The sequence below is a fragment of the Rhamphochromis sp. 'chilingali' genome, assembly GCF_963969265.1.
Source record: "Rhamphochromis sp. 'chilingali' genome assembly, chromosome: 12".
In the NCBI taxonomy this organism is placed as follows: domain Eukaryota; kingdom Metazoa; phylum Chordata; class Actinopteri; order Cichliformes; family Cichlidae; genus Rhamphochromis; species Rhamphochromis sp. 'chilingali'.
Window position 1 is genome coordinate 4,597,172 of NC_137939.1, and position 143,035 is coordinate 4,740,206.

General features: G+C 44.1%; 1 protein-coding gene and 1 long non-coding RNA gene across 3 annotated transcripts; both read left to right on the top strand.

Moving 5' to 3' along the window:
• The first annotated feature begins 24,031 nt into the window (after positions 1-24,031).
• rerea (arginine-glutamic acid dipeptide (RE) repeats a) lies at positions 24,032-115,518 on the top strand. 2 transcript variants are annotated; one of them, XM_080899815.1, is made up of 22 exons: positions 24,032-24,701; positions 42,374-42,884; positions 50,528-50,598; positions 75,156-75,261; positions 77,748-77,844; positions 79,464-79,568; positions 87,312-87,360; positions 88,342-88,466; positions 90,384-90,483; positions 91,185-91,283; positions 98,217-98,297; positions 107,128-107,290; positions 107,413-107,505; positions 108,049-108,248; positions 108,427-108,588; positions 108,683-108,796; positions 108,892-110,270; positions 110,908-111,130; positions 111,231-111,951; positions 112,761-112,901; positions 113,011-113,191; positions 113,300-115,518. In XM_080899815.1, exons 2-22 carry the CDS (start codon positions 42,518-42,520, stop codon positions 113,331-113,333), a joined length of 4,611 nt encoding a protein of 1,536 aa, XP_080755941.1. In that variant the 5' UTR covers positions 24,032-24,701; positions 42,374-42,517; the 3' UTR covers positions 113,334-115,518. The 2 variants fall into 2 exon arrangements, with proteins under 2 accessions (XP_080755941.1, XP_080755940.1); XM_080899814.1 differs by having other exon boundaries at positions 24,034-24,701; positions 112,731-112,901.
• Positions 115,519-130,301: 14,783 nt separating this feature from the next.
• LOC308407603 lies at positions 130,302-133,280 on the top strand. Its single transcript, XR_013973696.1, has 4 exons — positions 130,302-130,367; positions 131,367-131,422; positions 132,275-132,335; positions 133,181-133,280. It is a non-coding gene; the product is annotated as an uncharacterized lncRNA (long non-coding RNA).
• Positions 133,281-143,035: the final 9,755 nt, after the last annotated feature.

Here is a 143,035-nt window from a genome sequence, read left to right on the forward strand (position 1 = left end):
AAAAACTAGATGTGTTGGTAATTATCAGTCAGCCAGCGTAATATGGAGAAGTAAGGGCGAGATGTTGCTAAAAAGGCCGCAGAGATTACTTTCCAGTTAGCAGCTCATTTGTTACATTATTTGCCTCACCTATATAGAATCGCATCTACAGTGTCAGTGAGTGTATCTCCCAAGAGCATGTATTGATATGGTAATCGAGAGGTTGTGATCTTGATCTATTTTTGTATAAATCTCTTCTTAAATTCCAAATCCGCACTTGACATCAGTTCTCTTTGTAACATGAGTGATAAGTCGGCCAACAAAACCTACACGTGGCTACTTTAAGGTGTCCATCCTCCAAGCTTGGCAAGGAAGAAATAGAGGGGAGTTTTTGCTAAATAGGCTGTGTTTCTGAAATATTGGCATTTTACCTCGGACAAACTTGGCAGTGCATTCTGTCACCTATTTCTTAGAGCGTTGTTGTGTTCTGGGGAAAAACCTTTGGTGCCCAGATGGAGAGCAGCGGAGAGAGTCACAGCTTCTCACATACACGTGGGTACATCAGTTTTATTTTAAGTCACAGAGTCTTGAAAAATCCCATCCTTTAAGAAACGCTGGCATATTCCCATTAGATGTCACAAGTATCCTCACTATCTCTGCAGCTAATGCTTTCTCCCTAGAAGGAGTTTGGTATTTCGCTTGTCTCCCCTCCTTCACTCCCCCTCAGATACTTTGTCAGACGATATTGAATCAAGCCTTTTATGTGTGTACGTGCATATCCCCGCTCTCTGTTTTCACTGAGCCGCTTTTCATGGAAGGCAGGCCTTTTTAATCTTGGGCAGCAGTGGCAGAAGCAGCCTGGGCAGAGTCGGAGCGAACCAGGCAGCCATCCAGCCAGGCAGTCAGTCGCTGCAGCGGAGCCCCAGCAGCTCCCCGGAGGAACCCATTATACAGGAGAGATATCAAACCATGAATCATTTACGCCAATCCTCCCATCCCCTCCCTTCACCTACCTTTGCACGCAGCCCTGACGCCCGGCCCCGGCCGCCTGCTTGCCGCTGTCTGCATCATTAATGAATGATTATTGCATTTCATAAACATGGAGCTACAGTAATTAAAGTGTTATCGATCCCTTCCACGTTGACTCCAAGGTGAAGAGAAATGTTTGCGTGTCCTCCACTTACACATTTTTTTGTCACAATGCTGGGTAGAAAAAGTCCTTCTAGGAACAATAGGCAGTGATTTATTTAGCCTGAGGGCATGATACATATTTTTTTTCTCTGTTTAGACACTTGAGATGTAGTCTTGAATCAGAGAGGATGATGAAGATAGAGCTGGGTGGGGTTTGCGGGTTGCCTCTCATTGTGCAGCGTGTCGGTGGTGTTGGAGTGTTTTCCTATGTTAGTGTTTGGTGTTTTGCGTAAAAGGTGGAAGGACACGGAGGTTAATGTGCTGGAAAAGAGTGATTTAGGTCAGTGGTCGTGTCTGCATCTGTCACTCTGACAAGCTGGCGCTTTAGGAGGCTGTGTGGTGTTGAATAAAGGAGAGAGTGAAAGACAAGTGAGGAGAGAGCCGGCTCTTTCAAATGGAAAAGAGGAAAACCTGACTTGACTGTGATTTGCGCTCTCAGCGACAGGCACAGTGTTACAAGCAGCCGTTTGATATAAACCTAATCAGTTTCGCCTCTTTATTGAGGATCAAGACAGTTAAAAGTCTCTGCAAATAAGTGCACGTGTCCCTGCCTCCCTTCCATCTGTTTTCCTTCCTTACTCCCTCTGCCCTGCTGTCATTTCTTCCTCCTCTCATCTCATTTTCACCATGCTTGTCTCTTTTGCATTCTTAACATCTTTCCACTGTTTCCTCATTCCTCAGCCGCCACCTCCCTCCCCCGACCGTTTCAATCAGGAGGGCACTTCAGCGTAAATATCACAATCGCTTTAGGAGGCAACAATTGTGTAATTCTAGACTGATAGCGATGTTTAAAATAACAATTTGGCCAATAGCAGTGGGAGACATTTGTTTTTTTGTTTTGTTTTTTCATTTTGGGTTCCTCCTTTTGTTTGCGGGAAAAAATGAAATCTCGATTATGAATAAATAACTGTTTGAAAGTATTTCGATCTATCTCTACATGTTACAAATGTGCAAAACTGGATCTCCAAGGACACACAGTATGTAAACACAGGCCACAGTCAATAGGCTGATGTCACTTATTTGACGTCGTTCCAATCAGTGAAGAGAAAAGAATGGAGAATCCATTCATTAATGAATGGGATGTTTGTTTGTTTTGGGTTTTTTTTTTTATGCTGTGTCCCCTTTAGCTGTGTGGATTACATGCAACTTACCCTCCATAGTTATCAGTAAAATTTCCCTTTCCATTTCAGCACCTAAATGGATAGTTTCCCTGGAATTATTTATTTTCATAGACGCAGATTTTAATAGGCTCTTTGTTAAAACTAACTAAATGTTTATTCACAGCTGTTGTTTGTTTTCACCCCCAAAAAAGCGCTAAATAAAGTCATCACAAATACGGAGTTGTTAAGGACGACGTACAAATGCGAAAAGCAGATTGATCGAGCCATTAAGTGCGAGATAGCCCGGTTCAGCAAGCTCGTGCTGATTAGTAGCCTTTTCTCCCTGCCCTGTGCCTTGTCCCTTTTGTTAGTGAGCCACATGGCTCTCTACAGGGCTTAGTCTAATCAGTGCTAAATATTCAGCGGTAGCCCGTAGCCTAATCAGGCAGAGCATAATCATTGTCAACCAATTGCATTCCTCTTGACCTCCCAGATGGAGGTAAACTGCACAGCCTCTCCATAGCACCGCCTCAATTACTGCAGTAGTAATGGTGATAAAGAAGAGCACAAGCTCAAATGAAAATGGCTGATTGATGTGGACACACATGGCTCATATTTGGATTATAAGGAAGAACATTACGGGTGTTAGGGTCACAGTCATGGTGCGGGATTCGAAACATTGACCAGGTATTTCGTGAATTTTTGCCCTGTTGTGAAATACGACAGCATCCCCAGGGGTCTTGCCACCTAAAGCACAACCCTCTTGTTCCTCCTCTGCTGCAGTGTCAAGGGGGTGGGACTGTATATCTAAAATGCTCATGTGTGCTGCCTGTGACTGGCCCTCTTATGCTAGTGACAGCTGTGGGGTCAGAACAAAAAGCTGTCTATTTCCGAAGCCGCCATCCCTCTTCTTTCTCAGACACACACACACAAAGAGAGAAAGAACCAGTTGGAGATTTGCGGAAATTGCTTGTTTTCACTGTTGAGGCATTCATCAATTATGGCTTCCAATCAAAGAATTAATAATGTTTCAGTGTGATTTGTTTATATTTTAGTTTGTCTGATTAACTAAAAAACTGAAACATAATTTTTGTTAATAAAAAATACTCACATTTTGAGAAGGTGTAATGTTAGTTGATGAATTATAGTTTTTTTTTATTATGCTTTAATACATTGATTGATTTGTTTAAGGACTTTGAATTTATTATTTTGCTGATGGGCAGTTCAGAGCTCTTCTTGTTGTCAGGCTGCTCTTCAGTTGTTTCTGTTGATCCAGGCTGAGAGCATGAATAGAGGGATGTAACTAATTGACCCTGGCACCTTAAGGGGGCTGAGGTAGAGTTGGGGAGCAGGTGCTGAGTGGGTTGCCCACCGTCTCTCACGCCGGTCCTCGTCTCAGCGTGCGTATCCCCGCTGAGCACCAAACACTCCCCGCTGACCGATTGGCTCACACGGCTCTCCGTAAGTGCAATGATGCTGGATGCCTTAGCCTGCGTGAGCAGCATAATACCGACTAATGCCTGAAGGAGCGCTCTCCCCATTTTTATATCACCGCTTCCCTCAGCTGCTGCTTAGCCAAGCCTGGCCAGTGCAGTGCAGAGTGGAGCTGAGTGCCTTCCTTTTCTGCTCTCACTCTGCTCCGCCTGGCAGTTTATTAAAAGGAATACTAGCTTTTTCCTCGCGCCCGGGTGTTTGATTTCGACAGCAGCAGAAGCTGTCACGGCAGATAAAAGGTAGCGGGCGCCAGAATTACGGTGCACACAGCATCTGTATTTACTGCGTCATTCTCCCTGCCTCTGACAAGGGAGGAGGAGGAGAGGAGGAGAAAATGGAGGACAGGCTGCTGCGTTCATGTGTCTTTACATTGACATGTCTCATCAGGGAGAGAGGTGGACAGACAGTCTGCAGTGAAGCCATCAATCAGCCCTTTTCAATACATCTGTCCAGTACACTGTAATGCTCACACATAAAGACTGACAAAGGAAGGCATTATTGGTTCTGTTGACATCTTTTTTTTTTTTTTATAAACCACCTTTCAGATGGCTTTTCAGATGGAGTAAAATAGCAGGGTGATTGCAGTGTGCTGGCTAAAAATGTCAAGGAGGCAGTTCTGGATTGATATGATTGCTGGCTTGTTGCTTTGAGTTTTGTTTTTTCAAAATTAGCAAGCACACAACACAACGGTAAATATAACAGCGATTCAGCTATCTTATGCATTTGTATAATGAGAGGTTCTTTGTTCTCACCGCGGGTGTCGTTGATTCCTCCGACGCCGCCACTTAAACCTAATCAGTTAATTGTGTAAAATGATTTATTTTCGACTTCAGCTTTTGTTTCTGAAAGTATTCTCTCTGTGTACCTCTCCTTGAAAACAACTCAACGGAGAGATCCATTTTCCTGGCTGTATCCCTAACTGAGGCTGTGGGTCATGCTAATTTTTCATCGGCATCATTTCATTGAGCTTTAATTAACACAACAAGGATTCGGTGTCCTCCAGTGTCATCTGCTCAGACAGCTAATACAAACTCATTATCTCAGCTCCCTCTAAAACAGTACTGTATTACCCTGCATACTACTTGGGCATACATAAAAAAAAAAAGAAGAAAACCCCCCAATACTGATGTATTCATCTGTGTAAGATAAGGGTTTTAGATCATGTCCTGTTTTAACCTAACCCTGCTTTAATACATTAGTATCCATGTGCTCGTTTGCTTCACCTGCTTCAGCAGCTGTCTGTCTTCTTCATGCATCTCGATGCTGTAGCCTGTGGTGACAGCAAGACTAATGTATTCACGGCACCGCCACGGTGAGAGGCATTACTTTACCTCTGCTTAATTGAGGGGAAACTCCCCTGACACCTGCTTAGTACAGCACTAAGCTGGGAGAGCGGCCAGACTCAACCCTAGGAGCATGAGGCCACTGAACCCTGACTGAGAAATAACGCAACCCCAGACCACCCAGGGGCTGCCGAGGGAAGAAATGATTTAATAATACTGATGAGATATTACACCGACTCTTCCTCCACTGTCTCCCTCTCGTTCGCTCTCATTACTTTTTACCTGGTGAGGGAGACAGCTCTGACTCTGTGCCTGAAGGTGTATTTAGATGGGGCTGCTAAATATTTCAGACCCTGAAGACAGAGACTCTGAGTAAAAAGAAGAAGCAAAGAAGGGAGCAAGAGGGGCAAAAAAAAAAAAATCCGTGCACAGGGGTTTGACATGGATTGTGGAGGGAGGTTAGGGAGTGTAGTCAAGGGCAGTCAGGGCAGGCCTGTAATTGGCTGACACTGGAATATAGCAGTGGATTTGTGTGTGTGTGTGTGTGTGTGCCTGTGTGAGTGTGCAGTCAGGCAGTGTCTGAATACTGTAAGGCCAAATATATCGCTCCAGCCAGACTGCATTGCTTTCAGAGTGTTGATATGCTGCCATCACCTTGCACTAGAGTGAATGTTGATCTCAAGTACAACAGACACTAATATTATTTTCTTTGGGCTCACATACCAAACTCCCCCTACGTCTGGAGCCTTATAGGCAGGGTGCCATCTGAGACTCTGCATGACAGCTCGACTGAGCTCCTGCCTCGTTTTTAATTGTCCCAGGCCCCAGGGGCTGCTGGGAGCTAGCTGGGCGGGGCTGAACATTTTCTCCAGGGGGATGTGGAGAGGTGGGTGACAGAACACTCGCAGTGTCAGATGCAGGTGCAGAGAAAAGAGATGGAGAGGGGGCTGACAAGCTAACCGTGGGGAGCCAAGTAGTGGGAAGCCATTCACTAAAATGAGAGAGGAGAGGGCTTTATATAAGAGGAAAGCTCACAGGAGGCATCCATTTTCCTGCTCCAGCACCGCTGCACACACAATATGTATTATCCGTGCAGTTATCAGCTGGTCTGTTAAATGACGTTGTTGCTAGAATTTATGTAAAGAGCACAATATGGCCGCGGCGTTATATCAACAGTACATTTTTACAATGTGACGTTTAGTAGCATTACTTATTCAGAGGATGAAAAATGTGCTCCCTCTTGTGTAGTTGTCCTGTCATCATGACCCAACACTGGCTGGTGGATCATAATCTTCTATTCCCTGCTATGGTTCACCTTGGTGGTTGTGATTAGGCCTGGAGTGAACAATGTGGCTTCAAGAATTGCAGTCATTTTGAGTAGAATCACAATTCATGACCTCAATCACAGTTCTCACTACAGATGTAGTTGAAGCCATGTGATCTTACATGTGGTCTTTGCAGAAATGTTGCTGTGTTTAGTCCTTTTAAATTGGACTGAATCTGTTCTCCCCTTCAGTGCAGTTTGCTTGTGCAGTTGTGAACATGCTGTCCGTAACCAAAACCACTATCAGACCATTTGGAGGGCATGATCTTGGTCTGGTTTTAAACTAACTCCACAGCGGTTGGTTTATGGTGTGAATGTAATCTGACACAACTGCAAAATGAGTGCTGTCAAAGTGCCAAATGCCTTCCTATAGTCAAGTATGCTTTACATTCTGGGATCTGGCAGGGTACCATAGATGAGCAGGGTGCACAAATAGTCAGTATTGGCTAGAAACTAGCTATAAATTCTCCTTTTTCTCCGTTAGGCCAGCTAGCTCGTGATTGTCTATCATGCAGTCATGGAATTGGTGGCGACATACCGTCTTTGAAACCGTAACTGCTGTTGTACATTAATAAAATAGGAATAATACATTTAACTGAATAGTATTTCTGTAATTGACTAGCTAGGGCAGCAATGTTTAGACATCTAGTCGACCAGTCATGCACTTTCCTAATTATATGCAAGTATTTTATTTTGAAAGTTCAGCTCCAATCAGCTGGCCTGAGCTTGTTTATCCTTACCTGCTTAGGAGTCAGAGGGAAGTCCAACACAGCTAGGCTTTTTTTACATTATCTGGCTGGATGAAACCTAAAACCCCAGTTGGAGACAAAGAGTTTCTCAATTTTCTCTGTTAAGCCACACTTTCTAATTCAAACTGCCTGTGTGGTCACAAAAAGTGAGGTTTTCATACATCACGTGAGACAAAATGATCCCTATGAGTGTCACCTACTCTGATGAGAGATGATATCAGATGATGATGATAAAATGTTGATAAAAATCTATAGAACATAAAAACATAACCGTAAAATGCAACACGGTTATGTTTTTATGTTTTATGCTGTAAATAAGATAAGAGATTAAAGCTCCAGAAAATTGTTAATCTTCAGATTTAGTGCACAGAGCGGTAAAATAAACATCTTAATCCAATTCAATAATTCAAGCGAATTATTTTAACGTGGAGTGAGCTTTCACAGCTGCCGTTTATTTCTACGTTACCATCCAACATCATAATGAAGGAGATGTGGAAGTCATTTTAGTTTAGGGCTGTGCGATATAACGATATATATCGGATGATGATATAAAAACGTCTATCGTTTCATTTTACGCTATCGTTTCTTTCGTGGTGTCGCAAAATAAACTGTTTACGGCAATATTTTTTCATGGTTTTGATGGTCACTGTAGTGGCTATATTAATTTCTTAAAGTTCTCTCTTTCTCTTATATTTAATATAACCACACTACGGACGGACAAGCGCCTGTTTTTATGCGTTGTGGTTAGCAACAATGACGGTAACAGCATCGCGTGTCCGCTTGTTTATGTTCCACATAAACCTTTCACAATAAAGCTCAAGATTCTGTTGAGACTTTTCAAAAATATACTGAATCACGTGAAAGAGCAGATTATTTCCGGATGAGAAGTAGAAAAGAGCCGTCAGGTGCTAAAAAATAAACCTTAGACTCAAACGTTAGAACAGACTTTTCCCCGCAGCACGCCGTGTAATAAATACTCACAAAGAAAACGGCGGCCGTTACAACTTATGTCTAAAAATGTATCGTTTCATGCATCGGTTAAAACACTCGACTCCAGCTACACGATGCGCAGCTGGAAACACTTCCCGCAAGTCGAGCTGCCCAAGATTCACAGAATTTACAGAAAATGTTACATTTTTGTGATTTATATCGTTATCGGACGATAGAATTCTTATATCGGGATATGAGATTTTGGTCATATCGCACAGCCCTACTTTAGTTTGTTGGCAGATCAAAATGAAAGTAACTGTATTGATCGCACAGGTCTTCTTGGTGTGTGTTCTTTCTTCTAGTAGATCACATACCAAAATAGGGTTGTTGCTGGCCAGGCTGCGTCAATTTACAGAAAAACATTCAGAAGTTGTTGCAAACCATTTACATTTTTTTGATTATAATAATTAATATGAGATTATTAATTTGAAAATGCTCCTTTGGGTTCCGGGAAATGGTCACAGTAGGCTCTTTTTTTTCACAACAAATCAATTTATTGATGAAAATAATCTTCATCTTAATTGATAATGAAAACAATTATTTGTAACCCATGTGTGATTGTGTAATTGGCTACACTCATATAGCACCACAATTGAGCCTATTCTCCAGAAGTATTTTATTAATTTATTTCTTCCCGTTTTTATGCTGCGCACCAAAGCCCAGTAAATATCTTTGGACTCCTCCTCCATGTTATGTTGCAGCGTCAGTTTCTTCCCAGTGCTCAGCCTCATACCATATTTTTCTGTGATGTTGCTACTGCCTTGCCACACATTCTGCAAATACACCGCAATTTGTACTATTAATCTGGCAGCTACATGAAAGCTGAGTCAGATGCTAGAGCCTCTTTTTGTCAGGCAGTTTTGATTGCTGCAATACACTGTCAGCTCCAGTTATGATTCATCGCTCTATTAAGGTGAACATATATCCAAAATGCTTCTGAATAAGGCAGTACATGCCTTAATGTGATTACACTTCCTCTGACTTTGACCGTATTCAGGTTAGGTTAATTGGAAAAGAATGTCTACATAGCAGTTTATTGTTCAGAGTATTGTCCCTATTGGGTAAATTATTGTACAGCTACAGTCCTTGTAAATATACTCGTTGAGCCATTGAGGTTTTTTTTTCGTTAGTAAATCATTTGAACAATTGCAGAGCTGTTAAGGGCTGCTGGAATAAAATGTTGTGCAGCTGATAGGAAGCAGTGGCATGAATTCGGGTCTTGCTTTTCCTTTGCTGCAGGCACGGAGACGTCATCAGCCCAGCCTCGCTGGGGTCAGAGTCTCTGTAAATAGCCCTGAGGGGATTCAGGCTGCACTGATAGCATACCTGCTGTTACCCTGAGACGTTATCCAACTGCATGCCATCCCAAGCCCAGGCTCCCTCCCAGCTGCTGTGCTCTGCTTTGCATTGTTCTGCAATACCTCACACAAAGATGGAGTGGGGCCATTATACCTCTGGCTCTGTAACGCTCCCTGCAGACACACATAAACATACACACTCATGCTTGCTTACACCTACACCAACAAGCACGCACATAACTGCAGCTATTCACATTTGTCGCTGGGTTTAGGTCTTCATATGTTTGTCATTGCACATTGCAGGTACAAATCTTTGCACAGCCATATGAGACACCCCCCCCCCCCCCCCCCCCCAACACACACACACACACACACACACACACACACACACACACACACACACACACACACACACACAAATCAAACTGGATTGGGCTGTCACCACAAAAAGCTCTGCAGCGGCAGCGCTGGCTGGCTTTTTCGCAAAGGGGTCAGAGTGGACTGCAAATTACAGCTGGTGGCCAACCACGGCCTGTGATGGGTCTCAATGCGCTGTGTGTTTACCCACACACCTGCACCTCCTCGGATGGTAGAGGCGGCGAGCACAGCCGAGAGCACACAGCCATTTTGTAACACCTCAAGGAACTCTCCTTCTTGTCTCCCTCCTCTCTCTGTATGAGGAATAGATGAGGTGGTGCCATTAAGTGAATTTGCTGTTATTTCCCCAGGCTCTTAGCTGAAGATGTCAAACCTCAGCCAGTGAGGCAGCCAAGTATGACGACTCAGGCAGAGGCTTACACACACAAACACACACACATACACACATTGCACTCTGCTACGCACATGATCAGCTTTCATGCTTCTGTGTAATTTATCAAATTGCTTGGGCATGTGATGAATGGGTCTAGATCTCAAAAGGAAAAAAAGGCATTAGGTTTGCATTAGGTTGCTGTTTTCCCTGTGTAACTGCTTAGAATTTAATTACAGTCAAAGGTAAACATCGTATTCACATTTTCTGAAACAATAATTCTGTAGGCCTAATTGCTTTGTAGTTTCACAGACTACACTTGAGCGCTTACACGAGGGGAATCAGCTTGTTAAACAGAAACCGCTCAATCCCATTACATATACTGCAGACTGCTACATTCTTAGTGTGTGGAATGAGCAAGTAGGCTTAATATTCTCTACATTTTCTCACAATTGTCCGCACTCACACATCCTTACTGTAGAAGAGGCTGGTTCTCTCCTGGTGATTTGTCACAGTTCCCTATTGTATCACACACCGCCTCTCCTTCACACTCCAAATCCCCCCCTTCTTTCTTTCTTTCTTTCTTTTTCTTTCTTTCTTTCTCTCTCTCCCTCCCCTCCCTCGCTCCCTAAATCATTTCTTTACATGTGTGTGGGTGCCCCCTCTTGCTGTGATTCTGATACTTCATAACAGCAGGAGGAAATTGAGCTGACCTTGAGGCTGCCGAGCTCCTTTATAATGCTGATGTATGGGGCCGTGAGCGCAGGCAGCCAGTAAGTGAGAGGCATGTTTTTATTTGCTGGGGAGCAGGGCCCAGTGTCAGGACACATAACAAGGTTCATTTCTCGCCCACTCGAGCTAGCTAGTACGCTGGGAAGCTTAGTGTCAAGCATTCAAGTCCACTAGGTGTGATTTAACTGCATTAGCCTTTGTATACTGGAATAAGTTGCATCATGCTGCCTAAAGGATGATGATAAGCAGACCCATGAAAAGAATTAACCCTCTCCCCTGGATATACAGAGTTCTCTAAAATGTGACTTGCATGGGAAAAGTGTTACTGTTGACAAGACCCTTAGCTCAAGGTTGAAGTAGAGATGATTTCATATTGGATTGTGTCTTTCTTTAGGTGAGTACACAGTGGGCAGTGTTGTAAGGGTGATGCTATCTGTTTGTGTTACCTTTGGGTTGTTGTTCATGTCATATTATTATCATTAGTTGTTCAGTGTAGATGGCCCACTTTCCTTTCTTCAGCACCTCTCTGCTCATCAGCGCAATCAGGTACCTCCGATCACACAATCCGACTGCTCTCAAATTGTTGTCATGATTGAGACCAATTCAGGAGCAGGAAACAGCAAGAGGGCTTATGATTTAAGCATGAACACTGTTCAGGAGGTGGACCTGATGAATTAATAACTGCAAAAAAGAGATGAAGAAATAGTAAATGCAATCCAAAGCCCTGCAAAAAAAGGGGAAAAAAAGATGCATTTATATTTTCTAGAGTTTGCTGGCTTTAAAGTAAGTGAGGAGGGAGGTTGTTACATATAATTTGTTGCACGTTGTAACATAAATGAGGGTTCCAAACAGTGTTAAGAGATGTAAGCAAGTAGTTAAAACACATTAAAGAGATTTCTATTGCTGTTGTCTTCCACTCTGACATGGGTGTTTAATTCTGTTGTTTGTTTTAAACTTCCATTGTTGTCATTCAAATTCTTTGGTTTTTGATCAGATTCTTTTGTTTTCAGTCAAATTCTATTCATTTCATTCTAATTCAGTTGTTTTCATTGAAATTCCGTTGTTTTCATTCTAATTTTACTCTTTTAATTCAAATTCTATTGTTTGTTTTAGAATTCTGTTGCTTTCATTCAAACTCTGTTCTGTACATTCTAATTACATTGTTTTCATTCAAATTCCGTTGTTTGTTTTCAAATTCCGTTGTTTTCATTCTAATTCTGTTGTTTTCATTCTAATTCTGTTGTTTGTTTTAAACTTCCATTGTTTTCATTCAAATGATTTTGTTTTCATTCAAATTCTACTCTTTTTATTCAAATTCTATTGTTTGTTTTAGAATTCTGTTGCTTTCATTCAAACTCTGTTCTGTACATTCTAATTACATTGTTTTCATTCAAATTCCGTTGTTTGTTTTCAAATTCCGTTGTTTTTATTCTAATTCCGTTGTTTTCATTCTAATTCTGTTGTTTGTTTTAAACTTCCATTGTTTTCATTCAAATTCTGTTGTTTTCATTCAAATTGTGTTGTTTTCATTCAAATTGTGTTGTTTTCATTCAAATGCTGTTGTTTTCATTCTAATTCTACTCTTTTTATTCAAATTCTATTGTTTGTTTTAGAAATCTGTTGCTTTCATTCAAACTCTGTTCTGTACATTCGAATTCGGTTGTTTTCATTCAAATTCCATTGTTTTCGTTCAAATTCCATTGTTTGTTCTCAAATTCTGTTGTTTTCATTCAAATTCTATTGTTTGTTTTAGAATTCTGTTGCTTTCATTCAAACTCTGTTCTGTACATTCTAATTACATTGTTTTCATTCAAATTCCGTTGTTTGTTTTCAAATCCCGTTGTTTTCATTCTAATTCTGTTGTTTTCATTCAAATGATTTTGTTTTCATTCTAATTCTACTCTTTTTATTCAAATTCTATTGTTTGTTTTAGAATTCTATTGCTTTCATTCAAACTCTGTTCTATACATTCTAATTCCGTTGTTTTTGTTCAAATTGTGTTGTTTTCATTCAAATTCCATTGTTTTCGTTCAAATTCCATTGTTTGTTCTCAAATTCTGTTGTTTTCATTCAAATTCTATTGTTTGTTTTAGAATTCTGTTGCTTTCATTCAAACTCTGTTCTGTACATTCGAATTTGGTTGTTTTCATTCAAATTCCGTTGTTTGTTTTCAAATTCCGTTGTTTTCATTCTAATTCTGTTGTTTTCATTCTAATTCCGTTGTTTTCATTCTAATTCTACTCTTTTTATTCAAATTCTATTGTTTGTTTTAGAATTCTGTTGCTTTCATTCAAACTCTGTTCTATACATTCTAATTCCGTTGTTTTCGTTCAAATTGTGTTGTTTTCATTCAAATTCCATTGTTTTCGTTCAAATTCCATTGTTTGTTCTCAAATTCCGTTGTTTGTTTTCAAATTCTGTTGTTTTCATTCAAATTCCGTTGTTTGTTTTCAAATTCTGTTGTTTTCATGCAAATTCTTTGGTTTTTGATCAAATTCTGTTCTTTTAAACATGATGGTGACAAAGAGACAGTAGAAAAACATATACAATCATTACATTGTTTTGACTTTGTTAGAAATGTTAAACTGTTGTTTGGGGCTTTGTGTCCAGCAGTAGTGGCTGTGGTTGACATTATGAAGAGCAGAGGGAAGCTCACCAGCCCTGCCAGTTTAGTTCACTTCTTATATGGCACAGATCCACTTGCCTAACCCCATGTCTGGATGCCGCACTCTGAAAACAGGCAGGGACCCAATTCATTCACAGCCCATCCAACAGCACATCGACTGTGTGCGAAATATGTTTCGGCAGCTTAACAGCAGCAGACTCATCAATTGATCCAAATTTTGCCGTCCATTGATCTTGGCACACGGTGGGTCGAGATAATTACAGTGCATGTATGATAATGATATCATTAGCGGCCCGTGGTCAGTCTATTAGGACAAGGGAAATGCGAGTAAAAACAACCCAAACCATGCATAGAAACATTTGCGCTGCCAAATGCTGGGGAGAATGGTCCAAATCTGCTTTGCAAATGCCTCCCTGTCACTCTCCCGACTGCACCACAGTAACAGTAGCGTGGTAAAGAGGCGGGCGAGCCTTCTGGTGCTGCTGACTGGCATTCTGTGTGTTGATGAATGTGGTGGCCTGACGGCTCAATGTGCTTACCTAATTGGAGCAGCTCTGCTGTCACACCGAGTTTCTCCATGTCTCTCTTTCTCTCAGTCTCTCTCGTGTAGTAAGAGCAGCGTTCTACTTGGTTACACACCTGTGTTACCCAAAGGTTAATAGAGCTATCTCCCAATACAAACCAATCACCAGGTAATCAGTTTCATGCGCCTCCATAGGTGGCTAAGGGCACGCATGATGACCAGAGCAGCCATTTTGAATGAGGTTGTCAGGTTGCTGCAGGTTGCCAAGCAAGAAAAATGTATTGTACATATATTGTAAATATAGGCTTTATCCATGTTTTGTGTAGCTGTAAAGGGGAAAGGAGTATAGTGTGTTTGCTTTGGAAGCCCCTTCATATCACAGCACAATTGACGCCCACCTCGTTGTGTGTGGAAATAGGGAAGTTGCAGCTCAGGCTATCTTTGGTTTCTTCATGTTGTATGTGCTGCGTATGTTTCTAAATAGTGTTTTTTTATTTTGTGTGTGTGACAAGCATGTGGCAGAGGGCCAGAGACGCTGACATACTGAGGGGTGGACTAAAGTCATGAAAGCAAAGCGCTTCTTTTTGATGTCATCCTGCTTCCGAAGGGCCATAGTGGTCAGAGGGGATTTGAGTTTCAGCACAGGATTTTGGGATTTTCGTGTCAAAAAGGTCGCGTCAGGGTTGAATGAATTCAAGTGTGTGTGTGTGTGTGTGTGTGTGTGTGTGTGTGTGTGTGTGAGAGAGAGAGAGAGAGAGAGAGAGAGAGCAACAGAGAAAGAGAGAGCATGCATATTTAGCTTTTAAGACTGAGAAGAGGCACCGAAAGAAGAGAAATCCTGGCGCTATGGCCGTCCACATCAACCCATGGTGCTCACAAATAATAACCCTCAACTCAAAGAGCATGGAAGCGATCTTGTTCTCACATGAGCACACATAACAATATATAGGATTGGACGTTTCTAGGCCTCTTGAGCTTGTTTAGTTCTCTCTGCTTTGTTGTGGCTACTCAGAGAGGCTGGATGAACGGGCAGTTTTTTAAAGGAATGATGTTGCATGCCTTGTGCTATTCGAATACATCCTGTAGGCGGAGACATGAGCAGATTAAAATGGGGATGGGTTAGTCACAGACTGATTTTAGAGGCTTTTAAAAACCAGGCAGATAGATGAGCCCATGTGTGTATGTGCGCGCACACGCTTGATGCCCACATTGTCTGCACCGTGAAAATCCCAGAGTTACTGAAGAGATTGCAAAATCAATATGGGCTATTCATACATGAATCTAATCCTCAGATTTACTGCCATTTAATCTGTGTATGGCAGGGGCTCTGATGCTCTCTAATGCTGTCAAACAGATGCCCCTGCTCAGCCTTCCAGGTTAGGCTGCACCTGATGACACCATTGAGCCATGGAAGCAGGCACATTTCAGCTTTCCTCAGGTGGCAACTATTACATGAAGACTGGCATTGTAGCAGCATGTTACATAAAAGAAAATCATACCAAATGTTTAAAACAAACATGTTTGACCCCAAAATCTTCTTTGGCAAGTTTGATCTGGGAGCAAATATAAATATTACATGCTGGTCCGGGTGGTTATTGAGTGTGTTTTGCCTCCCCCTCCCCTCCAAATGTCAGACAACAGCATACCCAGCTTGCCGTTCGACAGTGCTTATACTGCCTTGAATAGAAATACTTTGTTTTTTGAATTTAAAAGAAATAACACCAGGTGTGCAGTGAATAATATCAAACAGACCATTTCATTTCATGCAAGCTGAATTTAGGAGGAGTATTACATCAGAGGCGAGGAAAGAAAGAGAACAAACAGAATAATTGTGCACGTGGGGTAAATATCTGGGGGTGTCATCTTGTTTTGTTCTTAATTTGCCGTCGATACACGATTGGTTCGAAAGCCCAGCCACTCCCTTCCAGTAAAGCACAGAAGACAATGAACATGTGAAACAGTTACTGTTGTCTCTTATTATTCTAAACAATATTGACAAGTGTTCCTAAATGATCCTGAGGAGATTTGCATGTGTTTTGTGCTGAAAAAAATAATATGAGGGAAGCTACTGAGTCATATCACGTAAACACACCGAACACAGTTTCTGTAACGCACAAAGAAATAATTGCTATCTTTTAATTAGTCAATTGTAAAAAAAAAAAAAATTCATAAAATTAAGACGTGCACCTCAGCTAGTCAAATGAATTTTTTACCCCTCGTCTTGCAGGCACGTACGCGGGACAGACGTGCATCTGCACACACGCAGCCGCCTTTGCGGCATTAAAAAGCATACGTTGGCACGAATTTGGCTTGCGTGCGTGTGTGTGTGTGTGTGTGTTTTGTGCTTCTACGTGTTAAAGAGAGTAAATGCAGGGAATCTCTCAGTGTGCGGATGCTGAATGTGAAATGTCAATGTTATTGAACAGGTGCTGCGAGGCAGAGCTGTGATGTTTTTATTTCCAAGCTCTTGTAGAGCGAGGCAGAGTAGAGAGGGCTCATGGGATAATGGGGGAGGTTCAGGGGTGTGTGTGTGTGTGTGTGTGTGTGTGTGTGTGTGTGTGTGTGTGTGTGTGTGTGTGTGTGTGTGTGTGTGTGTGTGTGTGTGTGTGTTGCAGGCATAAGTGCTTAGATCTGTGTGCATCCAGAGTGGTTTGTTGGGGAAGAGGGAAATGAATACTGGCTTAGAACAAATGCTTACAATCTCCACATAGAAAATGTGAATGGTACTGCAAAGCACTTTGTAAATGCTGGTTTTAAAATGTGCGGTACAAAATAATTAGTGTCATTATTACCATGTTGTACAGCTTCATGGCTTTCGCTGGCAACATTCGCCGCATGTTCAACATGACGGCAAAGATGGCAGCCATCTTCACCTACACATACACCTCTACTGTCAATCTGCTATCACCTCGTTTGTTCCATTTTCACCTCATTCATACTTTTCCCCTGTTCTCTCTGTGTGTGTGTGTCTATCCTCCCCCACCCCCTTCCAGTTTTTCTCTTGCAGACTGTCGTTGTGTCAATACTTGTTGAAAGGAAGTGTGGCAGTGAGCTAGGAGGTGAATGCAGTCAAGGTTAGTCAACAATGCTTTGTGACACTCTAGCGTTGGCGAGTGCAGTGTTTTTTGCTCTGCTCTAACCCCCCCCCCAAAAAAATGTTCTGTTCTTACCCCACCCACTGGACCTTGATCATGTTCTCTCCCTGGCCTTTGTGCTCTCAGCCTGATACCTCTCCATCATCATCTTCATGCACTGACCTCCTCCTCCCTGTTTGCAGCCATTTTGACTCTTGCGTTCAGTGCTCCCGGAGAGAACGGCTCAAGCCTGTCAGCGCTGATTCATCCCTCAGTTGCTAGCTCACGCCAATCAATTCTCGTGTTTGTGTTTTGATCCATTATTTGCTTTTTTTCCTCCCCTCTCCCTCTACCTGCTGTATAAGCAGGTCTCCTTTGTTTGCAGCTGCTTTTTTGCCAAACTTACACCTTCAAGCTGCCAGTCTGTCTGTCTTTCTTTTTTTAAAATTGCAGTTTCATCTGTGATTTCTTTCATTTGAATTCCAGAGAACGCATGTGAAAATGCAATTATTGTGTCAGTTTTTTGGATTCACTCTCGAGCTATTTAACAACCAAAAAAAAAGAAAGAAGAAGAAGAAGAGGTGCGAGATGTCCACAACAACGGTGGAGAATCCAGTCGTGATATGATGGAGGGAGCTGCAGTTCAAAGCCAGCTAGCAGGTTACTTAATGAGTTTGGTAATTGGCTTGCTGTGGCCTCTGCGCATCCCTGCCCTCCTGCTGCTGATGTGTGCAGGAACAGAGAGAGCTACAGCTTGCACTCCCTCGCTCAAGCCATCTATATTTCCCCTCCATCCACCGCTCTGGTACAAGCTGACTCGTTGAACTAAAGCTGCACAAGCCCACCACTGTTTATTCCTCGCCGTTTGTTCCCCACTATAAAGAAACTTACAATTTTAGGCTTCCAGTTTGCTCAACATTGAATATCAACTGTCTTTCCAACTGGGTTAGCATCTCATATCCCTGTCATGTATTCACAAATGATTTGCAACATGTTATCTTCTGATTTTAGCACAAAAAGGACACTTTTTGTTCCCATCTCATCGCAATTGTACATCTCATTTAGCACTAGTCTGAAATCACAGGGATAATAGCTGGAAGAGGAAAATGCAGGATGACCTTCATGGTTGAGCAGTGATTGAGAGAGAGGTATAGGTTTTAGTCTTGGTTGCTTATTGCTTTGTTTGTACCGAAGATTTAATGCCTATAGGGGAACCGCATTAGTGAGGCTAAGCTAATATATATCCTTTCTAATGAGAAAGCTTCCCACCTTTCTAGCGATTCCCATTAATTTCCATTTTGTAGCTTTTAAAAAGAAATAAATAAATCCACCGCACATTAGTAAATGTAGCCATCTCTTGTTGCAAGTCTGCTGCCAAGCGTTTTATCTACTCCCTCTGTGGAACAGTGGATTCTGAATGCTGTAGGGGTTGGAAGGCCAAAGCACAGCTAAGTGGCTCCTCTTGACCTCAGCACTGATCTCCAAACTGTCTGCTCTGACTGCACACAGACTGATTTTAACCGTTCGCTCCCACAAAAAACAGTCTAATCTCATAACACAGCCTCAACACCCTGACTGTGTGCTGTCTCTTTGAATAACACATCTTTTTCTCACCGCACCCAGTGCTGACATGCTGACCGTACATTTGCCTTTGAGATTACTTCTCTCTGCTATTATTCATGCCAAATGGAAAAAAGGAAAGCTGTGAAAAATTAACTTGAATGACTTTTAGATGCTTGTTACTCTGACTTATAATGGATGTGGTTATTCTAGTTACCGTTATGTATCCGTAAACTAGATGGCTGAATCATTAGCTTACACACTGAGAGAAGCCGAGTGTGACCAGAGGAGAATAATTGATTTCTGAATAAGCGTCGGCACTGGAGGGAAAAATACAGCATTAAAGGGCCATTGTGCCATATTGAGCATACACATGTCATGAATTAGCGTGTGGAGTAAATGTTTGGTTTTACTCATAATGAACGCTGGCTCACCTCCTCTCTCTCACACACTCACTCCAGGATCCTCCATAGAAGCAGCATGAAGCTGTACCTCTTGTCACTGTCCACAGGGTGGCAGTGTATGGAGGTGAGACTGCCATGTGCTCTGTGTGAAATGGAGCAGTCGCTGGCTACCTCAGACCACACAGTAATCACCCCCACCCCCCCATTTCTTGCTTTCACGACCACAGCGGACTTCATTTGCTCGTGCCGATCACGTTTAATCACAGCTCCACTCAGGAACAGGTTCTTCCGAGTCGAGCAGCAGACACATGTGCTGTTTGTTTATCTTGCCGTGTTTTTGTACACAAAAGGATTTGCCTGAAATGTAAACTTCCTCTTTTTTGCATCACAGCCTTGCCTTGCCTTGCCTGCCTGCACCCTTGTCCCTCTGTGGCCCTCTTGGAAATATAGTCTCATTCCTCAGAGTCTGTTCTCAGTGCAGCCACGGCAGGCTGAACTGCTCTTTTATTCAGATGAATGAGGCCCTGTTTTGCCTGGAGAATCAGACACAGACAGTCCATGTGAGAGCTCGAAGAATGTCTGTGGAAAATCAGGGACTGTAGCATCTGAGGTATTACACACGTGCGTTTGTGTGCGACTGCGTTGAATCTGCTCTGTATTAGAATCAGATTTTACAGCCATGTAAAGACTTGAATGATCTGATTTTGTAATAGTTTCACACCCCGATTTACTCTTACCTTGGCCCTTTAAAAAAAATGTCTTCATTTCAGCAAGCTGTGATCTAATGGAAGCTGCGGAGCGCTCTTTGTGTGAATTCAGACAGGGCGCACTTCTATTAAAAGCTGTTTTTTTTTCTACTCACACATTTATCAAAGTCTGCAAATGAGCAATCAGTTAGTGCTGTATTTTTACAAAGAAAAATGCTGTGCTGTCTCCCACCACCATTTCATCAATTTATCTGCCAGGTGGCAGCTACCCCCATCTGGAGTAAGGTTTACTTACATTCATTTTTTAAATATGCAATACTTTAACCAAATGGCTGCTGCAAGCAAGTTTCACTCTCTTGAGTAGCTTGTGTAGCTTGGCAAAGAGATTAGACATATGTAGCCTACAAGTGTCTTGGTTTTCAGAGTGTTGCAAGGCTGCCAAATGTGACTGTGAATAGCTATGTAAACAAGATAGCTATGCAAGGCTAGACCTTGCTCTGATTGCCTAAAGTGAAATACCTTTCCTTGGCTTCTCTCACATTTTACAGCTGTGTTAATGACAGCAAATAAAGCCTACTAGGTAGCAGCTTAATTACTAGCTGCCTGTTTGGACTAAAACCAACAGACAACTTGATTTTTCAGTAAGTTGTGTCACCTTGATAAGGCAGTTTACTCAGAGCAATGCGTAACCTCCGTTTCCTTTGCAGTTTTTTTCCTCTAATGAAAACATCCTCTGTTGAGTGCTATTCTCCTCAGCTAAAGCAACAACCTCTAAAAATCTTGAGTCTTGCTATCCACAAGCGTATAGTTAACCATATTTAGTTGAGTAATTTCCTTGAGTTACTTTGTTGGGAGATTGAAAAGGATTGTTTTATTGCTTCCTCCCCTCTCTCAAACCGCTCCAGGCAAAGTCTGTGCTTTAATTAGTCGAGCAAGACCCTGTTTTCCCTTTGGATTCCCCCAACTTGTAAAGTGTTCTCTTCAGAATCTATGAAAGCTAAAAGGGGCAATGAATGATTTGAAGTCAGCCTTCTTTTGGGTTCGCCTGCCAGCTCAGAAAGGGGAGGGGCTTTCAGCACTCGCCTCAGTATGAGGAACAGTAACTTGAAGCAGCAGTCACACAGAGCCTTTGTTCTTTATGGATATAGTACGTGTGGTGGAGACAGTCACTGCTTTAAAGCCCCCATCTGGAAGAGCACTGTTCGAATATCTAATACAAGAATAAAGGCTCCTTTAGATAATACCTGCCTAAGAATGGTAAAATAGTTACAAAGATCAAGCTAGCACATCCATTTTGCCTCCTTTTATTATGTGCTGGGAGCGGGGGAAGTTGGCTTGTTACACAGTAGAGATTTAGTCATGTGTTAAAGTCGAGCCTCTGAAGCACACCCCCACCAGCACCAGCACCACCACAGCCTTACCCTCTTCCTGGTGTACAAGTATTGTTTTCTTCTCTAAATCCCTTCCCCCCCCCCCCCCCTCCTTCAACTCGTCTGCTCATCCCTGGTGAATGTATTAAATGAAGTTACTAGATATGAGTGCTTAAGAGGCCAAGGCCTCTGAGGCTTGCCAACTATCTCACAGGCTTGGCTCAGTCATCCATGTCACTTTTTTCTGTTGTTTCAGCTACTGGCTGACTTATTTGTGTTGCTGAGCACTTTCTCCCCCTCTTCTGTCTGTCTCTCTGTCTCCCCTGCTCTCCGTTTGCTGCCTGAGTGGCTTGTTTTTGTTTTGTTTTTTTCTTCTCCTCCAGCACAGAGAAATCAGGCTAAAGCAAACAGTTTGTGTCAGCCACAGCTTTTGTCAAGTATTCATTTTTAATGAGGGTAAGTGGCTACAGAGTCCTATAAACCATAAATGGAGTAGACAGACCGGGGAGGGGCATGTGGGTCTTTGATTCAGTGGCAGTCTTTTTGTTCAGTAACACTTGTACTAATTGTGTTTGATGTGGTTGAGGGAAAACGTATTTCAAAATGATAGCTTGTGTTTGGTTTAATGTGCTGTTTTGTGTGTGTGTGTGTGTGTGTGTGTGTGTGTGTGCGTGCGTGCGTGCGTGCGTGCGTGCGTGCGTGCGTGCGTGCGTGCGTGCGTGCGTGCGTGTGTCATCATCCACCTTTTCTGGTTTTCTTAACTTCTACTGAAATTCTTCTCCTCTGATATTCTTTATGAAGGGAGTGTTATAGGAAAGTGCCATTTTCCCCCCTTTTTAAAGCGGCTCTGTTAAATTTCATTGCCTCCAAATTCAAAAACAGAGACCAACCTGATTTTGCTCTGTCGGGATCGAAGGCGCTATAGCTGTAGAGAGGGGCGCTCGGGGAAAAGGTATTGTGATGGGCCGTTTGAATGCTGAACAGAATTGAATAGACACAGTCAGCTTCCCAGATACATGCTTAGGCCTGTAGAATGTGGAGTGCTTTGCTTGTAACTGCACCGGTTGTCTCCTTTCATTATTGGTTAATGGTGCCCAACTTGACAGAGCCATGTGATAAACAGAGGAGCTGTGAAATCCTGGAGGTGGAGTTCTCGTCCGCCTGATAATGGGATCTCATCTGCCGGGGAGGGGAGCCTGCCCGGGCCAGCCAATCCAGCTTTGCTTCGCACTGCCTTCAGAGTGGATTCGCTGCACTCGCCCTTCACTGCCGTCTTGGGCCCAACTTAAGCCTTGCGCTGTGCTGGGAATGGTGGCATTTTGAGTCACTAGACTGAAAAATCTTTTACGCTTTGATTTTGTGATAGAAACCGAGGGAGACGTGCGTTTCCATCTCCCCATCCATCCTTCTGGACCCTCTGAGTGTTTGTGCGTCTCGGGGAAAGGAGGGGAGACTGTGTGTAAATATCATAAACACTGATCCTGTGAAATGTATACATACTGTGATGAGGGAGGAGCTGTGGCTGCTCATGGTATTGGGTTTCTAAGTGGTGTGGGGGCGGGGGGTCAGGACAGTTGCCTCAGGAGCTGGAAAAGGTTTTTACCAGCACTCTGTTACACAGCAGAGCCCACCACCACACCGCTGCCATTGAAATGAAGACGACCAACGTGGTTTGTAGCACAATGAAGAGCCCCCTGCACACCACCCCTCAACTCAATTTCTATCAATCCTCACTGCCTGTCTCTCCTGCTGCCCATGTTTGTGCCAAAGAAACTAGCCCAATGCACTATTTGCTTTAGTTAATTGGATTTTTTTTTTTTTTTTAACAGTGATCCAATATCATGTTTAAGACAATGAAAATGTGTCAAGCTACTCACTGGGTGAAATGAAAATTATCCTATTAATTTACAAGGTAACACAGTCCATCTTTGTGTCACTGCTCTTCCCAGGTGTGTTAGTGTGCCGTCAGGTTTTAATGGCAGCATTTAGATTTAAATTTAAAAAAAAAGGGGGGGACTAAATAGTGTTGTGCGTTTTTTTTTGTTTTTTTTACCGTGAAATTCAACAAAATGAGCGCAGGGACCTTGGAAAAATGTACAGGTTTACCGTTAGAAAAATAAAAAATAAAAATAAAAAAGACCCCCCCCCCCCCCCCTGCAAAAAAACGAACTATGGCTAATGGACTAGTCACATTATCATCCCTGCTTGTTTCTGCCTTTTTAACGGGTGGGGTGACTAATTAATTCATTATCCAAAAATGCAAATGAGCTCCTACAAACCCGAGCGGCATCCACTCACGTCTCTCTGGTGTATATTCTGGAGGGGTGGGGAGGGGGTGCACGTACTAATGTTTTCAGATAGAAATCAGCGACCTGCACCGTAAGGATGGCGTTACATGTAGTTATTTATATATTTGTGTCACCGTTTAGAAAAGGAACGTGTCAGTGCCGCGTGGCGCGGGAAATGTGGGCTATTAAGCAATTATTTACAAAGGCAGCGCTACTGCACGCTCTCATTGTGTCGCTTTAGTGTTTCAGTCACATTCCCCATAAGCGTTGTCATTGATCGCTTGGTGATGATGATGATGATGATGAAGGTCGTGTCGGGCTACTTTGGCCGCCTTGCACCTCGCTTCCTGATGCGCGCGCACGCACACGCATCGGTGTCCCCACGGCGCTGGCATCAATCAGCAGCCCCCAATGGCGTCCCCCAACCACCCACCAACCCACCCCATCTTTGTCCATGACGATTATTTGAATCCAGTCCATGTTTTTGTTTCGCTCGGATTTTTTTTTTCCGCCTTTTTTTTGAGTGTGGTCGGCGTAATTCTCCTTCACTAGTGTCTGGATAAAGAAAGACTAGGTCAGCCATGTGGATGCGTCTGTTGAACAGCTGAAGAGGGGGAGGAGGAGGGGAGGAAGAGAAGAGGAGGAAGGGGGGAGGTTTACAGACTCGGAGGGAGCGTGGAGTGTGTGCATAGGAGGAGAGAGAGAGAGAAAGGGGGAGAGAGCGTGCGCGTGGTGTGTGTGTGTGCGAAACGGAGAGAGAGAGAGAGAGCAAGATCGTGGTGTGTGTGCGTGTGTGTGTGTGGAAAAAGGAAGCGGAGCCTGTTAACGGCGAACTCGCTGGTTTCCTACCCCTCGAAACAAGCGCTATGTTACTTTGCTTGTGGACACTGTCATCGACAGCAACAACAACACGGCCAAAGGGAATAGGAGCAGTTTCGAGGGGGGACTCGCTAGCGCTGTAGTGCCTTTGATCGGGCTCATTCCGGACGTGAGCAGCCTATCAGTAAAGTGAAACCGTCTTTTGTTGAAGCAAGTGCTCGCCTGAGTCCCTCCGTGCGGGTGGCGTTTTCTTCTTTCAGTGGGGGGATACAAAAAAAGAAGAAGAAAAAGTGTCCGTGTTCGCCTCGTTTTTGTCCCGGGTCTTGGATTAAGTCCAGCTGGCTTGCCTTTTTAAGTTCGGTGGGTCATCCTGGGCAAGGATCGCGTTTTGAACTTGTTTGCAGCAGTCTGTGGGACTCCCAAAGAATCAGCAGACTGGCGGGTGAGTAGTTGAATACAAAAAAAAAAAAAAGATTGTAGGAGAGTTGTGGTTGGAGGGGGGGGGCAGACTGGGAGCTGTGTGTGTGTATGTGTGTGATAAAGACACTGGATTTGGGCACTAGCAAGGCGAAAAGCCGGGTGGCACACGCACAGTTTGAGTCTGAAATGCCCTTATTTTTGTTTATACCCAGAGGAGGAAGTGTGACCCCCACTCAACTGTTTTTGAGCTGCAAAGTTGTATCTCCTGTGGACTGTAGCAGACCCCCACAACACAACCTCCGTGACCCTGCGGGCACTCTAACAGTAGTTTCAGCAGCTAATGGGTTTTTTTTTTAAGTGTGAAAAATGAAGTAAACAGAAACTGGGCTTGCAATGCAGTTTTTGCTGCCAGGGAAGGAAACATCAGACATGTGGAAGTTCCTCGTGCTCAAGCATTTTAGCAATCAATTAACTTTGAGGAACAACTAAAAAAAAAAAAGAAAGACCAAAAACAAAAGTTGCATTTTTACAGGAGAAATGTCAAAATGAGTCTCAGTGAGTTGGTCGTACATACATTCTGACTAGTGGGATTTCCCCCTAGTTTGAGTCGATTGAGTGTAACATTATAGGCTCGACTGTTGGATTTTCACTCTTTGTCATGTCATAAATTGGTAATCCAGCTGTAATAATGGAGGCTAAGTGGAGCGTTTTGTTTTTTTAAAAGATGGGGGAGTTTACTGTCTGTGAGAACGGCCTTGCCAGTTGCAAACTATGGAAGGACCCACCAAATTAACTTGATTCCCCCCCCCCTTCAGCACCCCAGAGGCTGTGAACTCTGGCTGGAGCACATGCAGCTCTCACTGTGGGGGTGGAGGTGGGGGAGGCTCTGGGGTTGAAAAGAGCAAGAGGGGGGGGGGGGGTGGCTGGTGGGATGTGTGTGTGTGTGTTTGTGTGTATGTTCAGGAGGTGGCAGCTTAGGATTTTAAAGCAGACTACAGTTATTTGTCTGAAAGGCAGTTTATCCACTGTTTTCGAGTTATGGCAGAGGGGGGGGGTGGTTACTTAAACCGCTGTAAATTGGTCGTAGTAAGTCTGGGTGTCAGAGGCTGAATCCACTGGGTACTTGGGCACATAAGCACAAACACAGATTCAAATCAAGGAGGGGTGGGGGGGAGTGAAGCGGTGATTGCCTTCATTCTGCGCTGTGTAAAAACAGTCCCTTCCTGGAATCCTTCTGCTGGATTTTTGCGCTGAACTACCACATAAACTCAGAGTTGCATTGCTAATTGCGAGGAGTTAATCTCTACCACACCAAGCTTCCTGTGCCTGTTTTTTCTTTTTGGTCACCTTGGTAGCTAGGAAGTGACCTCTACCTTAATGATTCAGATGCGATTAATTTGCTTGAGTGGGACGACAGCGTATTTGTGATTAATGTATGGCACAACTGCTTTAAAAAATCATGTGAGTGAGAATATGGGGCACTGAATCAGGCACAAGGTGCAGGTGTGGTTAAAAATTTAACAGCGTGTCTTGTTCCTAGTGTTCCTTTAACTTGTAAATCTCAGCTTGCCAGTCTGTTAGTTTCCCGTGTTTGACTCGATTTGTGATTTTGATCATTTGATTTTGTTTATGACCGGTCCTACTGCCACTCTGTTGATGATTTTGAGTTGATTTCACTACTTTTAAGCTTAACTGCACCACTAAAACAGGCCAGAAATATTATCCTGAGCTTTTTTAAAAACGTAAACCAATGCCATTCATTAAGATGGCCCACCATATGTATTATTTTATTATTTCAGCAGGGTTGGGTTTAGTCCTTTATGCCACTAATGGGCCCATTTCTAACTTATATACGTCTGCGTACCATGCAATCACAGTCTCAGCCTGCACTCTCATGTGGGAAAACTTGCATAGTTGGCCTTTGTGAACACATTTTAAAGCGGCGTCCTCTTCACTTCCCCAGAGGTTAGGATATCCATTTAGTTTCACTACTTGTGGACGGAGCGAAAGAGGAAGTGGTCAGACCTCTTAATGGAGTTGTACACAGGAGCCTGAGTTGTTCTGCAGTGTGGGATTTGTATGGAAAGAGAGCGCCGAGCATTTCACAGCACTCAGGCTGTTATCAGATGAGAGTATAGCAACCTAAATCTTAATTATGTACACACCGCCTTACTGCTGTCGGTATCATTTCAATCTTGTCTATTTGCAGTGCTTTATACTAGTGTTTGTGGGAAATGAAATCTGATGTGGAATTTGATCCGAGTCCGCAGACTGTGTTGTTTGATTCATGTAAACCAGGGGAAGCAGGTAGCGGCGTGAGTCACCGCCGCCGCCACCCCCACTACCCCACCGCACTTTACAAACACAAGTCCTCACTGCTGACAAGGTACAGAGAGCTAGTAAACATTCAGCTCACATACGGGCGCGTGTATGAGTGTCACCTCTGAGGAATCTGAGGGGCGATATCCAGATCAAAGAGGCTGTTTCTGACCATGCAGAGAGAGAGATGCTTCATAGAGTGAGGCTGTAACGGCTGTCTGGTTGCTCAGAGGCGGCTGAATGTTTGACAGGGCATTGGAAAAATGTTATTTAATCTGCTCGCATGATGGCCCTCAGTGGGATTGCACCACACTGTGTCCCTGCCCCCTTTTTTTTTCTCCCTCTTCGGTGTCAGGATGATGGCAGTTGCTGGCTGCTAGAATTTAAAAAAAGAAAGGGAAAAAAACCACACACTTTTGAGGTTGCTGTATGTTGTTTTTTAGCATTATGATGTAACGCATGAAGAATTAGAGAAAGGCGAGTTGTAATTGATGCAGTGTTGGCGGGCCTATCATTTTCTCTCTAATGAGAAAGTCTGCTGGGGTCTTGATATGTTTTCCATTCGGGTAATAGCCTGAATGACTCAACTGTATTCCTTTGTAATTACAAAGAAAACGATTCAGTTGTTATTATAATAGGTTGCATGAATGAAAACACATGTGGCCTTTGACTCCCTGAAAAACAAACTGTTGTGAGATGCTTATCGCTTAAACATAGGTAAATTACATCTCCGTTTTTTTCTGAATGTGGGCTCAACTGTGTATATCTTAGGCCACATTAAAGGCATTTCTTGCAGTTACTCTCCCACTTTTGACCTCGACAATACAGAACAGCAAGCACAGGCTTGTTAAAGAAAAGCCAGGTGGAAAATCAATGAAAGTCCTAGCTTTTCCTACCATTTCCACCACCCCCACTGCACAGAAGCAGACTGGAGGTTTTGAGGAGCGATGATAAATCTCTCCAGGACTTGTGGAGTTTTTTAGACAGGTTTCATTTCTAAATGGATCGAGCTTGCTTCACCACTTCGCAACCTATTGTCCTTGCAGATAGCGGTGTACTGGTGACTCATTAGAATACATTAGCCGCGGATTGACACAGTGCACATGAAACAGTGGTACTGGAACTGCTAAGGAGGCAGTACCCTCTGGTGGGTGACTACTGAAATGGAGAGCAAATAAGGACTGGAGAGGTGCTTTGATTGTTCATAGAAAATTCCTTTTAATTTGTTGTGTGCACAGAGGAAAAGCCGATATCTTTAATTAACAAAAACCTCAGGAGCCAGCGATGAGTGAGAAATTGGGATAATTGAAAATAGGCCCTATCTCCTTTCCTTCCACCCTCCCTCCTCCAGCTCTATGTCTGTACATCCTTAAAGCAGCTGAGCCCATCAGAGGGCACTTTTCGCACATGTTAAGTGGGGGGACATCTGGCCTTGTTAATTCAGTGCATGGCCATAAAGTGGAATGGCGGTCCCCACAGGGCTGCCTGCTCTGAACACAGTCAGATGGAGCCTGTGCGTCCTCTCTATTTCCCTCGTCCTCCCTGTTGACTGTCCCTTTGACACCAGCTCGGACACTACCACAAGAACATCTCCGCAATCTTGATATGAGCTTTAATCACCGCTGATGTCTGAAGGAGATAAAGCGACAGCCGCACAAATCTTTGCATGACAGAATACTAAATTACAGCACGCCTGGGCTTTATTGACCAATCCCTGTTCTTATTTACTTCAGAACGTAATACCGTGTAACATTGTTTTAGGCACCTACCCCCAGATAGCTACTCTATATTTATTTTTTAGATGAGATGTTTTGCATTAGTAGCATGTATTCATAAAATCCATGTGCTATTGCCACCTGATGTCCCCGCATCCTCTGGATTAGTAGCAGCTAATCAAATGACACCAGTGGGGATGCGTTAATGCTGTGCATTCATATCCTATTTTAGTGAGTAAACATTAAATGTGTTTAAATGTATCACGGCTTTATTTATGCATAAATCTGCTATTAAGTCTGAATTATACATTAGCCAATGAATAATGCATCAGTGCCATTCCTTAATGATTACTTGCCAGGCAGCGAATGGTAATATTTGCTGATAAATTTGCCCATTGATCTTGCTCGTGTTTAACCAAGCTTGTAGAGATGATGTTTACTCCATTTTATGTTGAGGATGCAATCAAAAGGAGGCTAATTTATGTGTGTGTGTTGCTGTCTTTTTCTAAGGAGATGTCTTTTAAAAATGACAAGAGAGCCCTAAGAAGTTTACGTAAAATGTACACAGTCTTAATTCTCTGAGCACTAAATGTTCGTTTATTCTTGTTTCCTCTCACATCTGAGTACGGTGTGTTTGCATACTGTTCAGGGTTACTCTGAGGATGTCTTGTTTATTCTTAAACCTCCACAGATCAATGTCCAATTCCGTCTTTTGTCTTTGTTGGCTTGTAGCCATTACATGATGCTCCGTTCTTGTTTTAAGTACGAGTCTAGACTATGTTTGTTGCACTGGTAATTCAGTCCGTACTTGGTAGTGGTTCTCTATTGATACCGTGTCTTTTTATTGGCGCTGGTCTTAACAGCCGCACCGAGCCAGATTATTGGCACATTATCCTCATAATGCTCCGAGTCTAGCATTGCCTAAGCCTTCAAGCTATGCAGCACAGGCTGTTACTGTGCAGATATATTGCTTGTCCACACAATGAGAAAATATTGACTTGTTGTCACTCACTCATTTGATTAGTTGTGTGGGTGATTCTGCTTTTCATTTGTCACCGTGGCAACGTAAATGGGGGGGGGGGGGGCGCACAGCAACAGACTCTTTTCTTTTTTCCTGTCCTGTAAATGAAGCGCTGGAGCATTGCAGACTATCACATCTGGAAAAACTCTGAGCAGGAATGAATGTCTTTATCACTCACAGTGTATCATTGGCACTTGTCAGCTCAGCTAATATCCACAAAAAGCCCAACATTTGACAGCTTTTCTCAGAGCCGAGTGTGCAGCTGTGTGGGAGTGATGTACTCCAGAAATCTCACTTTGATTTTGCAGCTCAGCCGAAGGAGAATTATCTGTATATTCGCGGCGTTGGCGAGTAACTTAATTTTCTTTTGTCTGTAAAAGGAGCCAGCTTTATGCAGGCGGCTGTTGTGTGCGTGTGTATAAGCCAGGTCATAACAGGAACACCTTACATTTAATCCAACAGGATTCATCAGTGGCCTTGTTCTTACAAAAATAATGAGCTAGACAGTGAGGGCTGCCCCAGGCTGCGTGTAAGGAGATGATCTCCCTGAACCAGCAAATCATTCTCTCTTTTTTTAAAAGACAGGCTAATGACTATTCTTGATGTCTGTCAGTGATTTAAGTTAACTAGCGTTAATTCACAGAAAGATCTAATGGGCACGATTGTCGGGCTGAGTCGAGGCAGCCAGTGAGAGGCTTTTGCTTGGGCGGGGGTAGTGTAATTGTTTTTGCTGGCCACGATTCTCTCTGGAAGGGATGACTGCACAACTCAGATATGTAAACAAGAAGAAACTGAAAGGCAATATGCTGATACCTTGTCTGTTTTCTCTTGATCAACCTAGCTTTTGAAATGAAATTTCTAAGCTCTACCCAAACGCTCATAGGATTCCGCTTGGCAGTAATGGTTGTTTCACAAACCTGCATCTGCTCAACTGAGCATTTCAAACATGTAAATCGCATGTGGAAAATGGAGATCTGGAGGAAATCATTAACTGTGACAGTGCACAATAAAACAAAGAGAGGCCGAGTTAAAGACAGCAGATGCTCAAAGGGTTTGATTCTGCTTATTGGAGCATGACACTTTTAGTGCGGCAGAGAATCTCATTGCGTTTGTCAGAGACAATGATACTTGTCTTGCCAGTGCCCTGCCAGTCATCTGTTCTCCAGAGGCTTTCACTGTATTCATTAAATGCTTATGCTTTTATCCAAACTCGCATTTCTTCGTATGCTCACACCTGCTGTCATTTTTGCTCACAAAATCAGGCTGCTTGTTTTCCAGCAGAAGACAGCTTGTAATGTTTATCAGACTGTAGATGCGTAGACTTCGACTAAATCTGTCCTGAACATCCATGTTTTTAGGCTTCCAAACTTTGTTAGGGAAGGGGGAGTGGGGATTGGGCGTTAAGTGTTGCTCTGCCTGATATTGTAATCACAGCCAAATTATGCACAGTAAGAATAATGACTGTGCTGTGATTTTTAATATATGTGTAAAGTGATCACATAAAGAAAAGTCTCAGCTTGTATACTCAAGCTCTTATACATGTCTGCATCTTAAAAACAAAAGCAGAGAATATCCAAATCCAAAAATTGGAAACAATGCAAGCCCAATAAATACATTGTTGAATACACCGCTACAGCCATAACATTTTGAAAAGGCAAACTGAGCATTTTTTGAGCATGTGGGATTTTAATTGTTCTACTTTATTTTTAAAATTTCTATGTAAAGCTACTTGAATTCTTTCCCCTATAAATATGACTTTTGCCAACATCCCCTGTACTCTTAATAAGGCTGATTTTTACATTTCAGTATATGTCAGTAAAGACATGGTTTGATCATTGTTAGACTAGTTTCCGGGTTTTTCCAAGTGTACCTGCATAGGCAGAGACCACGCTCACCAGCTTTTAATGCACACCCAGTCATTTGTTCTGTAAGCAAACCAGAAATCGACAGAAACCAGAAAAGACAGAAACTGCTTCAAGCGCTTCGAGGGTTACTGTTAGCTGACTTTTAAGCGTAAAGCCAACTAACAGTAACCCTAAAGAGTTAAATGGCATCTATTGTTTGAAGTAATGCGACAGTGCAGTCAGTTACATTTTAAAATGAAAATTTCTGACATTTAAATGGGAACTAATTTTCAGTCTTCAGTCTAGTCTTAAATGAAAATTACCCAGCAGCCCACTGCACTGGTGGTGTCACAGCTTCACGATCTAGTATAAAGAGGGAATAGACAAACAACTCATTATAACAGAGCATGTATACCGCTTTAGCTAACGTCATTAAGGACTTCTTCTTGAAACAAGGAATTCACGCAACACAGCCACTGGGATGGTGCAGTATTATTGGGAAACTACAGGCTACTGCAGACTAACAGGTTTTATGTATTTATCCAGGTGATTTAAGTGGGTATGTGCTTATTGTGGTTGCTGTTAAAAGTTAACACCCAAGGGTCATCCCACTTTGCAGTTACTTGAAAATAAAGTAAATTTAACAAGCTCATCGGTTTTTGTATGTGGGTGTACTGGAGATGATTAGCTACCTTTATCTTATAAAGGGGGAAAAAATAGATTCATGTAATAACACAAACCAGATTTTTTTCATTGTTAATATCACTGATTTGGCTCTCCTACGTTTATCTCTTGAGTGCATGTTTTATAAATAGCAAAGCAGTGGAATGCTGCCTTGATAAAGTCTGATAAAGTTGAACTTAAGACCCATCAGGAAACAGTCCAGTTTGCAAACACACAGCTTTTTGGGGTTAGTGTTTGTGTCAGCACAGGGGCAAGACTGGACATCTGTCTCCCAGTGATCTATAACGCCCACAATCCCTCCCACAGACTGTCGGCTTTGGCACTCGGGCCCTACACCGGTTGCTGTAGTATGCCCAGCCACCCACAACAGTGGCTGATCTCGCAAGTATAACAAACAGCAGGCTAACAAAGAGGATAGAAAGCAATAGGACACACAGCAACAGAAGACCTTAAGAGCCCCATGCCATCATAACTCCACTTCAAAATGGAGGCCTTTGTTCTGAGATTGTTAGAGAGGACATCATAGCAAGGTAGCAGCACATCTTTTCATCCTCAAACACACACTCACTCCCACTCACTCACAGCCTGCTGTCGGTGAAGGAGATCCTCTTCCTGATAGGGCTTCAGAGAAAGGTATTCCTCTGGGACTGTTGTTGAGGGATTTCTACAATTCTGCCGTGCACTGATTAAAGGAACACTTGTAGATAATCCTTTTAAAAATAGGTCTTTGTTGTGGCAGTGGAGGAGTGAGTGAGAGTGCGAGGGGCAGAAAAAAAGGCCTAGATTTGGATTTTTAAATGGTTATATCACCTTGGTATCTGCCACTCTGCTAAGATAAATATTTAATGACAGGGTGGCTGAAATAGAGCTGTTACAGACTGCTGGTGAGAAATTGAGCTTCTATTTAGAGCCCATACTGTTCCATAAAGTCATGCCATTGGTAGACAGCCCAAGGTTATTAGTGTGGTATGAGAGTAGTGTGTGTTTGTGGTGCGCCTGTGGGCTGATGAAGAGTTCTCACTCTTTTCTTGCTGCAGTGATATGAAGGAGAGTATTTAGTATTAGTATTTATTTATTTATTGTCATTGTCAAGAACAATGAAATTGCGTTTGGGGCTTCCATACAACCCAAAAAAAAAGAAGAAAATAATAAATACCCCTTAAAACCCAAGTGTACATATTTAACCCAGTGTGACTCCAATGCAATAAGACAATCCTTAGCAATAATGTTCGTAGAAATTCAGAGAGAAATGCACTCGGTCTGCTATTGAACATTCACTCATGAATCCTTGATGGATTACATGTGTGTGTGCACGTGTGTGAGAAACGTCATTGTTTGTGGCAGCAGCGCCGCAATCTTTAATGCACAACAGGAACGCTGTCCAGGTGCACCACACTTGAACTACTTCCAAAACAGAAACAGCTGCATGTTTTGCCCTTTACTGCCTCAGATTTGCTCTGTTTCATTTCACATGATCTTTGCCCTGTGGGTTCTTGTTCGATGTCATTCACGTCATGCAAAATTGATTGCAAAGGTTTGCATCGGTGCCGAATGCAATGAAGTTATTGCAGTGTAAAGACAGATTTCCCAGCATCGATTCTCCTGACTTTACACTTTAAATCTCTTGTGAAAAAGAACCTTTCAATTGACATCAGTCTTGGCTTTAGAGGTTTGGCCAGGATTATGAAGTGAAGCCTCTATTAGGACTTGAATGTTACTGCACAGCTCATTTAAACACTGATCTACGCTCTGCTTGATTCATCCTGTTTACTCATTACGTGATAGCTGTGGTGAAAGCAATTACTTTGAGCTTTCAAGTACCTTGCTTTTGGTCACACTGCGGCTCTTATTCATTTCACTGGCGTTCCCAAGGCCCCGAGGCTTCCAATCAGCCCAGTGAGTGGCGTGCACTAACATCTTGCCTCTCTACGTAGGAAATAGGTGGGTAAACACAGCAGAGTCCTTGAAGCACTTCCCATTGCTGCTATTGGATTACCAGCTGCCTTTCCGGGCCTCATATGCACAGATGAGCGCCAAGATCAATGGAGCTCTTAGTGCGGCGCTAATTCGATCAGGACTGGCTTTGCCACTGCTGATCAGAGATTTTTTTTTAACTTAAAACAAAAACGTAATCAAGTCGAGCCCATGTCCGATAGCCCCATATTTTCAGCTCCTCCAACTCCCGTAGACATCAATCAGGAGGCGTTTCATATTCATTATTGAATTGTTGGGTTGGCTTGCTGAGAGAGAGGTGTAGAGATGGAAGCAGTGAACTGCTGTGTAAAGCGATCCGGCCGGTTTTCGCTGAGTGTAGCAGGAATACTGCCTTTTCTCCAACAGAGCAACTGGGATCATAAATAAGCTAAGAGCATGTTTTTAGAGGGATGAGGCATCTCCCGCGTTGACAGTGAGCAGAGAGAAAGGGTTGAAGGGCATATTGACCCTCTTGTTGTGGAAAGCAAAAAGCAGACTCTTACTTGCCTCCCCTCCCTCCTCCCCACCCTGTTCCCCATTAATTATTGTTTGATGCTAACAAAGGAGGGAGGGGGGCACGTTATGAAACATAATTATTCATTGCAGCATTTCCCCTCGACGAGCCTTATTCCCCCCTCCCCTCGTGCTCAGTGAAGAAGCTGCCAGGGCTGTCAATTGAGTACAGCAGGCAAAGATGTCCCCTCAGCCTTTTAAGGAGGGGACAGCAGGGAGCAGGGTGAAGGACGCTATTTGCCCCAGTGATATATGAGGAGAGACAGCAATATATGTAAGGAGCTGCTGAAAGAAAGATAGAAGGTCAAGGCACATTACACTCCAACCATTAAACTGGCTGAGCACATAGTCTGACCCGAACTGCAAATACAGTTGCTCGGGAGCAGCAGCAGCAATTTTTTGTTTATATATCTACGTGGTGCGTGTCAATGGCCTACACATTTCAGATTGACACGTGTGTATACACACAGATGAATGCAGCACTGTAGTGAAAATGCTCTCAGTGGCTTTTTATAAGCTCGCAGATGCAGTGGGAAGCTAGTTTAACAAGCGTGTAGCTGCACAAACCTGCCCTCCCTAGATTTTCACCAAAGCGACGGCAATGGCAGACGTGTTTAAGACCGTTTTCCTATGCATGAACAGAGCATATGCTGTATTTAAACAGAATGCAAGCATGGGATTAGGTAACAATTGTGTCTCATAGCACTGGGGTAATTTAGTGCAGTGCACATTATTATTTCTTCCCCTGGTATTATTTTATTGAATATTAAGAAGGCAAGCTGTTCTTAAATTTTATGCTCTTGGCACAGGCAGGTAGTGTTTTTAATGTCATCAATGGCCCGGCGACAAGAGGAGAAGTCTGCAAGGCTGCCATGGTCAAAGCCTAACATTAACATTCCTGGAATATTTGAGGATTATTCGCATCAACTCACACACACACAGCCAGCTCTGTTCACCTTTGGTTTAGAGGAAAGAAAGGGGAAAAAAATAGCGGGACCATAGCCTGCCTGAGATTTCTGGTGTTGGCTGGTATTTTTAATGCGTCATCGTTGTTGCACTGTGGAGGATGCCATGCGTAATCCAATGTATTGCAATTGTTATGTATTGGGATGTGGGGCTGAAAAATATTCAGCTTGTGTTGGCTGGAGGCATAGCACACTATCAGTTGGGGATCAAGTCTTCATTTCACACATGAACAGGCAGAGTTAATCTCTGGATCACTACTGTACACCGACTAATGCCTAGCTTCTATTCTTAAATTTTCCCAGAGGCCCATTGTTCCAGGCCCCTGCTGTTAATAATCTTGGAAAATAGTTGCCTTCTGTAGCTGATGCCTTAATTTAGGGGAAGACCTGAGCATTTGCTTGTGTTCCAAGTAGTAAACCATGCAGGTCTGACTCCTCCATGCTCTTTAAAATTAATTGTGTGTATTTGTAGGCTACCTGTGTGTGGCAGGGTGCACTAAAATGCCACTACTGCAAGAGGCCCAGTCGCAGCCACTGCATGTTTTATGAGCTGTCCTCAGAGGATGTGAGAGCTCTGAGCTCAGATCCTACTTGTTCCAGCACTGTTTTCATCACTCCTAGCCACTTCCCCCCCCTCCCCCCCACTCATGCCTTTTTTTTCTCCTTTTTTTTTGGATGAGGGAGACTCATCCAAAAGAAGGCAATGTTAACAACACTGCCCCATCTGTGGGTTTAGTTTAAAAAAGTGTGGTTAGCTCTGTGGAGGCTTCACAGATTCATCATTCATATTATTCTCATGCACAGTACAGAGGGTGCTTTCCCCTCCGCCTAAGATCACTGGCTTGCATGACTGAGATGGTGGATGACAAGGTTGAATGCCACACTGAATATTGTACCCCCCGTCGACTGCTTTCTAAATCTTTTTCTTAAACAAACACATTTCTAACCTAGGAAGCCTTCCTGACGGTGCGTATTTGCGGCGCTTATACGTCGACTGGCTGCATGAGTTATGGCTTTGGCTCCGAGGAAGCTCAAATTAGCATGTAGGATGCAAACAAAAGCGAGTTCTATTTTTAAAGAGATGAATGCTGCGTTTTATTTGGTTTGTAATGGCAATCAGTCAAGTGTTGGTGTTGCGGCGGCAGTTGGTGGTTGGAGGAGAGGTGTTTGCATATAAAATAATAGCCCTGCCTAATTAGAGGTAATACCATCCTGTGGTATCTCGAGGTGGAGGTGTTTTTTTTGGCTCCGATCATTATAAGACACTGAAAGGAAGGATTGTCCTCCACTACCCCACCCCCCATCCTCAGCCATCTGCTCCAGGATGGAGCAGTTTGCCACCACACAGCTAAATAATTTAGGCGGAAAAATGGTTTTGTGTACTGACCTAATGGCTTTGTTTTGGGGAGCTATTCTTTAAGACATCCTTCAGTGCCCCCCCTTTGGCCTGTGCTGTCAGTTTGAAACCTCAGAGCTGTCTTATCTGTCACTCTTATCTATTTATGTTAGTTTTTCCTCAGTGTTGGCACGTCACTCTGTGTGGCATAATGATTAGAGTAGCTGGAGGATGTAGGGCAGCCGTATGAATACATTTCCTCCCCTCTCACGCTCATTTAGACTACCAGTTGGAGTTGAACTGATGGATAGGATCGTTAAGCTGATGGGCAGATTTCGGGAGGAAGAGTGGGGATATTTGATTCCTGAATATCAGAGGAAGTGCTACATGATTGAGTGCACAAATATTAAGAGTCCTTTCAGCAGTTCACAGAATCTCTGTTTATTTATTTATTTCGTTTTTTGCTTTCCCAGTAATTCTTTTTACTGTATACATCTGTTTGATAAACTCATGTAACTCATTTTCCCCTCTGCTAGAGCTCTGTTCTGTTTTACAGAGATAAATGTTTGAAGAAACACACATTTTCCACTACAAACATTCTGAAATGTGTCCCTAGTGTGTATTTATACCTTGCTGACCCCATCTTTACCTTTGGGCATAATTTCTATTAGGGCACACACCCCCCCCCCCCCAAATTTGTGGGTCCTTCACCTGAGGTAAGAGGCAGTAGAAATGTTTTTGAATGTGGCATTTTTATTCACAGTAAGAAAGCTGCTCGCACGACAGTAGAGAAACTCAATTAGGAGCCACGTTCACCCGAGCGCTTTCTGCTGCCACATACCTCACATTCCCCTCCTCGTGTTATCACTGACACATTGGGAGAGTCTTTTACAGTCCCGCTCACGATTACATTTCTCAAGAGCGCTTCATTTAAAAGAAATTGGAAGGGTTACACCGGACAACCTTGGCATTTCCCTCAGGAGCCGTGTCAGAGCATGATGCTTCATGAAGCAGTCAGCTCCAGCCAGACAAACGTGTCTGACTGAGAGGTACTATGTCTTCAAGTAGCCGGTATAAGGCTGCAAAATGAAGCCCCCGCTCACAGACCCTGCAGATAATGGACATCTCGGATTGTGGAGCGGCCCCCTCTGAGCTATTTGGAGCCCTCACGGAGAGCTCACAAACAGGGACTAGAGGGGGATTTAGCCTTCTTTTAGAGATGGAGTAGAGGCTTAGACCCTGTGGAGCACACAGTACGATTCTTATGTCTGTGGTTGAAAGTGCCTTTGAGTTGTTGGACAGAAAATGTACTTTATTGGTATTTTGCCTTTGAAAGCTATTGTTAGCCCAGAGAGATCTTGAAAATTGTCTTGTTTAATCTTTTTAGGCATTCCGAGTTTATTGAACACATCGTCATTGTGCATGAGAATCATTTCTTGTGCAGCAGTGCTTTGCTTCTCAAGAGTGTCTCCAGGCAGGTTTTAAATGTTGATGTTGGAAAGCCCCAAGCTGTCTATCTCTCTCTGTTTTATTTTTTTAGCATGGCTTTTACCTACTAAACTAACCCCGGATGCCGTCTAAAAATAGAGGCTTTGTGAGCGCAGCTTTAGCGGGGGGGGGGGGGGAGGAAAAAAAGATGTGGTTACTCATCAGTGAATTGAAAAACAAGTAGAGCAGACAAGTGTCTTTGCCCTGCCAATGTGAACTAAAACAGAGAGGGCCTCAGAGAATACAGCAAGCCATGATTGCACCAGGTAAGACAAAGCAGGCAGGGTGCAGAGTCCACAGTGAATCCCTTATGAAGCGGCCTGCCCCTCGCCTCCAGCTGAGCCTTTCATTGTGATGTTGTTTCTAGGGGGGCTTGGATGGCAGTTTAGATTAGATCGCACTCAGTAATGGATTGGAGCTGATGAAAACCTGCTGCAGCCCAACATCGCCATGGCTAGGATCCCTGCACTATTCAGGATCTGGCTGCTTTATTTGGATCAATTTGAGTTACCCTCATTGTTAATAACCCTGTGTATATTCATGCTAACATTGTTCTCCTCTAATCTGTATTCATGCGAGTATTTCATTCAATCCCTTCGCAAAGCCGGCCCTTAATCCTTGCCAATCACATTTTGCTACTTCATAATTCTCCAATTGAATATGCCATGAATGACTTTTCAGTCCCTCTCCCAAAACTGACTCTATTACTATGTTGGTATTATTGTTCATAGATTCTTTTTCTCTCTCCGTTTTTTACATTTAAATGTAGAAATTCATGTTTTCTCCATTTACTTTATATGGAAGACAATCAATTACTTAAATTTAGTAGGATTTAAAAAAAAGAAATCCTACAGCTGTATATGCCGTATAGGAGCTCAAGAAGAACATGCTAATTTACTTGTTTTGTTGGGGGTTTTTTCCCTTTAAACAGGTTCTGATTAAAACTACAGTGATGAGCATGGATTTGGGTAATGTGGGTTTGTTGGGAATGAATAAAACATGGCTTTTTAACAAAAAAAAAAGGCTGTTCAAGGAGACCAAGAACTGGGGGGGAAAGCTATGTTTAGTAACAGAAACCTGCTGTGTGGCCATTGTGGGGATGATGTGTTAATCGAGCCACAAACTGTGTGGTTTTTCAGGCCAGAGGTCTCATTTAAACAGGCACGGAAAAGAGTAATGTATTTGAGCGGGGCGCCTCTGGCTCCTAGCCCTTGACTCCATTGCAGTAATGTAAATGGTGGATTAGGTGCCGTTAGCTGGGACCCCCCACCCGCCCCTCCCAAACCCTACCACTGCCCCCCCTCCTTCTCTTTTCCATTAAGACAGCTGGTATCTTTCAAAGGGTCCTGGCCCAGTGATTGATGTGTAATAGCTCCAAACCTCACCTGCCCCCTCACAGCCTTATTCATCGGCCAGGCAGTCAGCACTGCTTTCTGCTAAGCAGTCTGTTTCTCTGCTAGCGGGTGTAGAGCCAGCTCGCTCCTCACTTTCTCATTCTTTTCCCTCTCAGCCATCAATACATTATGACTTCTCATTGTCACAGCATTACTGCTTTAAGCTGACTAACTGCTTTTTACTCACTCAATTTACTCAACTTCAATTATCTGCATCAAACTAAGCAATCGGTGAGCTACAAAATGACCACAGAGAATTGAATATGTTGTTAATCGGTGCGTTTCAACACATTTAAACATGTCATAGTGAGTCTGTGTGAAGACAAAAGTACACATGTGCACACACACAGACACACACACACACATATATATATACATATATATATATGTGTGTGTGTGTATATGGGAGTTTTTTTCCCCTTTAAGAGTTAATTAGTATAATTATGTTAACATAAGCAAGGTAATTGGAGATAAAGAATTTGAGGCAGTTCTGTGGAGTGTATCCAGATGTAAACTAATAGCACCTAGATGTTAAAGGTACTAACTAGGCTTAGAACTGCCTCCGACTTCAAAGGAGAACGGGTCAGTCCTCCATTTGCAACAGTTTAGTCTCCTTGCTGGTTTCAGTGGAAGAGGCTTATGTTACTGATTAGAGGAGAGACGAGGTTCTTAGCTCATACGCCAATTCTGGCAGCCCTCAGGATTAGAGCTGTGCTATCAAATACTACCTTCATTAATGTTTTCGTGTACCTCACACCTCCAAAACACGCTGCCGGATATAGACACAGGAGAAAAGGTGTGTGTGTGTGTGTGATCTGTATTTTGACACACCATCTCGGGTATGTTACATTGGCTGTGTGTCCTTGCATGCACATGCCCGTTGGAACTCTTCAGAGCCCTCGTGTCTTCTGCGTCTGCTAATGTGTGCGCCAGCAGCCCAGTGGTCGCTGTGGTAACTCATCATTAGGTGATTAATGGGGCTGTGACGAGGCTGCAGTTTAATCAGGCCCGGTGTTTGTGTTGAAGCCGACGACAAGAGCAGCTGCCCTGTCAGTTGGTGTCTGCTCGCGAGATGACAGCACCCGCTGCTGAGGACTGCCGTTGTCAAATGTTCTTCATTGTAAGTGTGTGTGTGTGTGTGTGTGTGTGTGTGTGTGTGTGTGTGTGTGTGTGTGTGTGTGTGTGTGTGTGTGTGTGTGTGTGTGTGTGTGTGTGTGTGTGTGCGTGCGCCAAAAGCCTTTCTTTCACCTTTTGCTTTGCTTCTATTCTTCACCTCACGTTCTTTCTGGCTCTGTCAATAAGCACTCGTCCACTTCCAGATATGCTTTATAAAGCCTTCGTTGCTTCACCTGCCTGAATCTGTATCCCTCCCTCATTTTTCACTCTTCGGCTTCCATCCGGTCATCATGACCATGGTATAGCGAGTGCTGATTGCCTGGTCTGATCCCTCTGGGGGCTGTAATAACTATTTCTAGTTAATTTGTTGCGGTGGGGGGTAGTAGAGGGGGGGCAAACACTGGCTTTAAATGAGTAGCCTCCTTCCTTTGTAGGCGCTGTGTGCAGAGGCTGTGTGGTGCAGACAGCGTGCTGCTTCAGCTTTGCACACTTTGCTGTTTATGGAGGATTTTTTTATTATGACGTGGGGAAAGTGGTGGCTGGACAAAGATAGCTGCAAGTGGCTGAGGACCAGGCATGGCGAATGAGTGACTCTGCCTCGATCCTCTGCCTTTCCTTACCCAGTGGATTGCTGTATCCTTCCCTCCAGAGCTGTCGCTTCACATTAACGCAGCGGTGACTGTCAGCCAGGGCAGAGGGCTGGGGTGAGGGAGGAGTCCAGTAAGCCAGCAGAATTGAGCCTGGTGTCAACAGAAACGGTCTGCAGAGAAGCCAGCCTGTTAACTCTGTCATTGAGCTTTATGCTGCAGCTTTCCCGTGGCCTTATAAACTACAAACAGCGACTTCTGCCAAAAGAAAAAAAAAAAGAACCCTCATAGCATATTATCTCAGAGGAATTCTGTTGGCTGGCAGCAGCTTCTTTACTACCTTATTCAGTTATGACTTCCCTTTAGCTCATTGTGTTACAAATACTCTAGCCGCGGCGCTTGTCTTCCTGTTGTTCTCTTTTACCCTTTAATAAATCTGTTTTAGCACCTTTCTGAAAGCGTGGAAATATGTTAGATCAGGAAGCTCGAAGGTTTTGTTCTTTCATAAAGCTGCTCTGTGCTCTCCGGAGCATACTTGGCTGTGGAGGAGAATGCCAGCAATTACTGTGATGCTGAGAAGAGTCGGCAGAGCAGCCTAATCTCCAAGAACTAATGTTGCGTTTCTTACCCCCAAAAAAGGTGTCATCCAGTATTGAACAACACTTTTAATGTTGTTTGTATTTTGTAAAAATGGTGGTTATTGATCCGAGTTAATTGCGCTTCTTCTTTTCTCCACAGCTTTTCTGAAACACTGGGGTTGTTGGAGTGGCCAAATTTTCCCTGGATTTGACTGGTAAATTCAGAAGACTGAAGCCCAGGCTCACAGTCTACCTTTCACGGAGGCCCAGCCGTGAGAGGACTGAGGAAGGCACGTGGCGGATCATGACGGCCGATAAAGAAAAGGAACGGGAGAAAGAGCGGGACAGGGACAGAGACAGGGACCGGGACAAAAGAGAGGCCGGCAAGTCCCGCCGGCAGGATGGGGACCGGGGCGACCGTGAAAGCGAAAGCTCTCGGCCCCGACGCAGCTGTACGCTGGAGGGCGGGGCCAAGAACTATGCAGAGAGCGAGCACAGCGATGACGAGGACAACGACAACGGGAGCACCGGCGGAGGCAGCGGCACGGCCGAGGAGGCTGGCAAGAAGGGCAAAAAGAAGATGCCTAAGAAGAAATCACGCTACGAGCGCACAGAGAACGGCGAAATCACATCCTTCATTACAGAAGATGATGTTGTTTACAGACCCGGAGGTAAGTCCCAGGAACCCTTAATCTAGTTGTGTGAGCCGGTGGGCTGCATTCATCAGCTTGGCTACTAAATGATTAAACTTTCCCAGGTCATAAGCCCACATTTTCGAAAGCATACTTCACTGGATTTGTCAGATGCTGTTTGCAAACACACCATTAAAATTTGGCTCTTCTTCCCTGAATCAAGAAGTGAGAAAAGCAAGAAAGCAGTGGTGGTTAAGCAAGCTCAAGTGTGAATGAACAAAAGGACCCCTCTGTGATGCCCATAAATGTCCTGAACAATTCAGTTTAATATTCGTTATGCAGCATCACTTTACATTTTACAACAGTAACCTCATGGCGTTGTCAGTGTTACAGTTCCCTTTGAGCATGCACAGTTGGAGATCATGCTCTAATACAAAAGCATCCTCTGTTAGAGCCAGTGCCCCATCATGACGGGTTTTAGGAAAGCCTGTGCATGTTTTTGCATAGCTTAGCTTCAGCGTCACTTGCACTTTTTAACATAAGCCACTTTCTTTAGACTAAGTTTATTTTAGGCATAGGGGAAAAACTGACATTGATTTATCAGTGATTGATTCTTGTCACCTCTGCTGCCATAAGCTGCTGAGGAATTGCAGATTCTCCAAAGTTGCAGTTCTCCAGCAGCAGAAGTACTCCTTCAGGCTAGAGGCCAATGCATCATACAATCAATTCCAAGTTGACCCACTCTGAGCTTTGTCTTGAGCTTAGTCAATAAAGCAAAGTGGTGCTTCAATAGATGATACGATAGAGACAGCCATGATAATGATTTCATTCCAGCGCTGTCTGACTCACTGAAAATATGCTATCTCCTCTGGGGCCAAAAGGTACTCTACTTTCTGGGAGAGGATTTTTTTTCCCGAGCTACGGCGGTATGTCTTGAATATGTCGAATAAACGAGGATAAAAAGAGAAGCGACCTTTTTCGTGGCTGTAAACACAGCCCATCTTTTACTTGCTGTTTAAATTAGTTGTATTAGAGGCGGAAATGTCAGCACTGAGTGACGGAAAGAAGCCAGGCTAACTAGCTGTGTCTTTTACACCGCTCACTGTTATCTTGCCTTGCACCTAAATCATTGCCTTCATGCTTTTATATTTCTCTGGGAGCTTGCAAAAGGTCAAGTACTGAGGGAGGGGAGTGGCCCACTCTGCTCGGGTATTTAATGGGAAGATGTAAGAAGTTACAGCGACTGTGTTAGGCTGTCTTCTTCAACAGTCTACCCAAACCACACGTCCAGAATCATCCTCAGGCCTCCTTTTATTCTATTTCATCTACTAAACAGATGAATTCCAGTAGGTGCAGTGAAACAGCCAGACCTGCGCTTTCAGCCTAGCTGCGTAATCCGGTCAGCTAAATTATCTCTGCGCTGGTATCAGTGGAAGTCCTCAAGCAAGCAGTCACACTGAATCAAGCCTTGTTGTTGCTCACACTATTTCTGTCTCTATCACTCTGCGGAGGTCTCCACTGAAGCCTTTTTTACTTGGCATTTCATGTTTAATAGAGAGAGCACCGACGCTGGGTCTCATAGTCGACCATGCGAGGTAGGGGGCGGGCTGGGGGAAAGGGGTGAGAAAACAAAAACAGAAGCAGTCAGTTATATCAATGAAACATTCAAAAGGCATATAAACAGAGTCGACCGTCTCAGTGGATTAGCTCCTCCGAATATTTATATTTCCACAACCGAGCGAACAGCACGGACAGGGTCTGGTTGATGTGGAATATTTACGTTTCCTGTCCTCTCCTTCTATTAGTTTGACATTTGTGGAGTGGCCTGAATGTCACAGCCTCCTCGCGTCATGTAGACTGAAGCTGTTAAGATTGGTTTAGATTAGGAATGAGCCACGATAGGGTAGTGACGGCCCCAGCGTCGGTACACTCGTTTGTAATTTACCTCCTGTTGTCAACATGGAAGATCCTCCACCTCAGCAGCCGACTTCCTGCTGTCTCCTCTGCTTATTGTTCAAGTGACAAGTCGTGTTTGTGCACGCGCGTGTGTGCTCGCTTGTGCGTGTGTGTGTGAGAGTGCTTGTTTCCTACAGCTTGGTCATTGGTAGCAGCCTTCTTGCAATCAGATTTGATGTGTGCAGCTTAGGCAGGCACAAAGCCTGCAATGGATTATGCTTTACTAAATGTTAAATCCCTTTATAGCCGGCTAGTGACACACAATATGTAAAACTGACCACCCTCCAAGAGGGATTTACGCCACCCCAGATGTGGGGAGGGGAAGAATGTGATGGAGAACAGCGCAGAAAGCGAAAGAAATCGTGAACCAAAATGCCGTTTTGATTGCTTTTGTCACAGGGGAGATTTAGAAACATACAGGCCTGTGTTATCACATAAAAAAGAACAGTTAAGCTAGTATTGAAACCATCTCCCTACTCCTGGTCCTCAGCCACCCTCCAATCTCTCTGCTTAGCCTTTCTATCCCTTGAAGATGGGTTCAGGCAGCTTAGCGCACATCGATTGGATGGGGAAGTGCAATCGGCCAGTAGGTGGGCCTGCAGCTAACTCTAGCTTTGCTGCTGTTGTAAAAGGAATGGAGGAGATTGCCTGGTGGTGTCCAGGGGACTGTGTCCCGGGCCATTTGTATGATCGGCTGCTGGGGTGAACAGCTAGCTCGAGCAGACATGCCAAATCGATCTGTACCCTGTGGCTGAGCTCGCACCACTTCCCCGGGCCCAGCCAGACACCTCCAAAGCCGGTTCTCTACATTCATCCACATCCCCACCCTAGATTATAGATCCTCTCTCTAGAGATTATACACACTGCTGTGGTGGATCAATAGAAGACACCCTAGAAGCATAGAAACAGTGCGCACACATACATAGAATGCTGATAACCAGCATTTGTGTACTGAAAAACATACATACACACCCTGTCACATAAAAAGGCATACTTTTAACAGTTGGAAACATGGTTCCTATCTCTGGCAGACACACACCATACAGTGGAGCTAATGGAAACCATCCCCCCTCCTCCTTGTCCTTCTCCCTCACTGTATGTCACACAACATGGCTACTGCAGCAGAAACACTTGATTCATTTTAGTCATTTTTTTTCTTGGCAAGTGTAGATTTGTGTAGAAGGTGAATCATATATGCAGAAAGATTGAGGCTAGACTGAGAAACACACTGTGTGTGTTGAAGGATTTGTTGATGTGGGCAACTGGCACTCCTTGCTGCAGTCACCACAGAACCCTGGGGTCATATGCTTACATGTGTGTTTGTGAGTCTTGCTGTATCTCTGTAATGCACAAATTCAACCAACTACAACCAACAGTTGTTCAAACTTTAGAACAACTGTTGGTTGTCCCACAAACTTGCCATGTTCTTTATGTTTATAAGGGCTTCAGCTATCCTTTTCAAATATACACTCATTACCATCAACCTGTTTTAGCTTTGATTGTGCAAAGTTACTATCCAAAATAGAACTACCCACACTGATCATTACATGTCTAAATTGTTGTCAGTATGAATCTTATTGGGAAACCAGGAAGTTGTGAATCTGTGAATGTTGGACTAGTTTTTTAGAGCCAAGACAGCCAGTGTAGTACAGAAAAGGCAGCACAACCCATCCGCTACCACAGCTAGCTGTCGATCAGTTTGCAGTTTCCATTCAAGCTAACATAGGGGACAAGCCCTTGGAGTCATTTCATATTGAAACATAGCAGTGTGAATCTGTAGCCTGTCGTTAACTGAACAGATCTATTTTTAAAAGGGCCCTCTCCGCTCTCCCATCTCTCCCCACGCTAGAGACTCTGGGAAAAGGGCTTTTTAGTGAAATCCAACCACCTGCCGACTGCTAAATGAGAAAGCGTGGGCTAGCCGAGAGGGAAAGGAGAGGGGTGGGGGGGGTGGTGGTGTTGTCAAAGAGCTTCTGTTCTCCCCTAGGAGCTCAGTCAGCTGTAGGCCTGCCCTATTGTAGAGAGCTGATGGTATCGCTTGCCAGGTATTTCCCACTGCTTTTCCAGTGAGAAGAAGGGAGACTTGTTGGGCTGGTTGTTGAGACGAGAGGAAGGAAAGTTGAGGAAGAATCAAGTGTCTGTTTACCTTCAGGGCTCGACTGCCTGTTGCGCACCCCGCTGAGACTAGCCCAGCAGGAAGTGGCCTTGGTCATCAGCTGGTCTTGCTCAAGAGAGCTGAGGTGAATCACTAGTTGCACCACTCTTATCTTTCTTCTATCTATATTTCGTCTCACAGCTCTGTACTTTCAGTATTTCATGTTGTGTGTTTAATTTTAAGATCAGTAGGTTCAAAGAATATTGTTGGGGGTGGGGTTGTTGCTGTCGTTGTTGCTAGCTTTGCTAAAGCCGCACACATCTTCATTGCCCGTTTGAGCCGAGCACCACTTCTGACAACGCAGGTGCGTCCTGCCTCTTGGTTATCACTCACCACCTGCAAGCACGGCTTAAACAAACAGTCCCTTTTTGATTTAATAAGCCCGTCTTGCTTCCTAAAATATGCACCCCCCCCCCTTCCTCCCCTTACCACTGTTTACAAAACACTGGCATACATGGCTGTGTTCACAATGTGACCTTTCCATTGTTGCTGGCTCATAAAAGAAATCCAAGCAGATATTATCTAAGAACTCCACCTCCTACCCACCCCCACCTCCCCTCCTCTGCTGGAATGCTGCAGCAAATTAAACAGCATTTTATTTGCTTGATACGGAGAAGAGAATAGGACATGCCTCCTTTGCTGAGGCTAGGTGTGTTTTAGATTAGACATGCTTGGCAGCCATGAGAGAATGGCTGGCTGAACAATGAAGTACAGCTGAGAAAAAAAAAGACTGAGTGTGTGTTTGTGTGTGTTGTGAGGTTGTAACAGTGAAAATTCAGCCGCTTGAACTCAGCAGGTACAGTTTAAACGGAGAAACAGCCGCCACCAGGATCAGGTTTCGGTGAACTGCACTCTGTTACTTCTTGATTATCTCCCTTTGTCGAAGTATCAAGCTCGCGCTCCGTCTCTCTCGGCGTTGCAGTCAGCAGTGGATTCCAAGCAGAAAGGCGTAAACGTATGGTTTTTGAATGATTGAGCGCTCATGTGCAAAAAAAAAAAAAAAAAGCACCGCCGTGGCTCTCCTGCCTCCTGTGAAGCCTGCATCCATTCGCCAGAACACACTATAACCCTAAAAAAAAAAGCCCATCCCCCACATGGACCCCCGCCTCTGTTAAATACCTCGCCCCCTCCCCTTTCTACTTCTCCACTTGAGCGAGGAGACCCATTTCCAAATGCACAAAATGGCAGGAACGTTTAACCAAACCAGGCAGACCCCCGGAGGAACCGCTTGGCCCGGTTCAGCCTTCCTCCCCGCCTAACCCCCCACTCACCCACCCAAACCTCCCCGAGCTCCGTCGCCTCCTCCTTTTTGTTCAGATGACAGAGTCTGAAGCGTTAACTTGGATTTAACTTTCACATTCATTGAGATCCGTGTTCGAGTCAATTTCAGAGAAATGCCCTTGAGGTGGTAGACTTTTAGTGCCCAGGATGAATTCAGAATGTGCTTTTGACGCTCGAAGAATAGACTCGCTTGCTGTCTGTGAATGATTAAACTAGATCCCCGTCTCTCTCTCTCTCTCTCTCTCTCTCTCTCTCTTTTTTTTTTTTGCCCTCCACCTATCTTTTTCACTCTTGCTGTCTGTTCTTTGTGCCTGTTGATGCACTCTGGGGTGCAGACTCGGAGATCTGGCCTCTCTAAATGAATGTGCTGCCGAGGTGAAGGGACACTAAACCCTAATTCCCCCGATTTGACTCCTCCGAAACATGTCATCTCATTCAGATTAGTCTCTTTTGTTCTCTGCCCTCCCCCCACTCCCTCCATCCTGATCCTCCCTCCTCCACCTCCTCCTCTACCCGTTTCTCTCTGTCTCTTCCTCTACACACACACACACACACACACACACACACACACACACACACACACACACACACACACACACAGTGTGTTGTTCACAGATCACACAATAGCACTGATGGATATTTTCATTCATGTTATCTTGTAAATGACTTCCAGGGATGGTGTAGAGGAGGGGGGCGGGTGGTGGTGGAGAAGCATGAAGAGGGCAGTAGTGAGAGAGAGATAATGCGTCACTCAGAGCCAGCAAGGGCGATAATACCCCCCCCCCCCCCCCCCCCCACACACACACACACCCACTTCCCCCTTTTAGAACAGCTCATTCAGCCTCCAGCAGATAACAAGCCCACCCCGAGGTTACATACACAAACACACACGCGCGCACACATAGCTTTTCAAAAAACAAAGCCCATGATGTCACAGGCGCACATGTACACAGCAGCCCCCCTCTACAAATGGTGTCTTGGGTGTCAGAGTCATTTAATGTCTTTTGCCACCTCTCTGTTCCTCTGCAAGCGGTAAGATAAACCACAGCCCGATCGATAACTCTGTTGACACAAATAAATAACAGATGATGGCAGCGTCGGTCGCTGAGAGAAGGCGGCTACGCGATCTTTTGTTAGGGAAAAGTGTGGCGTAATACTTCTGTGAGGAGCAGCTCAGCAGGTGTTTCAGCGAGACGAGCGCCAGCCATTTGTGTTGTCAGTGTAAATGTTGTCGATGGTGGCGTTCTCTCTTTCTTTCTTTTCTTTTTTTCCCCCCATGAGTCAAAGCTCACAGAGCTGCGAGATATCGCCCTCCTTCATGGCTGTGTGTGTGCATGCGAGTTAATGGCAGCAGAAGCGTTACACTTTTCCTCTCCTCGCTGCTCCAATTGGTAGGAGCACCGACCCTGGGAGCATTCAAGTAGCTTTTGTCACACTGCTTCCGCGTGTGTGCGATCTGTTTCTCAATCAATTAAGTGAATGGCTTTTGATTGCTCTGCCTGGTATAAACTCCTGTTTTACACCAAAATAAATCATTTTACACTCAGTTTGATCACACTCCTGGTTTTGTGTTGCAGTTAAGAGCCAAAGGTGACTGTTATGCTAATTTGACTTTTGTGAATTCACATCTCTCGCTCTCTCTCAATAATCATTTAAAAACCTGGCTGTTTCTGGAAAGTACTGTGGCGGGGTGAGCAGTAACCATTAGCTGTGTCCCCCAACACCACCACCTCCTCCTTTTTTTTCTCCTTCCTAACAGAAGTGGCTGTGTGTTTTTTGTCCTCTGCAGCGTGAATGTTTTTGTTAAGGAGATGAGAGTTCATGACCTGGCCATACCACCAGTCACATTCAATTTAGCCACGCAGCCAGCCGGCCCAGCTCCTCTCTCTCACACACACACTTTTTTTTAATTGGTTTGTTTCTCTCAGAGTAACCCAGAGCTAACTGTTGGCTGTAGTTGTCATTTTAGTAAAAAACAAGTCACAGTGAAGACTTGAGGGGTGGGATGGGGTTAAAGCTAGTATTGCTCACTGGTGTATAAATGGAGTGGAACAATAACATAATTCCCCTGGGGCGTAATGTTTGCTTTGGAAAGGCAACCTTGTAGCGCTCCAAAAGTCCTTAATCCTATTACTCGCATTCCAATTGAATTTGACTCAAGGAGGAAAAAAATGTCTTTTCAGCAGAGGTAACAGCACACAAAATATTATATTACTGAGTCTGGCTGCTTAAAAGCATGAAAGCTTTGAGAAGTGTGAACATCTCCTGTTTTTTTTTTTCTCACTTGCAGATTGTGTGTACATTGAGAGTCAGCGGCCCAACACTCCCTACTTCATTTGTAGCATTCAGGATTTCAAGCTGGTGAGTAGATTTCTTTTTATTGTTCCACTTCCTATCAGCCTATTTCATGTCCTCATTTCCTCACACCAACCCATCCATACATGGCATACAAGGGAAAGCATACTATTGTTGAGAAGAAATTCCAAAGGAAATCGGGGCAAAGCTGATTAAATTTACATAACAGATCATACTGAAGTGCTGATGGATTATATCATCAGTTTGGGGGTTTTTTTTTGTACTGGCAAATAAAAATCCTTCAGCGAATCTTAAACACCACTAACCTTTGCAGTCCACTGGCAGTGTAATAATGCCTGTAATGGAAATATAGATGTTAGTCGATGTGGTTAATTGATTTAACGAAGGAGACCTTCACCGCTTTTCAATTGATTTTTTTTTTCCCTTTTTTACGACCTAATGTGGCCAAATTGCCTCGTTTGCTGAATAAAGAAAGAAATTAGTTTTTAATTTGCTGATGAGAATAGCTGATTCATCAGGCTCGGTCACTTTAGTGAGACGGTGCTTGTTTTCTGCGCAACAGGACACTTAAAATTCATCACAGCCACACACACATACTCACACTGCCTTCTCCAGAAGAGGAAGTTGAGTTCATCCGTAATAGATTTGTTTTTGTCTATGCAAATAATAAAATAAAGGGCACAGTATTATGGTTTGAGAGCTTCAGTTAGTTTGCTATATGGTAATTGCCTTTAATGACACACTGCACAGTTTTAGAAGGAGTTTCACGACTGGGTGCAGATTATCTTTTTTTAAGTAATTTGTAATTTGATGTAAAATCCTGGATTGTCTTATTGCCACACTGTGTCTTTTTACACTAATGGCACCAGTGGCTCACCCCATGCTGGATCTTTCCTAAAGGCCGATGCACCCAGAAGATTGTTTTCTATTTTCGGGCCAACCTTCAAATGGAAATATTTCACTGAAGCTTGAAATTCATTATGAAACTGAATTTGAATGTTTTTAATTGGTCTTTTGCGTGGCATTCGACTGCCGCGAACAAAAAAGCGGAACTCATTTCGGTCCAGGTTTGCAGTAATGTGACCACTGTTTATTGGGAAAAGACTCTTGGAATTTGTAATGAATGGGTTTGTGTTGCCTTTTGAAGCCACGGCAAAGCCTCCCAAGTATTACCTGTTTTTCAGCAGATTGGTTGTCTAAGCAGAGCACAGAAGACTTTGGGAGGGGAGGGTTGGGCCAAAGGAATGGCTGTTAGAGTCAGAGGCCATACTTGGTGCTTTATGAGACAGGGGAGTGGTGAGGGTGTGTGTGTGGCCTAACATCCACCGAAGGAAACCAGAATTGAGATTCTAAAGTAATATAGATAAACATTTTGTGCTTAATGTCGCACTTTTTCAGTTTTAGGTGGGGTGGATTCTAGACAGGTCACCTGTCTTTCACAGTCACAGCTAATTCACTGAAGCTTAAATACATGTTTATTTGTAAAACTGGCCAAAAATAACAAGAAAATGCACAGATGTCTATTAAGTTAGGTAAACATACTGTACTCATATACCACCTTTCTGTTCAATTTGAGCAGCCAAAGTGCTAAAGTGCTTTCCATTCACACACATTCATACAAACGCTTATTTCTATGCCTAAGCCTTGCCTAAAATTCACACACACAGACACACAAACACACACTGGTGGATGCTGTGAGGGGCAAGGCATGAAGACTACAGTAGCCCCTCTTAACCGCTACATGTGGACCAATTACTTGTTTATCTACACGTTTATGGATTGTTTATTGAGAATATATGAATTCTAGTAAAGTGATCATTGTCTTTTAGGATAATTACACACACTTGCAAATGCTTTTGTGCTCAATGGGAAGCTGAGTGTAGAAGGTTTTTCAAGGTGAGCTGCAGGCCTTGCAGCTAGGCCCCACAGCAGCGAGGCTTTAATCGGATTGCTTTCAGAGACTGCTGAGGATGGCAGGAACCTTTTCTTATGAACGCATGCACACACACTCGCACGAACACCCACGCACTTGCACCTTGATTAAGAGCGCCAGAAGAGGTCTGGGGCAGGCAGAGGTAATTGTCCAGGGAGAGAGGCAGAATGCTAGCTACATTAGCTGACCTCTCTCTCTGTCTCTCTGTCTCCCTCTATGTCTGTCTCTGTCTCTCTGTTACTCCCTCCCCCAGTCCGTCTGTAATTAATGAACAGCCATCTGCATGCCTGTATGTGTTTGAGCAGACTGTACCCTTGTCCTCCTATGTTAAGACAACAAGCCCCCGCTGGCTCTCTAAACACGTACAGCATTTTTCAGTGAGCTCACTTTGTCACTGAACTACAAATCACACACACACACACACACACACACACACACACACACACACACACACACACACACACACACACACACACACACACACACACACACAAAAGAAAAAAAAAAAGCCAGGCTACATTGAAAACTCGTAATCTCTGTTTGGTAGTCTAGCACACAATCCTCTTTTAGGATGATGGCTGATTTAGGTTGTAATTGCACGTTTGTATAAACTACCATCTAGCTGAGCCAACCTCGATTCTACCCCCGTCACCCTGCGCTCAAAACTGGGGCACAGAGGCCTTGTGCTTTTGGGAGAATAAAATGCTCCTTCACTCATTCGGCTCTTTTGCAGAACATAATGGTCAGGCTAATCTCATTTCCTCTCCCTGCCACGATATATTGAAAGGAAGAGACAACAGGCAACATGAGTCGTATAACATCAACTGCTTCTCTTTATTTCCCATCTCCTCTCTAACCTCCCTCCCTCCTTCTGCCTCCAACCCCCTCCACCACCACCACCTTTTCTTGCTGCACAAATTATCGATCACTCCACCCCACCTCTGCATGGTGGAACAGGGCTTTGGAGACACAGCAGAAAGGGGAAGAAATTTTATTGGTCCTGAACCAAACAACCTCATCAATATTGCCCTTCTCGTACCTTTCTCCTTTTTCCCCAACTCTCACTTGCCTTCCTCAGTCTTTAGGCCATAACAGTCTCAGTTGTGTACTTTATCTAATGACCTGTGAATCCAATTAGTGGGGTGTAGAAATCCTGAATGCAGCCATCAATCTCTCCTGCACGCAAAGAACAAGGATTGAAGCCGGCCTCTCTGTTTATGTATTTCTTATCTTTTTCTCACTTGGCGTTTTCTCCACGTCGAGGTGATTCTGAGCCTGTTCTCATTACATATATGTCATCTACCCCTTTTCCACACGCATACACAAACACCAAGATGTCCATTCAACAATAACACATGCAAAAAAAAATCAATTCTGCGTCACTTTTAGGGTCATTGTGGACTTGGAGGGCAATCATTTTTGCCTGACTCGTTTAGTCAACAGTGGCAGCTTTGGTGCCCACTGCAACCCCTGTGACACATTGATCCATCCATATAGAGTTCCACCTCCTCCCTCCCTCCTAACATGTCTGCCAAGATACGGAGATGAGCAGCAGCGGACTGTTTCTAAACCGTTAGAAGCGGTAGTGGCGTGGCGAAGTGTTAAAACACTCTTACAAAGATGAAAATCTCTGCCGCCCACATTTCAATTATTAAAAGTGTGAAAGTTTGCAGCAACATTAGTAAAACTCATCAGCTTTCGAAAATGACAAAAATTATTTGCAAAACTTGCAGGAGATTAAAAAAAAAAACAGAAATAAATGGTGGCACGAAATTGTGACTTTAAATGAATCAAAGAATGATTGAAATGTTTCGTTTAAGGCGGGTAACATGGCGGGTATTGTAAACGTGCATCACAGTGCATTCTCTCGGATGTGATTAGTTAGGTCAATTAAAGGCCTGCAGTCCTTTAGGCTGTTCTCCCACAAGGGCTAGTTTCTGTTTACACCCAGTGCCGTGACCTTGTAATGTGTTACAATCTATACTGGATGAAAGCAATGCAGGGAGCTTGCCAGATACAGACTTGTGTGTTTTTTATCTTGTGCGTGTCTGTGTGTGCTTGCGCCGCATTTCTATTCTGGTCACGCAGCTTGTATTATGATCATGTACTTTGATACGTATTAATCTTGTTCTCACGCGAGTCGTATGTCGCCGTGAGAGAAGAATCGAAGACAAAAAGCCGCCGGACAGAAACTGAGCGCTGAGCAGTCTGCAGCCATATCTGCCCATTGACCCTGACTTCACCAATCCATCCTGCTCTTCTTACCTCAATTCTCTCCTCTGTCTCCATTTCTCTCCCTCTCACTCTCTCATCTGTCTGTTTCTACACTTCATTCCCCTCCTCCCCCCATCGTCCCCTCTCCTCTTTATCTGCTGTCACTCACCTCCCTCCCTCCTCCCATCCCATGTTCAAGCCATTGTGCTCGTGTCCTCGACGCTCATTGACCCTCCCACCTCTCCTCTCTGCTTGTAGCTAGCCTTATTTGCTGTTATTGGCCAAGTCAGCTGTGCCCCATCCTCCCTCCCGTCCTTCCTTTCCCTACATCCTTCTCTTTCCCTGCCAGCAACCCTGTCTCCCTCCCTCTTTCGTTAATGGAGTGATTGCAGCGTTTCTCCCTCGGGGAACAAGGGATTGAGGAGCCCAGTACACCAACATACAAACATACAAACACACACACACCCTCACAGTCTTTCTCTCCCACTGTTAGCCTCACAAACAAATGCTCATCTCCACCCCTGGATCTTCCTGCTTATGGACATTTAATTAGATGCCACGTACAATGCAATTATCTTGCCAGGATTCGTGCTCATATGTTGCAGTCCTGATCAGCTACAGTACAGAGCACACTGTATTCACTGGTTTTCATTATGTCCCGTCATTTAGCAGCAGTGTAAGGTTATAACCACCCGAGATTGAGTGCGCTCTGTTTCGTCTGCGAGATGTGCACAGGTTAATCTGCGACACGCTTTATGTTCTTTGTGTTTGTCCAGGGAAAACATGTTGTGATGTCGTGTTTGTACAGGTCTGAGCACTGTCAAGTAACACGTCAATACATGCACTTGGCATGTGTGGATGCGCATTACTGGAGATAATGATGTTAAGTCTAAATGATGAGATGTGTCGAAACCATAGGTGTTTCTGCAGAGGATAACAGATTGCATAGGAAGCGTAGCTTATCCTGCTGTAAGGGTTTAGCTTTGCACATGGGGTGATTTACATCTCCTCTCAGTGTCTAATCTCTGTCTTTACGGTTAATAAATCCGGTTTGATGCAAAGAAATGGCCCCAATTTGTTTCGACATATCACTCGCGTCATCCTCTTTTATCATAGAACTCTTACAAATAATGGCAGCAGTATTTTGAATTATCTGAATGTATGTGTTTAAAATGAAAAGGATTCTTTTATTTAACTTCATTCAAAAGCATTTTGATGCATTTTCTCTTTTGTGATGCTGAGATGATATTGTCTATTTCCTGAACCGGTTGGAATAATTAATTGGCGGGCCAAAACATTTAATTAGCAAAGAGCTTGCAAATTAATGAGGAAAACTCTGCATTTTCACAGTGTGACACGGTTGTTTGTGGGACTATTATAGAAAATCAGATGCGTGGATGTGCTGTAATATTTTAATGATGGCACAAAATCCCATCTCAGTTTTAGTGCTAGATTAAAAAAATATGAAAAAACCCATCTACCAATGCTAAAGGTGCACTGCAGACAGGGGTGCAGATTTAGAAGCCTCTAAAGCTCAGTTAGTGGCACGTGTGTGTGATTTAATGAGTAAATCATTTATTGTTAAGCTTTACTATCTGTGTAATCGGGACACATGCACCGTCTGTGTGTGGGTATTCACATACATGTTTTCTTTAGATTGACATAACAGTTAATGTGTCATGTTAACAACATGTGTATACCTTCTCCATAAACACGCACACATGTGCACACCAAATGCTAATTATATCTCTCACAACTGATCCCTGACTGTTTTAGCTGCTGTATAACGTTCAGCCTTGGAAAGTGCTTCCTATTCAAAGTCCATAATTAAAAATGTTTGATAAAGATGCAAATTTATGTGCATAAATACGCATGCTTAACATGAGCACTTATTAGGTTTTCTGTGGACCCTGACTACAGTCCTAATGGAATCCAAAGTGCTGAGAATTAGTTTAACAATGAGATCCACGGGCTAATTAGCTTGCGGCTAGCTCACATGCACGTATTCAGATCCGTGGGATATCTGTAAGTGTATATGTGCTAATGGAGCTTGCGACCGTCCCCGCGGTCCATCCCCACATGTGCGGTGATTCAGTGAAAGCAAGCATGTCAGACTGTTGGTGCTGAGCCACCGAAATGACAGTGGGAGGTTTACTAGACAGCCATCACTACTTGTCTCTTGTCACTGCCTGGAAGGCTGAGCTTCCTCTTTTTTTTTATCTCCTTTCTCCCTTTGCGGCCACCCTCCACCCCACCCCCATCGAACATTTTGAAATGCAATTATGGATCAGTGAGCACCACCATCAGTCGTACTTCTTGTTAATATTTATTGAGTAGAGCAGCAGCCGCTGCCATCTCTTGAGAGAGGGGCGCTACAGTCATTAGGGGCAATTTTGTGTGTTTGTGTGTGTGTGTATATATTCGTGTGTGTGCTTCTCAGCTCTTCCTTTCATTCCACAGTCCACTCAGCTGCTGTAAGCGAGCTGCTACATTTCTCAGGCATGAACATGTGGAGGTGCACTCTTTCACAGTTGCATGGGGCTGTCTTAAGTGTGTGCTTGTCTCTGTGCTCTCTGTGAGGAAGCAGCTTTGACAAGGGCATCTAGGCGTCTACAGACATGGCCGGCCAGGCGAGCCTGCTGCAGACTGTGTGATTGAAGCATCCTGCCTGTAATGTTCCCCCATTGAGTGGCAGCCTTAAAGCAATACAAGCACAACACAGCTGCTATTAAACACTGAATGGCCATTCACTTCCACTTGGCTGCAAAAGGGAAACAAAGCAGGATTGTTTGGGGGTTTTTTCTATTTGGACAAATTCTGCTCAGATTAGCTATCTTCATTTGACAAATGGCCCACTCCCTTTCCTCTCCTTGCATTTGATTATGACTAGACCCAATGAGCAAAGCATTTTCTGCCACTGTTTTGGTACTATCGTGCCACTTTGTCCATTGTGACCATTTCGATTCATTCTTCTGTTCTGTGTGAGGTATGAGGCACCCTATCCCGTTCCCTCCATACTTCACTCGCGTTTCTCACGCTTGAATTTTCATTGAGGTGAAGCCATTAATGTCATTCTCTGGAAAAACATTAGGTCATTAAGCTGCCACGTTGGTGACCAGCTTAAAGCAGCTGCTCTTTCTGTTCATGTATGCGCTTACAATTTTTGCAAGACTGACAAGCCGTAGTTCTACTCTGGTGTCGGTTTGCAAGCGTGGTGCATTTCTCAAATCAGATGGAGACAGGCATGCGTCTCTCTGACAGCTACAGAGCCCCGTCTCTGTTGGGAGACGGGTTAGATTGATTGTCCACACCAGCGCAGTGATGAATAAATAAAGCAATACAAATGGCAAGGTTGAGATAACAACACATTTCAGGCCCAGCAAGTGGAGCAACTGGGATTGAGCTCTCCTTGTGGGTATGAAATGAAACCTGCCCAACCCTCTGCATGGCTCTTCGACTCTTCTCTCCCTCTTTTCATCTTTTTGGACAGATAACACTTTTTTCTCTCACCCTCACTGCCCTCGCTGTGCATTAGCTAAACGCTGCTATGGAAACTAGTTGTTCAACCAATAGGATTATCTCTTTCTCTAGGATAGAAGACGGGAGGGGAGTGAAGTAGACTGAAATCAAAATGGGGTTTGTGTGTGTGTGTGTTTTTTTTATGAGTGGTGATTACTTTCCCAGATGGGGTGTGGGCGCAGCCTGCGGACAATGGGGGGTTGGTCGGACTGAAGGGCCAGGCCAGCGGCCGTAACATTTTCAGAAAGGCCCAATCAATAGCCACCTCTGTGACCCTTCACTGCTAAATAATTCAGCAGAGAAGCCTTTTGACTACTTTACCCCCCCCACTTTAGAGTCTAATTAGTTTACTCTGACCGGCTTGGCCTCATGCAAAGATTTCATTTTATTAGTATTATTTTTTTCCAGGGATAAATGACATTTGGGACCAACATTGAAAATCAAAGTGCTTTTTTCACCTTTTGTTGCCACCTTGTTAAAATACTTGGTTGCTCTGCTTCAGACACTTTTCCTCTTTAAAAATTTTTTTTAGTTGAATACAATTGAAAACAACTCTGATTTCTTTGCATTTTCATCACATGAACTGAAGTCACCATGCACTGGAGTTTAGCACCACACTTTATCTTAATAGCAAACAGACACTGCTGCCTTCTCTGCTGCTGACTTTGATGAGAAAGCAGGAAAAACAAATGCCCTTTTTGGCACAGATGCCTACAAAGGCAGGCAGATTTGATGCTCACATAATACACAGGACTCCCAACCTGGTGGTATGGGAAAATAATGGCAGCGCCTGTTTAATCACTCAACCAAGGTCTTCCTATTGAAAAGAAAGCATCCTCCCCCTCGTCCTCCATATGGGGCTGCACACTAAATTAGAGGGTGAAGGTTTCTTTGAAGTAGGCTAATGTTCACAGCGTCTCGTAACCACTGGGACCTTAAATTGTAGATAAGACTCTTCATTCTGTCTTTGCTCACTCATCATTTCCATGGATTTTATTTTTTCCGTGTCACCTTCCTGGTCGCTGCAGTGAGTTTTGTACTTGGAGAATCTCTTGTGTCTTCCTGGCCACCCAGTGCTGAGTGTAGTAACCAGACACTAAACACATTTGCGTGGACTGGTCAAGCTTTAATTGGATTGGCCTCTGCTCTGAAAACGGATGGCTAATTTTACCCCCACCTCCTCGCCTTCTCCTACATTACATTACAGCTACACACACCCCCACCCCCCGCCACTCTTTTCCCTTTTTCCAACATTCACTTTTCCCCTCCCTTTCTCAGCTTAAGGAGGTATCTGGCATGCTTCACCACTGGTGCTCAACTTAGCTCAGTTTAATTTCCAGCTTGTCCAATGTGTGACATGCCAATAAAAAAAAGAATGACAGAGAAAAGGAGAGAAAGAGGAGGAGGAGGGGCGAGAGAGTATAACGCTGTGGAAGTGGAGATTTACAGTGGTATCGGGTTCACACGCTTCCACCAGGGCCCTATCCCCCCCCCCCCCAATCTCTATTAAAGAACACATGGTGCAAATTAACTCTTGCCAGCAGAGAGAGCAGAGGGAGGAAGGAAAAGAGGGCAAAGGCATCGGTCAGAGACAGGGGAAGACACGAAAAGAGGAAATTTCAGGGATTGCCGTGAGGTCTGAGGAATGTAGCTTTTCGTAGCTTGGATCTCGCTCGCCTCGCAAAGCTGTTAAAAACAAAACAAAAAAAACAGTGACATCACCACAGGCTGTCATCTCCAGCAGCTCCCCTGCAGCACCACAGCGATCTCATACAGACCTTCTGACACTTTGTACATGTGCTACAGCTTGAATGACTGCTAACTCTGTCCTCCATCTAAAAATGCTTGTTGATCTAATCCAACACAACTGGCTGACATGTGCTCGAGCTTTGATCATTAAAAGGGTGATGTTGGTCTGTTTGACAAGTCTGATTCAGTTTCTTGAGAACAACTCAGTCGTTATATGCGAACAAACCTAGAGACCAGAGAGTTTTACCAGACATATTATCAAGATTTACACACTGGAGGTACTCCATAACCAACAAATAAAACACTGGAAGGGCTCATGGTTGCAGCTTTTGCTCTCATCGAAGGATTTTAGTAGATTTTGTAGAAGCTTTCAAACCATAAAATGCACCAATATGCCCGATGATTGACAGAAAGGTGACTGCCTTTGCTCGCATGTACAATAGGGCATAGAAACAGGGTTGAAAAGCATAGATAAAATGTGTTTTTCCTCGTGTTTCAGGTAATGACAAATCTGTGCTGGTCTTTTCTTAGACACAGAGGGGAGGATTGTGTATTTTCCATTCTGTGCGTCATATTTCCGCCTGCAGTGGCTGCGGCTGGTGCTGCATGTGCTTTGATGGGCAAGCCTAAATTGTGTTTGCCTGTCTGTCACCACCAATGGATCACATGGACTGAGGGAACCGCAGCTGCGAAGGCTCGGAGACGCTTCACCACACTTGCACACACACTTCATTTATCCTGCGGATAGGTGTTTGTGCCTTCTTGCGACTTGTATCCACACACAAAACGTTGCACACTTCATTATTCCTGCATTGTGTAACGCCCCCCTCCCAAGTACTCTGCTGTGCTTCCCTAAAAAACAGTCCAAACCTCTAAATTCTCCACCATCTCCTCCACTTGTCTGCTGTCTGGCAGTACATACCTCAGACTCCCTTTCTCTCCTTCTCAGCAGTAATCTCTCCCAAACATCATCCCTACTGAGATTTCACAGTACTACCAGTTTATTTTATTGTTGCCTCGATCTTAAAAAAAAGAAAGAAGAAGAGTATGCTACGAAGCTGTATAAACAGTGTCTGTGATGGTAAAGACATTTCCTGGCATCAAAGGGCCGAGCCGTGCTATCCCCTCAGTAGCTGTATTCATTTCCCCTCCTGCCACGCTCAAATGCTCTTTGTTCCTCTCTTTATAGGAATGTACTTAACAGTTTGGCAGTGTTGTGTTTGTGAACAGAGCCGCCTTTGTTCCAGCAGGCAGTTAACACTTGTGTACAGAGTAAAGGGAGGAAAGTCTGCGTTATTAAGCCCACTGTTAAATTAGCCTAAGCACTATCTTAATGAAATGATAAAAAAAAAGAAGTACAGACCTCCCTTAAGTCTGTCTTTTTTTGTGTACAGTTGTCAAATCCATTACGTTTTATCTAGTGGCTTCTCCCCTATCCCCCTTTTTAAAGCCAAGCTTCTGCCCTGCATAGGAATCTGTGTTGGGAGCTTTATCTGACATGCTATTTAATTCCTTCTCTTGCTTTTCTTTTTTTCTTTCCAGAGCTAATTGAATCACGTTTAAATTACATTATTTTTTTTAATCCAGATTGAACAGGCAGCGTGCTTTTATAGGGATAATGCAGTCAGCTGTGTAGACTCTTAACTGCACCAACTAGCTATCGAGCTTAACAGCCCACTTATAGTTTGCTATCGTGGCCAACCCATTTGCGACTGAATACGTCTTCTTATATTTTACCTTTCTCACCTTATTCCGCATTCTTTTGTCTCCTCTTTCCTTTCTCTCCTCTGTCTGGCCCTTGTGATTCATCTTGTGGCGTCTGTGCATGTTGGGATGGGGATGATCTGATGGCGGCCCAGCACGAGGGCATGTAAGAATTAGCTCACAGACCAGCAAGAATTAAAAAAAAACAAACACTCACTGTCTTCCTCCCACTTCTCTTTCCTCCTACCTTCACCTTCCTCTCCAGGTGAAACGGAATGATTTAATGCGCGGCCCTGTCACAGCAGGTAATGGAGTTGGCGGATGAGTGCGGAGGCTCTTTCCATCAGCAGGCGGAGGGTGTGAAGGGTTGATGGGGGTGATCGAGACCCCCCGTATGTCTGGGGTGTGCTCCTTGGATAGACGGCGACCTCTCGTCCTCTCCTCCCCGCAGAGCCAAGAAACACACATTTACACCAAACACACACCTCATTTCTCCAACGTCAACCTCGCAGTGGAGCTTGTGCTTACGCCGTTTGAGCTGTAGACTTTTGACAGGGCCGGTGGGGGACTGATGAAGCTCGCTGTTAACAGATGGCTGACTGTCTCCTGGAGTACTTTTTTTGGCCCAAAACGTCATCTCTAAAGATGCCTCCCTGGATCATTAGTGGGGTTTTTAGATGAGCCTACTCACAGCGATAATGAGACGTAATGTTATTTATTTGTCAGCTTTAACTGTTTTTCTTATTTGAAAGCAGCTAATTGATTGTGTCATTCAGTTGTAAGCGAGACATTTTCTCTAAATCACTTTGACCCTGTCTACGAGGTTATAGTTGTAGTGCAATACGAGTACTAATCCAAACAGTGGAAGGTACAGGGGAAGAATATTGATTAGCTCTATTGATCACATTCACACTGTCCTTGTTCCCCCCTCCCCTTTTGTCTTTATCTTAGTTTTGATTGTGCTTACCTGTTAATTAGTCACAAATGTTAGTGTTGATATTTAAATGTTTATTGATCTTGTACTTTTTAACTTATTAGGAGGGGAAAAGGCAAAATTAAAAGCTGAATTGCTTTATTCGCTCATATGCATTGTGTAATAATTGCAAAATCATTGTTTTTGCATCAAAAAGCTAACCCCTTCATGCTCTCCTGCTCTGTTCAGTTTCCGAACAACAGTTTAAAAGATCTTTTGACCATTTCAGATTGAATTTGTGAATTCAGCCATAACCCGGCATATATTAGCATATATAGCATAGCTGGGGAAAGGCGAGATAGGCTGTGAGCTCGGCAGTCATACGCTGTACATCTCTGCGCTTGGCTTTGACTGGTTTTTTCGAACAGTCTGCTTCTGTTTGTGCCCTCAAATGCAAAAGACTTGTTGCCCTTGTGCCAAGAAGCATTGTCAGCGCAGACTCTGATGGAGTGTAACTATGCTTTTGAGGCGTTTGGTTCTCTCCTGCATTGTCATTAAGAGCAGTGCCTTTTTGTGTGATGCATGAAACAGCTGTGTGTGTGTGTGTGTGTGTGTGTGTGTGTGTGTGTGTGTGTGTGTGTGTGTGTGTGTGTGTGTGTGTGTGTGTGTGAGAGAGAGGGAGAGAGAGGGAGAGCGCCCCGCCCCTCAGACTCAGAGGGAGAGAGAGATCTTTTCTGGATTGGGAATAGCATAATTGCATCACAGACAAATCTCTTAATCTTATTGCAAATTAGGGAAAAAAGTAGAGTCGGGGAGACCAGTTGTGCAAGGTAATGCTTCCGTAGCATTGTGTAGCAATCTATTATGTAGCAATCTATTTTCTGAATTTCTTTAATGCAGAGAGCAGAACTGATTAGGTCTTAGCTTATCAATGATTTAATAATTAATAATTTAGCTTCAGGCTGGTTCAGTATCAGGTTTGACTGCCCATCCTTTCTAACATCCAGTCCACCTTGGGATTAAGCAAAGATATTGCTTACCCTTAAGAGTAGCCGTGGCTTTTTTAGAGACACTAGCTCAACTCATTACACAGCAACAGCTAGCCATAATTAGGTGCAAACTGTTTGCTGCTATGCTAAAATGCCATTTAAATGCCAAATGGCAGCGAGGGTGCGTATAATATGTGGGATCTCTGGCCTGTTGGTGTAGACACTCCTCTGGATTGTTGCTGCTGCCGGAGAGAGGTTACACAGAGATAAGTGGTTGTTCTTGCTGCATCAGCCCACACTGCCTACGTTAGCTCATCGGCTAGGACTCCCCACCTCAAACCTTTCGCACTTCACGCGCTATTGTTAGCAGAGATACTGTCTGGTCAATTTGAGAGGGTTGGTTAACAGATTAACGTCCAAGCGTGTACAGACGAGCCAAGAGCTCCTGCTGCTCGTGGGTTTTTAGGCGGGGGCGCGACTTCATGGCTGTCCATTCACACGTGGGGAGATATTTTTATGCTCAAGTGGACACAGATGAGCCGAGTTTGTGAATAGGTATTTTTCTTGTGCTGTTCTAACACCCACTCCTAGCTGTTTTATTTCACTGTTTTGACTTTAGTAGGAGAGCTTTTGGTGTGTAGCTGGTGAGTGCAGCACCGCAGGCCCATATAAGGAGTGTGTATGTGCTCCGTGTGGCTCTGCACAGAATCACAAGGTGTCTGGAGTCCACCTGTCAAGCCCTACCACAGCCATCTTTAGCACCAACCTGACAGAAAACACTAGAGCACAGTCAGCTTTATGCCAGATGGCTGGTGTGCTATGCTAACATGCTATAACAAAGATGTTTATTATGGTAATATGTCATGGTAAGCTGGCAGTCACTGGGTTTGATTGAGTGAAAAGAAGCAGTGTTTTCACTGGGCTGGTGCAGCAGCCGCTGAGCTTTATAGCCTTTAAAGTAAAGCAAGGCTACATGTCCCACATCCCTACCGAAGACTAATGTGTATGCTTGTGTGTGTGTTTGCATCTCTGTATGTGAGCAGCGTGTGTAATCACTCCTAGCTGGCGGGCTCGGAGGGAGAGGTGGAATCAATGCAGTGGGCTATGAAGAAAAGGAGGAGAGGGAAGGAGGAGGCTGATCAATATCATAGCAGCAGGGTGGGGTAATATCCACTTCATGCAGAGCCGCCACAAACGGGGAGGATTGTGGGAGTGAAGCAAGGGGACACAAAGGAGAAGGCGAGAAATGAGAGAGAAGAGGAGAAGGAGTGGCAGTGGTAAAAAGATGCAAATCTCCATGGCGCCTGTAAACAAGAGGCTCTGTGTCAATCACCAGATGAAGTGGCACATTTAGCATTCTCCTCTCGCCCGCAACCATTCCAGCACTGCTGGGGATTGTTTGCTTGGCAGCTGGCTGCCCATTGGTCTGAACCGGGGGGACTGGGCGTGGCTGCGTGGTGAAAACGCATGGGCTGCCATGGCAATGATACCCACTTTTTTAAGAGAGTCATCAATAACACCCGCCCCGTTGTACTTCACATACTGTTAGTCAATGTCTGCTGGATCATTCCATCATAAGCCTATCATATCGCTCTCCGCACGCAATCTGTTACACGCATCCACTCTGTTACAAAAAGCTGGCTTTAAGAACACCTAATCACACTCTACCCAAGGACAGGTGGGTGTCAGACACACCACCAGCAACGCTGGCTGAAAAGTGAACCATCTTCACACATACGAGCTGCAGAAAGTGAATCTCCCTTTATGTTGCTTTGTTGTTTGAGGTTGCGTGCGGCCCACCAGATCTCATGCCAATGCTGATTGCACGGTATGGGGAACTGTGTCTCCTTTCTGCTTGATTTAACTTCAAAGCTGTGACTGGGCTGAGCAGAGCTGGCTTCGTATTGCCGTTTAAAGCTGGGAGACAGGATGTGATGGCAGACAACTGAACTGTGCACTGTAAACGGACACTTCCTCTGCGGTGGGTAGGAAGTCCCCGCCAAACCATATGGTCACACTGGGATGCACAGATCATCTGTGTGAGTGTGTGTGTGGGTGCATTCCTTAGGTTCTCTCTCCATGGGGTTCTGAATGTGTTTGTCCATTTATTCGTCTTGTTTTCCTGTGCATAGTGTCTGCCCCTGTACATGCTGTTACAACTAATTGCATTGACCTGGCTCCTCATCTGTCAGAGCATAGAGCCGTTTTTAAGGTGGGGTAGATGTGTGTCTCATTTCAATGATGGCGGCGGGGCTAAGTGAAGGGTGAAAGTGAAGTGAAGAGGTGACTCGCAGACAGGAAAGCACTGCCTGAGGCACAGCAATGACCCTCCCACCACCCCCCTCTCTCTTTTTGGTAAACAGTCATTCTCCTCTCCTCCCTTGACAGAGTGAGCTGAGGCGCGTAATTCCCTCGTCTACAGCAAAATCTTTTACCTTCCCTACCCCAGTCTTGGACTCTGCTGCACAAAGCAAATGCTGCTTGAGCCTGTGTGTGTGTGCGTGTGCGTGCGTGCAGGTTCAAAGTATGCCTTTTGATTTACAGGCACATGCAGATAAATGGGCGGAGAAGGCTTTGATGTGCCTGGGTTGCAGAAAGTAGAGATGTTGGTGTGTTGTTCAGCCTCTTTGTCTCACCCTCTCTCTCCTCTCTCTCGCTGTGGGTGCTGTGTTTGGGTACGTGCGAACGATAACCAGCGTGTTTGACACGCCGCTCGTCATGACTCTGTTGTTTTTCCCATGTTCTGCATTAGCGAGCAATTGTTTACTTAACCGTGTATGTTTTATTTTTGCTGGAGTTTGGGAAGTCAACCGCAACACGAGACCTCGCAAAGGATCTGCAGCTCTTAATTCGCAGGGCTTAAAATATGCCTGTTTGTTCCTATTCAATCAAGACACTTTGTTGGTTGTCCTTGCAGAACGGCCACCCGTTATATCAATGTCACGTCAGCTGAATGTTTTTTTTCTTTTTTCTTTTTTATCTTGCATTTAAATAACCTAACACAGTGGAAGAGGAGTTTAAACTAAACGATCGATTATGAATAAAAAGGTGATGCATCGTATTGAAAGTCTTCACCGAATATGTAACGTGCAGACAAAAAATCTGAAGGTGTTCAGGTGCTCAGTTAATGCAGATTAGGATGTAACTTACAACTCAGATCAATCATTTATAGATTCCTGCATCTTTTATCCTGTCAACCGCGTCAGATTTCTCGCCATTATTCACTTACATTAAAGTCGCAGTGAATTTATTTGTATTATTTTACACTAGATTTAAATGGAAAGTAATTCTAGCCAGCTAATTTACATTTTTCCCTTTCTTATTAACTCAGCCTACCTTCAGTACCTTCGGGATGATATGATAGCAAAGCATCTTTTGATTTTTCTTGTACTTGAAAGTTAAAAAAACAAACCCGAGTTAATCATGTAGGAGGAACCTACAAAATATTTAGCTTTTAATACTATTACAAAGGTCCGGTATTTTCTATCAGACTCCTTAAAAGGTGTCGTATCCATTTGAGGAAATGCATTTTTATGTTTGATGCATTGTAATGTGCATTTTAGGCATTTTTTAAAAAACAAAACAGCTGCATCCCTATCACTTTAAATTCATTGCACTTAAAAATACACGCAGAGACTCCAGCCCATAATCATGTTACAATATGGCGGCTGTTCTTGTCGGTCTAGACGAAAAGTCGTGCAGCACAGCTCCTTCTAGCACTGGGCCAGCCTTGTTATTGCAGCTGTGTTGTCTACAATACATCTCTTGTTGCAGCACAGCAGGAGGCTGCTCAAAGCTCCTGGCCTCTATGTGGGTGTGTGTGTGTGCGTGTGTGCACACATGTGTTATAATCACATTCCTCCCCAGCTTTCAGACATTTTCTCTGAGTAGCCTTTTGATTTTTGTGAGCTGTAACTGTGTTTGGTGAAATGCCCGTAATGTCTTTAAGTCTTTTAGCGCACATCTGATAGCGTTCTTCATTTGCATCCACCCGGATATATTGTCACACACACACACACACACACACACACACACACACACACACACACACACACACACACACACACACACTCACAATCACACAGAGTCAGGTAATTTGCATGTGATTATTTGCATATTGTACAAAGCAGGCATGCCTGACAGACCACCCACTGCTCAGCTAGTGCGGCATCTGGCTGATACACTGCTTACATGATGTATTACTGATAGGGCCAGTGTCATCACTAGAGACTGACAGACAGGCAAGGTCACCTTCAGACCGAGATAAAGCAGGGGAAGGGAGCCGGAGAGATGGATATCTTTGGGAGCAGCGGGCAGATAAAAACAAAACAATCACAAGTGCTTGAGCTTGCGGTGGTTTAAGCTGTCTGTCCGGTTTTCACACTCTGCGTTAAGATCTGTTTTTGCATGCTCGTGTTAATACACTCTGCTTGTTTCTCTCTATCCATGGCTGACTGTCGCCGCTCCGTCCACGTTTGTTCTTTTAAATGGATGCAGTTTTGTTTGCGTGTGCATGCGGAAATGAGATTTGTATTGCAAGAAGGATCATAATTGTGCATTAACGTGCGTTTTCTGACCATACAGACGTGCAGGAGGTGCCTCAGCTTCTTGTATCTGTGTCACTGTCACACGCTCTCCCTCTAGACGCTCCTGATGGCCTGACAGCTGCTCTCACATAAAGACCTCCAAAGCATTCACATGAGCACACACTGCGTCAGTCTTTGAAGTGCTACAAATTTGTACACACGCACAGCACCTTTCTGACTCCCCAGTGCATTGTTGAGAAGATATACGACCCACACGCACACACACTACGTGATAAATTTGTGTGTGAATTATACCAAGGCGACGGGGGTGGTGGGGGGGACATCGATTAGCACTGGCTTAAGCATGCCTTCTCATTTCCTGTCTTCCATTACAGCACTCAGCTCCATCTCTGCCATACCCTGCTCAAGAGGCTGCCACTGGTCCTCACACATACACACACACACGCACACGCACAGACACACACATATGCAGGGTTTGGATTAGCTTGCTGGGCAAACGTCCAATATGACAAATCCACACACACACACAGTCTGATAGTCATATCCTTTCTGCGCCCCTCTCTGTGAGCATTCCTCCTCTCTTTCTCTATAGCAGCAGTCTAGTAAGTATTAGTGAGATGTCTCATTACTTCACCAGGCTATGCTAACAAGGCACAGCTAACACAATGGATTACAGGGAAATGAAACACCCGGCGGTTTAAAGGGTCTGCGCAAGAAAAAGCCAGTGTCCTCTCAAAACGTCAGCATTCCTCCCTTTTTTCTTCCCTCATTGTGTGTTTGTGTCTCTCTGTGAATCCTGACTCACGGGCATTACCTTGAGACCAGACAAGTCTCCGCTCTCTTGAGAACATCCCAGGCTATGCACAAGCACACACACACATACAGGCACGCTGGCGAATACACTAACACGCACAGGGAAGCCAGGTATCAAAGCGAGATGGCTTTGAAGCGGCTAAATGAAAGGCTGAAAGCAGAAATGACAATGTTTTCTGGCAGGCTTTAACTCTATGTCTGGCTGAGAGGGAGAGCTTGGGAAATAAAGTCAGTATTATGATCTGAACACTGAGATATGAGCTCTCCTAACCGCCTCCATCTGTCCTCCTGCAGCCTGCGTTTGAAGTCTTACTCGGATCTGCATTCTAGTCTCTACCCCTGCAAAGCGCTGCAAAGATTTCTGACTGTGCTAATGTGTGTCTCTCTCTATGTGTGTGTATTAGCATTTAGCCTAAATCACTGAGCATAAGTTGCCAGGTGCTCTTTGACTGTTTTGTGCTGTTAGTGATCATCATTTTATAACCCCTCTCTCCCTTTGACTTTTAACAGTGCTGCTATCTGCACCATCACTTAACTTGTGTTAAATTTCCTGGCTTAAACTGACGTGAAACAGAAGTGTGTTGGAGGCAAAGACAAATATTTAAGTTGGACGCAACTCGGCTGTTTTATGCCGCAAACAGCCAGCGCTAGTGTTCTCAAGTCTCACTGCCTCTCTCTTTCTAGAAGGAATCCAGCGCGATCCCTTAAAGCAGATATCTTATTATTCCTGCTATTAGTTTGCTGTATTCCTCGAGGACACATTTGAAATAAAGGAGAAGTGAAACAGACTGTGGAGCGAAGCAGAGGGTTGGAAAAAGTTGTGAACCTCAGTGTCGCAGTCATGTGGGGTGCTTGTGACTCTCTAGTGTGTAAAAGGGTGCCTGTGGTTGGCAGTATGATCCACCAGTAGTGGTCCTCAGCCCCGAAGTCTTAATTAGTATCATCTGTGAGCTCCGCGTGACTCATTCTTCTTCTTCTCCCCCCCCCCCTCCCCTTCCTCGATTCTCTGCTGTGTTTTTTGCCTCGATGACAAGAGGACCTGTTAACATCCTCACATGTGTTGCTGTATGTCATCAATTTGTACGGCGACCCGGCCAGCGAGTCCATCGTAAAGTGATCTAAACCCTGTGGGCTTGATTCTGTGAAAGTGGGTTTTAAATTTAAGACAGGCATTCAAAGGCGCGCACACACACACACACACACACACACACACACACACACACACACACACACACACACACACACACACACACACAGCGAAACGAGAGCAAATCTGCCCACTCTGAATCGGCTAATGCTCATCCAATCCAATATGGAGCCGGGCTGACAGATGGGCCCAGTGTGTTCAAAGCAGAGGGTGCCGATTTAATATCCAAACAGGTCAAGCCAAAGAGAGGCAGAGAGAGAGACACCCATGTGTAGGCATGGTGTAAAAGGTCCTGCCAGCATCGCCACCACAGCTGGGACTCACCTTGCCCCTCCCCCACCACCCCCCATGCCTCCCACACAATCTCACACATTATATATTTAATTATTTATTCATTTTTTTCTCGTTGCCAGGCATACAAGAAGGCTGTGCACAGTTCCGCCCAACAAATGTTGTAATCAGCATTTGCTTAGTGTTATTATGTGTGGCTCAGAGAATGAGGCTTGAGGGGCAGAGGCTTCCTCCAAGTAGCCAAGTGCACACGGTGAAGCCCATAAGGAGAGGAGGATTGAAGAGAGGGATCCTGCTGCTGCTGGTTCTGACAGTCTGATTTAGAGTTGCTTTCTCTTACCTCTGACACAGAGTCCCAGCCTGCTGCTGCTGCCGGCTTGGGAGAAGAATAGAGGTGCTTATCCTGAAAGCCTGTTATTTGTGTGTGTGTGTATTTGTGTGTGTGTGTGTGTTTGTTCACACAGCACGCTAGCATTACTTTTTAACAACCTCCTTTGTCAGTCACTGAGATGTCTGAGATTGCGTGAGCACAGCAGATCTCTTGTACCTCACAACTGCATGTTCACACACATGCAATATATATTTTTATTTTTTTAAGTTTGTCTGTGTGTGCCGTCCAGATGGAAGTGCTTATTGAGTGCTGGTGTGCTGGCAGATCTCTCCGTCTCAAAGAGAGCGGGAAAAAAAGAGGGAGAGGAAGAACGAAAATGGGGAAGGGAGAAAAGGCGAGTGGAAAACCCTCCCAATCATATCCATCATCTTTGTGTGCTTGCGCGAGTGTACGTGTGATCTTCCCAGCCAGCTCTTCCTGCCTCCCCCTTCTCTAATCTTATCATGTTGGAGCAGCAGATTAGTCCTCCCAGATCCCATCTCTGCCTCCAAATGCCACAATCGCCCTTTTGTTCTTTTGGTTGTGCTTTATTTCCCCTTCCGACAGGCTAGGTGAACACTCCAACTTTATGCCCTCCCTACCATTTTATGTGTATGTGTGTGTGTGTCAACACCAGTACCAGCCCTGATCTCACATACTCGAGCCTCCCTTGTCCTCGGGGCATTCGTTAACTAAGCTGTTAGCTCAGCAAGCCTGCTAGCTTAGCTGAACTGCTTGACATTCCTTGCTAACACCAAGCTGCTGCTGCTGCCGTTGCTTGCATGACCTCCCCCGTTCCCTCCCTCCCTCCCCTGCCGTCTCCTTTGTCTGCGGGTTTGGGATATGTCTTTCCTTCTTTACTTCTGGTTGCCACCTCCTGCAGGAAGTCATAGATCCTGGCTGGTGTTGTCGCCAGTGCACGAGGGGGTGGTCACTAACAGGGTTTGCAGAGGAAGAAGTGTGTTTGAAAGGCAGAGAAAATAAACAGAGGTTTCCTGTTAACGAGGTGCGCTGGGGGCCTGTCGTGTGGGAGAAGGGAGGATCTGGTATTGTTTAAAGCAAAGCTCTAGTGTTACAGTGGAAGGAGGAAGAGGAGGAGGAGGCGGAATTGGGCATTAGGTTTGAGGGTTACAGGTTGTAACAACGCTCTCTGGCTGCCATATTGCAAAGGCCGCTGTGAACAGTCGCGAGAGAAGCCGGTTGCTGCTCAAACACTTACAGGGATTGGGGGTTTTTGGGTTGAAAAGCACTGCATTGATTTTACACTCTCGCACTTGAAAACGCAGACTTAATCCCGCGCTCTCCGATCTTTGACTGATTTTTCTCCTTCGAATAACGGAGCTGTTTTGTTTTGTTTTTTTCACATTTAAAGCCTTTCCTTGTAAAGAGAAAAGTCTGCCCTCTGTGTATCCCTCTTCTCCCAGTCTTTGTAGCATTGTGGTCGTACACAGGGGCCCTCGCTCCAGAGTTGACTGCACAAAGAAAACTGCACAGCCATTATGGACCCAAGGGGCCAGCCATCTTTAGCTAGTCAAGGGGAGAATTAACTGGCTTGTCTTGTCTTGACTGCTTTCAGGACAGTGATGAATGCACTGATTCGTTTTTATTAACAGTAACTCTTGCCTCTTTTTTTTTTTTTTTAGCTTGTTCCACAAGAAACATACTTTATGTTTTCCTAATAAATATCCTTTTTGAGAAATAGTTGAACCCCTGTCTGTCTGAGGAGTGCTAAAAGAATGCCACAGGCCAAGCTGAGCCATGGGAGGGAGGGGAGGTGCTATTGTGTTCAGCCCCAAAGCATGACTCTCAGATTTATATCACCTCAGTGAATAAAGGGGCAGTCTTGTACCCTGCGGGTTGCAGTGAGGAGGATAGTTGTGATTTTAAGTGAAAAGAAATGAGATGGGTTTTTTTTACTGCTCTCACCTTAATCTGCCTCCTTTCTCTCTCCTAATTTCTCCCCTTCTGTCTCCTCTGCTCTGCTTCTTCACCTCTTTCCCTCCGCCTTGTTTCGTTTCTTTCTCTCAGTAAGTCTTTTGGCCTCTCTGCAGTGAGCGGTACTCCCAGGGTTTAGGGCCTCAGGAGGAGGGGGAGGGCAGGGCCATGTTTAGCCTCTGGCAGGACAGACAAAGATGGCCGACACTGTGCGGGGCTCGGCTCTCTACAGGCAGCGTGGAATGCCTCTAATCAATTCAGCGTTGTGGTTCTTATGTTCTCCCTCTGTCATTTTCTGTGACAGGCTTAGCAAAGCCCAGACAATGCGAGTAGTAGTTCGCGCGGCGAGTCTGAGCTGTCTATCATCTCCCTTCATTTTCTCCCAGTGTTATCTACTCATTTTTCCACCCCGCATGTTTATGGAATTGTGATAATTGAAAGCTGCGCTCCACTCCCACTACGTGCTCCATATGTTGCACTCTCAGAGTCTCTCTCCGTCTCCCTCCCTCTTTTTGCCTGAGAGGGCTTAACGCCGCTGTGAGCTTCATAACAGCAATCTGCTCTGGAGAGTGGCGGCTACTCTCTAGCAACGAGGATACTGATGATAGTGGAAGCAACATTTGGTCTCTGCTTTGGTTGGTTTGAAACAATGCACGCTAATGAATGAGACATACAACCTGCGCTTTTGTTTGTCTTCTTTTTCTTCTTTGCATCTTCTCCGTCTGCCTGTGCCTTTTTGTTTGCATCAGGCTCTGCATTTTGTGGGTTCTACAGACAGAAAATGAGATGTTCGGGTAGCACACCGGCAGCATTTACAGTCTGCCTTTAAAGTATTAATTATGTATAAGCACCGGATAACTACTCGTTCCGCTGTGGCAGGCAGCCCTGTTAGTCTAGAAGGCAACTGTGTCTGTACATTGGATAGACAAGAGGTATGGAAGGGTGGGTTGACTGCTTGGAGGGAGGGGGAGTGGCATGACATCATTGCACACATTTCTACACACACAGTACGCCTTACTGCTGGGGGGGGGGCTGTGTCTTACTCCATCAGTGTTGGATCACAAGCAGTGTGTGTGTGTTGCTTGTGCGATGTTGCGTGCATATAATCATCCAGAGCAGTAAATGCAGCTGATTTGACTGCATGCCAGCTGCTGTTTAACACGTCCAGGCTCACTTACTCACTCATTCCTCCTCCCTGCTAAAGGTTTGAGAAAGGAAAAGAAATGAAAAAACAAAAAGTGGTGGAGTGAAAAGGTTTACAGTGGAAGAATGGCGTGGGGGGGGGGGGGGGGGGTATGGAATATGGAAGGAGTGGAGAGAATGAGAAAACCAGAGGTGGTCTCGAGGTTTAAGGGGAGGTGATGATTTGCTTGGCTGCGTGTGCTCTCAGTCTCCTCCCCTGTGACATAACAGAACAATGTACTCCAAAGGCTTTAAGTATCTTTACCCTGACCTCATGTTTCTTGCTACGCACACACATATATACACAAGAGCCTGGAAAGGGTGGATGTTAAACTGTCTGCCTTGGATTACTGAAGTATCTTCCCCACCTTTTTATTTTCTCCCCTTGTGGTTTTTCTCCTGTACTCCATTGGTGGTGTCGGTGCAGGTGTCTCGGTCTGTTAGTTCAGTGCAGTGCAGCAGAGCCCCTAATAAAGATGGCTGGGGCCAACAGGATTGTGTCGCAGTCCAGCACCCACCCTGGCAGTCTCTCTAATGTTCTTTCAAACCACTGTGACGGTCAGTTGGGTTTATGTGCAGTCACAATAAATATTTTATAACATGAAATGAAAACAGTATTTTGCCCTTTTCATCCCTCACCTCAGCACTAGTGTCAGTCTCTACCATTTTCTCCCCACACCTTCCCCCCCTGCTGTTTTTTTTCCCTTCCCTCTGTGTGTTTTCATTGACTCACCCTGTGGAAAGGCTCTGTTCTCACCTCAGTGCTGCCACTTGCTGGCCAGCTGAAGGATTAAAAGAGATTTGCTGACTTGCATTTTATCAAAGAGCCAGTGGGTGGCAGCACATAAAGGCATAGAAAACTTGATACTGTACATGTGCATCAAAAAGCTTTATAAAGCCCTAGTAGTGTGTTAAATACATAATGGCTCATTAGAGTATTATCATTAAGTGAAGTGAAATCAAGGCAAAGGATTGATTTGCACAAGGCATAGGTTGAACACTCATCCATTCCCCGCATGGTTCCTCTCACTCCATACTTCCTCCAGCGACGGCCATCCCACTGTTTACTTTATTAAGGCTCTAAATGCCCCACAATCCGTTTTTAATTGACTTGGTCTCTCTGCGTGCGTCTTGGCATCAGCCTGTGTGAGCCATAAACGGTGCATCTGCACGGCTTCGTTCTTTGCCAAAAGGCCAATTTGTGACGTCGTAATCAAACAGAACGATGTCTGTTTATCTTAGCGTGGGATCTTTTTAGTCTCCTGCTCACTCACTTTGTGTCTCTCTGTGTTGCAGAGTAAACGGGACCATCTGCTGATGAATGTGAAATGGTACTACCGCCAGTCAGAGGTGCCTGACTCCGTCTACCAGCACCTGGTGCAGGATCGCAACAATGAGAACGGTGAGGCCGCCGATTGATCGTTTAAACACACCTGCACATGTGCACATGTACAGAACGTGCACGCAAGAGAGTAAATCCATTTAATTTTCTGTGCTGTTCCTCCTCTACAAACACACACACCTGGCTGTGCTCTCCGCGCTGTGTCCCTGGCAGCCGAGCCAATACCGTGGCTCTGTGCTGGTTCCCTGGGTAACACTGCTTCAGGCCAGACAGCAGCACAGTGGAGTGTTAATAACCCGCAGTGTCATGTGGCCCTTCAGTGTACACGCTCTCAACCCAGTCAGTGCCAGTGGACTCATCACACTCTCAGCACATTCACATCTACAGGAACACGAGCCTGCCAGTGATCTGCAGCCACTGAATATCAAATCCTGAGAGAAATTTAACATTGTTGGAGTAATGGGTGTCCTCGCAGCACTCTAGTGCTTATTTTTTAGATTTTTATTAGTATTTTTTAAAAACATATTTTAATTAATGAAGCCATCAGTCATACATGCAAATCTTTGAACGGCCTGCAACAGGTAAATGAGTAATTGTTTAGTTATATCACTAAACCAATATCGTATCATCCTTTTGGATTCAGAGTCAAAACCAAAGCCAGTTCAAAACAAGTCGCCTCAAGGAGCTTTATACTATAAGGTAAAGACCCTGCAGTATTAGAACACCCAAACATCAGATGACCTCGCCCTGTGAGTACGCACTAGGTGATGATTGGAAGAAAAAAGCTCCCTTTGAATAGGAAGAAACTTCCAGCAGAACCAGGCTCAGAGAGTCTCCTCTGCTGCAACCGGTTACGGGGTGATGGGAAAAGGAAAAAGGAGGGCATAGAGAGAAAGGATAAAAAAACAAGCCAAAGGAGAGAGAAGGTGAAATTCAGACGGCTTGAAAGTGCTTATCAATACATTTATCAACACAAACTCTTACTGTATGCTCAACTGTTTATCCAAACTTTAAGCAAATTCAACTGGTAAACAAAATGATGAGCTCACGAGTTCAGTTGTCAGCCTTACTGTTTTGAAATGTAATAATTTATAACAGCTTAGTCCTTAGTTGTTCATCTAGAGCAGGGGTGTCGAACTCCAGGCCTCGAGGGCCGGTGTCCTGCAGGTTTTAGATCTCACCCTGGGTCAACACACCTGAATCAAGTGATCAGTTCATTACCAGGCCTCAGGAGAACTTCAAGACATGTTGAGGAGGTAGTTTAGACATTTAAATCAGCTGTGTTGGTTCAAGGACACATCTAAAACCTGCAGGACACCGGCCCTCGAGGCCTGGAGTTCGACACCTGTGATCTAGAGTGTTTAGCTAGCAATTTAATACATTTGTCTGTTACTATTAGCTAAACATAAGCTACTTATCCATAATGTAAAGTAAATCAGCTATTAGCCATAGTTTTAGCTCCGTATTTCGTCCACGGTTCCACACTATTACTATTCTAATCATTCCCACATTTCTTTGGGGCTTTTTATTTTTTATTGGTTTATTATTTTTACTTAACTTTTTTTTCAGTTGAAACATGTTCAAACCCACTCAGTAGTTTAAGTGTAATTAAAGAAACTAGCTGACCTATTCTCCATGTACCCCATGGCTACATATATCTGTGTTCTCTGTGTTCTTTGACTGTCAGAATTGAAAATGTCAACTACTCTACTTGGTTTTATTGCAGCAAGAACTCTGTGTCCTATAAACATGGTTGAAGTTAAATTAGTTTTGTAGTTAAGTGTTACTCGGTGTTCTGAACACTTTGTCGTTGCACACAAGTTTAATTTTAGCCTTTTAAATGTGCGTGTTCCCGGAAATGTTTCTCAGCCTGATTATAAACTGCAATTTTCTCTTCAAACTGAGATAAAATAACACACCTCACCTGTTGACACATCCTGTTCACAGTTGGCAGTTCTTGTTAGCCGGAGTGCCCCCAGTGGCTCGGTTTTCTTTGCTTCACAGTACAATCATCTCTACCTTTACACGCTGTAAAAACAGCCTCCTAACCAAACAAAAAATCCAGATAGGATCAGGGTTGCAGCTAAGTACGGTGTTGTGCCATTTTCTTTTTCTACGATAATACAAGGATTGTGCCACACAGTGCTATACTATCAGCAGTCTGTCCTGGCAGCAGGGACTTGGACTATTAGAATTGATGTCACAAGGCCGGAGCTCACTGGCCACAGCTCAGGTCATTTGTCAAAGACAAGTCCCAACTTCCTCTTGTTGCCAGTGATGCATCATAACTACCATAGGGGTCATTTCACTCGAGAACTGAACATTATGCTCTCTTCTGAAGGGATAGCATATTACTGGCTTTATTGAATTGAACTATTTATTGAATTATGGCGCAATATTCCACAGAGGTGCTTGTTACTGTGGGTAAACACAGAATTGTGCTGATACTTTTGTGGTTTACAGAGCTACTTTATCTCAAATCATTATTTTTGTCACAGATTATGTATATGATGTAGACTGACCACAGGCACTATTCCCTCCTGCAGACTCTGGCCGGGAGCTGGTCATCACAGATCCAGTGGTCAGGAGTCGAGAACTCTTTATCTCGGACTACGTGGACACTTATCATGCTGCTGCTCTCAGGTAAACAAACCCACACACGAGCAAACAAAACTGCACATAAAGACTGGAAGCTTTCTAAACAGTGCTACAGAAAAATGGAATACTTTCAGCACAGGCTTCACAGGTTTTTTCTACACCGAGATTTCTGCTTCTAGAGCTCTGGTAACATCTAGGCTATTACAGTATTTGAATTTATAACAGTGTAACTGGAACAGCTTTTATTTGTGGATTTTGGTGCCTTTGTATACAAATTACAGAACTGTCATTCAACTTTCGTGGCACTTTCTGCTATGATTTTGTGTTTCTGTCAGCAAGATAAAGATAATCTTATGCCTTTTAATCAGAAATTGGAAAAAAGAAGAAGCAAATATTATACTTTTGCTGACTAATTCAATGGTAAAGCAAATCAGTTCCCTTTTCTTTTAATTGAAACACTGCTATCATAAAACATATGGCGGGTCTGAACCAGACTCAGGATATAATATAGTGTATTTTATTTATCCCTTTGCCTTCTGAGACGTAAACCTCCATTATCCCCATATTTCTGCCACCTCTCCATGAATAATTATGTTGCTCTGATACCAAATTGCTTTATAGCACTACACACTGAGCTATTTCATTTTTACAATCCTAAAGTGATCATATAGCATGCTTTACTGGTTTTAGCAGGTGCTGCTAAAATAGAGCAGATGTGTAAAGATGCAAAGCCATAACTGAGGCACATACCTTTATGCTGTTGAACATTAAAACACTGATTAAAACAGCTCTGCATCAATACACACCTGCACAAGCTGCTAGAGAGCAGCCTATAGCACCTCCTCTGTATATATTTAATGTCTTTGGAAATGCTCGCCGACTTAATAATTTTCTTTGTCTAGAAACAAATACGCTTTGTTCGGTCTTTGTCCCTGCCTCTTCCTCCCTCCTGGCTGACCACCCCTCCCCTCCTTTTCCCTCCTCTTCCCCTTTCCTTTAATCAAAACCATCTGCAAGCGGTAAAGCCATGTCTTCCAGAAACCACAGATTTTAGGGAAAATTAGCTGCAACTTCTCCTACACAGAGCTCCCTTTGATTTGTCTTTTTCTCTGGGCTTTAGATAAACGGGAGGGAATTCCAGTGGGATGCTGTAATGCCGCAGCTCTGAGCTCTCCAAAGACGGCTCTCCTTAGCACCCTTTAATCTTTTCAGGGGGAGGAAGATACTATTTCTCTGCAACGCAGCCCAGCTACATATGGCTGTGATGTCTGTTATTTTGATAGAGCCAGACACCAGGGTGCTGGAAACAGGAAATGGCATCAAGATGTGGTCAGAGCCGTGGCCTCCACGGCTCACTGGGGGGTAAACGTGTTAGGAGGGGAGACAGGCAGGTTGAATTCCTTTTCCAGATCTCTGCGTCTGCAGCAGATGAGGCAACGCTGACATGTTCAGCTGGTGTTTACGGCTTAAATAGCCAGAGCCTGATATTTCACCGCAAAAGTCAGCAGGTGCTGACAAGCAGCAGATACCTGCTGTCGCACTTGTCCCCTCCTATAGGCGAACATACCAGAAGCCTCTAATTAGGGCTACTTGTGCTCATGCTGGGGTGTCACTTTGTCATGTTGGTTGTTTTTGTCTAATAAAGCCTGTCTGCTCTCTTGCAGGGGGAAATGCAACATTTCCCATTTCTCTGACATTTTCGCTGCCCGGGAGTTCAAAGCCCGCATGGACTCCTTTTTCTATATCCTTGGATATAACCCAGAGACCAGGTGAGCTTACCGGCACTGATGGTGCACCCGTCTTAATTCTCCCCCAAGCTCTGAAATTCAGTCAGCCCTGCACAACACTGACACCACGTTTATTAAATCAGGACAACATCGAGCCATCAGAAGTTCAGGTTGACATCCTCAGCATTTTTTTTAACAAACAAAAACTAAAATCTAAAAATATTCATTTTCACATCAGAAAAAGAAAAGCAGCAGGTCTCCGGCCTGTTAGGTCTGCAGTGATTAAGATGACTACACAATTATCAATGTAGGTGACAGCTAATTTTATGCTAACCGATGCCTGTATGAGGCAGCTCATTGTTATGTTGAGACAAAAATAGCCATTCATTATAAAGACACTTTGATGCAGCTAATATCGGATGAGGCATGTTGCTGGGGTTTGCATTAGTGTTAAATAACTTGCTAAATAATACATTCTTAGCAAGCTTACGCATGCAGGAGCTATACAGAGAAGCTATTTTTACCCCACATGAGACCTGAGGTCTCTACTTTCTTTCTTTTTTCTTTTTTTTTTAAAAAAACGTGTAATGTCTAATGATGACGAAAAAGAATGATCCCGATGTGATCCAATTATGGGGAATGAGCCAGGGAAACCCCCCATGGTTTGTAATTTTATTGGGAATGTATCGATATTTTTCATGTTGCATGTCAGGTTTTAAACATTGATCTTTTGCGTTAAAATTATGATTAGAATCAAGATCCTGCACGTTAAGCGTCTGATTAAGGTTTCACTGAAAACATTTTGATATGCCACTACAGGAAAGGTACGGGTGTTAAATAAGAAAAATAATGTTGATTGAGTTTCCAGATCTTGATCCTTGTGCATCCTGGAAAACTAGAAAACACTCTTTAAAAAAAAAGAAGAAGACAAAATTCACAATATTTATGTAGCTAATTAAAATAAAACATATTTTCATTACACGCAGTTTTGTATGCTCAGATAATAATGCCCTAATTTTATGTTAAGCACATCAACATATGACAAAGCGGAGCCTCTTCTGCTGTTTTTCTTCTGTGCATTAGATTATGTTTTGGAGTTTTCCAATGACGGTTGTCTTGTTCAACCACATAAACACTCCTCACTTCTTCATTCTTTCAATCACCTTCTGGCAGTGCTTATCCACAGGCCTGCTGATATCCAGGTGTGTTTCTCCTTCTGTGCAGAAATGTGGGTTTGCAGAGCCCCTAAGACAAGAGGCAAAACAAATCAACAGATTACACATTATGATTGTGCTATATACTAGGGGTGCAACAATACTCGTATCGATATTGAACCGTTCGATACAGTGCTTTCGGTTCGGTACGCATATGTATGAACAATACAAAATTTTTTATTTATTTTATCAACTTTCCTTCTGACGATGCTGTCTGTGTTGAGCGCTCAGTGGATCTGCGTTCCACTACTCCGCCTAGGCTGCACTGCTAGCAAGACAGAAGCTAAGCTAGTTGCAACATGGCAACTGCCTCAACGCTACCCGAAATTGAACCTCCCCCACCCTCATTCAGATGTGGCCTTTGGAACTATCTTGGTTTTCATGTGACGTATGACCCTGAAGGTAAGCGCGTCATGGACAAAAGTAAAACAGTATGTCGGATGTGCCACGTAATGCTCAATTGGTGGGAACTAGTGCGTTAGCGCAGTTAGCTTGTTAACGTGTTGACGCCGTCCAGTCCCACGCACGGGGCGATCCGCGGTAACTCGTTAACGGAGATTTGCCGCGTTATGGCGTTAATGTCATTTTAACGAGATTAATGCTACAAACTTTACCCGAGTCATTTAGACAGACGTTAGCACATGATTCTCCTTATGGGGACCTGATATGTTTAATATGCTGCTGAGAATATAGCCCAGAAGAAGCGTATAGTATAGCTTTTATTTTGGAAAGAGCCATTTCTCTGTAATAAACTCTTTTCCAAAGATGAGTGATTTCTCGATCAGATAGATTTTTTATTTTTTAATTATTTTGTTGTTTCAGCAACATTACATTTAAAAACTGTACTTTTGAGTTAAAATATATATTTATAATTTTAATAAATGACAAATTGAAAGACATAAAAAAAAATTTGTATCGAAAAAAATATAGAACCGTGACACCAAAGTATCGAACCGAACCGTGAATTTTGTGTATCGTTGCACCCCTACTATATACATGTCCACAGATTGGTACCAGGATATCCCCACATGTATTTATGGAGGCCTTGTCTGAATCATAAATATCAAGTCAAAATGTTCTGCTTGCATGACCCCAGTCATATTCAAAATGTTATAATAAGAATATTATCAAAATATTTGTCAAACCGTCTTTCCATACGTTTTCTTAACCGCACATCAGGTTTGCAAGGAGGCTGTCGTAGAACATGAGGGAGGGGGGACACTGCATGCAGTTTTACTAAGTGTCATAACTGAACACAGCAATGCTTGGAAAGTCGATGCTACATCCTAACGCTAGAGGTGTATAAAATGAAACACCTGGCCACCCAGTCTGCCTTTACAAACACTGTTGAAAGAATGGGTCGTTCTGTAGAGCTGAATGAATTTGAGCATGATGCTCTGACATGATGTCACCACCGAAAGGAGTCAGTATGTGAAATTTCTTCTCTTGGAGATCTTCCACACGTAGCTATAAGCGCTATTATTGCAACGTGTTTCGGAACCAAGAGGAGCTCGGCCGCAAAGTTAGAGTGGAGACCTGAAGCTCATGGTGCGTAAACGTCTCCAACACTCTGCTGACTCAGTAACTACAGAGCTTTAAATCTGAACTGGCATTAACATCAGCACAAAAACTGTGCACCAGGAGCTTCATGGGATCGATTTCTAGCACAGCGCTGTGTTTCAGTAGTGCTATGCAATACGGCAAAGTTTTAGTAAATATAGAGCTAGTATTGCTATTACCAATTCCAATATTGATGGGTATTGTTTAGGTTTTATCCAATATCGCTGCCAAACTGGTACTTTTGAAACGATGCCGGTGCTTAAACGGTGCTCGAACGGTGCTCGGACCGGTGCTTAAAGAATGGAGATCACAAACTTTGTCCAAAAACCTCTTATGTTTTTATTTTTAGCAGTCTCTTTTTTTCCTGCAAAATGATAACCAAGTTAGCCTTTTCTGTTGATACAACATACCTCCTTTGGCTGGAACCAGTGCTTAAACAATGGAAAACACAAACTTTGTCCTAAAACCTCTCATGTTTAGCTGTTTTTTTTTTTTGTAAAAAGATAACAATGTTAGCCTTTTCTGCAGCTATAGGGCATATATGGTATCACTCTATCAAATAAGAAAACAGCTGCATGTAACTACGACGGTGTTTGCTAGTTCACCTTACATGCATTAATTTAATAACGTGGTTAGCCTACTCAACGTAAATTACACACGAACAACATTAAGCTACTCACCCAGAGAAGAACGGCTGCTGCTGCTACACTGGCAGGGCTAGGGGCCAGGACTCTCCTCTTCGGGTTCTTGGGGGGATGTTGCTAACTCCGGGTCCGATAACAGGCACCACACCCGCAGTAGATGTGCCCGGTGTGAGGTCTTGCAGCAAGCTATCAAATACGGTGCATTTTTCGGCTTTTAAAAAAACGCAATGCGTCGCCAGGTGTTTCATCAGATTCAAGGTGTTACCTCCTTTGCACAGTATCACCTTAAAGCACTTGTTGCAGGCTGCTGAGTTTGCATCTTTTGCTGTGAAGTACAGCCAGACTTTGACCGCTTCGCCTTGGGCATTTTTAATCTGTAGCTCTGCTCTAAAAGAACGTATGTACCTGGACCCGCCCACTATCCTTGCAAAGGTAAAGTTATTGGCTAAAATCGAAAGTGTATGACATCTCAAGAAAAAAAACAGCACCGAAATGTGCTTTCGGTCTGGTTACTACCGTTTATGTTAGAACCAGTGCCATCATGGCACCGGATACCGGTACCCATCCCTGTATAGGGGTAGGAGTATGTCATGATTTGAGATGAATCATCATTAATCTGCACATTTTAATGACCACTAAATCACTGCGATTTCACTGTGTACGAAACACACCTTTTGCTCTTCCTGCATTTTGACATTATTTATTTATTTATTGGAGACCTGTAATGTAAACGTGTCCATCTCTAAAACACTTTGGATCCAGTTCTGTTGTTTAAATGTTCTATAAGCTGTAAATAAAACAGACATGACAGTCAAATCAAAAGCGTTCCAACGTTTTTCATAGTTTTTCCAAAAAACAAAACAAAAAACCCCCCCAAACAATTATTATGAAGCACAATTCAGTGTTCTACATACTGAACTTGGAGGATAGAAACAAAGTATCGATCCTATCGGGCTAATATCAATCAGATACTAATACCAGCGTTGGTATCGACCCGCCCGCCACTATTTTTCTGTTACACTTGAATATTTCAACTTTTTTAATATGTTGGATCTCTTGATCTTCACTTTAACTGATGCATTTTTACGCTGATGCCCTTCAGTATAAATATAACATTTCTTTGGACACGATGAGCTTTTTCATTCATTCAAGTGCACGAGTACAAAACGAGAGAACCCCCTTTGTGTTATTATCACTGGTTGTGCGGGGAATGCCTCACGTGTTGCAGTGACAGCTGTCCTTGTTGTTGGCACTGATGGTTGCCAGCTGGGAACCCCCCTTCATCGGGGCCCCCTGTTCCACTCTCGGTCTTCCGCTCCCTTCCTCCCTCCTCGTTTGGTATTCCGAGCTCTGCGTCTGCAGCATTGCAATTTCACTCTTGTTTATTATGGTGCAGACATACGAGGAGAGATGAATTCCGTATCCCGCATGCGGCTGTGTCTGCCTGCCTCTTAGTGCGTGCGTGCGTGTGTGAGGTCGCAGCACATGCTCAGTAGTGTGTGTAGAGGAGCGAGCCGAGCTTGCGACGCTGTACGTGCTGGCTGAGGTCACAGCACAAGCTCAGTGAATACCTCTCCGGGAGCGAATGCGTGGTTCTCCATTTTGAGCACCTAGGAATAGGTGTGAGAGGGGAATTAATTTCAACCAGCGTTACACACACAGTGTCAGCACCCCCACCTTAGGGCTTGATGTCAGAAATGGACGATTTGTTCAGTCCCCGGAGGTAGGTTTGCGATCACATTGTCGCGCTTTCCCCGTGCCATTTATCGGTTGCGAGTGCGCGAGTGTTAGGCTCGTCTTATTTTCATGGAGTCGCATTCCAGCTGTCTGACAGGACTGTGTGATGTGTGTGAGAGCCGTCCGCGCCGCTGTCATTGTGTTAACCGGCTGTGTTTGTGTGTCGGTGGCGGGGGAGAAAAAAACCGAGTGTCGGTAGCCCGAACGCTTCTGGACGCGCAGGCTGTCACCGCAGCCTCGCATGCCGTTACGCGTCTGGAGTCGCTCCGCACCTTTTTGTGCATGCGCTTCATTCAAGCTTCCGATAAACGCACATTGTCGGGGTGTTCATCCGCAAGTGTGGGGCTGGTGAACGTGCTGCCGGTGTGGTTATATGGTGTGCGTTAAGACCAGCAGAGGCTTCCCTGGCTCCATTTTGCATCTCCTGTTTACAACCGGGATGATGACATGGCGTATGAAGCAATGCCGGGGAGGGGGTGCAGGCAAAGCTCAGACGGCTGTGCTGCCAGCTGCGATTTACACAAGCCTACCGATCACGATACCAACAACACCAACTTGGGTCTGCTGCTTCTTCTTCTGTTTTTTTTTCTGCTGCGCTACAATTATGTCAGTGTGCCACAGTCTAGCTCAGCGATTGGCTGGAATTGATGGCGGAGGGGGCGGGGCTATCCTTGATTGCACACAAAGTTGCCCAGACTGTCACGTTGTTGTTTTGGGTTTTGATAAGTAAGCCTGTAATTACTTGACAAGATTGTGTGCTAATGCTGAGTTAGAGCAGAACTTGTTGTAACAAGTGGCCATGTTTTCATAGTGTTTACTGTGCTAGGCAACAGGCTTTGAGCTGCTTAATGGGGGTGGGGGGTCATTATTAGTGGGGGCAGTGTTTTATGAATACTCAGCACAGCTGCCCAGATAGTGCTTCATCCATCCATGCCTTCCTTTGTTTGCTATGAATAATTGTATTAAGCTGATGACCAGGATTTCTCAATAAGTATAAAAATCAGCTGCTGGATGCATGATTAAGGAATGCTTGATATATATGCATATATTTTTTTATCACAGGCATCAGTGCTTGTGTTGCAGGCTTGCTTTTGTTTAAGAGTACCTGCAGTCTTTATGGAAACTCCTCCGAGCCTCCTGCTGCGATCTGTATTCTGCCTCCTCTCTCAGGACCTGCGCAGCATTAAAGCACGGCTGTCTTCAGACACACTGTTCTCATTCTGGAGCACAGGTCCTCATTTGTCATCCTTACTGCCTCCTGCCAAATGTGCCGTGGACCTGGCCCGACTGCACATTGTCAGAAACGCGTTTTGTGAGAACTTTTTTCACTGTGTGCAGGAACACACTCTGTAAATCAAATAATTTTTCTTCCTCTTCTTTTTTTTTTTTTTCTCCCTTTGTCATGCAGGCGTTTAGATGTGCAGATGTGGATGGTATATCTGTTCTGCTCTAATAAATCAAAAGGAATGGTTATTGTTTGTTCATTGTTCGCCACTCACAACTGTTTGGGAAGTTTCAGGCATATGATGGTGTCTGAAACCCGGCTTTAAGTGGGATTATGAAATTGTTATGAAACCTTTATAGTCTTATCTGGAGTGCTGATGACGCAGAGAACCACCGTATTTCATCTTTATCAGCACTATTCATCACTGTAGCTGCCAGTTTCTGAGTGCTTTATATTTAGTTTGTCTTATTCGCTGAGAGCGTTGGTAATAAAACCAAGTGAAGTATTTCGACATGTTTCGGAGCGGCGGGTGGTGTTTTGGCAGCTGAGGTTCGGGTTTTTGGAGTGTGCTGGTGTGGAGGTTTTTGGCAGATCATAACATCTATGGATGGATGTGGATTAAACCTTTAATCGGACTCTCCTGTCTGAAGGGATCTTTTTAAGAAGGGGAAACAGGCTAAACCTGAGCCCGTCGCAGGGTTTGCGTGGTTTGAGGACTGTAAAGAGGACGGGAGGATTGCGGCCTCTCGAGTTTCCTCCAGTGATGGAGTGCGAGCTTCTCTCAGTGCAAATCACGCTGACAGATTCTGGGCTGCTCTGCGCTCGCTTGTATGAAAATCGGCGCTGTTGCCTAGGCGACCGAGGGGAAAAGGCTTTTCAAAAGGAACATCTTGTCATTTTCTTTAATCCACTGCAGCTGGAGATTCGGTACACTATTATTAAATTGCAGTTGCTATGGCTACCAACATTTGCACCAGCAGCCGTTTTCACCCTGCATATCCAGAGCCAGTTTCCCCTCCACCTCCACTCCCCCCTTCTCCTTTTTGGGGATTCTGTTTTATTGCTGCATCCACGTTATCATGCCTGCAAATGTGCACTGCTCGGCTCGCTGTGCAGGAGCAGGCGAGCAGGAACCAAATCTGTAAACACTTTGTACTTTTTCCCCGTAAAGACTTCCACATTTGAAAATAAATGAATAAATACAGACCATCCCCACTCTGTTGGATCTAGTCTTGGTCATGAGTGGTTAGATTTTTATTATCGTCAGTTTGTGATTTTTGCCGTTTGAGCAGTTGTTTAGTTAATTAAACAGGATTTGCAGAGCTGACAGATTTCTCACAGCCGGCTTTTGAAATGGTGACGTGTAAATATTTTGTTTCAATCTGCTCTCTTTGTTTCTTCTCAGGCGACTAAACAGCACACAGGGGGAAATCCGAGTGGGACCCAGTCACCAAGTAAGTCATTGCTCAGCACACACATTAATGTTCGAACCGCAGGGCTTCACCTGAATAAGAGACTAATAATTGCATTATTCGATCTCTGGGTGGGAATTATGTGTTTAGTTTTGAGATACTAGGGTTTTTTTTGTTCATCTGTTTATTTTATGTGAACATACACACACTCTCAGATTGAGCGCCTGATATCCGGCTCAGTCGTTGCAGCGATTATCATATTTCTGTTCACCGACTTTGTGGCTAGATTCAGAAAAGTCTCGTGTTCAGTACTGCGTCACAGACGTAAGTAGTGGTTTCCAGCAAAAACTCAGAGTTACAGTTTTTGCAATAAATACAGCACAGGCAGCAAATGTAACCAAGCTTTGAGAATTTACTGTTTAATTACTTCAGGAGATCCGGATTTTAGAGAGCACTAGTGTAACAGTCTGTGCCCTTGTTTTGCAGAATCATTGTGATTTATGCATGTGTATTATTTGACAGATTAAAGCTGTATTTTACTGTGTAGTCATTAATGACCGGCCTGCACTTAGTAGGACTCACAGCACCAGTTATTGTTAATTTTACAAATTTTCTTGAAGCAAACATCACGCGGTTATAAATCTTTACATGTTGCCTGGGAACATTGGAATGAAATTACTGATTGGATTAAGTTTGCATGATTGTTCACAGTAATGTTTGCGCCTGCTGGTTTTAGTTGTGCTGAAACTCTACAAAGTTGTGTGTGTGTGTTACCCTCCCCTTAATGTCAGGTATCTTTACATAATCCCGTCTTAAACTAACACCTTCAGAGTATTTATAATTCGGTGTCATATATACTGTGTATTAAACTATTATGACAGTAGCTTCCTGCCGTCCCACCACTCAGGAACACACAGTGAAAAGTTGATGACAGGCGGCTGAAAGAGGATATTTTCTTCAAGCCTGTGTGCTATTTGTAGTGTGACACCATCTGTCTCTCTCCTCCTCCGTGGACCTAATTAGGCCAAGCTCCCGGAGCTGCAGCCTTTCCCCTCCCCTGGTGGCCAGGCCGTAACCGAGAATGAGGAGCTGGTCTGGATGCCAGGGGTCAATGACTGTGACCTTCTCATGTACCTCAGAGCTGCAAGGTGAGCCCAGAGACACACAGGGCCTCAGACTTGGCAGTTATGCAAGGTCTAAAGCTGTTGGAGGTTTTTCACACACACACAAAAAAGGGGGAAAAAGTGATTTTTAAATTGACCTCTGACCTACAAATATGAATAAAATACTCTTTGTCAGTGAAAGTAAATGTCATGATCATGTCTCTCTGTCCAGGATCAATTCCAGGATGGGAATTGCTGAAGTCTCAACATTGGTATTTTATTGCTTTTTATTAGTGTTGCCCTCTGATCACATTCGGTATCTTGGGATGCAATCGGTCATCAGAGCTCGATGGGATGTTGTTCCAGTTCCAGTGATGTGTGTTGACAGGTTTCTGTGTCAGAGGCCACAGTGTAATTAATCACCATGCCACCATGCCAGACAGCATTGCACAACTTCCACTGAAGTTTATGTTTAGCCTTACCTCAATTACACTCGGGTCCATAATATTTTGGCCAGTGAGGTAATGATCATAATTGCTGCCGTGAACACAGGTGTTGTCATAAAAATCAGTACATAACAGAACAAACTTTGATAACAACACCAGTGTTTACCTTTTTGCGTGATTCAAGAATTTCAACAACAATATTTTGTTAATGATTTATAAACTATGACGTGCGAGTAAAATTTTCCAAAGCTGTTCATGTTTTCTACAAATGAGGTGCAGCGCGCCCACGAGCACGCCGCAGGTGCCAGCAGTAACTTTTGTGAGTTACGATCTATTTACGGTTTCTGTTTTAACATTTTTTAAATGTCAGTGATACTTTTTACTTGGATAAATGAAGGGAACTATATAGAAAAGTCATTTTGCCACAAACTGCAGCTTCGCCTTACTGTTCTTTCTGGCTCAATGTGACTTTTTTTATTATTCATGGGAGATGTGTTTGACAAATTACACTCCAACAAGTCATTTATTTAGTTTAAATTCCCACAATCATTTGTTGGCAAATACCAGAAATCAGTTTTTCGCAGGCGATTGCTTTTTGGCACGATACCGGCAGCGTGCCACCCACAGCAGGTTACACAAATGAAGAGGTGCACGACAAGCTGAAACTACAGCAAAATGCATCTCACTTCAGCAGCACTGATTTATTCAGTAGATCTACTGTTTAACACTCCTTTTTTCTTTTTTTTGAATATCTTTATTATTTCCTAACAAATGAGGCAGACATAATATCTGAATTCGATTCAAAGTGTTGAAATTATGTTTTGTAGCCTTTCACTATCATTTTAAATGTGAAGCCCAGTGAGATAGAAGTCCTGAAAGACCACAGAAAACAACTAAACTGCATGATGATTAAATTATTTCCATGGTTACAAAAAACAACTTTGTAAGATGTAACCGAGTCAAGAGCTCAAGTAGGTTGGCTTATCGTCAGTCTACAGTCTAGAGACGTCTTCGTTAATGCACATAGAGTTTAGAATAAGGTGCAAACCACCGGTTACACTCAAGAACAGGGAGATCACATCAGACAAGCTGTTTTATTTAATACTGGGTTAGTTTGTCCAGTTAAATTTTATACATGGCCCCCTATTATGAATATGCGACTTTATGAAAATGGTCATAATTCTTGAAGGGTTAATGAAATACTTTTGTTAAACTGCTTGAATTAAAGCTGAAAGTCTGCACTTGAATCACATGTTTGTTTGACTCTAAAACGTAATCATATAATTGCAGATATGCACATAAATGGACTGCGCGATCATGTTTGTTCAGTCAGGTGACCTCTGTGTTTCAATATTGAGGTAGTGTGCAGGCTGTTTATTCAACATTATGTGGGTAGCCACGTTTGAATGGCAGGAACTGTTTCCAGGTGTCCTCTGCTTATGTTTGTGTGGGAATGATTAGCTAGATTTGTGGCTTTTCCTTTAAAAACGTTACATCATCTGTGTCACGTCCACAGGAGCATGGCTGCCTTCGCAGGGATGTGTGATGGAGGCTCAACAGAAGATGGGTGTCTAGCAGCGTCTCGAGATGACACTACATTAAACGCACTTAACACTGTAAGTAGCCTTGCAGCAAGTCTTAATACTGCGAGCCGAGCGTGCATCACAGAAAATGAACAGAGTTAACGATGAATCGCAGAGATTTGTACGGTGCGTTCAGCTGTGATTTCACTGTGCAGTGATTTGCAGTGATAAGTCCTTTTCAGCAAACCCATCCTCAGGAGCCGGCAGTGCATTAGGCATAACGCGAGGTTTGTCCGTCGGATTGATAATGAATACTGGAGGAATTGAGAGCAAGAAAGAGATTATAATCACCATAAACAGGGCATCTATATTCCAAATCTATAAACTGGAAAATTAACATAGCGGGCAGGTCACTGTCTCTTGACCTTACTCTCCATTTGCAATTCCAATGAGTGATGCTTGTTTATTCTCAGAGGAAGAGCTCCAGCGCTGTCTGCTTCGCCCAGCCGAATGTGACACAAAGCTTAAAAGAAGCACGGCAATTGATTTTGTCACTGTTATTGTTGTTATATCTAGGCTGGGGTCTTGGGTCTTTAGTGTGTGACATCCCTCTCATTTATAGTAACAGCTTCAGTCACACCTGGATGTAAAATCTTTTTGCGTTGCTTTCTGAGCTCATTAAAAGGTGCGGATACTACTCAGGTGCCCTTAGTGAGACTGGTTGTTTTTTTTTAAAAGCTATGTTTGTTTGCTTTCTCATTTATTTGTTGTTGTTGTTTTTTCTTCCCCTCTAGCTTCACGAGAGCAGCTACGACGCCGGCAAGGCTCTGCAGCGTCTGGTGAAAAAGCCGGTACCCAAACTGATAGAGAAGTGCTGGTCTGAGGATGAAGTGGTAAGAGAGCCATTCTTTTATGTTGTCACGCATTAGCAAACGCGTGCTGATCTAAAAATAACACGGGCTGCATAAATATTAGTTGGTTTCCACAGCGAGCTGCTGTTTTTGTCATTTCATTTCACTCTGTGCGCCTCTTGTTCGTCTGCCGTTTGACTTTAGAGGGAGCTGTTGAGACTCTTGGCCTGGCCTCACAAAACATCAGTAAAAACACTTGTCAGTTTCCAGCTCCTCCAAGGCTCAAGAGCAGCTGCATCCTGTTTATCACCCACAGAATAAATCTTTAGCATAGAAGCCTGGAAAAGGGGGAGAAGAGGGGAAAAAAGGGGGGGCTGGTAACGTTTGCCTCCATTTCAATTTCAATGTGAATTTCAGCACAGCTGTTGAAGGGCTGGGATCAGAAAATGGCAGCCCTTCTCCCTGATCAAACACTGCATCATGAGTGGGAAGGAGGGGAATGAAAGCGCCAAATTAGACTGTGTCAGAACGACTGAGCGCTCCGGCTTTGGCCTTGATGCGTTATGACACACTGCGCTGCATGTTTATATACTCGGGCTCTTTTAAAGATAACACTGCTGAAGGATCTGACTGTAGATCTTAGAAACAAACACCCGCCTCTCTCGCTGAATGGCTGCTGTTAGTCGTTCCTCCTCCTCAATGAATCAGCCTTTCCTCTCGGTGATATTGTTTTCGTAATCCTGACGCTTGGCAGACTTTGATTCCAGCTCGTATCCAGTGGAAATGAATGGGCGTCGTTTGTCTTGTAATCAAACACGACGGACGCGTTTAAATTAAACCCTCGGCCCACGGCAGTGCTGCGGTGGATCACAACAAATTAAGTGAGCCCTCCTTTTTTGTGGACTACTTATGAGTTTGCCTTTTATTTGTGCGTTCGTATTTACACTTGCCGATGGCAGGCACAGCTGTGCAAAGGTAATCAGAGCGAGGGACGGGGCGCGGTGATGGGAGGCTTTATTGCCACACTCGACCACAGCGGGGTCGACCACAGACCACTTGTCAAAGAAACGCTGTCTCGGCAGCAGGAGACTCAGACACTAAAACAAGCTCACAGCAAATCATTTGGGCAATTTGAATAGACCGAATATTCCATTACAGTCACATCCATTATTATGTACATATATGTGTGTCTGATTGTGTTATTTTGCTGTTCCACTGGGAGATGATGTGCTGAAACCGTCACCCCGCTGCTCTCTGTGTTCTGCTCCATTCACTCATTCATTTATACGGATTCATCTCACCGTGCTGACGGCGTTATGTAACAAGAGCCGAGGAGCTGTTGGGGAGTCCGGTACGCAGCGTCTGCCATGTTCTGTCCCGAAAGCGTTTTGTGTCTGCGGGTGGAGGCAGTCAGCAGGATTTCACCTGCAACACAGCGTCTGCCGCCCGGGGGGGAAGCAGCATCTTGACTCTTGGCCAAGGACACGGCTTCCACTGATCTGATCACCACTTGTGCCTTTTCAGCCCTGCAGCCTTGAGGGACAGGTGTAAATGCAGCTCCAACCTTGACGTACTCGCAGAAACCAGCCCTGCTGCTCTTCATTTATTCATCATCACCCCCGTCGCTCTTCTGCCTCCTCCACCTCCTCCCTCTTGTATCTCGTCGCCTCCAGGACTGGCTTCATTATCCCTGCCTGTTCTTTTCTCACCCCAGCCATTCTCTTAGAGATGTGAATAAAAGTGACAGCAGGGACCGCTGAAATGACAGAATCAGCCTGTCTGCGGGGTCACTTGCCACCTTCCCTTCCTCCCTCTTTGACTCACATCTCCTGTCCTCCGTGTGATTACGGCTGCAGCAGCATATACTCCTGGACCTCGTCTCAACCTTCTAAACTTTGAGTGAAATGCGAATAATCTCCCCCCCCCACACGCGCACACACACATTCAAACGACAGGACCGCTGCCACAGTCATATGTTTGGCGTTTCATTACAGCTCTGGACGAAGTGACAACATCTCAAAGCAGCGTGTCGTTTGATTTTTATTGTCCTCTCGCAGGAACAGAACATTATTTCACTCCAGAAAGATTTGTGACAGTCAATCCCCGAACAATCCTTCACCGTGACATTATTAGTGCAACTGTCAGACACCGGAAATCCATCACCTTGACGCCAGCGCCAACCAAAACCCTTTGACGTGTGACTAAGGCGATGACTGCAGATTACGCCCAAGAAAAATCTCGCGTGTTTATAAAATAAAATATGAAACTGTAAATAATTTATCAGAAACATCTACTATGCGGTCTGAGCTCGTTGTAGCTGTTTCTCAGTGGGTGGTTGGGGGGCGCGTGTGGTTGATTTAACCACAATTGCAAGATTTGCAATCTTCTTTATACACAAATAAATTTTGGACTGAGCTTTGAAGTTGACTCGTACCTCAGTGTTTTCAGGCTTTACTGGAGACTTCCTGCAGCTTCAATTAGTTGTTACTAATTTAGTAATAATAATTAATCGTAAAAATAAAATATGTTCTGATTATTATCATTTTATTTGATCGAAAGAGGTAACATTGAGCTGATTTTAGTTAAAGTTATTCATTTAGATCCACTGTGTGTCTGTAGAATTCAAAGGAAATCCAGTTGTTTTATCAGTAAATTGATTCCTCTGCACCTTCTGGCCCTTCAGACTTTGCTGAAGGTCATCATAATGAAATGTGGCTTCACCCGAGGCTGCTGTCATTCCTTCTAGTAAATAAGCGGTGCTAATAATGCGCCGGCCAACAGGAGGTGCCCTATAAACAATCAGAAGCAGCAGCCGTGCCGTGTGTGTCGCCACGTCACAGATAGCGAGGCTGATCTACGACTGCTGCAGGGCGGGAGGTCTATTCCTCAGCCAGCTGCACTCTGTTGCGGCTTATCTCCGGCTGTTTCTTGGGCTGATGGATGACTGGAGCAGGGCCTCCGACAGCAACGAGGTGGGGAGGGGGGGAACGAGGGAGAAGAGCAGAGTAGCGGCCCCCCAGTGGTAGAATACAAACCTGCAGAGCCGAGCTGACACCCAGCAGACGGATAAAATGCAACACACCTCCCTGTTTCCCGTGCCGCAGGCTATGTTTAATGTCAACAGCAAAATTTATTCCCTTTATTGTGCCAGCAGTGTGTTTCTTTTATTTAGGAGACGGTTGTTGTTTGATAACTAAGTAGCAGGCAGGATGGGTGTGTGCTGGAATTTCCTGCCACCTTTTGTGTCACTGCAAGCAAAAGAAAGCAGTGGATGTTGCTTTGCTTTGCAGAGGATCAGGATACTCTCACATTTGTTGTTTTAAAAAAATAAATAAATTGAGGGCGGGGTGACTTTTAGGTCTTTTACAGAAAAGTTAAGGCTTATAAAATATACTTTATGGTTGTAATTGCGGGACAACAGTGCAAATTTTAGCATATCTACATAGATTGTGCTTTCTGTGAGGTGTCTGTACAAAGAGGATGTGGGTAGTCTCTTGTCTGTCAGTGCGGTTCCCCCTATTCAAGACTGTTGTGATTTCCTTTCTGCTCACCAGGCCCAATGTAACGGGCTGATGTTTCATAACAGACACGTGTGTGTGTGTGTGTGTGTGTGTGTGTGTGTGTGTGTGTGTGTGTGTGTGTGTGTGTGTGTGTGTGTGTGTGTGTGTTTTTCTTTGCTTTTTGTTTTTGGCTAGCTGACTGATTGCCCTCAGCCCTCTGTGTTTATTCGCAGCAGGCTCGGAAAGGTCAGCTTTTAACAACAAGTCAAGTATAATGACTCCATATTGAGTGGAAGTAGCTTTGTTTGCTGCTGTGCTGGTCTTGCGTCAGTGTTTTTATGGAATGACATTTAGCGGGAATTATGTCCTGTGTGTGTGTGTGTGTGTGTGTGTGTGTGTGTGTGTGTGTGTGTGTGTGTGTGTGTGTGTGTGTGTGTGTCTGAGTCTGAGCCTGTCTTTGTGATATTATCTTTGCGCCCATGTTTGCATTTATCTTAACCAGTTTTACTGCTTCGAACAATCACCTCTCAAGCAGGAAGTGCCTGCACGCAACAAAGGGCTATTTAATGCCTTTTTTCCTTTCTTTTCTCCTCCTTATTTTTCTTATTTTACGTCTCCTCTCTGGGCTTACAATAGTGCACTGTTGGACTCGGGGCGGAAACTCGGGGCGGGTAAAAAGCGCCAGCGCTCTGGAACACGCTCAGAGAGAGACGCCTGTTGTTTCTGCACAGCGGATGGCTATTTGGTAGCGCTTCCACCACCCAGCTGCCCCCCTCTCCCCTTCTTGCTCACTCACTCACTCCCTCTCTCTCTCTCCCCCCCCCTTGCTCAGCTTGCTCTGCCTCTCCGAGCCCCTCCTCTGCCGCTGTGTTGCCTAGCAACCAAGGGCTGGAGCAATCGGAGCAGGGGCAGAGCGATTCGGGGAGCAGATTGGCAGATGATTTATTAGCTGGGCTGGAGAGCAGTGAGCCCAGGCAGCTGAAATGGAGCCTTAAACTGGAGCCGACATGTAGAGAAGGGAGGAGGGAGCCAGCGAGAGAAAGAAAACGAGAGGGAGGGAGAGCACGCATGCAGCTCCTCTGTGGAGATGAACGGGCGCACTGAGTAAATAGTACAGTTGGGGGGGAAACATAATTAAGGTGACATAATTAGGACAGATGCAGGCTGCACGGGCAGGTCTAATTGATTTTTGACGTAGAAGCTCTGCAGGCTCAGGTAAAGCTGAGACATGGAAATTTATCCTCAGCACCACCTCACCCCTCATCCACCTTATCATCTGGTCTACCTCAGGTTCAGGTTTATTAAATATTTGTGAATCCTCGGGTAGTTTTCCTCTTGTTTTTCCCCCGCAAACATTTGTGAAGCTAATACTTCAGCTGGTTATTTACTCGGTTTTGTCAGCGCCTGTCAAACAAACCCTGAAATAGGGTCTCTAGACTGCTTTTGAGTGACAGTGTAAATAGTAATCTCCCCCTTAACCCCCTTGAGTGGTCGGAAATTTTTTTTTTTTTCCCCGTTGCATGTGGTGCTGGTGTTAGAGACGGCTCCATCTACTGGCTAATCAGCCGCTACACCTTCAAGCTGATGAATGCAAATTAGCTGCTGTCTCATGACACTTACAGGACAGGCCGTTTTGTTAAGCTGTCAGCTGAGCGCGACTAGCTTTTTGATCAGGCCCTTTTGTGTTTGCTTGTTTAGTCTGGTTTAATTTCGACCTGTGCCTTCTTTCTTTATGTTTTTGTCTGCACAATAACAAAGCAGAGCTGGAAAATTTGAGAATATCAAGTTTGCTTGTGTTAAGGACGTAAGTATAGTAATTCACAAAGCTCTCTCTCGCCTGTAATTTTCCCTGAAAGACAGTTGTGCTTCGCAGCAGGCTGCGTTACTTCTGTAAATTTGGCTTTTGTTCCCCCACCAAAATGAGGTATGTAAACAATCTGTGGTTGCATAACATACTGTACATGGCATGGAAAATGAACTCCGGACAACACAGGAGAGGCTCCATATCTGGTTTTCCCACCCACTTGTGTCCTTTCCACCGTGTCCAAGACCTTTCTCCACACAAATTGTGTCAGCCTGGCTCCCCTCTCAGGCGGGCAGCTAGTTTTGCCTCTGTGCAGGCTCACTCCATGCTGTAGTTTCCTCACAAGGAAATAGAAACCTGTGTAGTTTCAGTCGCAAGCATTGGCTTAGGTTTCTGTGTGTGTGTGTGTGTGTAGTGTGTGTGTGTGTGTGTGTGTGTGTGTGAGGGGTGGGTAGAGAAGTAAAGCTTGCCCATTCAGTGCTAGAGGCTGAAATGAAAGCTGTGCCTAACACTAACATGAAGCACAGGACTCCACTTCGGGTTTTCCATCCTGCTGCAAACCAGAGGCTCTCTTGCAGAAAGATCACATGTAAAGCCTTCCCCTTTGTAGTGGAAGAGCAGAGAGTGACAAGCTATTTCTTTCTTGTTAAAAAAAAAAAACATAAGAAGAACGACGTCCTGTCGGAGACATTGTGGATTTACCCCCCTTTAATTTTCCCTTTACCTGTGGGTGGACGTAGAGATTTGTGCTGTGCTCCCCGAGGACTTTTCTCTGCTTTTCTTTTTTTTTTTTGCTGGAGTTACTTGGTGGAAACGGTTGGCTGAGATCACTGTGGAACGGGGCTCGCCTCTGGAGCAAGAAAGTAAACCCTTTGGTTGTCTGCTTCGCTGGTTATGAATGTTTTTCAGCCGTCGCTTTTTATGGCTCGCAGTCTGTGGCTCTTAAAGGAGAAGAAATATATGTAGGTTGCTCTGATTTTTGGGGGCTTTCCGACATTGTTTTTTCTTTTTGTTTTTTTGTGCTCACATTGAGGTAAGGGCTCTCGTTGACGTTCAGTTTATTTTTAATGTCAGATTAAATCCAGTGTCACAAAGTAGCCTTCTCTGTCATCGTGTAGTTCACCTCACTTAGAAAGAATTCTTTTTTTTGGACATTTAAATTTTTCTGGGGTTTGTTAGATTGCCAAAATATAACGACAGAATTAGAAACGGAGTGCCACGCACAGAGAGGCATCTTCAAGTTTAGCTTTTGACTTTGAACTTTCACTTGGGAGATTAACAACACGTTTGGCACGTCTGCTGTTGTGTTTGTTTTCACATTAGATCGTGTTTGTCTAACTGTATGTTCTGCGCTCGTGAAACGACGAGCTTAATCTCAGCGTCTCTCCCTGCCTTGCCTGTCATTTCCTCTCTGGTTTTGCCCTGACATGGCTGTGTTTGCTCCGGAGTTTAAACGGCTGTAGAGGTTTATAAAAAACACAGCAAACCTCAGACGACCGCAGACTAGCGAAATGAAAACAATGTTCTTTGTCGTGGTGTTAAGCAGAAAACTTTATTCTGTGGTACTTTAGCTGACTTAACATATACTCACTGCTCTCTTTTTTTTTCTTTCCCTCTCCCCCCCCTCTTTCTCTCGTTCTCTCTCTCTTCCTCTGTGCAAAAAAATTGCAGAAGCGCTTCATTAAAGGGTTGAGACAGTTCGGCAAAAACTTCTTCAGGATCCGGAAAGAGCTGCTGCCCAACAAAGAGACGGTAAGCTCGTTTATTTCTCTCTGTGCCACTGATACAAAAACAGAGAAACTGAAGCATTTGCAGTTTCCTTGTAAGTTACAGAAAGCATGTTTTAGTTTAATGCTGTGAGGCCTTATTGTTAAGAAGCGCTGCTTGCCAACAACTCTAGCGTAGTATTATCACATCAGGCTCAGGGGAAAATAATAATATTAATATTAAAAATACTTGTTTGCACCTGAGTGTAAACCTGAGCTTAAATGTACTTCCCAGGCAAGTTACACACTCAACATTAATTAGCACCCTCTGTTAGCAAGTAGTAAACAAGTAGTGCAGATGTGATTTGAACCACTGTGTTTACAGCATATGTCAGCTCTGTGGAGAAGCCTGCTTTATCTCATGTTTGTGCTACAGTGCTTTATTATTAGCACTTGGGATTTTTCCTTTCCTTCTCTTGGTCTTTCAGCCATTTTCAGAGCAAACTAAAGGGCAATGCGATGTCTTCCACTAGGATTACAAAGCAATAAACGTGACTGTTTGAACATCAACAAAGTTACATTTGTGTCTGGCCTGGTAGAGAGAATCAAAGGCCATAACTTTGATTACTGTCATTTAATCAAACCTAAGCTAGTATTTTTTTTAATCTTATAAATTCAGAGAATTGTTTCCTTCTTAGCTGATTGGAGAGGAAAATGTTTGTACACTCCAAACTTTTGCAACTGGAGATTATTGTGCCTGCGGTTAGAGGTAGCTTCCTGTTGGTTGTATCGTATGCCTCCTTTAAACAAAAGCTTTGTCACTGACTGCCAAAGTTGTTTTGTACCTCTCGCACTTTGTAAATGTGCTATTTATGTACATAAGCAGAGGGAATTTCCTCCTGTCAGCAGCTCCCTGCTCTTCGTGCGGGTGTGTGTCGTAATCGTTATTGAACGTCCGTGTGACCCGTGCCACAGTACAAACAGGTCAGATTCAGGCCTGGCAATGATTAACAGCAGCTCACCTCGTTCAGTGTGAACTTTGTGTTGGAAACAAAACACAGAAGCCACACTGTTTTTGTGCTTTTACTTCTTTAGATATAAAACCTCATAAAGGGCTCGACCTGCATTTTTATTTTGCCTGTAATTGGCTGCAGAGCGAACAGGTTCATGTTGCTTCAAAGCCTTTAGACTCGGCTGTTAAATAATTCTTAGATATACATTTTGATTCATGAAACAGTGCAGACTTTGCTGTTTCTGCGAGGCTGCTCCTGCTGGAAGTGTGCCGATATAGTGCTGACACAGACATCAAAGGAAAATCAAAGGTGTTTGTCATACTTTTCATCTGCTTCATTTCCTCGCCTGCTCTGAGGTGAGGGTACGTCAGCCCTCCTTTTCTAAAACCCGCAACATATCCTGTAATATTTTTACACCCCAACTCTTTAGTGTCGTCTCCTTTTGTGCTACTTTTTTTTTCATACTTTATTCCTCAAAACCAATTTGAGTCTCTTGAATAAGAGATTAAAGTGTATGAATACTGTTTCCTCGCAGAGGGTTTCTTCAATTATTTTTACTGGTTTTGAAATATATGACTAGTCCAGTTGATTGGCTATAAAGGAGGTATTAATGCACTTCAACCTGGAGGGGGGAGTCTATTTGGCAGGAGAGGTAATAGACCTCCTCCAGGATATGGGCCTGCCACCACCACAGAGCAGAGAAAGATTAATTTTTCCCCCTGCAAATGGAAAATAAACTGGCCTTTAAATATGAAAAGATGACTGGGAGAGCACGGAGAGGGTAGTAGCGTCCTATGAAAAAAGGGAGTAAAATGGGCATTGGCTCAAAAGAGCCAGTAAAGTCTGTGTTTTCACACAGACTTTACATCTTTGCTTATGACTGAGCTTGTTTTTGTGCTGCTTGGCTGATCGGAGCAAGTGCCAGCTAATACCCGGAGGAAAGTGCCCATTTATTTTCTCCCTCCTCATTCCCAAATCCCAGATCTCCAGAACATGAGAACAACAATATCTCTAGATATTTTAGGTGTGGGAAATAACAGAGATTTTTCCCATTATCTCCAGTCTCTCTCTGTCTGTCTCTCTCACACACACACACTATTCCAGTTGCATGAAAGAAGATGTATGAGTCCCGAACGGAGCGCACAGCACAAAGCCCAGAGGTCCGGTACCGCGCGCCCGGCCCTCACTGCTCCTCCCGCTAGCTCCTATTAGCCGCGCTGCCCCTGAAGCGTCAGCACGGCTCGAACAGCCAGTGCCAAGGGTAAGCACCCAGCGCTGTGTAAACACACCAGGCCCGACTAGCACTCAGGAATGCCTCATATAAAGTCACATAAAGGCCCACAGGGGGAAGTGGGTGGGTGTGTCGCCTGACCGTCTGCAACTGGCCACCATTTCCTTCACTCACGAGAGGACGTCATGGAACACGATCTGCTGCCTTCAGTGTTTAAACAACCGAATATGCTGAAATGGTAGATCACAGATAACTACGCGCCTGATATTTTCACTGGGAGCGTTTTCATAAAGAACATCAACAGACGGTGTTTGCCAAACTGATTTAAATCGGCGACTGCTTAGTTTGCCGTGCAGCTCGACAGAGAAATTGACAGCTGAAAATTAGATCAAATTAGAGAGTTTTGGCCCATTTCCTTGCAGGACCGAGCCCAGACGACGTCACTGGTGGAAAAGGGTACAGCACGAGCAGCAGCAGATTGCAAATGAGAACGTATTGCAATACCTGGGCTTTTACTACTTTAAAGACAGACTGTTTTCAGTGTGCAGACAACAGTGTTACTCAGCAAAGTAAAATATGCATGACAGCGTAAAAAACACTGATGTAAAAGCAACTCATGCCTGAAATTATATTCAGTACAGGTTGTCTCTTTGCGTCCTGTGAGATTTTAAATTGCATGAAAACACTGGTAATTTACTTACTTCATGCACACATAAGTGTATTATACTCTATATTTATAGATCAAGAAAGTGTTTCACAATACAACTCAGAGCAGCCTTAATCTAATAAAGTCAGTGAAGCAGTGTAAAACAATTTACAGGCATAGGACAAAAGCATCTGAGTGTGTGTGAGAGCTTTCTTTCCCTACCAGCTTCCCTACTGGTTTCTCTTTGCTCCATGTTTAAATATTTAACTTCATAAAGGCCTAGCATTATCACCAAGACGACTCCGTAATTGTAGTTCGGTCATATATATTAGATGGTGGTGTCGTTTTAGTAATGTTACAGCCCAGAATGTCAGCTGTAATCCGTGTAGACGTAGAGGGCAGTAAAGGTGGGGGGGGAGATAAAACACTAAAACTGATTTGGTGAGACGTTTTTATGCTGCTGGTTCCTGCTTTGTTTTTGGCACAGAGCGGGAAAAAGACAGAAAGGTGCTTTGGCAGCACATTAGAAAAGCTAACACAGGTGAAGCCACAGTGTGCGTTTTCTTCTTGTTAACGTCACGCATTGAACAAGCGCTCTCAGTCAGCAAACAGTTAGCATCCAACACCAACTGGTGAGTTTATTGGAGCTTTAATTTATCAGCTTCCTGCAGTTTGTTATCATTCTAGCGCGTGCGCTAATTTTCAGGTCCACACAGAGATGCTAGATCTGAGCTGTATGTCTGATTTTTAAAGGAGGCGATGTGCCGATCGCTCCTTACAGCATCTTCTTCTCTCGGAGAAAAAAGGAACCACTCGGTCCCCGAAGGCCCTGTCATTTATGGGACGCCCAACAGGAGAACGGTGTTCCCAACACAACCTCACGCAGCAGATGTTTGCCCCGGTACAATCTGTACAAACGTCGCATTGAATTCATTGCCATGTCCTCAGCTCAGCAGCCAGAACCTCGGGGATGAGTGTGATTATAAATACTTAGGTTGAAACACTAATTAAACCAGCGGCAAACTACAGGAGCCTGGTCCAGTTGGCAGCAGCTGTCGGCGGTGTGACAGAACAGCTTCCGCGTTTGGTAAATGATATAACTTGTTTAGGCAGTGAAATCGCTGCCGGCTGATGGAAGCTCAACCAGCACGTATTGATGTTCTTTTAACAGACCACAGGCAATTTAGCGCAGCTGAGTGTAGGCAAAATCTTTTTTCAGCCTAATAGACGGAGCCCAGAGAGCCAGAGCTCCTGTGTAATTGAGTTCTTTGGTAGGCTTCATGTTGTGAGTTTTGTTTTTGTTTTTTTAGGGGAGGGGAGACTAGCTTATCAGCAGAACACGCAGGATCGACCCTCCAGCAAAAAAGGCACTGTTGCCATCCAATCTGCTTTCACTGGCCAAATCGCTTACAGCAGGAAAAACACGAGTGCTGATTCTTCAGCATGTGCATCCCTGACCTGTGAAAGCAGAGCTTATTCAGTCATTCTCCAGCAGAAAGGCACTGCGCAGCAGGGAACGGCTGTCTATTTAGCCGCCTTTCACATGCACCCCGCTCCACCAGCCAAGATCTTTTCACTATTCAGTCTTTCTTCGTTTTTGAGGCATCGCTATGGTGTAGGTGTGTTTTTGAATTCATCACATACTGTACATGTGCCTAGTAGCTTAAATATTTGGCCTTGTCATTTAGTTTCACACAACACAAACACAAATAAATGACGTAAGGAGGGAAAGTGTAGTTTGGTAACGCTAAGCACTAATAGTTTTTATTCCACCTGACATAACGATGTTTTATTTATTATTGGAAATTTGTAAATCCAGAACTAGACTCTGGTGTCACTGGCTGCATATAATATAAAAAGTTTGGAAGCGCACATTTCTGTCATCTTTACCATTTCGGCAACTTTAATAAAAATCCTGATAATTTCTAAAATAAACTTTCACTGAAACATATTAAATGGGACGCACAAACCCACTGAAGCACATACACGTTCATAAAGTTACGCCCTCCAGTTACATTCATGGTGAGGATGATGGCGAAGTCGCGCACGCTCCAGACAGTCTGTCATGGGCGACGGAAGAGTTGGGAGTCCACAGGTCCAGCTCATGTATAATTAAGCCCTGGCTTGATTTAGCTCAGAAATACTTCCCCTTTCACCTTACTGAAATGAAGCAGGAAGCAGTCCTCCCTGCTCTGACTGCAGGCTGTGGAGGAAGCAGGAGTAGCGCAGGTTCATGCTGCACTAATGGTTGTTTACACAACTCGCTGTCAGCCACCAGAACCTAGAAATCACACGCTCCCAGCCCTCTCTGCTCCCCGACCGCCTTAAATTTTTAGCAGAGATTTTTATTTGCTGTGAGATTTTCAGGACTGGTTTGTGGTTGGGATTCAGTGTTGATTGTCCATTGTTCTCCGCTGCTGGCTTTCTTTTTTTCTTTTTTTTTTATATTCCTCCCTCTCGACTCTCCTCGGCACTCGGCCCTCCCCCTCCTCGGCTCTCCCCTGTTCTCTCCTCCTTCCCCTGCTCTTGCCAATAACGGCCTTAACCGTTTGGCTTCATGTCAAAGCAGAGGCCTTTTGTGGCTCTGTCACAAATCTGCCAGGAAAAACAGAAACCATCTGTTCAGGCCTGGGCCTGAGAGGAGATGAGGGTGTAAATACACGAGTTTAGCCCTCGCCCTCAGCTCTACCCGTGTACATACGACCACCGAGCTCACCCTCAACCAGCGCTCCCACCCACAATTACACTGCAGCCTAAAGTGGTTAACCCTTTCAGTCAAAATCTGGCCTCAGGAGGAATTTTCCTAATTTCGTCACCTGCTAACCTCTGTTAGCAGCTGTTTGTGAGAATAATATTACAGTAAGGTTAAAATACAAAAGTCACGCATCTCTATATGCATGCTTTATGAACTCGAACTGCAAGTATTTAATTTAAAGCGATAGCACAACAATCACTATGAACATATTTTTTTAAATAACTGCACATCTTTATGTAGATGACCATTTTAAGTGGCAGTAACTGGAACGGAAGGCCTGAGCGCCCTGATATGAGGGTAAGCCCTTCCCTTGCTGGATAATCCACCGGCCAGAAAGCTCCTGCAGATGGAAGCAGCCTAAAAGGCCTAATAATACTGAGCTTATGTTGTCACTATCTCATGTTCTGCAAAGCAGCAGCAGCACACTCTGTGCCGCTCTGCAGCGATTTAGTGGACTAGGGAGAAAATTATGCTGCAGAAGCCTTGGGACTATGTAAATTTGTCTTTCAGCTGTTTTAGATGCAGGTTTGTTTAGTTGTTTCTTTTATGGACGTGTTAATTTTATGAAGGGAGGGGAAAAAGACATGGCATCAGTAGGTAAAACACAAACCTGCTTCCACAACGGCCAAACGGGGAGAATAAACTGCGAGGTAACTGGAGTTAAATTGTTGCTGCGGGCATGTGGCAGCATGATAAAGTGGCTCTGATGCAGAAAAGTCTTCAGTCGGTGTGAGAGACGGGACTTGCACAACTTCAGAGGACCCAAATCTGTCAGTCTCACTGTGACACAAATGTATTGCACAAAGCTTCTCTCACGTGCAGCATGTTCACATCGGGCTGTTTCTCTGCACAACACGTTCACTGTGCTCACAGTCCTTCCTTTATCAGTGCGACTGCACTACACAGTTATTACAGTTCTATGATTTTGAACGAGCTTTTATTATTATTTTTATTTTGTTGTGATTTTTTGCTTTGGATTCAGTCTTGTTTCAGTTAGTTTTCAGTGCAGGTTTGCTCATTTCAGTTTGAAGCGAGATTTCGGAAAGTCACCACAGATATAATTTTTTTTTTAAAACAGGAGATTTTGAAAGCAGTTGAGTCTTAATGGACATGTATATCAAAGCCTCATAAGGCAAGTTTTGGCAAAAAACAAAAAAAACACCGAACACTAAAATTGAGGATATTTTCTCTTTATTTTCATTTTAGTTTGAATTAGGTTCACAAACATCTATTTTTTTTAATTCATTTTAGTTACCTGCAACCTAGTTTTAGTTAACCATGCTATACTTGCTGCATTCAAATTTAAAATCTGTGTATATTACAGATATTATTGTACTTGCAGACATTTCCACTGCATCATGTTTGTACTGAATTTGCTGAACTGTGCTTCTTGTTTTCCTCTTTTTTATTTACATCTAGCTGCACCAGCTCATCACCACACCTGTTAATTCCCATTCAAAAGCCCAAGTTAATGTTTTCATTAGCCCCTGCCTAATGTAATGGTACTTGACACAGCGTAAGTGATGGAGAGGCAGGGTGACCTTTCCTTGTGTCTGCCAAGCTGTTGCTGAGGCCGTGTACTTGTCAACCCGCAGCGAGGAGGCAGAGAGGCACTGCTGAGAACAGTCATTAAGCACAGAGCAAAGCCAGCGCTCGGCACCACTCGACACTTTTGATCTGGACATTTCAATTAGATTTCACATCAGGATGCCCGCCTTCTTTCAGTTAGCACCTGCGCCCTTCCCCTTCCCAACTGGCTGGCAGGTTGAAGTGGGAGGCGCACAAGAAAGGCCACAAAGTTCTGTCGCCGACTGAAACGGCAGCAGCATAATGTAGCTTTTAGGTGATAATATAATCAGTATCCATGTGCTTTTTTATCTTAAAGCCCACTGCATGTGGAATCCATCCACCAATCCAGATAAAGCCTCCACCAGCTCGTGGGGTTTGAGACTGTTTTCGGCTGGAGCAGTGGTTTTCCTGGTGTAGTGCCTTAATTTACCCTGAAATGTGAGGAGGTTTCATTGAGCTCAGACACCCTCAGTAAATGTTTCCAGCACTGCTTTGCCTGATAAGGTGGATCCTGCAGGCTCTGGTAGATATGAATTTCCCCTAAGAGTTACATTGTATGTGTACGTGTGCTACGGTTCACTGGCTTTATTTTCTGTTTTTGTTAAAGTGGGGGGGGGGGGCTTTTCTTAGCCATTTCATCAAATCACTTCCTCCTTTTTCATGTTTCGCTACATTTTGATAGACGATATCAGGCTGTTGCTGAAAAGCTGTTAATGCATTTCAGAGAGTAATGGTGTGACTAATTAATGTCAAGTTTCTCGGCTGAAGCAGAGAAGGAAAACAATCAATAGCCATTAAACCCTGGGAGCTTTGTTGAACAGCGGTTTAACAGACCTCAGACAGTGGCTGGGTGCCCTCGGGGCTTTTGAGATTACAGGTGACTTACTGCTCACCCTGCGAACACACACTGCACCTTTTGTAAATTTGTTATAGAGTCAGTGGAAGATGACTAACAAGTGAGAGTTCACAGCGAGGCAGAAAAGGCGAAGCTTTACAGGAAACTACATAATTGCCACCGACTCCTGTTGCCAATTTTTAGGGCTTGTGTTTCACGAGTGTGGCAGGAAAGCTGCAGTTAATATGCACAGGCTGCCTCAGCAAAGTGCTTTCTGATCCATGATTGCATGTGTTAATGTTTCAGTTGGGTATTGATTTCCTGACGGCCTTTTGTACACTGGATTTATCCGCCCCGCTCGCTGGCAAGCGCACCCCTCCGAATGTTTGATTAAAGTTCAATTGACTCTTCCAGTGAAGGGGCGAGGAGCCATTTCACTCCCTATTTGTAGCGCCAAAGCTCTGCCTGACATGTTCTTTTGTTCCCATTCAACCTCCTGCCACCCAGGCAGCCACCATTGCACTGATCCTAATATCCCTGCATTCAGTGAGTCTCCTGGCCTAATCCTGGGACAGACAGGGCCGCAGCACAAACATGCCCAGCCAGCTACAAATCCTGGCATGGACTGACCCGCTCCATGGCCTTTCACTGTGAAACGCAGCACCCACTGCTAATGTGTATCCTCCACAGATTTCATTCCACCTAACTGCAGATATTTCACCTCTTTGCAATCAAAAGTGAATCCTCCCCCTTATCACAGACGCTCGTTTGCGTTCCTAAGATGTTACTGCCTGTTTTAACGGTGCCTGTTTATCGTCTTCTTTCAGGGAGAGCTGATTACTTTCTACTACTACTGGAAGAAGACTCCCGAGGCGGCCAGTTGTCGAGCCCATCGCCGACACCGTCGTCAGCCCGTCTTCCGCCGCATCAAGACACGGACCGCCTCAACTCCCGTCAACACTCCTTCACGCCCGCCGTCGAGCGAGTTCTGTACGTAGCTTTGACGTCATGGTGGCAGCTGGGAGGAGAGGGGACGGCCTGGCCTGACATATACTCGTTGGTCGGTAAAGAGATGTATGTGACGTATCTTTCTCCTTCCTTCTTCTCTCTAGTGGACCTCAGCTCAGCCAGTGAAGATGACTTTGACAGTGAAGACAGCGAACAGGAGCTAAAAGGCTACGCCTGCCGCCACTGCTTCACGACCAGTAAGATGCCACATCTCTTTTTCGTGCGCACACCCGTCATACGGACTTGCTTGGCTATTCCCGTCCTGTCTTGGGATCGGTGTGAGCCCACCCAACACAGCACTGTGTGACAGATGGGCATCAGAGTATGTCAGGACTAATTTGATCAAATCAGACATGAACCCACAGCTCGTTCACTCTCTCCACCTCATTATCCTTCCCCCTCTTTGCACACAGCTGGCTCCCATCTGAACACGCTGACGTTTCTGCCATCCAAGCAAGGGTGGCTAATAACTTGGCTTTATAGTGTTAACCCATCAAGCTCTTATTAGTAGATTACTGGGAGTTTAAATGGGGTATAAAACAGGGGACATATTAGACATTGATTTAGCGCCTGTAGTACAAACATTTTTATTCTGTTAAATATTGAAAGGAGAAATTATTTTAAGGTGGTGCCTGTATTCCTCAGTATTACTGCAGGTTGTCAGATGATTTCTGTGTGATGTTTGTGCCTCTCTGCTTGTGTGACTGTGTTATTTCACAACTGTAAATGGCTTTCCTCAGCCTCCAAGGACTGGCACCACGGGGGCCGCGAGAACATCTTGCTGTGCACCGACTGCCGCATTCACTTCAAGAAGTACGGTGAGCTGCCCCCCATCGAGAAGCCCGTGGACCCTCCGCCATTTATGTTCAAACCTGTCAAAGAGGAAGAGGATGGACTCAGCGGGAAGCATAGCATGAGGACCCGACGGAACCGAGGCTCGGTGCGCCAGCTATCCTTCTATTTTCACTTTTAGGAACCATACCCTGAGATTTATCCCTGGAGCAATCCAGACCCAGATTACAAAGAAATAAGCTCATAATCTCAAACCAAATGTTTATTTTATTCAACGTTTGAAAGTTTTATAAATTGGGCTAAATTTTCCTTCGTTCAAACTACAGATGTCGACGCTACGTAGTGGTCGTAAGAAGCAGACAGCCAGTCCTGATGGCCGAGCCTCACCCACCAACGAGGATTTGCGCTCTAGCGGACGTACTTCACCCAGCGCAGCCAGCACTGACAGCACCGACAGCAAGACGGACTCCATGAAGAAGCCAAGCAAAGTAAGTACAGCAGAGAGTCGCTGACCCCTCGTTTTTCCTTGCATGCACCTCTGTAATGTATACTTTCTGTGTCTCTGCTGCTTTTGCTCCACAGAAGATTAAAGAGGAAGCTCCTTCACCTATGAAGAGTGCCAAACGGCAACGGGAGAAAGGAGCTTCAGACACAGAGGAGCCCGAGAGGGCCAACGCCAAAAAGTCCAAGACACAAGTGAGTCTGCTTGCTTGTGTTATCTCTATGTGTTAAGGGGAGGTTGTGTAGTTGGTGTGCTGATGCGCTTCCTTTCTTCTCCTCTGTCCCCACAGGAGCTGAGTCGGCCAGACTCGCCTTCAGAATGCGAGGGAGAAGGAGAGGGAGAGGGCGAGAGCTCTGATGGGCGGAGCATCAACGAGGAGCTCAGTAGTGATCCTAAAGACATTGATCAGGACAACCGGAGCTCTTCGCCGAGCATCCCGAGCCCCCGTGACAATGAGAGCGACTCGGACTCCTCTGCCCAACAGCAGCAGCTCCTGCAGAGCCAGCACCCTCCAGTCATCCAGTGTCAACCGGGCATCTCAGCCGCCTCTTCGGCGCCCCCTCCACCCACAACCTCAGCCCCCTCACTGCCTCCGCAGGTTTCCCCTGCTGCAGCCTCCAGCTCTCTACCTCCCCAGCCTCTGCCCCAGGCAAGCCCAATGTCTCTAATCCAGTCAGGAGCATCCCTGCACCCTCAAAGGCTTCCCTCTCCACACTCACCTATGACTCAGGCTCCGCCTCCTGGCCCCCCAGTTCCACCTCAGTCATTACCCAGCCCGCATCACGGACCCATGCCTCCCATGCCTCACCCGTTGCAGCCGGGCCCCTCACACATGGCTCACCCTCACTCCATCACCCCTCAGGGATTCCCTGTGGGTCCGTCTCAGGTCCCACCCCCGCCGGTCTCTGGCCAATCACAACAGAGGGCTCACACGCCTCCTTCTCAGTCCCAGTCATCTTCTCAGAGCGGCGCCCAGCCTCCCAGAGAGCAGCCCTTGCCCCCCGCACCAATATCTATGCCTCACATCAAGCCCCCGCCAACTACACCCATCCCTCAGATACCCAACCCACAGTCTCACAAACACCCGCCCCACGTATCGGCACCTCCATTCCCTCAGATGCCTTCAAACCTGCCTCCGCCTCCTGCCCTCAAGCCTCTCAGCTCTTTATCCAACCATCATCCTCCATCAGCACATCCGCCTCCCCTCCAGCTCATGCCTCAAGGCCAGCAGCTTCAGCCTCCCCCAGCCCAGCCTCCAGTTCTCACCCAGTCACAGAGCCTCCCACCTTCAGCCAGCCACCAACCTCCTCCAGCTCCTCCTCTGCCACCCTCCACAGCAGCCTCACATCCCAGCGGGCCACCTCAGCAACCTTTCTCATCTCATCCTTTCAGTACAGTTCTACCTCCAACCGCCCCTCCCCCATCATCATCAAACTCTATGCCTGGCTTGCAGCCTCCTTCTTCTTCGGCTCCATCCTCTTCCATCTCCATGCCACTTCCTGCCTCTGTCACCTGTGCTGGCCCGGCCACAGCAGTCCCACCCATGCACATCAAAGAGGAGCCTTTGGACGAGTCGGAAGAGCCAGAGAGCCCGCCACCCCCGCAGAGAAGCCCCTCCCCGGAGCCTACAGTCGTCAATACGCCCAGCCATGCCAGCCAATCAGCACGGTACGTCTGTCAACAGCCTGAGCAAACAACAGAACATCAAACATCTGTAAAAGAGAAAAACATACACCTGCACAGGTGGCTGTTTATCAGTAGTCTGCCTGTTCTCTTATCAGGGGATACTGATTAGCTCTCCAACAAAGAGTCGCCCTCAGGTTTTAAGTCTTTAATGTAGGCAACTAATCAAATGTCCTCTGTAAAAACAGGCATCCAAGGCCACAATTAGCCTCGAGCTCTGAGTAGCTGATGGTTCGGAATTATCAGAGATGGAAAACAGGGAGATTAATTACAGTGAGATGGAAGTGTATGAAGCATCCGAATATGAGTACGTGTTGCTGCCTCCCGCTTAAGTGACTCTCAGACTGCCAATGAATAGCAATGAGGAGTTTATTATAGGCTCAGCGTGGCAGGAAAAGTGAATGCTGAGGGAGTTTGTTTGCTTTTAAAACATGGACTAATGCAAGCTAATACCAGCGGTGTTTTCATCATTTATCCTGCCATTCAGTACACAAAATTTCACATGGATATGATGATCAAACCTTCTTTTATCAGTTTTTTTTTTTTTTCTCCAAACAAATGTCAGTTTATGAACGTAAGACATTATTTTAACGTTTTTATTTTTGTGTCTGTGTTTCTACAGTTTCTACAAGCACTTGGACCGGGGGTACAACTCGTGTGCTCGGACCGATTTCTACTTCACGCCCCTGGCTTCATCTAAACTGGCCAAGAAGAGAGAGGAAGCTCTGGAGAAAGCCAAACGGGAAGCAGAACAGAAAGCCAGGGAGGAAAAAGAGAGAGAGAGGGAAAGGGAAAAGGAGCGAGAAAGAGAGCGGGAACGAGAAAAGGAAGCTGAGAGAGCCGCGGTGAGTGGTGTAATCGTTCTTTTACTTTTATGTTTCGCACTGGTTTCGTTAAAAAAAATAAAAGTAAGAAAAACTAAGCATGATGTTCCTCTCCTCACAGAAAGCCTCCAGTTCATCTCACGAAGGCAGAATGAGCGAACCTCAGATGGCCGGCCCCGCCCACATGCGTCCACCCTTCGACGGTCCCCCGACTACTATTGCAGCTGTGCCTCCCTACATTGGCCCCGACACACCCGCCCTACGCACCCTCAGCGAGTATGCCCGGCCCCACGTCATGTCCCCCACCAATCGAAACCACCCGTTCTTTGTGTCACTCAACCCCGCAGACTCGCTGATAGCTTATCACATGCCCAGCTTATACAACGCTGACCCAGCCATGCGGGAGCGTGAGCTTCGAGAGCGGGAGATGCGCGAGAGGGAAATCCGCGAGAGGGAGCTGAGGGAAAGGATGAAACCTGGTTTTGAGGTCAAGCCTCCAGAGATGGACACACTCCACCCTTCCACAAACCCCATGGAACACTTTGCTCGCCACGGGGCCATCACGTTGCCCCCCATGGCCGGCCCTCACCCTTTCGCCTCCTTTCATCCCAGCCTGAACCCATTAGAGCGTGAGCGGCTAGCCCTTGCGGGGCCCCAGCTGCGCCCAGAAATGAGCTACCCAGAGAGGCTGGCAGCAGAGAGACTCCATGCAGAGAGGATGGCAACAGTGGCCAATGATCCCATCGCTCGTCTGCAGATGTTCAATGTCACGCCGCACCACCACCAGCACTCACATATTCACTCCCATCTCCACCTCCACCAGCAAGATCCCTTACACCAAGGTAAACGAAAGCCCTGCTTAATTCATAAATGCATGACAGTGAAATTAAAAACTGAATTTAGAAGCTTTAATTACAGATGACAACTTAAGAATGAACAGATACTTTATTTAATTAAATGTTTGAAGACCAAAAGTAGAGCTCTGAGTCACTCACAGGTCAATTTAACCTGTTATCACTCTGAAATAAATATATATATTGTATTTTTGGTTATGTAGTATTAATTACTACATTTTGATTAAACATAACAGATGCCAGACTGCTTTTTGAGTTCAGGAAGCATGTTGCTGTTTGAAATTTTGCCATTTATCTGCACTTATTCTGATGTTGTTTAAAAGGAAAGAGATGTTTTGACAAAGTTGTTGCAGTGAAATGAACAAATGATATATTGTATTAAGTATCGAAGTGAGCATATCTGTCATGGTATTGTATCATTTATATATTTATATTTATATACATATATATATATAATATGTACTGCACTAATTTGTTACTCCTCTCATTAAAGACTGAACAAAGGGACTTGTGATCAGTGTCACTGTAATGTAGTGTACATCACTGACAGGCTGGATGACAGGAAGTCATATCTTCCTTAAGTTACTGACAGAGCCAACAGATTTTTTACAATGGATAAATATAGTAACGTAGTCCCTGCAGTCTTTAAATCAACCTTGAGGAGTAACGTTACATTAAGCTGAGTATCATTAATGTCTGTAGCATGCTGTGTGATACACTATCTTGTAATGAGTGTACCCTGAACCTAAGACTCTGACTCCCAGAAGGTGGTGGTGAATGTCTTGTGTGTCCTCCAGGTTCCGGCGGCCATCCGCTGGCAGTAGATCCCCTGGCCGGACCTCACCTGGCACGCTTCCCTTACCCACCCGGCGCCATCCCCAACCCTCTCCTGGGCCAGCCGCCGCACGAACACGAGATGCTGCGACACCCAGTTTTTGGTAGGTTCTCAGCCAGTGTTGACTCTCCTTACTCAGATCTATCAGTCTGAGCTTCTATCATCTATCAGTCTGAGCCTGCTCACATTTTCTGTGTTGGGTCTTCCTCCAGGTACTCCATACCCACGGGACCTACCAGCAGGTATTCCACCAACTATGTCGGCGGCCCATCAGCTGCAGGCCATGCACGCCCAGTCGGCCGAGCTCCAGAGGCTAGCCATGGAGCAGCAGTGGCTGCACGGGCACCATCACATGCACGGAGGACCACTGCCTGGCCAGGAGGACTACTACAGGTAGTTTATCCTAATTATTGTTGTAGTCGGGTTTTCTGAGCATGCTTGATTATGTTTTGTTTTTTTGTTTTTTTTTTATTTTAAAACATTGCTCTTTTGTCCTTTCAGTCGACTGAAGAAGGAGAGCGACAAGCAGCTGTAACGAGCCGAGGGAGGCGGCGACTGACAGGTGCAGGACACAGGAAGTTGTTACAGAGCAGTTTCAAAGAGGCTCTTCAGGATCCTCTGAACACTTTCAGTTTTGACGAACAGAAAAAGCCAAGTGAATCGTCTGAGATTTCTCCTGAGATTTTTGTTTTTGTTCATGTCGAGGACCTTTTTTCTTTTCTTTTCTTTTAATTATTATTTTCCAAGACATTGACTTTCTTTGGTATATAGCCAGTAGTGACAACATCCTCAAGACTCCTGCATGACAAGCTTCCCTGATGTTTTTTTTGTAGGTGCTAGAACAAGACACTGTGCTTATTACAAAACAAACAAACAAAAAAAAAAAAGAAAAAGCCGAGACCGGTCAGACCATTTATGGAAAAATAACAAGTGCTATCTTAAATTCAACATTTATTTTAATACATTGTTGGAGGTTTTTCATAATTTTAAGAAAAGCTACAGCATGGCGTTTTTGAGTCTGTAAATAGTATATATAAACATATAATTATTATTATAATTATTATTATTACTAGGTGTGGACTCCAAACCAAGTCGTTTCAACCTCCAGTTATAATTGTTTCAAAGCATTATCCCTTGTTTCAGAGGGGAGCACCATGGCATTATACGAGCAGTTTCTGAGAGTTACGGTTGCGTTGTGACGTTCCTCTGACATCACTGTTTAGATTTAGCCACACATGCACTATGTAAACCATCAGCCTGTCACGCCAACCACATCCATTCATCGCCTTCCACGCTCGGCCGGTTGAACTCGGCGTGTGGACTTTTAACGATGGGGGAAGCACTTGAAGAAGTGACACCGTGGTCGCTGGCGCTTCTGTGGAGTGCACGCTGAGGATGGAGGGAAGATATTAAAAAAAAAAAAGAGTTTGCACTGAAGGAGCGTCCTCGAGCTCAGCTGATTTTATCCATTTTGATTGAAATTACTATTTAAGAGCTAAATGAATCCTCTACTTTTAGGATTTCTTTTTAAAGGATATGTGGTCACCTGAAACATCGGCTGAATGAAAGAAATTTGGGGGGGGAAATTGCTTTGATTTTTTTTTAAACAGTGTTCACTGTAACAGGAGCCTGACAGGACTGTTTTTGTTGTGTGAATGAGTGGCTGTGAGTCTGTTCTAGTTTGTCTTCTAAATGTCCCCCCCCCCCCCCCCCTTTTTTTTTTTTTTTCTTTCCCCCGTCCCGTCATCGGTGTTTGTTGCAGGGCTCAAATCCGACTGAGCCATCCTCCACCTAGGCTGTAATAATGTTCACTGTGACACTAGAGGGGGGCCTGCCGACACTTGACCTCCAGGAGGTGTAAGGTCGATGATGTTTGTGCGTGTGTGTGTGTGTGTGTGTGTGTGTGTGTGTGTGTGTGTGTGTGTGTGTGTGTGTGTGTGTGTGTGTGTGTGTATATTTTTTTGTACGCCTTGGTTCCTTAGGGATACACATGGCCTTCTGAGGCCTCAGAGGTGGTGTTTGTTTCTGCCACTGACTGTTACATGTAGTGTTGACCCGTCATTACCAGTGCACACGAGCCCACGTTTTTCTTTCTGTAGCCCATGACACAGATTCTGCAATTATTCCATGCACTAAGACTGTTTGACCGTCATGGACGATTTTATTTGATTTTATAATTGTATAATTTTATTTTAACTAATCAAAGAAACTGTACTTGCATTTAAAAGCGACCATATCGTCCTATGGAGCACTATCATTTACCACACTCGCGTCTCTGAAGCTCTGACAACAGCCTGTCCACTCTTGTCTTTCCATCGCCCACCAATTTATCCCTCGCCCCACCATGTCTCCTCACAACCTACTCTTCTTCAGCATCATCATCATCATCTCCTCCTGACGATCCCTCACCTCCTACTCCCTCTTTTTTGTGTCTCCGAAGCCTTTGATGTTAAGTGTTGTCAATGGTTTAGCTTCTTGTTTCAAAGCGGCAATAGCAGAATGTAAATTCTGACTGCTAAGATTTATATATATACTGGTATCTTGAAGCTTATTGTATATATGAGTAGTCACCATGGGATGACACAATGTAAACAAAAAAGTAGAAATAATAAGAAAAATTGTGAGTCCTGTGTTCTCTCCATTTGAGTATTTTGTAATTTTTTTGAAAAATTTGTGGAATTAAAATAAACAACTACGTTACACCACAAGACCGCCTCATCTTTTTTCTTCTTCACGCTTTCTTTTTCCGTCTGCACGTGGTAGGTTTATTTTATTTATTTATTTTTCTGGAAGCGACGCGCGAAATCCAAGCGGGAAAGAGACAGTAATCCTGTTTTAGGGGTAAACTATTTGGATTATTGCTCAGAAAGAAAGCAGGAAGTGCTCTTAATTCCTCTTGTTTTTGTGTGTGTGTGTGTTATTGAAATGTAATTCTGCAGCTGAGCAGACGGGATTGTTGCCGGGTCTGTTTCCACATTTGCTCCTGAATAAAGGATTTTCTTCTTCTTCTTGACAAGCTTTAAAAAAAAAAAAAGGATACCTGCTTCTTACATTTCTTCACCCTTCCGTTTTCTCAGCTTCACAAATACTGAGCTTTAATAGATCACCTCAGCAGCAGGTAGTGAATCTCAGAGCTGAATATTGCACTGCTTTGGTATAATAACATCAAAGCCGGGCTAAGCCAGAAGGAGCACCTACTCAGGCTCAGATGCCTTGCTATCAGCGGGGCAGGGCTGTCATTTCATCCTGTGTGTGGGGAGTGATAGACCGGCAATCTGTGATGGTGTGCCGCAGCGACGGGTGTCATTTTGAGAGGGAGCTATTATTCTACTGCTGCTCTCTGAAATGATGCCCTGTCCTCGGGAAAATCGAGGTTCCTTGGATGCTGTATCCTCGGGCTGTCATGTGAGGAGGTGCTGCTTGTTGTTGTTGTTGCCGGCTCGCCTCACCTCCCCATAAAACACAAGACGTCAGAGCCGAGCAGCACTGGCTGGTTTAATTATTCATCCCCCCCTCCTCCTCCCTCTCCTCTTCCTCCTCCACACCGGCGATGGAGCGACTGTGACTTGTGTCAGCTCAAATCCTTCTCATAATGCTGTGTGTACCCCTCAGGCAGGCAGAGAAGGGGGATAGGCGGTCTTGAAACATTTTTGCTCTTTCACTCTGAGCAGCAATATGTCTTGTGCTGTTCTCGCGCTGTTCTGTCTGTTGCAGCAGGTCGTGGACACAGAGCCTCCTCATCTCCACCGTCCTGCTGTCTTTTTCTTTCGCTCCACTGGGCCTGCCTGCTGCAGAGTGTGATGCTCGGCGGCGGAGACGAATCTCCGCGCCATTAGAGCATTCAGTCGGAAGGTAGCTGGGTTCATTCTTCCGGGTAGCTTTGCAGCAGCCCTGAAGCTGAGCAGGACCCTGTTTATCTCAAAATGAGCTGTGGTGACATAACAAAAAAACCCTTACAGCTCTGCTCCTGCTTTTATCCCTCATCCACTATCTGGAATACATAGACAGGAGACATGATACTGTACATTTTCTCTGTCTGCTATCCAGCCAAGTGCCATCACTCTCTTTAGTTTTATGTGCATGTTCCAGAAGTTCCTCATTCACATTTGGGCCACCATTCAGTCATTTCAAAAACAGGAAACCTGTAGTTAGGATAAAAAATAAATAAAGCCTCGATAAATTGAGCACAGCTGTAGGAATTTGATGCATGCAAATAATAATTAAACCCATCTAAAATGCAAATGAGGTAATCTCCAACAGACATATGTGTAATTTATTTTCAGTCCTGCATTTCGGAACTAGCTGAATATTTATGTGGATGGCACGGCCAAAAGGTTAAAGCGAGGTTTTATGATAAAACTCCAGAATGAAAACTCTGCAGCAGAAACTTCTGTCTCTGCTGCAAAGCTGATGTGAGGGGAGGAAAAATGAGACTGATTTTATAAAGTCCCTTTTTTAACGTACCTTTGATTTATCATTTAATCCCCCCCCCCCCCCAAAAAAAAAAAAAAAAAAACCAAAAAAAACAAACAGCTGACTATTGTTGATTATGGGAGTCTGTTTTTATATGAAACAAATGGTTGGATGTGCAGCACGGTGGTCTGGTGGGTAACTCTGGTTAACCTCATCATCAAGGAGGTCCACCGTCCGGCTGGGGCCTTCCTGTGTGGAGTTCCCTGTGGGTGCTCTGGCTTCCTCCTATGGTGCATACATGCTTGTTAGGTTAATTAGTGATTCTAAATGAGGTGTGAATGTGAGCCTGAGTGGTCGTCTGTTGGCCCTGTGATGGACTGGCGTTCTGTCCATGGTGTACCCCGCTCCTCACCCTATGACAGCTGGGACAAGCGCCAGCCCCAATGTGACCCTGAAAGGGGTGGATAGTTTGATAATGGGTTTACATAAAAGTGCAAATATAGTTTATTTATTTATGTTAACCAATGATGCTCTTGATCCCAAAGTTTAGAGGGAGATCAGAACTCTGACTGGATGAGAATATCTCACCGACTGAAGCCGAAAACCTCCTTGGCTGCTTCAATGGCTGGTTTTTGGGGTTTTTTGGACGGTTGTGATGCTAAATAATGAAATGCTATCCAACTAATTTTGATGTATCTTTTCTAAATGGAAGCCCAATGTTGCTCCTGCAAGCTGTGAAGTCATCAGTGAACTCTTTCACTATCAGGACTACAACCTTGAGCTCATACATGAGGTTGATCACGTTGCAGCTCCTTTTTTTCCTGCTATAATTTTGATAAAAGGTGAACTCCGTGAAGATTTAAAAAGGAAAATTGTAGATTTAGAGCAGATTCCATGATCATCAGTTCAAACAATAATATATACAAGTCCAAATTATTCAGATTTGTCACCACATTGGTTCTTTTTCCATACTTCCGTAAACTGTCACCCTCAGACGGGAGGAAATTTGTTATAATGTTAAAGATCAGCCCAGGAATCACCAAGGATGAATCCTGCCATGAACTGGAAAAGACCAGCGTCACTGTCCACAGTGAAGCCAACTGTATATCTGCTGACCAAGAAACAAGTTCCTGCACCAAAATCAACACCTTCAAGTTGGACTGAAATTTGCAGCTGTCTACATAGAAAAGCCAAATGCCTTCTGGAGGAAAATTTGAGCTATTCTGCAACAACGACAAGAGGTATGTTTGGAGGCGTGAAGGTGAGGCGTGCCAGCTGTCAAGCATGGTGGTGGTAGCACCATGATTTGGGGCTGTTTTAATCAAAAGTAACATTTTAAATCCAAAACGTCTTCACATTTCCGACACACTGGGAAATAATCAGGGTGTTTCCTCCACCGCTGCTTCAGACTTCTATAGCTCACCTTTTTTTGTGCAACTTTACTGCAGTTACTTTCCACATTAAAAATTCATACGACCCTCTCATAACAAGCCTGTGTTGCTTGTTAGGTCCACTCAGAGCAGCATATAATTTATGATAAGAACAAAGGAGCTGTTCTGCACCATCCCAGGAGGATCCTGCAGGCCTGCATACCACAGCATCATAACCCCTGTCTTTTGTTAAGAGCTTGCTGCCGTTTTGACCAACTTTAACGTTCATTCGCCGTGCGTGTGTGTGTTTATCTTTGAGTATCTGTTTGCGTTGCTGCCTGCTGTGTGTTTGAGGCTCAGGCTGGAGCTCCCATGCTTCTAATGATATCCTGCCCTCACATTTGTGTCATAGCCAATCTGGATTCCCCCTTGTCTGCACCAGCGGATCAACCCACTGGCCCGGTTTGTGCATTCCTCACTCGCCCCCAACACACACACACACACACACATAAACGCCCTCAGCAGGCCTCTGCGCTGACGCCTACCACAAACCTCACACAGACTGCCTCTCCTTCTCCCACACTCGTTCTCCCTTCTGTCTCTATTGTCTTGAGTTTTATTTCAAGGGAGCAGCCTGTAGCCAAAGTCGTAGGAACTCTTTGCTCAATAAAGCGTGCCAGGTTCGGGTCCTTGTTGGCAGGAGAGAGACAATGTTAAGCTCACACGCTAGACTTCCAGGCTCCTCTTTATTGTGTTGTCATAAAGCATGCAGCTGGCACATACTTAACGTTCAGTGGGACTCGGGGCTGCCGCAGCACACCGAGCCTCGGGTATTGCCCTTCCAGCCGTCCCCGTGCATGTTTCTTACTGTGGCGTCTGTACACTGTCAGAGTCGCAGAGACATGACATTTCAGCTCCTTCAGAGCAAAGCATTTCACTTCGCCATTCACCCAGTGGAAAACCTGGGAAAATAAGAGCCCTGCCGAGACTGCAGTCTACCAAAAATGTCCTCTACTGTCATCTCGGACTAGTGGGACAGTGCAGGGGATATTGGTTCTTCTGGCAGTGCACTCTGTCAAATTTATTTTTCAGATGAAAATAAAGACTTCAGGCTGTGATCTGATTTACTTCTCCTCTGCTTAAAGGGCACAGAAACCCAGAGTGAATTTAAGACACAGCCTGCATACTGCCATGTGGCTAACCCGAACCCTTTTAATGGGTTTCAAATCCCAGAGAACTCAAAAACAGATTCGTTTTAGTGCAGCATTTGTAAATAAATTCTTTTAGTCCTTAAAGCAGAAAGTGCATAATAAACCCCGAACTGCTTTGATTCTGTGCAGGAGCAGCAGGTTAGTACATCAGTGCTTCTTGATGAACTGATTCTGCTGTTGTTGCCGGTCACAGGGTTTGTAACGCGTCCCTGCAGCCTCATCTTTGACATAAACACAGCAGTGTACTGTTACTATTCATAACAGATTATTCACACAGTTTTTAATCTGAATGCACAACTACAGAAGTGTGAATGCCACACGGCAGACACACCTTTATGCTACTAAGCAACAAACACAGATTACAGCTGGGGGAGGACGACAAAGCTTATATTCACTGTGCAAAACTCTTGAGCCACCCATTATTTTTTATATTTCACTAGAAAAATTGGACATGCACTCATTTTTTGTACTGTTACTATGGAAGAACAGCAAATAAGGCAAAAACAAAGTCTTGACAATCCTAACTTTCTTTTTTGCTCAATCCAGGTATGCTTTTACTGCATTATGCATTGTGCTTGGGATCATTTTCATGCTAAAAAAATGCATCCCAAACCACAACAGAGCCTCCACTGTGTTTTATCGATGGCTGTAGAAGAGATTTACACTCCATCAGACCTGTTGCTGCTGATTTTCAGTCCAGTTCTTGTGTAATTTTGCTCACCTCAGCCTTTTCTCTCTGTTTTCCTCCTTTAAGGCTTCTTGACTGCCACCCTTCCACTGAAATCATCTCTGATGAGGCTTCAGTGAACAGTAGATGCTCAACTGAAGGGTCAGATACATCTCTCAGGTCCTGTGTCAGGACTTTGATGGATTTTTTCCTCTCTCTTTCAGATACAGCTCATCTGCGGTTAAGCCCACCACTTCTGCTTTTGTCCTCAATGTTTTTAACAACACATTATCTTTGATAACATACTGTGTTATCTTTGGCTTTTTTTGTAGATTTAACTAAAGAAACAGGAACAAAGTAACAAAGATACAGTTTACAAGTTCACTGGTTCATCCCTTGAGTTAGGTGCCTTGTTATGCTTGAATGACTCATAGGTCAGTGTTGAGTAGTCCACAGGACTGGACTGAACATGAGTGAAAAAGCAGCCAGTGTCCAGAGAAAAACTTTGAAAGCCTGAAGAACTGTTGCTCAAGGCCACTTTAAAAATGACAACAAAGCGTGGTTCTGTAGAAGCAAAACACAAAAAAATGAGGGTCGTTTGAGATGTTTGCACAATACTGCACTGTATATCATCCATATCAGAGTCAAATCAAAGTTAATAATTTAAATCAGAATTAACACCAGAATAAATCTCATAATCAGAGACAGGAAGCTAACAGCATGGTCAGATTGGGGTCACATTCAATCCTCTTTTTCAGGTTTATTGACTTGATTCAACTTCCTGCCATCGGAGCGGATGTTTGTTAAACCTGATAACAAACTATTTTTAACCCAGTTTTGATGAGCACAGTCTTTATAGACATATCACACTGTCCCACGAACTTCCTGTTTTTTTTACATGGTGAACAACAGCCTGTCTGATATCTCAGGCAGCCAGCTACTGGTGACCTGTTTACATAACATCAAAATGTCCACCTATAGCTAACATACCTTGAATGTGTGGTACATGTAATGCTTGGAAATACACAGATGTGAAACAAATTAAAGGAGAATGCAAGTCAGGCAACAAACTGGCAACCAGTCCGGGGTGTATGCTACCTATCCTATGGCAACTGGGATAAGCTTCAGCCCTCAGCAACTCTGGACTGGATATGGACCGATGGATGAATGGATTGATGGATGGAACGCCCAAACCAAAATGCTGATGACTGTAGTTAAAATCTGGGAGCTGTGAAGGCCATTATACTCATTAGACCAATCAGTGCCTTACAGGTGCGCTACTCATCGTGAAAAGCACTACTCCTATAAGGATGGAAATATTCCATCATAGGATACAGGTGACCACCCAGAATTTTCCTTTTTCCTCACCTCTAAGGTGATGGTTGGACCCAAACCATGGTGCCTAAATGTCCCCCACATATCCCTGACAATCTGCCTCCATCTTTACACTCGAGCTCTTTGAATAATGTGTGAAGTAAAACTTAAAGCGTTCTCTGCCTTTGTCTCATTTCCGTGTTTTGAAGTCCATTAAAATTTAACATGGTGGTACATTAACCTCAAACCTTTACAGTCATGCCCACTCTTTTACTCTAAATTTGTTGCCTTGACCTTCAAATGATAGCTTAACTCTACTAATAGGCAATCTTACCTCCTTCCTGCCCAGGGTTCAGCAGAGCTTTCCTTTGCACAGACTTAAAATGATGAAGGTCACAGCATCGCTTTACCAAGATGAGCTAAATGTCTTCTTTTTATATATAGATGCTGTAGTCTCACCATCATTGAACATATAAACCGGAGAAGCTGCTTACAGGCAAACTGTGGATGGTGCTCCAGGAATGTGGCTCATTTACCGCGGTGAGACTACCGCGGTAAATGAGCAGTTTTGCTATAATCTGGCTTGTTTACATGCTATATTTTTCATATATTGATGTCTAAAGAAAGACATAATCTGAAAAAGGAACAAAAACAGTAAAATTCATAGAAATAATTTGGTTTGCTGTGCATCTTTTCTAGACAATAATAGTCATACAAAAGCAGATTAGCCGCTCAAACCCACAAGATCATGATTGTGAGTTTAAGATTAATTAATAGTGTTTCCTAAAGGTGGATTTCTGCATTTGGACTTGAGCATTTCTGTTAAGCAGCTACTGAAATATCTTCTCTGCAATATAAAGGTGCTTTACTAGCCAACACAGCCACAAAGCTTGTGCCTGTCCCACACATAAAAGGTGCTTATTGACAGCATTTTCTCCCTGTAGTCTGAGCAGGGGAACAGCACCACTCTCCCCTAAAGGAATGCTTATTATTGTCCTTACTGTCTGCTGTGCTGAGCTTGCTATATGATCATCTCGGTATAGATACATACTCCCTACTCCCATTAGGGCTGTAACCAACGATTATTATTAGCTTTTTTTCTCTTCCAGGAGTAAAAACTGTAAAAATTCAGTTTAGAGTGAAATAAAGAGCAAAGCTGCAAATCCTCACACAGACACTTTTCCTGATAAATCAAACCATAAATGTGTTTTATTTTGCACAACAGATGTGACTCTGGGGGAATCAGGTTGTCATTAACTGACTGGCCTAACATGCTATAGAGCAGCTTCACAGTCTCCCATTATGCAGACAGCGCGTGTTCGACCCTGGCCTGTCATGCTTGCTGTGGTGGCTTTATAAAAGCCTGCCTGTCTATGGGTAGCAACAGCACCAAAGCTAAATAAATCACAGGCAGTAAATGGCTTCTACTCCTTAGCAATTTCCTCAGCTATCATCAGTCTGTGGGCCAGGACTGATAGTATGCTGTCAGTCGCCTGCTACCACGGAGAAGCCCGCTACTGGTTTTTCCTGTGGTGTGGCAACTGGTTAGCCTCACCTACTGCTGTGCTAAGGACTATAGCTAGACTAAGAAGGGGGCCTTGGGGCCAAATAAGGGCTCTGGGGTGCAAGTGGGGCTACCACGCTGCGGCTTGGGGACAAGGAGCACCCTGACCTTGTGTTTGTGCTGTAGCCGACCCCGTGATAGATGGCGTTGCCAGTGCTTTCACCCACTGCGCCGTGGGGCTGTCCACTTGCCCTGACACAGATGGATTGGCCTTTGTTTTTTTCCCCTCACCTCTGCTGTGTAATTAATCTTCAGTTGGAGTCCATGGAAGAGAGTGCTCGGCCACTGTGCTGGCAGATAAACTCACCGGCGGGCGGGCAGCAGCAGCCTTCAAGGCCCCGAGGACAAGCACCACCTCGGAGATGGAGAAAGAAGAAAAAAAAAAGATGTTTAAATGCATGCTGCCCCAGGCCTCCTCGCTCACCTTGGTTATCAAAAGAAGAGGAGGCGAGCACAATATTTGTCCCTACTCCAGAATACAATTTATTCTGGATGAAAATAGCATCTCTGGGAAGATTCGGCAGTAATAGACCATCTCCAGCACCACTGTCATCATATATTTTACACTGAGGCCTGGTTTCTCTCTGCCTATTGCCTTACCCGCACCACACGTTTTCTGCTTCATTTCACAAGATAATAAGACTGTGGGCTGAAATGTCTTAAAGCAAATGGACATATCTGTGCTACTATTTTTTTACGCTCTGTTTGAATGTGTAAGTCAAGCGGCTGCAAAGAATCCACATTACACTGGTACGGGTTTGTTTAATGAAGGCTGCGAGCATAAAGTGGCATTTTATGCCCAATTATAAAGGAAAGAAAATGTAAATCATCCATTTTTCTCTCTTACTGTTACATGAAACATCTCCTAAAAGTGCAGTATTATAGATTTACTTATATATTTACAATATAGCTTAGTCCCTTGTTTGCTTTTACCACAGATTACTAGAGTTTAATATTTGATCTGATAACACTATAATAAGTATAACTGAGTGTAAATATTTATGCCATCAGTGTAATGGCAGAAACGTTGATATCTCTATAATGACTCGAATGAAAACGGTTTCTTTTAAGCGTTGTGATCCAGGCGGTGTTTGTGATTTGAGTGTAAAATCCTCCTTTGGGTGAAGTAGTGGGCTGCTAATCACAGGATGTGGTTAATCCCTTGGCTGTGGAGCTTTTCACCAGCTGAGAGCAGCGAGGTTATGGACAAGCTGAAGCCCCCTCGAGATGGAGGTGTGAAGCAAATCCAGGCAAATCACTGAGCCTCGAAATGAGCCATACAGAGACAAAATAGAAGAGCTATACTGCCCCCCCCCCCCTTTTTTTTTTTTTTTATTTGTGCGTGTGTGAAAGGAAAGTCTTCATAAAGCTGTTTTTAATACTGTGCAGAGGGACAGGTCAATTTAATGAGGTGATGTGAAGCCTGGAAATGAATAGTGTTGTGATATCCTGCAGCACAGCAAATAGAGGCACTGGGAGCCATTGAGCTCCGGAGCCTGAGGCACAGGACTGCAGAGCAAACAGGCAGTGTTAGTTCACTAAATGATGCGGAATGGATGCCGGATAATCACCACACTGCTCATAAATTCTCCTTTAAAGGCACCTCGTAGAGCAGCCTGAGTGCATCTTCTTTATATAGCTTTACTTTAGGTCACATGATCCAAGCATATGACAGCGACGATGCCGTAATAATCGGGATTAAAGTGAATCTAATGAACAGATATAGCACGTCAACGCGCAGCGCTCATCCCGATTATGTGTTCTCGTGTTGAACATTTCTGCGGAGCAGCCCCCGGGGTTACGGAGGAACAGTGCACGGCTTAGTCGAGCCCTCCTCCCTCCTTTCCTCCCTGCACGCCCTCCACTCCTGTGGCTGGCTGCAGATTTAATGGGCTTAGCAGCTGTTGAGGAAAAGCAGTGAGGGCTTGTGGCATATGCTCTGGTTAGAACAAAGAGCAGCGAGCTCGCCACATGAGCTGCAACTGCCTGAGCTGAACGCGGCGCTGGCACAGGGGCTGCACTCGACCATTAAACCGTTTTACAGCTTGTGCTCGTTCAGTTTATTTGATTGACGTTTTTGTTTTTGTTTAGTTAAAGCACTACTGTGAATATTTTGATCATTTCCCTCCCATATGACAAAAAGAGCTGATTTTGTTTTTAGATTTTTTCCTTTTTTTTTTAGGTGTTTGTACGCGAGGCAGCGGTTAACCTTCTCTTTGCAGTGGGTGTGTAAGCCTGTTAATTCATGAAACAAGAGCAGAGCATGGTGTATTTCAAAGGTTCTTTAAAAGGCACTTGACAAGGCCGCCCTCTTCAGGGAGCGCTGTAACCCGTCCAGCACATCTGCTTTCAATGTGCATCATGATGTCATTCGGAGGGAAGGCGGTGCAGAGAGTCCTCTACTGGAAATGCACATGTATGCCTCTGTGTGGAAAAGTTTTTCTCTTATTTAAAGTGTGGCTTTCTCCAGATGGCATGTGCACCAATTAATGAAAAATTATTAAAGTTTCACTCTGATTTTCTTCTTTTTAAAGCAGGAAAAGTCATTATTTTTCCTTTTTCAGGCAGATGAACACTGAGCTGATTTTCTGCTCGGAGTCTTTTTTTTCCATTTGATCTGGCAACATGCTCTACTGCTGGCCGCAAATATGGTCAGATTATTAGCTGTAAACTAATTAATTCTGGCAAACATGTGATCCTCAACACTCACACACTGATTCTGTTGAGTGTTGAGCTGCAAAAAAAGGGGGAGAAACCAACTGCCTTGTATCTGTATTCAGATTCAAATACAGCATGCTCTGCACATGCAGATGGCATGAAGTGGCTTCTCTTCTCACACACACACACACACACACACACACACACACACACACACACACACACACACACACACACACACACACCCTGCCCATGCAGTGTGATTACTCACACAGCTAGCAGATGTAGTGGAAACAGGCCAATGTAAGTTTTATTGCAGCATGCACGCTGTGCATACACGAGCTTTAGCAGGCAATATGTGTAAACACTGATAAGGTTGTGTTTGTGTAGTGTGTGTGTGTGCGTTTTGCTGGGTTTCCTTACTGTTAGCAAACACGCTGTGGAGCCACGTTCTCCCACTCGCTGCTGACAGAAACAGCTCAGCGACTTTTGCGTGGGAGGGAAATGTGGCAGGTTCGCTAACTGTCTGTGCTCATAACAGTACAGTGTAAGGTGTCTAAATCAAGAAGTTGCTTGCTTGCTTGTGTGTGTGTGTGTCTCTAGGTGTGTACGAATAAAAGCAGGCAGTGAAAGATGTCTCTTGCATTGCCTGCTTGCCCTCATTAAAGGAAATATGTCCCTGCGCAAGCAGCGCTCCAGGGAGGCAGAAATGTTTGAACATACCAAATGGCTTTCAGTGAAGCAAACTAAAACGGTAAACACTTGACATTGTGGCAGAGAGATATGAGAAGGCCGGCTGTGAAGGGGGAGGAAGGGGAAAATGAGAGCGAGCGAAGAGGCCACTGGGTGAGCGGTGGCTTATCATGCGTAATCTCCACCAGTGCTGCTCGTCAGTCTCGTCGTGGCTGACCTTGTCTCGAGCGCTGCTGTAGGCGTGACCCTCTATCCCAGCGTGGCTGAGCGGACCTGTCACACTCTGTTTGTCCGCGAGCCTCTCCGCCCGCCGCGCACACATACCCACTGGCCACGCTGCTCCTGCGTACGCTTCGCTTCCCTCACAGCGTAACACCATGAAAATGAGCTGAAGATAAAAAGGTTGCACAGAAAAAAACCCTACAAGATCACTTTCACGATTCTATTTATTGTACTAAAATATTGTTTAAATCCAAAAAAGGCAGCTTAGATTTTAAGCGCACACAGAGTTGAGTGCACTGTGCATGGCGGGTTGGTGAGACAAGGTGGAACAACAGGAATTAAAAGCTAAATAAAATATAATGCATTGCCCTCACTAATTTCCCTTTTTATGACTCTAAATGGCTTGTGGTCATTTTTGTACACCATCTAAACCAAGTTCTTATTTGCCACTAGCTTAAAGGTAAAACTTTTAAACCCTTTTAATGTCAATAAATTCTGCAAAGTCTGCCTTTCATTTCTGATACCCTGTTTAAGCTACTCAACCCCAAGCAGGTTAATCCCCACCGAAGATGTAAATCTTAAAAAATGTTTAAGTGTTTGACTCTAAGCTGCACATGCACATGCTGGGATATATTCATAATCTCTAGGATTTATGGACAATAAGAAAATATACTCCGCTGACTCATACTTTGAAAGATTAAAAGTAGCAGGTGGTAAAAGGTTAATTAGGCATAAAGATATATATTTTATTTAATAAAAATAATATTTTGCAGTTCCTGTCCCAAGTGGAGGAGTTCAAGTATCTCGGGGTCTTGTTGGCGAGTGATGGGAGAAGGAAGCCGGGGATCGACAGACGGATTGGTGCTGCGGCCGCAGTGATGCGGACCTTGCACCGGTCCGTCGTGGTGAAGAGGGAGCTGAGTGTAAAAGCGAAGCTCTCAATTTACCGGTCGATCTACGTCCCTACCCTCACCTATGGCCACGAGCTGTGGGTAGTGACCGAAAGAACAAGATCGCGGATACAAGCGGCGGAAATGAGCTTCCTCCGAAGGGTGGCTGGCCTCTCTCTTAGAGATAGGGTGAGAAGTTCAGCCATCTGGGAGGGGCTCAGAGTAGAGCCGCTGCTCCTCCACATCGAAAGGAGCCAGCTGAGGTGGTTCGGGCATCTGACAAGGATGCGCCTCCTGGGTGAGGTGTTCCGGGCATGTCCCACCGGGAGGAGGCCCTGGGGCAGACCCAGGACACGCTGGAGAGATTATATCTCTCGACTGGCCTGGGAACACCTTGGTGTTCCCCCGGAAAAGCTGGAGGAGGTGGCTGGGGAGAGGGAGGTCTGGGCTTCTCTGCTTAGACTGCTGCCCCCGCGACCCGGCCCCGGATAAAGCGGAAGAAGATGGATGGATGGAATATTTTGCACATCCTAGGTCTTGTTGGTTATTATTAAGCGTAATATTGTGGATGTGCTGTGATCCCCTAACATTAATCTGTTGGAAGTTTATCCATATCACAGTATGAGTTAATATTCACATTTTATAGTCTTAATTTGGTTTTAACCAAAAAATAGTTATACCTTTAGTCATGAAGTTGTATTTGGTTCATTTGAATCAGTCTTTTCTGACATAATTATGATCAAAAACTTTGATACTTCGCAGCCTTACAGACTTATTTGTGTCACACAGTTCTGATAAGCAAAAAAATTCAAACAATTTGCTTCACAAATTAGTTGCAGTCACCTTTTCTGCTGAGCCCCACTTTGTTTGTACCCCACACCCCACAATTCCTTTTAATCATTAACAATAACCAGTTCAAATGTAATTTTACCAAATCATATTCATTCAAAGTAGTTTCATGTTTTTGCCTGATTTGTATGTGCCCCACCTGGAGTTGTTCTGTCATCACGGGAAGAGCAATTATGCAAATAGTGGTCCTGCGGTGTAGTGGTTCACATATTTGCCTAACAAGTGAAAGATCTCCTGGGAGGAGACACCAGTCCCTGTGGAACAGCATTAGGAAGGACATCCAATGTAAAATCTGCCGACTCAAACATGCAGAAACCTGCTGGCGAACCCTTGTGAATAAGCAAAAATCCAAAAATAGATTATGTATGTAAAAACATAGTGGTTGTGCTGTTACATTGAGAACCTATACAGCCATATCTCCATCTTCCAGGTCATAACAGTCTTGAGCGCTTGAAAAGAAGGTGATTGGACTTCGCCTCTCATCCAAGAGACCTCTTCACTTCTAAAACGACTGGCGGAGAGTTCCAGGTATTTAACCCTTAGAGGGGGCTGTCACCTTGGAGGTGAACCAGAGGGTCACTGACTTACTATTATGTCATCACATGAGGCAAGATGTAAAAAGTTACAAACAATATATTTATTTGTTCTTTTAAATAAAAAGTCTTCATGCCAAATGAATCTTTTTTTTTCCAAAACACAAATTTTGGAAGTGGCTTTAAAGCTTTCAACTTCTGGTAATTTAGGATCATTTCAGTGTTCAGCAAAGGTTCTTCCAAACTCCAAAACAATATTTAATTTTATAACGATGGTTAACAACCAGTCTTAATGTTATTGTTGTCATTTTTATGGGTGGCTGACCAGAAGATGGCGACAGAGCGCCAAGGTTGATTATATAAAACTCAAATATTTCAGCAGGACAGAAAGTCTAAATAGGATCCACTAAATGCACTTCATCTAGCATTTTTACTACAAAATTTGTAAAAATCAACTTACCTAATAGTAGTATGTGGAGTTACCACTAACATTGTTCATGCAGTTTTGTGCTTTTGTGATCAGAGAGTGTCCATTGTAGCTGGTGGGAACGAAAGATTGTAGCTGAGGAAGTGAACTGGCTACCTATTAATAAGAAATAGGACATGCAGAGGATGATTCCCTCACTTGTGTTGTTGAAGCTGTTTCTGATCCGGATTTTGATTTGTGCATACACAGTCAACCTGATTCAAGAAAGATCTAAAATATGAGAAGGTAATAGGGTAGATTAATTTTGTCAGACTTCAACAAAAGAGGTGGGCCAATTATTTGATTTCGGCCCAATTTACAGTTTTTTGGATTCTGACTAGACCTAGTTTTAAAATTGTTTTTGGATTGTGTTAGTGGACTTTTAACTTAATGAGCTAATGCTGTAAAATACTCTTTTTTCACAATAAAAGCCTGTAGTTTGGATATTTGATTTGTAGAAGAGGTAACATTCTTGCTTATCATATATTTTCTAGTGCAAAAAGCATTAGTTGAGTTTTTAATTCAATAATTTCACCCCTAATTAAGCATACATCCCAAAAGGGTATTTTACACTGAAAGCAACCGGATGTTGTTAAATTTGGTAGTAGGAAGTCAGCTGTTTTCCTGGCAGCATCCCATGACAAACAGAAACCAAAGACTGCTCCCGCTTTCTTTTATATACAGTCTCTATTTTAAACGGTTAAATAAAACAGTGACCGGTAAGTAATGATGACAGTCACGGGCATTTAACTTAAAGTTAATAATTATAATGTCCTCGTTAAAGAGACAACTAATCTAGAAAGTATAAAATAACGTTAGTTAGTTACCAAATGCAAAAATGGCTTCTAGCAATTAAATATTCGATAGCTCTTAGCTAACGCTGCTAACAGTTAGCTGTCTAAAACGCAGCTGTTTTCATGTCTTTAGTATGACACTTTTTAGTTGGGTAATCTAATGCAGCTATGGTGTTTTACCCTGTTAGTTAAACCATAAAATTATTGACATTACAACACATAAAATTAACTTTTAATTACTAATTGATACCTTTCCTAGCAGTGCTAGCAAGCACTAGGTACACTTCAGTCAAAAGACTTTGTAAGAAGTCCTCTGAAACTCCTCTAAATGTAAAGATTGCTTAACATTTTTTCAAGATTACAAAAAACATGTCATTTAAAATAATTCTTACCACTAATGAAGAGCTTTTATCCAGTTTTGTGCTTTTAATAAATAGATAAAGTCCATACAAACACTGAAGGCTGCACACATACTCAAAGAGCTACATCCAGCTATATTGTAGATATGCTTGCAAAGGTGTGTGAGTACAAGAAAACAATTATTAGAATACAAAATGTTAAATTTGCTTGGATGAGACGGTCCAGCAGTAGATCAGAGGAATAGGGAAGGATTTGTCTGTGTGTTTTAGTTTGGCTTAGCTGTAGGCTTGAGAGTGTGTGTGTAATTGTGTACAGGGAAAGGAATTTATTGACACTGGGGGTCTGCTGTCATAAAAGGAGACAGGAAGCTACAGTTGGGGGTTGCTGATGCTTGTACCTTTAATAAAAGTTCATAATTGCCATAACTTGGAAGTAGGTTTGCAGGAGACTCTCCACATGCTTATCTGTAAATGTAAGACAACAAGAGGCCAATGGCCCAGTGGATGCAGAGTGGGGGTCTCAGTGTTTGTAATATGTTAACTGTGTTTTGTATGTTGTCTAAAGGAATTTGGTGTAGATTGGGTGAGGAGATTACTTTTATGACCAGCAGGAAGCCACAGGTACAGACACACACACCCACAGTGCTTTAACTGTTACGCACCCTCACCTACATGCACACTCATTCACGTGCTCGCACATACATGCACAAACACAGTTTTCAACACACCATGGGGGTTTTATGATGAGGTCACTTCTATAAAGCTGACTGTAACAAACAAAGGAGTGGGAGATCTGCAAAGGGACACCAGCCTTGCACGTCTTCCCTTCTAGAAGATGCATGCTTAACTGAAGATGAATAAAAGTTTTGTAAAATGGCTACTGAGTCCGGTGCCGTCTCTGGATGCCCGAGGAATAAAAAATAACCAGGGTGAAACTGATTTCGTAACAGGTGTCACACAAGCCAAGGAATATCAGATTTCTTCAGATAATACTATTTTTCAGGCATTAACAGGTGGGACAGACTAAACACTTGAAATGTGCAAATCTGATCTCTTTGCAATTAATATTCAGTGTAAAGCTGCCCTCAGTCATGAGAGCTGCACACATACCAGGATTAATCAGGGTAGATCTCACAGGTCAGTAATACTAGGGTGTAAGAGTCTTGCAGCTCAAAACCCACCTGCACAACAATGCAACAAAAGCTTTGACCTCTACAAATTATGCTGTGCTGGCATGATTTGGATAACTATTCAGATTTTTGTATAATCGCTATTTTAAGTTTTAATCTAGTTATATTTCTGACAGTCAGCAGCACTTGATTACTTCCACTCCATTTTGTGCTTGACCTAATCCAGGTCTGTATTCAGTGATGGATTAGCCATCTAGTAGCTAGAAAACATGAAAATCAACAACAACAACAAAAACCCCCATGAAATTAAAGCTATTAATCTTGTTTGGTTGTCTTCTTCTAGTATCGAGCATCAATCCAGGATTTCATGGATTTCGTATAAGAATAATACTAGTTCACATAAGGTATGCTAATATTTATTAACATCTCCCATTATGTGTTTTGTCTAATATATTTATCATTCCAAAACTACTGTAGATTCCTGTGTTTCAGTCCTCTGTAAATGTGGCCATACAAATATTGCAGTCAAAGAAAAGCTGCATATTCTTTATCTGCCTGCTGGGGGTTGAGCTGTCTGCTTGTCTCCATAAGATGGCGCAGTAGGCACATATTTTAGAGTTGGGGTCTAGTTTGTGTCTTCGTTTTAGGGTAGGGAGTAGACAGTAGATGGTGCTGGTGATTTATTATATTGGGGGAAAATGTCTAAATGAAGGATTAATTATTAAATGTCTGAAATGTTTGTGTTAATTGATCACAAATTTTGAGTTTAAATAGTTTTCATTATCAACTTTATCACTACTACTGAACAAAACCACTTCAGAGGTGTAAATATAAGTTTAGACTTACTCTGATTTGACTTAACAGGCTTAACCTCAAACTTGGGCGCAGCCAGCACCCTAATCACCTTCAGCATTATAACTCAGACAAGAGAATTCTGAAATCTTCATACACTGAAAAAAATAAAATGTGTTAAATGTAAATAATCAAATGTACCTCAGTCACTTACCAACTGTAACAGACCTGCAATAGCTTGCTGAGGACAGCTTCAGCGTGGCCACAGAGAGAAGAACCACTATGCCCAAGGGAGGATTATAGTAATTTCAGCAAAGATTGGACTGTAGGAGAAGAGCTGGGTGGAATATGTGCATGTGTGAATTTGCATGTATATGTGCATGTGTGAATATGGGAGATTGGGGTCATCGCTGACATTCATTATAATGAAGTCTTCACCCTGTCACCTCTCCCACAGTTGCTAAAAGCATCACACCCAATCTGCACTGGTTTCGTGGGAGGAAAAACCACGCAGAAGTGCATCACACATGGCCTGAGAGATAAAGGGCTGTTATAAGGTACTGTTTGACACAGACAGTAGGTGTGTTACTACAAACAGTTTTTTTTAAACCACTTTGACATTTGATAGATGGCCCTGATTATCCCAGTGCCTGTGCGTTTTACAAGAAAACTAAATGGATAATCCAGGTTTATTCTTAGTAAGCCTGATTATGTTAAGCTAGCTTGCAGTGATCCCAGGTAAGAGGGCTCAAACAGGTATTTCAGGGCTTAAAGAAAGAAACATTGTTTTAATTTTGTCTCCTTAAATGTGAATTGTAACTCTTTACTCCTTGAAAGCTTACTAGGAGAAACCACTGAAGCACTTTTTGTGAACTTGGTGCTTACTTCAGGCCTTCTTATAGAACAAAATGAGTGACGGTAGTGAGTTTGGCCTCTGCCTATGCAGCTACTGAGGTGGCAACACTCAGGAGAGGAGAGGGGATGTCGTCACATTTCATCTTTATGGGGGAAAAGGTGAAGAAGAACAAGGGGAAAGCTCAAGCTAATAGAAATGAGGTAATCGGTGTCAGATCAGCTCCCTTTTATATTTATATTACATATAGACCTGTTTTTCCATTACCACTAATTTTATCTCCCCAATTAATTAAATTAAAACAAAAAAACACAAGTGTTGATGCTAATCTTCATTTAGATCTGTCTCCTCAAGGCCTCTGAACTCTGAATGGTAATCTTGTATAAGAAATTAAGAAAGTTTGAGCCGTCGTTTTGTTGTCTTTGGCTCAGAAAATATCTGGAAATGCTTTCCATTGCTCTAGTTGTGCGCTTGAGTAGAACTAAGTTTGCTTCTTTGTTGGGGACTACTGCCAAGCTCTTCCCTCACCTCTCCTGAGTGTAATTTTATTGGATACCCACTGCTTCTCTGCCCTTTCTCAGACAACTTTGTCCATGAATTGCTTTAGACTTGAATGAGCTCAGTGTCTCCCTATACAAGACCTCACTAGCAACTAAAAAGTTTGAGTAAAAAAGTACCACAAACTTGTACTAAGTCATATAATATATATATGATGTCAACCTTCATCATATATATGAATATACTCAAAAATTAGATCTAACTCCTGGTCCTTTTTTTCCCCCTAGTAAATTGTATACAGTGCTCGTGATTGGGTATACTTTAAACCATTGCTAAAAAGAGAAATGTTGCCTTCAGCCACCCAATATTCAAATTAACACCAGCAGAATAATAAACCTGGCAATAATATTGATCTCTTGTATTCTATCTTATTGTTACAGAGGGCTATTTTCTTTTACCTCAGATTATCTGATGACTATTATTGTGTTGTAGCATTTCCCCAATTAGCCGTGTGGGGCTGAGGATAGAATGAGTAATTCCAACAAACGTATTTATTTTTGTTTATATTTTCATCTGTGGAAATATTGGGTGTTTTTGTGTGTGTGGGTGTCTGTGTATGGCTGCAGCCATACATTGCAGAGAGCACTCTTCTATGTGAGCAAGTGTGTACTTGTGTGTTGCGGGTGATGTTGACTTCCTGAGGCTGATCACCACCTTCTTTTCCAGCGTCTTGTTTTTGCCCATCTCTCCGCCTTTGTGGAAGTTGTGTGGGCACCCTCTGGATTGCCTCACCGCCGAAGCATGCCGGACCCTGTTATCCAGCTATCCATCTGTGTTATTGATTTTTTTTTTCTTTTCTTTTTTTCCCCCCTCTTTGTAGAGTTTCATCTTTCCTCCACTTTTCTGTAGAGCGATGGAGAGGGAGGGAGTGTGAGAAAGGAGGGGCGAGCGAGGGGGCAGAGCACAGATCTGAGAGGTGGGGGTGGGGAGGTGGAGGGATGGAGCGTTGGAGGAGTGGAGCAGCGGTGGGGCTTCTGAGCGTAGGGGTGTAAGAGGTTGGGGTGGGGGGCACTCAGCCTGGACTATGGATGAGCAGAGATGGGGAGAGAGAGAGAGAGAGAGAGCCTCTTGAAGTGTTGAAGCTTCTCCCTCTCTTTCTCTTTCTCTCCTCTTCGTTTCTCTCCATTCTCATGGGAGCATCCCCCCCCTCATCCTTCTCCTTCCTCCCTCCTTCTCCAAGGCGCCTCTGGTACACACGCTCCACTTGCCACCCCCCTCCTCCTCCTTCTCTTCTTCCTCCTGCCTCTCGCTCCGTCCGCCTGCCTGCCGTCTCTCCATCCCGGGGGGCTCGGGCAGTGCTGGCGGCACAGCCGTGATTTGCAGGAGATTTGTCTAAGTGAGAAGCAATTAGTGCGCCTAAGCACCGCTAATGTATGCACGCTGGGGCCGCCCCTCCTGCTTGGCACTGCCAGGGCCAGGCCGAGCTAGGGCATGGTTTACCTTCTACATAGTCTGCACTTCTTCCTTTCATCCGGAGCTGTCATCTTGCTCCAGCCATAACCCGGTGCTTGGTGATCTATGACCATAATGTGACTTAGCAGGCCACTTAGCTGTGCTACTGTTTACCACATCACTTTATAGCAAGTATTCAGAACTATGTATTCTCCAAAAGGTGGCAGTTTAGAGTGGGGTTGTGAACCTTCTCTCTTCTAATCTTCAGCGAGGTGCATGGAAGTCACTTCTGTCCTTCATCTTCTCCCACACAAGTTTCCACTGCAGGCTCGGCGGAGGCTTCAGTAAACCTGGAAAGTTAGGTCTGTGAATGATGGTGAGTGGTAGCATAATTTGAGTGTGGTTATCCATCCACACATTAGTGTACACACTCAAATGAACACACACACACATTATAAACACTTGCACAACAAAGTGGAACAGTGGTGGGTGGTAGGATTCCCTTTGAAACCTGCGGTGTAGAAAGGCTTGTTTGCGATTGAGCATGCATGAGGGACGTTTCTGCATGGTGTGACTCTCCAGCTACTTGAAAATGAACTTTGCCCTTTTCTACATGTTCACTCTCTCTTAGTCAGACAAAAACAAGATTAAGTCTGCTCATCCTTGCGCCGGTGCTGACTGCCTTCCAAGTGGGAGCCTACATGGACTGTGGGTGGTTTTGAAGCAAAGTGCTTGTTAATTAAAGATAGGCTAATTACTGGCGCTTCTTAGCCTGGCTTTTGCGGCGCTGATAAGAGGATAATCCCGGAGAGAAAGGCGTAGATCGAAGTGGTCCCGGGTAGACCAGGCCTCCTGCTCGACTGGGCCGGAAGAAAATAAACCCCCCATCCTTCCAACCCCCTCCTGTCCTCTCTCTTTTTCTTTAAAGAGCAGGCCTTGCAACCAGAGTATAGAATATTCAAGCAAGCTGCACTTCAGCTGGAGGAAGCCTACATAAAAGGCTCAGGGACATTAACCATTGCTTGTTAGGCTGAGGGTTTCTGAGTCTCATTTTTTACATCCACAAGTTTAGCGTTGGGAAGTGTTTTAAAATGATCGACTGACTTTTATTAATTCCTGTGTGGAAATTCGTTTGTTGCCTTTTCCCCATGTGAGAAGGTCGCATTAGCTTCAGAGTTACATGGGCTACACATGGTGTGATTTACTGGCTTTCTCACAGTCACATGAGCAAGTTGGATGTCTGTAATTTGGTTGCTTGTTTGTGGTCAAATAACTATATCCATCCTCATTCCACATACATGAACACACACGCACACACACAGAGTCATGTAAATAATCACATTTATAATCCGCCTCACATTCAGATGACTGAAAGGTTGCATGACCCAACTATCATTCACGTGCCTCTAACCCATATTTTGTTATGGTGAGCTAGCCATTAGCACTTGCTGGGCTGTTCCCATATGCTGGGCCTCCACAGATCTATAATTCAGAGGTGGCAGATGTCCCCATGCAATATTCATGAGTGCCGTTCCAAGCCAGGCTAGCAAGCGAGCTTGCGGTAGAACCGTCACAAGGTCCCTGAATATAGATGGTGTGTTCGATGTTGACCCGCGAGTGCACCTTTCCCGCGACTCCTTCATGCAAATGTGCCACAATGAGATTCTCATAGACGGGGTTTTAGCAAGTCACTCTCTCAGAGAACCGATAGCATCATGGGGTTTGGAAGGGACATAGGTGTTGTGGTGATGGTCTTTGGTTATGTATGAATAATTGTAGGAGTCACGAAACAGTCTTTCTTAACCCTAGAACACTATCGCTGGGTGATTTACACCCGAGAAAATACATTTACATGATTTCTCACTCCTGCAGCTGTTTGCGTGTCGAGGAGCCTGTGCCATCACCAGGGAAGTCTCAAATGTCCCAGGAATGGGTGGACCAAAGACCAGCTTTCCAGAGTCATTATTTTGTTTTAGGAGTTTTATTTTTCATTTTGTTAGACATGGCACAGTTGAAAGTAAAAGAAGACCACTCTAATCTGTGATGTGTTGTCATATTTTGATATATTTGATTACTTTTCATTGGTTATATTATACCGGGTATAAATCACCCGGCATTAGTGATCGTGTTACTATTTATAGCGATAGTGTTCTAGGGTTAAAGGGGCACGCCATTGCTTTTAAGTGTCATTTCAGTTGTGAAAAAGTTGTGCTGGGTTTTGACACCAGTCCCATTAAGGTGTAGAGTCAGTCAACATATCAGTATTTTCTCTTAGCTCTTGTAGTATCCACCCTATAGCTGCAGATAGTTTTGGTTTTATTCATCATGGTTTTGGAGCAACCTTTACTGAGACTTCTGATCTCACTCATTATCCAGAAAGTAATCAGATTTTCTTCAGTGTCACTTTGTTGTTGACTTGGTTCGTGTATAGAAGCAAGAGTTAGAGACCATCTAAAGATGGAAATTGAAACCCCGTTGCTTTAAAATGAATGAGTAAAAATTGAAGTTGCTTCTACAAAGGTAAAAGCAAAATCAGATGTGAACATCTTCAAATAAGACTCAGAGACACCTGCTTCTAAGTGAGAAAACGTAGCATTTTATACTTTTGTTCCTCATTTATTCTTATTGCATGTGGGAATATAAAATACAGGTGCTGAGAAGGAGGCCGCATTTTGTGTGTACGTGCATGAGCACGAAGGGTCTATGTAAATCACACCTACATACCTGAAGAGACAGCAGCGCTGTGTGCTGATATCCTCAAAGAGTGGGAGATAAAACACACAGGCACCCAAGATCACAAGCCGCCGCCAGCTCCAAGCCTGGCCGGCGCTGAACCGGCAACTCGATACCTCCTCCGGAGCCCTGTGGAGGGGGAGTGGGTGTGGGAGAGAGGCTTCCATAAAGTCTGGTCGGCCGTAACCTGAGCTCCCAGCAGACAGCCACGGTGCCTCGCAGTCAGGCACGGAGGAGTGTGTGTTCGTGTGTGTGTGTGGGAGAGAGTGCGTGTGTTTTGAGATGGGATGGGTGACATGCTGCCACACGCTTGTTACCACGGTTGGGATCAGGCCTGTGTGCGTTTGTAGATTACAAATACTCTTAAACCACTCTGAAATTCCTGTTTCTGTGTCAATACATCGATTTCTTTTTAAAAATGTATTCATTTTCTTACAGTGACCCCTCTTCTCTCTGAAACTGATATAGACCATGAGATGATGGGACCTTTGTCACAGAGTCACTGAGCTTTTCTTCCCTTCAGGCTTCAGGCTTTTCTCCAATATCCTCCCTCTTTACCCTCAGTGAGCTTCCAACGTGACTGTCATCCAAAAGCATCTGAGATGTCAGTGAGCAGAAAACTACCGTCGGCTGCCATCTTGCTTGCTTTTGCTGCCATAGTGCTGCCCTTTACAGATGTGAGCTCAGTGTTTGTGGTGCAGGAGCGTATTTGAGGTGAAGGAGAAGTAGTGCTTGGGGTGGGGGGAATAGAATGTGCTTGTCTCTGGGCTGGCAGAGGGACAGGAGCCTCTTGTGCTGTAGCGGTGGGTGAGGAGGTTAACTGAGCCACAGCAGAGCCAAGATGCTGCCTGGGATATTGACAGGTTGGAACCTGAGGGCTCCTGCAGGATAGGAACACACTGCCAGAGGCTTGGTTACCACCACTGCCTGCCTGCCTCGGAGGGAAGGAGGGGTGTTAGGAGAGTGGGCTAAAAGGAGGAGCAGGAGGAGGATAATTTGGAAAGTGTAGATATAAGACAAGAGTCTGAGATTTCTTCCTTCTACATGGATACAAAAAATTGGATTATAAGAAGGGCATGACTGGAGTGATATTTTTGCAGTCATTATTGTATTGATGAGAATTTTGCGTTTGTAGAGTAAAAAATCCCAAAAGCAAACGCTAAACTGCATGTAAAACCATTAAATTGATGTTCCTTTAAGGGCTTAATGATTCATACAGGCAAAAGCCCTCATTTGTTACTTTTCAATTACATTTCAATTGGAATAATATGAATTTTAATACATCGTTTTGTGAATCAATAGTACAACCAGATCACATCTCTGCTGAAGTAGCACTATTTTTTTGAATACTCGCCAAGTCCCAGAGATTGGAAAACAGAGTAAAATCTGTATTAAAGATTTGTTGTGGTTCCACCATCTTTGCGTAGCTCCGCTTTGCTGCTTTCACTCGGTAAGGAGCTGAGTTTATGGTCTGTGTGGTTCAGGGTCATTTGCCATGGTAACAGTGGACCAGGTCAGAAGGTGATTGGCTTAGCTGAGAAGGGTGCTGGCGGCTGTTTGTTGATTCTCTGATAGGGGTGACCTACCCCTGACCTCCACACAAATCAATACTGCCTCCTTAAACTTTCATTTGTCCTCATTTGGTCATGCTCACCCGCGCTTGGGAGCAATTAAAGTGTGTCTTTTTAAATCTAGAAAAAGCACGGCTTTACCGCAAACCGAATTTAGATGGAGACATCTTTATGCACTATTATTCATATATTGAAAGTTGCAATGTTACTGTACTCTTAAGAAGCTCTAAGAAAATATTGGTTTGCTTAGATTTGCTGTATGTCCGGGTTTTTACGTCTGTAGCGTAATCTAAAATAGAAATGGAAACTGGCCTGGCTCTTTTTTTTTTTTTTTTTAAGCGTAGGCGAACAGGAGGTTAGTAAATTTCCAGTCACATGGTGATTTCACAGAATGATTTTGTGTTCTGTTTATAGAGAATTTGCGTGGTACAGGGAGTCCCTCCAACGCAGGAAAGCCTTTGAGAAGCTCCTTCCTGTTTCTTTACCTCCTCTTCATTGCACTTTTGTTTCTTTCTCTCCTCTCACCCCCTCATTCTCACTTTCACCACCCGTAATCCCCGGTGTAGCCCACGAGGTTACAATGTTCCTCTGCACGGCAGCAGGGCTGTGTGGGCTCCTTGTTGTTTTTGTTTTTTTTCTTTTGTTTTTTGTTTTTTTCTTTTTTGCACATCTCACATGTATTTCTCCATTCTGGGTTCACCCTTTTCCACTCCCCCACAAAGGGAATCACCTCACTGGAAGGCGTTTTTGTTAATTATGTGGGCAGTTACACTGAAACATTATAGTCATACACAGAGTGAGTGACATAACATGGTGTCATGACAGGTCAAAAATACAATCTGTGCCTCTGAGCTTGTTTGTGACCGTGTGTCAGACTCAAAGCTTCGATACTTTATTGCTGCATCAGTGTAACTGGCAGGAAATTGCCTCGGTTCAGCTTAAGGTACGAAACATAAACAGCATTAGATGTTTGCTTTACAGTGACGCACGCACCACTACTGCTGAGCAAATTCTCACTGCGGATTGGTTTCAAGAAAGTATTACTATGAGTTTCATATTGGGAACAAAAGGCTAAATAATTTCTTTTGTAAAGTCACTGTCCTGTTCTTCTAGCTCTTACTTCCATCATATTCGTGGTTTTAATATAGAACTGGCTGCTATTATTCATAGAAAAAGATACAGTGTTAAGTTTCATGAGATGAGTAATGTTTGCTTGTTATATAAATGTGTGATGGCATCAAAACATTTATTTGGAAATGCCACAGATTATTAATGTAACTCTGGCTATGATGTCATTACCCCTTCGTTTCTGTAACAGACGGTCTGAAGCCAGAGTACAGCCTCAAGCACTCTTGGCTCGTTTGAACATAGAGTAGACGTATGCGTCTGTGTGTGACCTACAGTGTATCATCTCAAGAGAGTTTTGCTGTCATGCTTGTTGGGAGGGGTGTGTGCGCCGTGGCTGCGTGGAGCAGCAGCAGCACAGGAAACGCGTCAAAGCACTGAGAGCTAACTGGAACCAGATGTTTGAGGCTACCGACCGGGGGATTCTTGCTGTGGAACAAGAGCGTCAGCGGGGGAAGTTCACTTCCCCTTCACTGCCTCGCTATCTTCTCTGTCTTGTATCTGAAGCTTTTCTTTTGTAGTCGTTTCCTTATTTATCAAAATTGCTCTGTGTTTCTGCAGTTTGTGGTTGAAACGGCTAAAAGAGCGTAAGAGATGAGCAAGATGACCAAGAAATTGACTTTCTGAGTACCCCACATATCGAGGGCAGTCACGTCTTCCAAAATTATGTGTAAACCTAAAATGAGAAGGTTCAAAGAGGATAGAAACTAGGGTTTGCATCAACAGATACTTAATTTATTCACATATTTGCATTTGAGCTACAGTATGTTGCAGTTATTGGGTTTGAACTGTAGATATCGCACAACTCTACTGATGCAGCCCAGTGCACTTTACTCATTTTCTTTATACTGCCCTGCCTTATAGTAGTGGAAGATAGAGCTGCCCTGCTCTCTATGCCTGGGAGCATTGCCTGCTCTCCTCTGTTTCAGACTTGCAAACATACGGTCCACCTGTGCATTTAACCACACATCCATAAAAACTGAGAAATATAAACTTTTTATTTACTCGAGTATAACAATCATACATGGTACTCAATGATGACCAGTGCACTGCTGGTGCTTTAAGAGCACGACTCCAGCTTCTTTCCTGGTGTTGGTGGATTCCCTGATCCAGGCCACTGGATAAAAATGACAAACCAAATACACCCAAACACTGTCCTGTGGTGACAAGTGTTTGGTAATATTAACTGCCTATTGATAGAAGCCATAGCAATAACAGGCAAGATGCTGAAGCAGTCATAGAAGATAAGGTAAGATGACTCTATCAGTTTTTGGTCAGAGTGATTTTCTTTGTTGGTCGCAGGTGATTGGGCCCAGCCTGAAGGTCCCATAGCTGTGGTGCAGCTTTCGGGTGGCTGTTAGTCTTATCATCACACACGTGTGCCTGCACACAAACACACGCACGCACGCACACACACACACACATATACTCTCAGCGTCCCCTCTGACCCCGGCCGTTTCCTGCCCTTGGCTGATCTATTGGCTGATGCCTGCCCTGTGACTGTAGAGGAAAAAGAGGAGGAGAGAAAGTGGCGCTTGTGGCCTGTCCCGGCGAATCGATATCCGTCTCGTATCCGTGAGCTGTGCCTGACCCCTGGCCGACCTTGCTCAGCATTGGCAGTTGGAGTTCGTGGTTTTTTCTTTTTCTTTTTTTTCGGTGGGGTCTGAAAATGCAGGAGGCACATTGACTTTTACCCCGTCGCTAATAAAGGTCTGGGGCTGCAGAAGAGTGTGAAAAGTCCTGAATTAAATGTGCTGGCCCGACGAGGCAGCAACGACGTGTCTGAAAAACACTGAAATAACAGGAAATATTTGGTGTGGCTGCTGTTAATTTCACATTTGGTCAGCTTTTTATATTTTTATATGACCTTTCTTTAACTAGGAAATCCCTGCATTGTTAAAAGTAACATCCTAGGGATTAGTGAGATGTGATTATTACATGGAGACAATGAATAATATCTCATTTTCATGCATGACGTGGATGTTAAGGCTAGCCAATGAATCGTCCTTACCTCCATGCCATGGTCTCAAGAATAAAAGAAAAAATGTAGTAAAAAGTTTTCAGTTTTTATTTAAAATTT

Coding starts and splice junctions, on each gene's coding strand:
- rerea (XM_080899814.1), top strand. CDS start 42,518: ATGACGGCCGATAAAGAAAAGGAACGGGAGAAAGAGCGGGACAGGGAC. Junction 107,506..108,048: donor CCGCCACTGCTTCACGACCA/GTAAGATGCCAC, acceptor GGCTTTCCTCAG/CCTCCAAGGACTGGCACCAC. Junction 108,589..108,682: donor CCATGAAGAAGCCAAGCAAA/GTAAGTACAGCA, acceptor TTTGCTCCACAG/AAGATTAAAGAGGAAGCTCC.